At 50.5% G+C, this 144,179-nt stretch overlaps 1 long non-coding RNA gene across 1 annotated transcript; it reads left to right on the top strand.

Annotated features, from left to right (window-relative positions):
* Nucleotides 1-38,764: 38,764 nt before the first annotated feature.
* On the top strand, nt 38,765-143,274 carry LOC140425806 (uncharacterized). The gene is made up of 3 exons (XR_011948020.1): nt 38,765-38,885; nt 142,406-142,576; nt 143,095-143,274. It is a non-coding gene; the product is annotated as an uncharacterized lncRNA (long non-coding RNA).
* The last annotated feature ends 905 nt before the right edge of the window (nt 143,275-144,179 follow it).

Genomic DNA, 144,179 nt, shown 5'->3' with positions numbered 1-144,179 from the left:
GCACATGTATAACATGGAGTATTCTTACTACCTGCCCTTATTGTTCTTTCAAGAGCTGCTTTGCCATTGCAAATCTGAGAGTCTTCGCTCTGATAATACTGTCAGTTGTTGACCTGGCTGCCAGGTACAATGCTCTGTGGAAAGGAAAACAGATAAACTGAAACAAGCTCCACCTTCCCTCTACCTGTCTATCCACTGAGAATATTGCGGCACCTTCCAGCTTTCCTCCAGCCCTACGTGAAAGAGACTCGAAAAATTGCAACAAAAATAAGGAAAAATTAAATTGAAAGTAAGTTGTCCTGTGTTGTGAGGTGTTGGGGATTGAAGCTCGGTTCGGGGTTTTGGGGGGGGGGGGGGGGGGGCTACAAATTTTGGTTGCAAAAGGAGGGTTTTGGAAGCATTCCAGTTTCAGAGTCAAAATTATTTTTTTCTCATTAATCTGGATGTTGTAAATCCAAAACTGGTTAAGGCTCTAGATGCTTTCCTAATTTTAATTTATAGCTTTGATCATTAGAAAGTGACAGAAACTAACTTGCACGAATATTACTTGAAAGAAGATGGTGGCATTTTGAAAGCTGGGCAGGTCTTTCAATCCGCAATTGATAAGTTTTGATAAGTCAAGTTCATTGTGGAAGAAATGAAACTATTGCGGCTGTTCTAATATGACCTGTGTGGAGTCACACAATAATAAATCAGTATGCCCATCGTTAATGTGTTTCAATCAGCTCCTTCACCCAATTCTAAAGAGAACAACACAGACATCCAATACTCATGAAAGTTGTGAATATGAGGTTCCAAGGCTTTATAAAAGGCATAAAGGGTCCTCAATTTGTATGTAAGATTGTTAGATTCTGCGAAACAGCAACTGAAGGGTAGCAAATAGTTGGTTTCACAGAACTGTTATCATCTCCAGATCCTGAACCTAGGCAGATGACAGGAATTGCATAAGACACTTTGGTGGAACAACCACAGAATTTACAGCCAATGTAAGTTCAGCTGCATGATGGTTAATAATCTACAGTATTGTTCTACTACAGATGTAGATATCAAGGGCATGATTCAGCAGAAAAAAAATCTCTGCCTGGTTTTGGGCGGGTTTAGCGGGGTGTTTCTTGGCAGCTGCAGCGGCGCTATTCAACACCCCGTTATTCTGGCCTCGGAGAGTTTCTCTCCACCTAGGCCGCACTGGAGTCATTTCTTGCTGGCGAGCCCAGCAGGAAAGTCTCCTTGCAGATCGGAGTGTCATTTTGTCTGACTGCCCCGATCTCTTCCCCCCCCCCCCCATTTCAGTCCCCACCCCCCTTTTTTCCATCCTCCCTCCCCCCAACATCGGGAGGCTCCTAGGAACATCCCATCACTCTCCCCTCCATCTGGTAACCCCCCACCCCCCCCCCCCCCCCCACCCCCCCTCAGGCCTGGGCCCGATTCCTGTCAGTGCCAACCTGACACTGGCTATTTTGGACACTGCCACCCTGGCACTCTGGTAGTGTCCCAGCCAGCCTAGCAATGCCAACATTGCCAGATGCCAGAGGGAGTGCCAGGGTGCCACCCTGCCCTGTCCTTGACAACCCAGTTGTCTCTAATGGCCTGGGAGAACCCCCCCCCAAGGTGCCATTACAACCGGTTCACGTTTGTGGAAAGCAGTGCTAAACAGCATCCTGGCGAGCTCTCCCAGAGGCGGCCGTTAGGAGCCAGATGCCAGTAGAATCCCGTGAACGCATATTTAAAGCCATTCCGAGATCAGATTGTGACGTCTCGCGAGATGCCGGTGAATTTCACAAGGTGTTTTGAGCATCGCAAATCTCGCGAGATTTAACGACCTCGCCCTGACACCAAGTCTGTCCGGCGGGGCTATTAAAGCGCGCCCAATAGAACTATTTTAGTTTCATAAGTCATGTGGAGTCCTGTTTTGAGAAATCTCAATGCGTATCATTAAGAAGGCATATATATAAAATTGGGTTTCTAACATTAGTCTCCATGACTGCATTATATTTCACCAAGTGTTTACATGTTCCTTTAATAAAACCAATGAAAATGTCTAGTTGAAAAATTAAACAATAACATAAGCCTCAATTTTAACCCAACTGCTTGATTTGTATGGGGATGATTCAGGCGAGGTGTCAATTTTATACAATGCCTGATTTTATATTCCATTGATCTCACTGATGTGTGAAATTGGTTGAGTTCTGTCTCATGCAGTTGGCAGCAAAAATTGAACCAATCGCTCATTTTACCTTCTACACGGTTTTAACATTTGACTTTAAGGGACAGTAAAATCGGGCAGGGAGTAAAAGGCACATCCGGCCCCAAACCACCCAATTCCAGTTCAAGAAATTCAGTTAAAATTGATTCTCCAACCTGTGGTCCCACTCAGTGAGCAGAGTAGCACAATTCCGAGAGTTAAATGATCTGAAGTCCAAAATATTTCAGAAACTATACTTTGGAGCCAGTCTCGACTCATTGCTAATGTAAGTCAATTCAATATTTAACTAATTCTGTGTGCATATGGGAAATAGTTTGCCTTTAAATTATATTTCTTTGCTTTCTGTTTTACAAATAGCAGAAAACAATTAGAACATAGAACATACAGTGCAGAAGGAGGCCATTTGGCCCATCGAGTCTGCACCGGCCCACTTAAGCCACCACTTCCACCCTATTCCCGTAACCCAATAACCCCCTCCTAACCTTTTTGGTCACTAAGGGCAATTTATCATGGCCAATCCACCTAATCTGCATGTCTTTAGAGAACGTGCAGACTCCGCACAGACAGTGACCCAGCAGGGAATCGTACCTGGGACCCTGGCGCTGTGAAGCCACAGTACTATCCATTTGTGCTACCGTGCAGCCCGTTTTGGACTTGTTTTGGAAGATTTGTTATGCTGGAAATTAACAGGAAGTTTTGCTGCGAATTAAATTGGCCTTGATCCCCTAAAAATTATTTGTTCTGTACTGCAAGTTGTCAATCATGTGGACCTGGTGATGTTTTTGAAGGGATGGAAGATGAATTGATTATTTTTTTAGATTCTACCCAATGTAACAAGATCCTTAGACAAGATGGAATTTCTGCTGTCCTATTAGGGTTGTTTGCATCTTTTAAAATGATTTTTTTCGCCTATTAATTGCCAATCCGCCTAGCCTGCACATCTTTGGGTTGTGGGGTGAGACCTGCACAGACATGGGTAGAATGTGCAAACTCCACACGGACAGTGACCCAGGGCTGGGATCAAACCCGGGTCCTTGGCACTGTGAGGCAGCAGTGCTAACCACTGCCTGTTATTTGTACCATTTGCAGAAACTACAGGATTAGTTGTTGCGATAAATGCATTTTTCTTTGATGTGTCAATGCCCACATGGACTCTGGCAGTTGGCACCATTGGTTTCTGTGGTTGTGCCTCACTTAAACAAAACAGGCCAGCTGACAGTGTTACACTACTGCTCGGCAATTCACAACTTGGGGTGATGGCTGCAAATCTGATGGGATAGAGACTAATGTGATCCTGCAATAGTACCTTGAAAGGGAAGGCTGTAAAGATTGGTGATTCAATACAGCAGCAGATTCAAGAAGTAAAGAAAAGTAAATGCACACCAAGCTGTAAGGAGCTTTTAGTGACCACAGACGGGTCCGAGGCGAGTGGATAAAGAGAAACTAGTTTTATTACAAAGTAATAATATGTACAATATTCTTCAGATCCCAGCCGGGTCCTGCCCTTCACCGGTGGAGCTCCTACTCAATGAGGTTCATGGGGAGACTAACTGCTTCGAACCCGTAGGTGTCATGTGGGTTTATAAACCATAGGAGGCCTCAGAAGTCTAAAGAATGAAGAAAAAACATTGCCAGATTTGTCCCCAGCTTTAGCCTTCATGTTGTATTGCAAATTACAGTCTCTCTCTTTTTCTCTCTCTCTCAGATCAAGGATGTGATGCTGCAGCCCACAATTCCGAAAAATTACAGATTTTTCTTTGTTTAAAACGATCCATCTTCAATTCTTTACAGTCATTGCCTTGCTTGCTCGCAGCTAGAAAACAGCGGAATCTCTCCTGATTTCACACCAATTGCACAGATATATATGGCACATGACGTCCGTGTACGTGTTGGGCGTGTGACCTGGCCTCTGCTACTTCTGGCCAGAAGATCACATCATTCCACTTAAAAGCCAGTCGCGGGTGGCATTCTCAATTTAAAAACTGGTTGCGGCTGTTGGGAACTTCTCCCGTGATCGAGAACGCCGAGACTGATTGCTCTGTGACAGTCTTGACACACGCCCGCGACCCACAGTTTGAAAAACCCTGCTGCAAAGGGTGTTCAATGGTACTGGGGGCGCAGAAAAAGAAGCAGCTTTCATTTGCTTCAACCAACTAGTGACGACAATGCCAATGCTGTGGTTAACTACAAAGTCAGCAACAAAATTATCCTGCAGTGTCATGCCAGCAAAGCAGAATTTAGAGCAATACTCATGCAACAAGGTCTTTGCATCCAGAACATTAATTCAAACAGAATGACACCAGACCCAGATTGAGAAAGATGCTTGGCAAAGATCTCTTTGCTTGTGAGCATTTTAATGAATACCTGTTTCGGAGAGACAAAGTGATGGTGGAGTCTTCAAATGCCTTTGAGGTTTGAGCATAAGTCACTTCAAAGCATCTTCATCAGGCTGCTTTTATCTACTCTTCAGTATCTGCAAAGGACGTTACTCTGTATGCAAAGATATAGCTCTGAAGTGAAGTACAAGCAGGGGAAGCAGATGTACATCAGTAATGTGATGTCGAGAACTGCACTCCCTTTGATGAAGAAAGTTGCTGATGCTAGTACAGAGTGTGAGATATTCCAGATTCAATAGAAGCTACAGTACAACATGTTCTAGAAGTCACCAAACCAGCAGACATTGAATCTGGCAGACGTGTCTTGCTCAGATCAAGCAAACTACAACTCTCCAGGTGCTACAGGAGGTAGTGCTGAAAGAATGGCATTCGTTTGAATTTGGTATATTCCATTTGGAGTCACAAATCTGAAATCTCTGTTGCCCTTTTGGATAAAGGTACTTGCCACTAACCTTTAAGTAAATTCAGTTTGGAGATAAAAGCTGATTTTTCCACCTTCTCAATGAATTCCTCCAATCATGGATAGGATAAGAGTCTGTTCTTGTAACTGCATTAACCTTTCTTTTGTTCACACACAATCATTGGGTACCATCCATTTTTGGTACCATTACTATGGGTGAGCTTCATTGGTTGCAACCCACTTCAATTATGCATACTTTCAATTTATTTTTGAACCTGTGCCAATTTTAGAGAGTTAAGTCTATATGGATGTTGGGTAATTAGAACAGCATTTCCCACATCTACATCATGTATAATCATTTCAGTACTTCCTAACTTATTCCACAAACTTGCCCATGTAATATTAATAACTTTCAGGTCAGTTTCTTTTTCCTCTGGAAGGTAACTCAATAATTTATCCCAATTTTTAAGAACATCCTCGTTATCCAATTTAATTTGAGGAATGTCAAATTCAGAGTCATCTGGATTTGGTTTTTCACTTTGAGTTAGAATCACTAATACTTCCTCCTTTTGCTCTCCTTCCCTTTCAAAATACCTTTTAAGCATATTCACATGACACACTCAGCGAGATTTCCTTCTACCTGGCATTCTTACCAAATAATTCACCTCACTCAGTCTGATAAGGTCCACAAAACCTTGCTTTTAAAGGTTCACCTACCACTGGTAACAGTACTAAAACTTTATCTCCACTAGCAAAACTACGAACTTTTGGTTTCTTGTCTGCTACCTGTTTCATCACATGCTGTGCAACTTTTAAATGTTGTCTAGCCAATTCACTTGCTCTATTTAATCGTTCCCTAAAATTTGACACATAATCCAATTTTGTGGTTTCAAACTGCTCACTCACCAATTTCTCCTTAATCAATTTAAATGGTCCTCTTACCTCGTGACCAAAAATTAGTTCAAAAGGACTGAATTTGTTTGATTCATCAGGTGCACCCCTAAATGCAAACAATATGAATGGAATTCCTTTATCACAACCCTCTGGATAATCTTGACAATAAGCCTTAACATTGTCTTTAACGCCTGATGCCACCGTTCTAACGCTCCCTGCGATTCTAGATGGTATGTAGTTGATTTAAATTGTTTTACTCCTAAGCTATCCATAACTTCCTTGAATAACCTCAAGGTAAAATTTGATCCTTGATCCGAATGTATTTCTGTGGGTAGTCCATATCTAGTAAAACATTTAAGTAACTCCTCCACTATCTTTTTAGCTACAATATTGCGTACTGGAATGGCCTCTGAATACCTAGTAGACACATCCATTACAGTCAAAAGCTATTTCCACTTTTTGTTTTAGGAAGCGGTCCTACGCATTCATTTAAGACCCTTGTAAAAGGTTCCTCAAATGCTGGAATGGGTATTAAGGGCGGTGGTTTTATCACTGTTTGAGGTTTCCCTATCACTTGACATGTGTGACATGATCAACAAAATTTAACTACATCTTTATGTCGTCCAGACGAATAGAAATGTTTTTGTATTTTAACATGAGTTTTCCTTACTCTCAAAAGGCCTCCTGCTGGTACCTCATGTGCTACTTGCAACACCTCCTTTCTGTACCTTACCGGCAATACCACTTAGAGTCATAGATGTTTACAGCATGGAAACAGGCCCTTCAGCCCAATTTGTCCATGCCGCCCAGTTTCTGTTACTAAGCTAGTCCCACTTGCCCGCATTTGGCCCATATCCCTCGATATCCACCCTTCCCATGTAACTGTCTAACTGCTTTTTAAAGGAAAAAATTGTACCTGCCTCTGCCACTGCCTCTGGCAGCTCATTCCAGAAGCTCACCACCCTCTGTGTGAAATAAAATCCCCTCTGGCCTCTTTTGTATCTCTTCCCTCTCACCTTAAACCTATGCGCTCTAGTTCTAGACTCCACTACCTTTGGGAAAAGATGTTGACTATCTACCTTATCTATGCTCCTCATTATTTTAAAGACCTCTATAAGATCGCCCCTAAGCCTCCTACGCTCCGGGGAAAACAATCCCAGCCTATCTAGCTTCTCCTTATAACTCAGACCATCAAGTCCTGGTAGCATCCTCGTAAATCTCTTCTGCACACTGATGTGTTATGTACTCTGGGATAACACAGGCTGTAACTTGATGCAGCTTTGACCAAAAGATACTCCAGACTTTGAAGTAATTTATTGAACCATTAGCACAGTTCTCTATGAGTTCGACTCTCCTGCTAATCTTGCTATACTAACTCAGCCTAACTAACCAGCCTGCTCTAAGCCACGTGGTGGGTGTGATGCTTCTGATCTGCCCCTGTCCTACTCTCTAAGTGTCGCCTGTGGAAAGAGACAGAGCATGTGTGCCCTGTCCTTTTGTATGGGTTGTGTAATGCCCCCTCGTGGTAATGCCACCTCTGGGTGTATTGACTGCTCATTGGTTGCGTCCTATTCTAAGTGTTCATTAGTTGCATGTTGGCATATCATGACATCCCCGGTGCTCCCTCTAGTGTTTACTTAGTTAGTAATGTATTTACATTAACGACTTGTGTATATACAGTGATGCATATCACCACACACTCTTTCTAGTTTAACAATATCCTTCCTATAATAGAGTGAACAGAACTAAACACAGTATTCCATGTGTGGTCTTACCAATGACTTGTACAACTTCAACAAGACGTACCTACTCCTGTATTCAATATTCTGACCAATAAAACCTAGCTTGTTGAATGCCTTCTTCACTTGAACTTCTGGCCACTTTTCATCCGCCTGCATATGTAAATGTCTCCATTTTCTCATTAAGACATCATTTTTAAGGTATTAACATTCTGATATACACTCAGATTCCTCTTCCTTGTATGCTTTCTGATGCATCCATTTTATTTCTATACCTTTCTGTTGTAACTCTGCCACCCTTCCTGAATTAAACATATCCGCCTCATCCTCCACCTGTTCTTGTTCTTTTCCAACCATCTGATCAAAAATCGTTTCTGATAATTGAACTTTAACTTTATCTTCACTCTTTGATTTCTCTTCTTGTCTAAACCTGTGATTTTGTGACCTTGTTACTACACAATCAGGAAAAGTCCCAGGATATTCGTCCTTCAACAATTCAGTTGTTTGATTTTCCACTGGCTTATCAACGGCAGTGGGCATCACTCCACCTACGATCCAGCTATATCATTGCCCAAGATAAACTGTATTACTGGACAAGATAGTTTCTTTATTACTCCTGATACCATGTCACTACTCTTCACTGTACTCTCCAATCTCACCTTATATAGTGGAACACGAGTCTTCTCACCCTGAATTCCTCATATTACCACCTTTTCTGGCAATATTCCTCCCAAACTACATAACTCCTCATCTCTCACCATCAAAGATTGACTAGCTCCTGTATCTCTTAAAATTCTGACTTCTTTACCTACTGCTCCTGGTACACATGGGTAAACTTTACCCACACAAGTAAATTCTTTAAAGAGATCTGACACCTTCTTATCAATCATATCTTAATCAGGCTGAATGTTCTTTTGCACCTCCGTCACTTCAATTTGGCTTTCCTTTACCACTTTAACAAATCCCACTGGCTTATCCTGTTTTACCACATTAGCCTTCCCAGTGTTTTTCTTCATCGCAACACTGTGACTTTACATGGTCTAGTTTATTACAGTAAAAACATCTGAAGCTTTTCGCTTCTTTTCCACACTATTGGATTTTAAAAAAAATCTGAGGTACACTCTCCTTATTATCTCACATCAGATCCCCTTTACCGTTTCCACTTGAGTATTTCTCTTTTCCCCAGTTTCTATCCCTCACAGGCTGAAACTGATGTTGGAAACCAAACTTTGATTTAAGAACTAATTCATAATCATCTGCCATTTCTGCTACTAATCTCTCAGTTTTAACCCTCTGCTCTTCAACATGTGTTCTCATTACATCAGGAATTGAATTTTTAAACTCCTCCAAAATTATCATTTCTCTAAGAGCTTGGTATGTTTGGTCTATTTTCAAAGCCTTGATTCACCTATCAAAATTACTGTTTGGTCCTTTCAAACTCTATGTATGTTTGACCAGGTTCTTTCCTTAAATTTCTAAATCATTGTCTGTAAGCTTCAGGCACTAGTTCATTTGCACCTAAGATGGATTTTTTTCACCCCCTCATACATCCCAGATACCTCCTCTGATAGTGATGCAAACACTTCACTAGCTCTACCTACCAACTTTGTTTGAATCAGTAATACCCACATGTCCTGTGGCCATTTCATTTGTTTAGCCACCTTCTCAAATGAAATGAAAAAGGCTTCTACATTCTTCTCATCAAAACTTGGCAATGCTTGGACATATTTAAATAGATCTCCACCAAGCCTTCGACTGTGAAGCTCTTCCTCTTTCTCACTATCCTCATCACTATCCTCAGACTATACTTTTATCTTTACCTCTGCCAATTTTAACTAATGTTCACTTTTCATGGCTAGTTTCTGAAGTTCAATGTCTCTGGCCGGGATTCTCCGATCCCGCGGCTAAGTTCTGACGCCGGCGTCAAAAGCGGCGCGAGCCACTTCAGCATCAACGGGCCTCCAGGCCCAGGTATTCACCCCTTCCCAGGGGGCCAGTACGGCGCCGGCGCATCACGGCCAGTGCTGGTCCGCGCATGTGTGCACGGCCAGCTCGAGTTCGCGCATGCGCGTGAGTTCCTGTCTCCGGGCCAGCCCCTGGGCAATATGGTGGAGCCCTACAGGGGCCCGGCGTGGAGGAACATAGGCCCCCCACGGAAATAGCCTGCCTGCCGATTGGTAGGCCCCGATTGCAGGCCAGGCCACCATGGAGGCCCCCCTGGAGTCGGATCCCCCCCACCCCTCCACCAGGACAGCCCCCGCAGCCAGAACTCCGAGATTGCGCCAGGTAGGACCGTACGTAACCTATGCCGGCGGGACTTGGCCGAACTCGGCGGGCACTCGGCCTGTCGAGGCTCGGAGAAATGCTGGGAGGGACCGTTTTCAACGGCCCCCAACCGACGCGGCGGCGATCCCGCGGGCGCCCGAGAATCGGCGCCAGAGAATCGGCGGGCCAGCGACGGAGTGGCATGGCATGATTCCCCCCCCCCCCGACGATTCTCTGACCCGGCGGGGGATCAGAGAATCCCGACCTCTATCTTTGTTTTTTTGATCTGCTAGGGCTATTCTTTCCTTTTCCTTTTCCTCTCTCTCCCTTTCTTTTGCCCTGATCTGTAATTCAAGCTGCTTTAATTATTTTTCATGTTCCAGCTGTTTCATCTGTAATTGAATTCTTACCAGTTCCAATGATTGTGACAGTGTCTCAGGCAAATTTAAATGCTCAGCTACCGCCCCAATTACCCCTTCTTTCTGTACTTTGCCAGGCAATGTGTTTTGCCAATTCTAAAAGCCTTGTTTTAGTCTCCATTTGTAAGGTACTGTGTGTGACCTTCTCCACCCCCAAAAACATCTGAGCCTCTGAAAGAGCCATTGTCCACAACACACTCCCTCTTAAACTTGAATACAACACCTGAAAAGCAAACACATATATGCTCACCTCTCACTGTCTTTAAGTTCACTAAGCCAACCCCAATCATGATAGATAGACTTTTATCCCACAAGCCCCCAATTTTATAATGGGCCAGGGCTTAGAAACTCCAAAGTATATTCTGAAGTCCACCTGACCTACAACCTTTATGTTGAATTTGGCTAGGATGAGCACAAAAGCCTTCCATTCAGGTGTGATTCATCAGTCTTCCCAGACACTTTAATCAAAACAAGCTTTATTCTAAGAACTTAGTTAACATATATATATAAACACACTTTTATCAATTACAAACATAAAGACACCACACAGCTACAGTAATCTATGTATAATACTTAATGAATTCCTCCTTAGCTGTTCCAATTCAAAAACAAAATCCAATAAACCAAAAAACCCTTTTTCTTAAGGGCGTGGCCCAGACTCTGGATTCTCACTTGAATGCGACTGGCTTTCCCTGAATATATCTTTAAAGTTACCAAAGCAGGTAGCCACAACCTGTTTACTTCTGGAACAGTTTTGAAAATGAAAAAATAGACAGACAGGGAACACTTCTTTCTCCTTAAGTCCACAGCAGTCAAACAGAAAATGAAACCAAAACCACTCACAGCCATCGCCCAGCTCCACCCAAACAATGACATCTCTGAAGCCGTGTGATAAGACAAAAGTCTTCTAAAAGAGACATTCCCATGATACCGTCACATGGAACAACGCCCTCCCTCCTGAACTATTCTACCCATCACATGGAACAACGCCCTCCCTCCTGAATCATTTTACCTGTCACATGAAACAACGGCCTCCTTGCTGAACCATTTTATCTGTCACATGGAACAACGCCCTCCCTTCTTAACCCTTTTCTAACCATGTTTGACTGATTGCATCTTCACATTTTTTCCCCTCTTGGGGAATAGTGGGAAAGTGTTGGAAGGATTAACAGGGTGATTATCAACCTGTTGAACCAGGTTACGTCTGAAACATATATAGCTTTTAAAACCTGAACGAAAGAAAATGTGCAGGATGGTGTGTAAGTCCCTTATTTGGACCTACTGCACTCCAAGCCGGAAGTCCTGAATTACCCAGGGCAATGCAAAGTGGTAGGGACCCAGTGTAATTGGTCTCCACATTCTTTGGGCATAAAGGTGAGGATAATTTCTCACAAGTTACACTAATCTGTAACAAGGCAAACAAGAGGATCTGACATACCGAGCACAATTTCTTCTTCATAAATGAGTTCACTGTAAAAATGTTTGATGCAGAAAATGGTTTAAACATGGCAAGAAAAGTGGAACTTTCAAAGAAAAGTTATCAATCCTGTTTGCACACTACGTATTTGTGTAAAATGAGTCCAATGTGACATTGACCTGAACTGAGTCAAGCTTTTATTTTCCAATTTCATTTCTACAAACAGTTTTTAAATCAGGTGATGCTCCTCAAATGAATAAACCATAAAGCAGGTGCAGCTCAGCAATGACTGAAACAATTTTCATTTGTTTTTTCCGAGAAAATAAATGTGAATCTCAGGCTAAAATTCGAACAGATGGCTGGTGACATTTTGAAAGCTCTTCAGCTAATGCAAAGGGTTGGGGGAATGAGATATTGCTGTGAGATTTGGCAGCATGCTACAGAATAACACTCGACTCTGTGATATTATAGAAATATTCAGTATACAAATAGTTAACGTCATGTTAGAATTATCCACTAGATGGAGCTAGATGCAGTACTATATAAAGCACTGACTCTCAGGCTTCTGGGAGAGGGAGTTGAGTGCATAGGAGAGATCTAGAAAGGATAGAGTACAGTTAGAGTTAGAGTGTAGAGACTAGTGTTAGTAGAGTGCAGATTACTATAATTATTGATTACTATAGAAGAAGGTGGTTGAGCTTAATTCAAGTAGTGTAAATAAAAGTTAGCTTCATTAATGATCTTAGTTTCTGTGGTCTTTGTGAAGACTAAGACATCCATCTTGATAACAGAATCACAAAGAACACCACAGACTCTTCTCGTGAAGATGTGGATTCATGTTGGAGTACATGGCCCATGTGACTATTATTCCCCCGTGAACTTTTACGTAGCATGTTGACAGGTTCTTTGATTGTGGGGATACCTGGTGGGTCAGGCATGACCCTGTCTTCGCCTGATGCCCTCATGCTGTGGCCCAGCTGGTAACTCGACTCTAAGTTGGATGGATGTAGGTTCAAGTTACACTCCAGGGACCAAAGTACAAAATCTAGGTTTACACCCCAGTGAAGGTAGTGAGGGACTGCTGCACTGTCAGTAGTGCCATTTTTAAAATGTAACGTTACATTGAGCTCCCATTGTCCTCGCAGGTGAATGTAAAAATAGTGCAGGTATGTTTACTCTAATAGCAGGTCAATAGTAATTCCTCAACCACTCACTTAAACAGATTATCTGCTCATTATCTTATTGCTGTTTATGACATTTTGCTGAGTGCAATTGGGCTGCAATGTTCCCCTGCATTACAATAATAACGTCATTTCAAAAATACTTAATTGGCTGTAAGGTGCTTTGGGACATCTTGAAGTCGTAGAAGCCACTATATAAATACAAGTCTTTATTTTGTTCCATTGGATAATGATCAAGGGTAGAAGCTCTGACAGATTATCCTTATCTAACCCAGGGTAGTGAGCCTATTACACTGCATGTTAATTACCACACAAGCTGGTATCAGTTACTTTGGCAGAGACCAGGAGCTGAAGTTGGCATCGTCTGGCCTGTGTGACTCATTTTCAGGCTGCTTTTTCTAACTCAACTATTGAGGGACTCCTAATTATTACATAACGAATAAAACATTTAGGGCTAAAAATTGGATAGTGTTGATAATCCAGTTGAAGGGTTACGATGCCCATGCTGGCTCCGGTGGAGGCAGGCAAAACATACAAAGCTGGCGCTGCGGCCTCGTATATCATGCTTCTTTCTGCTGGTTGCCACTGCCCTGCTGTTGACTGGCTCTGCGCTCAGCAGTGGGCTGAACGGTGTTGTACTGAGATCACGTGGTGCAGCCACTTGCCAGGTGTGGCTCAGTTGATCGCTCGCTTGCCCCACAAGGTTCTGCGTTCAAAGTCCATCCTAGAGATTGAGCATACAAATTAAAGCTGACACTCCAATGTAGTACTGCGCTGTTGGAGGTCCAATCTTGCAACTGAGATGTTAAACTGCAGTCCATCTACCTGCTTGGGTGAACGTAAAAGATCCCATGATACACTTCTGAAGAAGTGCATGGCATTATCTCTGGTGCTCTCATACTATCTACCCCTCAATGAATGTCTCTAAAATAGATTATTTGGTCATTATCACATTACTGTGGTGAGAGATTGCTATGTGCAAATTAGGTGCTGAGTTTCCCACATTATCACAGTGACTATACTTCAAAATTGCTTGATTGACAGCTGTAAAGGTTACAAGACATCCTGCTGCTGCTGCTGTCGCTGCTTGGAACTACTCCTACCAGGAGACCTGCTGTCATGGTTACACTCATCTATTTTGTGCCATGCTCACCCATCCTCTGTTATTTAGTCTGCAACCACTCTGTGACATCTGTCAGCCAATATATAGGGGAGGCGGTGGCGTCGTGGTATTGTCCCTGGACTAATAAACCAGAAACTCAGTGTAATTCTCTGGGGACTGGGTTTGAATCCCGCTACTGCAGATGGTGATATTTGAATTTAATACAAATCGGGAATTAAAAGTTCAATGATGACCATGAAACCATTGCTGATTGTCGTAAAACCCCATCTGGTTCACGAGTGTCCTTTAGGGAAGGAAATCTGCCATCCTTACCTGGTCTGGCCAGCATGTGACTCCAGACCCACAGAAATGTGATTGACTCAGTGGGGGCGGCACGGTAGCACAGGGGTTAGCACAGCGCCAGGGTCCCAGGTTTGATTCCTGGCTTGCGTCACTATCCGTGTGGAGCCTGCATGTTCTCCCCGTGTCTGCGTGGGTTTCCTCTGGGTGCTCCGGTTTTCTCCCACAAGTCCCAAAAGATGTGCTTGTTCGGCGAATTGGACATTCTGAATTCTCCCTCTGTTTACCCGAACAGGCGCCGGAATGTGGCGACTAGGGGATTTTCACAGTAACTTCATTGCTGTGTAATGTAAGCTTACTTTTTTTTTCTTTTTAATTACTTTATCAGAGTTACAAAGCCAGAGCTCAGAGTGTGGACAGGGGCAAACCCCTAATCCAGCTCCTTGCCTACTCCAAAAACCAATTCAAATTGAATCCAATTCATGGTCCCCACAAGAGAGACATACCAGATCCAGGCATTACACCTGACCTCACGCTCATCTTAGCCAAAAGGCTGAGAAGCGATGTAACTTGTGACTATAATAATAAAGCGAAAGACTCTTAACGTCCCCCTCAAGGGCAATTAGGGATGGGCAATAAATGCTGGCCCAGCCTACAAAAAAAACAACAAAACCTGTCTTCATGCTGCCCTCAGTTCTGCCCTCTAGAACTTCTGTAGCTTTTCAGCTTTGATCAAATGGCCAAAATACTGACATTTTCTTTTCTGGATGTCACTTGTTGGAGTTCTTTTCATTTAGACTATTTGAAGCACCTCTTTGTGTGTCTTACGGCCTGTCCATGGACCTTTTCACAAAAGTCTTAGCATCCACATTTCAAAGGCCTTGATTTTCTTCCACGTATCTCTATTTATTGTCCAAGCTAAGAGCTGTTTCCCTGTTACAAGCTTGAGTTTTCTTGTTGTTGACACGTCCTTCAATTTCACAAAATTACTTCTGGCTGTCTCTATCCTTCTGACTTCGGCATTGCATCCGCCATATTCTGTGATCGTTGTGGGGATGAGGGTGATGTGAGGCTGAGGGTGGGGTGAGGGTGGTGTGGGGGTGAGGGTGGTGTGGAGGTGAGGGGTGGTGTAGGGGTGAGTTGATGTGGGGCTGAGGGTGGTGTGGGGTTGAGGGTGATGTGAGGGTGATGTGGGGATGAGGGTGGTGTGGAAGTGAGGGTGATGTGAGGTGAGGATGATGTGAGGGTGGTGTGGGGGATGGTGGTGTGGGGGGGAGGGTGATGTGAGGGTGGTGTGGGGTGAGGGTGATGTTAGGGTGAGGGTGATGTGGGGGTGAGAGTGGTGTGGGGGGGAGGGTGATGTGAGGGTGGTGTGGGGGGATGGTGGTGTGGGGGGGAGGGTGATGTGAGGGTGGTGTGGGGTGAGGGTGATGTTAGGGTGAGGGTGATGTGGGGGTGAGAGTGATGTGAGGGTGGTGTGGGGGGATGGTGGTGTGGGGGGGAGGGTGATGTGGGGTGAGGGTGATGTTAGGGTGAGGGTGATGTGGGGGTGAGAGTGATGTGGGGGTGAGGGTGATGTGAGGGTGGTGTGGGGGGTGAGGGTGATGTGGGAATGAGGGTGATGTGGGGGTGTGGGTGATGTGGGGGTGAGGGTGATGTGGGGGTGAGGGTGATGTGAAGGTGGTGTGGGGGTGAGGGTGATGTGGGGATGAGGGTGATGTGTGGGTGGTGTGGGGGGAGGGTGGTGTGGGGGGGAGGGTGATGTGAGGGTCTTATGGGGGTGAGGGTGGTGTATGAATGGTGTGGGGGTGGTGTGGTGATGTGGGGGTCAGGGCGATGTGAGGGTGGTGTGGGGGTGAGGGTGGTGTATGAGTGGTGTGGGGGTGAGGGTGATGTGGGGGTGAGGGTGATATGGGGGTGAGGGTGATGTGGGGTTGAGGGTGATGTGAGGGGGTGTGAGGGGGATGTCAGGATGAGGGTGGTGTGGGGGTGAGCATGTTGTATGTGTGATGTGGGGGTGATGGTGATGTGGGGATGAGGGTGATATGGGGGTGAGGGTGATGTCAGGGTGGGGGTGATGTGGGGATGAGTGTGATGTGAGAGGGTGTGGGTGATGTGGGGAGTGAGGGTGGTGTGGGGGTGGTGTGGGTGGTGGGGTGATGTGGGGAGTGAGGGTGGTGTGGGGGTGGTGTGGGGGTGAGGGTGATGTGGGGAGTGATGGTGGTGGGGTGAGGGTGATGTGGGGATGAGGGCGATGTGGGAGTGGTGTGGGGGGTGAGGGTTATTGGGGATGAGGGTGATGTCAGGATGAGGGTGATTGAGGGTGGTGTGGGGGGGTGAGGGTCGTGTGGTGGTGAGGGTGATGTGGGGATGAGGGTGATTGAGGGTGGTGTGGGGGGGTTGAGGTTGGTGTGGGGGGGTTGAGAGTGGTGTGGGGGTGAGGATGATGTGGGGATGAGGGTGATGTGAGGGTGGTGTGGGGGGCTGTGGGTGATTGGGGATGAGGGTGATGTGAGGGTGGTGTGGGTGTGAGGGTGATGTGGGGGTGAGGGTGATGTGAGGGTGGTGTGGGAGTGAGGGTGGTTGGGGATGAGGGTGATGTGAGGGTGCTGTGGGGGGTGAGGGTGATATGGGGGTGAGGGTGGTGGGATGAAGGTGATGTGAGGGTGGTGTGGGGGTGAGGGTGATGTGGGGGTGAGGGTGATGTGAGGGTGGTGTGGGGGTGAGGGTGATGTGGGGATGAGGGTGATGTTGTTGAATCCCAAATTTCTTTATCCGTCAGTCTGGCCTCAATAAAAGTCGAGATGGATTTGCAGGTATAACATTAGTTATTTTATTCAGCTTGCAAGCTACCTAGTCCACAGTGATACAGATAACATGTTGCTCTCTGCAGCCCCGGGAACTAAGTGAATGTCCCAGACAAAGAGCTCCGTACTGATACATTCAAATGGCATCAAGTTTCACATACTCGACGCCCATAGGTCATCCTATGTCCCTCCTGACTTGTTTGATCTATTCTGATTGGCTCACTTCCAATCCCTTTCTCCGGCCCCTATCAATTCAGCATCACTCTCATAGACACACCTCTTCCTGCTTTTTCCATGCGGTCTAAAATCCTTTGTCTCTACTTGCCAGAATCAAAGTGGCTTATTTCTACATTACATTAACTAATATCTCTAAAGTAACTATTTTATATCACATTCGTCAATGTGAGGGTGGTGTGGGGGTGTGGGTGGTGTGGGGGCGAGGGTCATATGGGGATGAGGGTGATGTGCGGGTGGTGTTGGAGTGAGGGTGATGTGGGGGGTGAGGGTGATGTGAGGGTGGTGTGGGGGTGAGGGTGGTGTGTGGATGGTGTAGGGGTGAGGGTGGTGTGGGGGTGAGGGTGGTGTGTGGATGGTGTAGGGGTGAGGGTGGTGTGTGGCTGGTGTGGGGGTGGTTTTGGGGGTGAGGGTGGTGTGTGGAGGGTGTTGGGGTGGTTTTGGGGGTGAGGGTGGTGTGGGGGTGGTATTGGGGGTGAGAGTGGTGTGGGTGTGGTATTGGGGGTGAGGGTGGTGTGTGAATGGTGTGGGGGTGGTATTGGGGGTGAGGGAGGTGTGTGGAGGGTGTTGGGGTGGTTTTGGGGGTGAGGGTGGTGTGGGGGTGGTATTGGGGGTGAGAGTGGTGTGGGTGTGGTATTGGGGGTGAGGGTGGTGTGTGAATGGTGTGGGGGTGGTATTGGGGGTGAGGGTGGTGTGTGGAGGGTGTTGGGGTGGTTTTGGGGGTGAGGGTGGTGTGGGGGTGGTATTGGGGGTGAGAGTGGTGTGGGTGTGGTATTGGGGGTGAGGGTGGTGTGTGGATGGTGTTGGGGTGGTTTTGGGGGTGAGGGTGGTTTGTGGCTGGTGTTAGGGGTGGTATTGGGGGTGAGGGTGGTGACGTTGGTGTGGATGTTGTATTGGGGGTGAGTGTGGTGTGTAGATGGTGTTGGGGCAGTTTTGGGGGTGAGTGTGGTGTAGGGGTGGTATTGGGGGTGAGGGTGGTGAGGTTCGTGTGGGTGTGCTATTGGGGGTGAGGGTGGTGTGGGGGTCGTATTGGGGGTGAGTGTGGTGTGTGGATGGTGTTGGGGGTGAGGGTGGTGTGTGGATGGTGTTGGGGTGGTATTGGGGGTGAGTGTGGTTTGTGGGTGGTGTTGGGGGTGGTATTGGGGGTGAGGGTGGTGAGGTTGGTGTGGAGGTGGTATTGGCGGTGAGGGTGGTGTGGGGTGGTATTTGGGGTGAGGGTGGTGTGGGGGTGGTATTGGGGGTGAGGGTGGTTTGGGGTGAGTGTGGTGTGTGGGTGGTGTTGGTGGTGAGGGTGGTATGTGGATGGTGTTGAGGTGGTATTGGGGGTGAGGGTGGTGAGGGTGGTGTGGGGGTGGTATTGGAGGTGATTGTGGTATAGCAGTGGTATTGGGGGTGAGGGTGGTGAGGTTGGTGTGGAGGTGGTATTGGGGGTGAGGGTGGTGTGGGGGTGGTATTTGGGGTGAGGGTGGTGTGGGGGTGGTATTGGGGGTGAGGGTGGTTTGGGGTGAGTGTGGTGTGTGGGTGGTGTTGGTGGTGAGGGTGGTATGTGGATGGTGTTGGGGTGGTATTGGGGGTGAGGGTGGTGTGGGGGTGGTATTGGGGGTGAGGGTGGTGAGGGTGGTTTGGGGTGAGTGTGGTGTGTGGGTGGTGTTGGTGGTGAGGGTGGTATGTGGATGGTGTTGGGGTAGTATTGGGGGTGAGGGTGGTGTGGGGGTGGTATTGGGGGTGATTGTGGTGTAGCAGTGGTATTGGGGGTGAGGGTGGTGTTGGGGTGGTATTGGGGGTGAATGTGGTGTGTGGATGGTGTTGGGGTGGTATTGGGGGTGAGTGTGGTGTGTGGATGGTGTTGGGGTGAGCATGGTGAGGGTGGTGTGTGGATGGTGTGGGGGTGGTATTGGGGGTGAGTGTGGTGTATTAGTGGTGGGGGGGGTGGGGGTGAGAGTGGTGTGTGGATGGTGCGGGGGTGGTATTGGGGGTGAGTGTGGTGTATGAGTAGTGTGGGGGTGTTATGGGGGGTGAGTGTGGTGTGGGGGTGGTATTGGGGGTGAGTGTAGTGCGTGAATGGTGTGGGGGTGGTTTTGGGGATGAGGGTGGTGTGTGGATGGTGTGGGGGTGGTATTGGAGGTGAGGGTGGTGTGTGGAGGGTGTGGGGGTGGTATTGGTGGTGAGGGTGGTGTGTGGATGGTGTTGGGGCGGTTTTGGGGGTGAGGGTGGCGTGGGGGTGGTATTGGGGGTGAGGCTGGTGTGTGGATGGTGTTGGAGCAGTTTTGGGGGTGAGGGTGGTGTGGGGTGGTATTGGGGGTGAGGGTGGTGTGTGGAGGGTGTTGGGGCGGTTTTGGGGATGAGGGTGGTGTGTGGGTGGTATTGGGGGTGAGGGCGGTGTGTGGATGGTGTTGGGGCGGTTTTGGGGATGAATGTGGTGTAGGGGTGGTATTGGGGGTGAGGGTGATGTGTGGATGGTGTTGGGGTGGTATTGGGGGTGAGTGTGGTTTGTGGCTGGTGTTAGGGGTGGTACTGGGGGTGAGGGTGGTGAGGTTGGTGTGGATGCGGTATTGGGGGTGAGGGTGGTGTGGGGGTGGTATTGGGGGTGAGGGTGGTGTGGGGGTGGTATTGGGGGTGAGTGTGGTGTGTGGATGGTGTTGGGGCAGTTTTGGGGGTGAGTGTGGTGTGTGGATGGTGTGAGTGTGAGCGTGGTGTGGGGGTGGTATTGGGGGGAGGATGGTGTGTGGATGGTGTGGGGGTGGTATTGGGGGTGTGGGTGGTGTGGGGGTGGTATTGGGGGTGAGGGTGGTGTATGGTGGTGTGGGGGTGGTATTGGGGGTGAGGGTGGTGTGGGGGTGGTATTGGGGCTGAGTGTGGTGTGTGGGTGGTGAGGGTGGTATGTGGATGGTGTTGGGGTTGGTATTGGGGTGAGTGTGGTGTATGTGTGGTGTGGGGGTGTTATGGGGGGTGAGTGTGGTGTGGAAAGGTATTGGGGGTGAGTGTGGTGTGGAAGGTGGTGTTGGGGGTGAGGGTGGTGTGTGGATGGTGTTGGTGTGGTCTTGGGGGTGAGTGTGGTGTGGGGGTGGTATTGGGGGTGAGTGTGGTGTGGGAGTGGTGTGGGGGTAAGGTGATGTGGGGGGGATGGTGGTGTATGAGTGGTGTTGGTGTGGTATTGGGGGTGAGGGTGGTGTGGGGGTGGCATTGGGGGTGAGGGTGGTGAGGTTGGTCGGGTGTGGTATTGGGGGTGAGGGTGGTGAGGTTGGTGTGGGTGTGGTATTGGGGGTGAGGGTGGTGTGGGGGTCGTATTGGGGGTGAGTGTGGTGTGCGGATGGTGTTGGGGTGAGGGTGGTGTGTGGATGGTGTCGGGGTGGTATTGGGGCTGAGTGTGGTTTGTGGGTGGTGTTGGGGGTGGTATTGGGGGTGAGGGTGGTAAGGTTGGCGTGGGGGTGGTATTGGGGTGAGGGTGGTGTGGGGCTGGTATTTGGGGTGAGGGTGGTGTGGGGGTGGTATTGGGGGTGAGAGTGGTGAGGGTGGTTTGGGGTGAGGGTGGTGTGGGGGTGGTGTTGGGGTGGTATTGGGGGTGAGGGTGGTGTGTGGATGGTGTTGGGGGTGATGGTGGTGAGGGTAGTGTGGATGGTGTTGGGGTGGTATTGGGGGTGAGGGTGGTGCGTGGATGGTGTTGGGGTGGTATTGGGGGTGAGGGTGGTGTGTGGATGGTGTTGGGGTGGTATTCGGGGTGAGTGTGGTGTGGGGGTGGTATTGGGGGTGAGGGCGGTGTGTAGATGGTGTAGGTGGGGTTGACACGTGTCACAGGGAACCACAACTGAGCAGGGTCTCACTTCATAGTCCGAGGCCAATCTCCACCCCGGCGACTTCCCTTTCCTCAGGCCCACCGACCACGTCCCGGGTCCTCTGCTCTGCCACGGTGAGGGGCCGCAGGTCTGGCGGTCCTCCAGCAGTCCTCTCCCGCACCATGCCGCTATGAGCAGCCTTCTCCTGTGGGGTGAGGGGAGGACACAGAAAACGACAATGTTAGACAGTCCGATGCATGCAGCCCAAGGGATGGGTGGCTTCAGTCGCCAGGGCACCCGGCCATGGCGGCTAGTATGGGTGCTGGCATGTGGTGCAGGCTGGGGTTCGGTCACCCTCTGGATGGGGTGGGGGTGGGGTAATGTATGTGTTGGATGGAGGTTGGTGTGCTGCCTACTCACCCTGGCTGCCTGAGGAGGTTGTGCAGTTTTTTCCTGCATTGCTGGCCGTTCCGGATGGTGTTGTTCACGGCACTGACGTCCTCTGCCACCTGCGCCCAGGCACGGTAAATGGCGGTGGCTGGCAGCCTCCTTTCTGGGCCATGGTACAGGGTGGCCCGCCTCTCCTCCATAGTGCCTAGGAGGGTCTCAAGCTTACCATTCGTGAATCTCAGGGCCGCCCTCCTTGCTGCCATCTTGTTGGCTGGGATGGTGTGTGTGGGGAGTGCAGTGTGTATATGCGGCTTCAGCTTGTCAGCCTCCTGAGTGTCAACTGCAAATCCGGTGAAATTGGCACCATTTCTCTTTGCAATCAATAGTGTTCCACATAGTGCCGGTGCTAGCCCCTTAACGGTCGCAGATCCGGTCCAGGTGCGGCGCCAGCTTTGCTGTCATGGAACTCCACAAATCCTGCGCTGGCATCAAGACATTGCAAGATTCTCCGTCCTGCCACACCTGCTTTCTGGTGTGGTTCGCCCCTGCCGGCAGCGGGATCCTCCGTCCCGGCAGCCGGCCAATGGGTTTTCCATTGCCGGTGAAGTGGAGGATCCCGCCGATGGAGAATCCAGCCCCAGATCCTTTTCCTCCCAAAAGAAACTATAGATTTTCTTATTGATCCAGCAACGTCCTCACTTTAATGAAAAACAATCTGGCTGAATGCCTGCCTGCCCATTGTAGGGCCATTTATCCAGTGTAAAGTAAGCTGGTTTTATATTGGTTATGCAGGTTATGCATTGTTACAGCAGGTTCCAGTTACTTACTGTTTAACAAACTGGAACAAGGGCAACATGTAGGAAAGTCTATCTTTGTACCTCACATTTATATTGCTGTCGCTTTCTTTCAACACCTATCCCTTATCGTTTCTCTGTATCTTCTTTATCTCTGAAATCTTTCTGTCAGCTTTCATTTATTTAATTCTTATTCTCCCTTTTGTTCATCCTTTTCAGTTTCTGCTGCTCTTTTTACTGTTTACCGTCTTAGATGGGGGAGGTGATCAACTCACATCTTGGGAGGCGGAGGGCTCACTTGAATATTTTAATGAGGCTGCATACCTCATTTGTTTTCTATTCTAGAGATAACATAGCCAGCTAGTTTTCCTGTGCTAAAGGAAGGTGAGGACCACTGGATGTAAATGGGAGATGCTTTTCCAGCATTGCTTGTGGGCTAGGAAGAGCAGGAATGCTTCCTTCCACTGGCGTCCATTCTTCCAGGCTGACCTCTCAAATGTACCCACTCTCGACTGCCCTCTCCACCACCTGGGTCTGTGCAATTCGTCTGCCCACATGGGACCACGATCTCCCACTGACATAGTCCTTTCAATCCCATCCTCCCCTGCCTGCCACCTTCGATCTCCCGCTGACAACTTTGGATTCTCCCCCCTCCCCCTCCCCCTTCCACTTTCCCTATTTTCTGCAGACCTTTCCAAACTCCCCCTCTTCATCTGGTCTCTGATCTCCCATCATCCAGTCTGAAATCTCACCAAATCTCACCTTGCCTTCTGATGCGACCATCAATTCACGCGAGACAGAGAGTTGAAGTGAACAGTGGCTTTAATCGACTAGAACAGTGCCTGCCTGCGACTGCTCTGCAAGTGAGAGCTGCCTACAGGACAGCTGCTCTTTATACCTCCCCTCAGGGGGCGGAGCCCACAAGGGCACCACCATGATACATTCCGTGTAGTACAGTACAATGGTCCATACGTGGCGCCCACATGGGCAACAGCATGTTACAATGTAATACAATGGTGAATGGTTAGTACAATATGTTCACCACTCCTTCCCCAACTCCACTCCAGCCTACAAACTCCCCTAACCACAGCTTTTACATTCCCTCTCTCCTCTCCATTCTCCAGCTGTGACCTGGTGCTGAAGCCTATCTACGTGACAGCTAGCCAGTTTTATAATCGGACAAAAGATATTGATTTGGTTCTTGCACCAAACTGGCAGGACCAGACAGAAACCTGTTCCCCTTTGTTTCCTGAATCATAGAAACCCTACAGTGCAGAAAGAGACCATTCGGCCCATCGAGTCTGCACTGATCCTCCAAATGAACACCCTACCTAGGCCCACTCCCGTGCCCTATCCCCAAAACCCCGTAACCCCACCTAAACCTTTGGACACTAAGGGGCAATTTTAGCATGGTTAATCCACCAAATCTACACATCTTTGGATTGTGGGAGGAAACCAGAGCACCCGGAGGAAACCCACACAGACACGGAGAGAAACTGCAAACTTCACACAGTCACCGGAATCGAACCCGGGTCCCTGCCTCTGTGAGGCAGCAGTGCTAATCACTGTGCCGCCTGAATGCAGAACAGCTCTACTGCTGCCCCCCATCCACATCCCATCGCCACTCACTCCCCACCTCCCTGTTAATATTAGGGCCTTTGTGTTTACCTCGCAAGAGTCCACTGAAAGCAACTACTAAATTTGGAGTGTGATTGACAAGGTTGAGAGAGTTGCCACGACAGGGAATGTTTTTTTTTAATGGCCTGAAAATGTGATATATCAGCCAATTGTGTGTCACAAGAGACCCAGCTAAAGCTTTTACTTTGAGCAGAATTGCTCCCAGGACAGGCAGCATCTTCACCGAGTGCTGCCATAAGCATGTTTGGATAACATTCTCAAAAGACATTCTCCACTAACCCGCTCAATTAGAATAAGAAGCCAATCTAAATGAGATTAGTTTGAATTAATGCTATAAATATAGGAATTTCATGGAATGTAATTTACTTCAATGGAGAGGTTCATAGTGAGCTTGAAGGATTTGGCTTTGTTCATGGTAATAATTAACAATATGTCTCGTTAATTAAAACCATGCAGCAATAAACTCACTATACAAAAGGATTGACAATGGTTCTCAAATTGTAAGTACGTCAGCATCACCAAGTCCCAAGAGAAACAGAACAAAGTGAAAAGCTCATTTGTACAGCAAACGTTCAGCCAATTTAATTTCTACTTAAACGTAAACCGACGTTTTAAAGAAAAGGTGAGCATAGAATGACACAAATGTCCAGCAGTCTGTAGGGGAATGGAACTGAAGCTCTATCTCTTCTTTGCCTCAAGTAGTGCAGAGGCTGAGGGGGCGAAGCAGCAAGATGAGGGAAAGTTACTGGAGTGCGAACTGAGGAAAGTGACATGAGGAGTCCCTGTCGCCATTTGTGATCTGCACCAATCTACTTCTAAAACCGCCATCCTTCCTAAGACTACAACTGCTCTGGATTTGGTCCCAGGGCACCGTGCAAGCTAGCCCGCACTGTGTGGTCACTCTCTCTACCTGCTCTCCACAGAAAATAAATCTTTCATGAGAACCTTCACGATGCTTTTGTGAGTCCTTCCTCAGTGTGTTACGATCCCAGACTAGACCCCAACAGCGGCTAGGATAGTGGACTGAAACCCAAAATTTAAAGTACCCGATTCTTTTTTTTCCAATTAAGGGGCAATTTAGTGTGGCCAATTCACCTCCCTGCGCACCTTTGGGTTGTGGGGGTGAGACCCACGCAAACACAGGGAGAATGTGCAAAATCCACATGGACAGTAACCTGGGGCTGGGTTTGAACCTGGGTCCTCAGCACCGTGAGGCAGCAGTGCACCATTGTGCCTCCAACTCCAGTCCAGATCTTGTTGCCATCATATTTCATTGACAGGGCTGGTACTGTGACAACTGTTGCTATTGATAGTTAATATTGTCCCAGAGTCCTAATTGTGCCAGAGGACTGCCCCTAAATGTTAAGAAGTCTTACAACATGTGATGCCTAAATGTTAACGCAGCCCCCAGCAGTAAACAATGCAGTGGGCATGAGCAAGGCAGGAATGGAGAGGGAAGTCATGACTACTGTTTCTAACCTACATGGCCCAATAAGGTAAAATTGTAAACACTTGTGAATTACTGCATCACGGCAGGTGGTGGAATTTGAACTCAATAAAACATCTGGAATTAAAAGTCTAATGATGACCAAGAAACCATGGTCGATTGTGGTGAAAACCTACCTGGTTCACTAATGACCATTTAGTGGATGGAAACATGCCATCTTTACATGGTCTCCAGACCCACAGCAATATGGTTGACTCTTAAAGGCTCTCTGAAATGGTTGAGCAAGCCACTCAGTTGTACTCAACTGCTACAAAGGGAATTAAACCAGACTGACCACCCAGCATTGACCTAGGTGTCGTGTTGGGTGTTCCGATACACAAAGGAACCAACACGGTTGTAGATGGTACAACTCTGTTTTATTGTTCTGTACAATAATAACGATTAACTTCTGGCTGTGGTTCGTACTTCACCAGCAAACCTGTGGACCCAGCCCAAGCACTATCTTAGTGAGGCACTCAGCACATGGTGTATATCTGAGTGGCTCGCTGTGAGCTCTGTGCTCTAAGTTATCTCCTGTTCGAATGAGCGGGAACTGTGGTGTTCCCTGTTTTATAGTGCATGTGCTCTCACTGGTGATTGGCTGTGATGTTGTGTGTGTGTTGGTTGGTCCATCTACCTGTCCATCAGTGTGTGAGTGTGATTGCACCATGATATGTTAATATGGATATCATGCCACTCACCCTTTTCACAACAATATGTGCCTACATGGTAATAAATATTGGTGTGTTCTGAGTGCATCTGAGTATATGTGTGCAATATTTGCAACATGTACATGAGGCTAAACTATATACAGAGGAAGGTGTCAGGTGCAACAGAGCAACGAGGTTGTACCACAAACAAAACAAGTGCAATCATCAAATATCAAAAGAGAACTCCTGGAACGACAAGAAAGAAACACGTTAACAGTATTGCACAACAAATCAGTGAGTCTAATGTGCAAACAGGCTCATAAGCCCAGCCTAGTAGGTGGGTGACGAATTTGGGTTGACCGCCTCAAGGGTGGGTCAGGATCCACCGGCTGAGGAATGGGCCTGGCCACGGGCGAGAGAGGAATAGGCAGAGTTGCAGGAAGCTCAATGAAGTCGACATTAGGGACAACAGGCGGGCGTGTCACCGGCGCATGATCACGTAGCGAGCGTGGAAGCAGCCGAAGGGCCTGCCGATTACGTTGGCGAATGGCGCCATCAGGCATGCAAACCAGGAACGAGCGGGGAGCCACGCGGCGGAGAACCTTGGCGGTTGCTGACCAGCCAACCTCCAGTAGGTGTATGCGGACGCTGTCTCCAGGCACCAGGGCAGGAAGATCAGTTGCCTGAGTGTCATGTGCCACCTTCTGCTGAGCATGCTGCTGTCGCTTCCTCTGCAGTACAGGAGCATGGTCGGGTTTAGGAACATGAATGGACGGCACAGTGGTCCTGAGGGTTCGACCCATCAACAGCTGGGCTGGCGAGAGGCCTGTGGACAGTGGGGCCGAGCAATAGGCCAGCAGGGCTAAACAGAAGTCAAACAACGGGCAGCACGGTAGCATGGTGGTTAGCACAATTGCTTCACAGCTCCAGGGTCCCAGGTTCAATTCCGGCTTGGGTCACTGTCTGTGTGGAGTCTGCACATCCTCCCTGTGTGTGCGTGGGTTTCCTCCGGGTGCTCCTGTTTTCTCCCACAGCCCAAAGATGTGCAGGTTAGGTGGATTGGCCATGATAAATTGCCCTTAGTGTCCAAAATTGCCCTTAGTGTTGGGTGGGGTTACTGGATTATGGGGATAGGGTGGAGGTGTTGACCTTGGGTAGGGTGCTCTTTCCAAGAGCCGGTGCACACTCGATGGGCCGAATGGCCTCCTTCGGCACTGTAAATTCTATGATAAGATCCGGCATCAGCAGCCTTGCAGAGGAGCCGTTTCACGATATGGACGCCCTTTTCCGCCTAGCCATTCCACTGACGTCACGTGTGTGAAGCCGTATGAAGCGTAAGAAGACCATTCTTGGCTCGCAAAACAGGGCCTGTTGTCAGACATGACGGTGAGCGGAATGCCATGGCGAGCGAAGGTTTCTTTGCATGCTCTGATGACAGCTGATGATGTCAAGTCGTGCAGGCGTATGACCTCCGGATAATTGGAAAAATAGTCAATTATAATGACGTAGTACCTGCCGAGCGCATGAAAGAGGTCCACACCCACCTTTGCCCAGGGAGACGTTATTAACTCATGGGGCTGAAGTGTCTCAGGGGGTTGTGCCAGCTGAAACCTTTGGCAGGTGGGGCAGTTGAGCACCATGTTGGCGATGTCGTCGCTGATGCCCGGCCAGTACACAGCTTCTCGGGCCCTCCGCCTGCACTTTTCAACCCCAAGATGGCCTTTGTGCAATTGTTTGAGGACCAGCCGGTGCATGCTGTGTGGGATCACAATCCGGTCCAACTTTAGGAGGACACCATCAATGACGGCCAAGTCATCCCGGACATTGTAGAATTGTGGGCACTGCCCCTTGAGCCACCCTTCCGTCATGTGGCGCATCACTCATTGTAGAAGGGGGTCAGCCGCAGTCTCACGGCGAATACGGGCCAGACTTGCATCAGTAGCTGGTAGATTGGCTGATGTGAAGGCTACATGTGCGTCGATCTGACAAACGAACCCTTCCAATTCGGGCGGTGTGCTCACTGCTCTGGACAGGGCATCCACGATGATGAGGTCCTTTCCCGGGGTGTAGACAAGTTGGAAGTCGTACCTCCGGAGCTTGAGCAGAATGCGCTGGAGGCGAGGGGTCATCTCGTTGAGGTCCTTCTGAATGATGCCGACCAGGGGGCGATGGTCGGTCTCCATAGTGAACTGCGGAAGACCATACACATAGTCGTGGAATTTGTCGATGCCGGTTAACAAACCCAGGCACTCCTTTTCAATCTGCGCATAGTGCTGTTCTGTGGGGGTCATGGCATAAGGCATAGGCGACCGGGGCCCATGATGCAGTGTCGTCCCGTTGCAGGAGTACCGCCCCAATGCCGGACTGGCTGGCATCAGTCGAGATCTTTGTGTCCCGAGTAGTGCCGAAGAGTGCCAATACCGGGGCAGTGGTGAGCTTGATCTTGAGCTCCTCCCATTCACTCTGGTGTGCGGGCAGCCACTGGAATTCCGTTGTCTTCTTGACCAGGTGGTGAAGAGCCGTTGTGTGCAAGGCCAGGTTGGGAATAAACTGCCCCAGGAAGTTGACCATCCCGAGAAAGCGTAGCACTGCCTTCTTGTCTGCCGGCTGCGGCATGGCTGTAATAGCATCCACTTTGTCAGCATCCGGACGCACCCCTGACCGGGATATGTGGTCCCCAGAAACTTTAGCTCAGTTTGGCCAAAAGAACACTTGGCTCGGTTGAGGCACAGACTGTGATCTCGTATCCGTGCAAAGACACGCTGGAGACGACTGATGTGCTCCGGTGGACCAGATGATGACGTCGTCAACATAGACGCGCACCCCTTCGATGCCCTCCACCATCTGTTCCATGATGCGATGAAACACCTCGGATGCCGAGATGATGCCAAATGGCATCCTATTGTAGCAGTACCTGCCAAAGGGAGTGTTGAAAGTGCACAGCTTCCTGCTGGACTGATCCAGTTGAATCTGCCAAAAACCCTTTGAGGCATCAAGCTTGGTGAAAATTTTAGCCCGGGCCATTTCGCTCGTGATTTCTTCCCATTTGGGTATGGGGTAGTTTTCCCTCATGATGTTATTGTTCAGGTTTTTCGGGTCGGTGCAGATCCGGAGCTCGCCAGAGGGCTTTTTTACTCACACCATGGAGCTGACCCATGGCATTGGCTTCGTGACCCGGGAAAGCACTCCTTGGTCCTGCAGGTCCTGCAGCTGCTGCTTGAGGTGGTCCTTGAGTGGTGCTGGGACTCTACGAGGTGCGTGAATGACTGGGGTGGCTTCCGGTTTGAGCCGTATTCTGTAAGTGTAGGGCAGTGTGCCCATCCCCTCGAAAACCTCCTGGTTGTGGGCGAGGAGTGAGTGGAGCTGCGCCCTAAAATCTGCATCCGGGAAATCGGACGTGCCTTCTGGAGACAGAGTGTGTACCCGCTGAACGAGGTGGAGGATCTTGCACGCCTGTGCGCCTAACAGAGAGTCCTTCGAGGATCCAACTATCTCAAAAGGCTCCAACAACACTCACTAAGCTCGACACCATTCAGGACAAAGCAGCCCGCTTGATTTCTACCCCTTCCACAAACATTCACTCCCTCCACCACCGATGCACAGTAGCTGCCGTGTGTACCATCTACATGATGTACTGCAGGAACTTACCAAGTTCCTTAGTCAGCACCTTCCAAACCCACGACCACTACCACCTAGAGGGTCAAGAGCAGAAGATACCTGGGACTACCATCACCTGGAGATTCCCATCCAAGTCACTCAGCATCCTGACTTGGAAATATATCGCCATTCCTTCACTGTTGCTGGGTCAAAATCCTGGAACTTGATTAATAAGGGGACCAGGGGTTATGGGGAGAAGGCAGGAGAATGGGGATGAGAAAATATCAGCCATGATTGAATGGCGGAGCAGACTCTATGGGCCGTGTGGCCTAATTCTGCTCTTATGGTCTTAGAACTCTCTCCCCAACAGCATTGTGGGAGTACCTACGACTCGGTCACTGCAACGGTTCAAGAGGGCAGCTCGCCACCACCTTCTGAAGGGCAACTAGGAATGGCCAATAAATGCTGGCCCAGTGACGCCCACATCCCGTAAATGCATTAAAAAAACTACGGCTGAAATTTAATTGTCAACATGTTTCCAACAATTTTACTTTATTTATGCCCTGACATCTTAAAAGTCGATGATATTTTGGAAGCCCAATGAAACCTGACAAGCTTTGTTATGTGATGGCTCCTGAACCGTGATGCTGCAGCACTGAACTCAGCTATGAGACCGGCTTTTGGGTGATCCATTTAGTTATGAAAAGCCTATTCTTTTTTGAGAGTTACATTTTTCAAGTATATTGCTCTTAAATGTGACTTCAATCTGGCAACAAAAAGCCCAATGGAGCAATGTATGTACTTCATTATTAATACAATTCTTCAAGTGTGAAACAAATGGCAGGTTTCTTCAATAAAATATTTATTATGGAGTATGAAGTGCTTAGATAGTAACTTAGTATCTTGTCCACTGTCTAGAGTTGAGAGTTTGTTGTTCAACACAGCTAATCTCTCAAAAAAGCAGTCAGCCCTCTATGAAAAGCCTGCATGAAAGCTGTAGAAATCGCTGTAGCTTTTCAGAATGTTACACTCAGTCGCTTACAGAAAACATCAGTCTTCAGGGATCTCATGGTTAGGAACCATTTTTAGGTACTTGGGAAAATTTTTGTATAGCATTCACAATGCAGAAGGGGGCCATTCGGCCCATTGAATCTGCACCGGCCCTTGGAAAGAGCACCCTACTTAAGCACATTCCTCTACTCTATCCCCGTAACACCACCGAATCTTTTGGACACTAAGCGGCAATTTAGCATGGCCAATCCACCTAACCTGCATATCTTTGGACTCTGGGAGGAAACCGGAGCACCCGGAGGAAACCCACACAAACACAGGGAGAACGTGCAGAGTCCACACAGACAGTCACCCGAAGTCGGAATTGAACCTTGGGCCCTGGAGCCGTGAAGCTGCAGTGTTAAACACTGTGCCACGGTAGTTCAATTAATATCTGCCCTTTAATTCAGTCTGTTGCCAGGAATAGTTTGGGTCATCAGATAAAGTCCGACAATAACAGAGATGGATTGCGTATTGGACATTCGTTAGAAAGCTGGAAGTCCGGGTCTCCCACATGCTGCCGATTTATGTGTTTTTTTAGTCATTGTAGGAATCTACTGTGCGGTTTAAGTGTAGCCTCGTATACACTTCAAAACTCAGTAGAATTTAAGTTACACTTCTCTGATGCAAAATCAAAATCTTTTATTGTGCCTATTGATTATAATTGAGAGACAAAGATCTTCTTGCGGTTACAAATCAAATGTTCTCAAAAGCCCCTTGCCAGCAACGGACTTTAAGAGAAATAATTGGCTTAATGGTTTTCAGTAGATTTAACTTACAAAAATATAGTAATGGTTCTTTGCTTAAAGCAAAACAGCTTGCTCAAACTTCAAGAGTTAGAGTGGAAATATGAAAATATGAAATAAGGATAGCGAGCAGTTAGATGAAAGGTATAGAGTGATCCTGGATGGTAAATGGCTTCCCGAATCTCTATGTTTAAGGAGAATGTTATCAGTCTGACTCCATCTGTCCCTACCCCTGCAATGTGCTGATTGGCTTGGATGGGTCTCAAATGCATTGGTTGGATGGTTAGTTGTCAATCATCAATGTGCAACATTATCTTGTTGAACTTTTAAAATTAATATAAATGTTGCATGTGGAATTCTTAAAGGTGTGTTGGAATGCAAACTCTGCTCTTATTATTAAACTGGTATATGCTGAACTCTGCGATTCTGTTCATTTGAACAATGGCAGAGCTCATATGAACTATAATGTCAATTTGGCCTTCAGTATAATGTTGCATAAGCTTTAGCTAGTTTTTTTGAATGTTTCAAATTCTGTTTCAGATTTTGCCACTGCAAATTCTGCAAGCTGTGTGTTTTTGTAATCTAAGTTATGCTTGAAGTTATATGATGAAATCTGTTTTAAAATGGATTTTAAACTGGGCTTTAGTATTTACATTAAAATGACTAACTCAATTACCGTTTTACCTATCAGAAATAGCAAGTTTCCTTCAGTCATTGACATGTTTCCCACCTCAAAGCAGCCTGATTGCCAGGCTGTGCTTCTAGTTGGCCAGTGAAGATTCTGGAGTGAGGCACAGGACCAGGTAGATTCGACCCTATAGGCCTGGGGGGCTCGGATGGGCTGATCCTGAGGCAGGAGGCAGGGTTCAATCCCAAAATGGGTTGGGGAGTCTGATAGAGGGAGATGAACTTGGAAGGCCGTGAGAATGAACTATTGGGCTGGATTCTCCGCCTCGCGATGTCAGGAACGGGAATCGCGATCGGGCGGAAAATCATGCACAAATCGAGGTTTGCACCCGGCGTCTGGTCACCAGCAACTCTGCCACCCTGTCCCACCTCTCCATTCCCCCTCCCCCCACCCTTTCCAATGGCACCCCCTTCCCCATAGACGCTCATAAATTTCCCTGTCTTTCACTGCACCTTCCCTGTCTGCCTTTCACTGCATCCCACCACCCCAGCTCCCCCTCCCCCTCCTACCAGCATCGCCACAGGATGTTGGCCCTGGGTTGGCAATACCACCAGGTCTTGTCCATGGGGCGGAGGATGATGACGACTCGCTGTGCGATGAGCTCTGGTGCTCGTCATCGTTTGACAAAGTCTGACTCCTGCCTTCAGGATCACATTCCATTGTCCCAACAGGTGATCCCTGCATGTGTGCTGGCTATTCCATCTCACAAGCCCATACATCCTTTGCGGAGAGGGGCCTTATGGAGATGGTGAACGCTGATGGGTTATTCACTGCGTAAGCTGTCATACAAGGCAGCCTCATACTTCTGGTCCCGTTCCCTGCCACCTCTGAGGGTGACCCCAGGTGGAACGTTCAAGTGTCTTGGGCACCGGCACCGGCTCAATGTCCTCCGGGCTACTCCACGGGACAGAGGTCAGGCCAGAGGAAGCTCCGGAGGCTCCAGTATCACCTGTCAACACACAAATAAAATGTTTAGACGGTGATTCTGTTATCATGGTATTACCTCAGGAATCATTAGCTTCTCACTCTTGAAGAGACCTTACTGGAGACAATGGTCTTTTGTTTACATACTAACAACATTAAGCAATACCAAGACACAGCTGGAGCTCCTCTCTTAAGTTATCTTCTCTGTGTGAGAGACATCACAGGGCTAAATCGCTGGCTTTGAAAGCAGACCAAGGCAGGCCAGCAGCACGGTTCAATTCCCGTACCAGCCTCCCCGAATAGGCGCCGGAATGTGGCGACTAGGGGCTTTTCACAGTAACTTAATTTGAAGCCTTCTTGTGACAATAAGTGATTTTCATTTCATTCATTGTGGCATTGCTGTTTACGCACATGCCCAAGCAGCTGAATCCAGAACTGTGTTACTCAGGAATTATAAAATCACCTATTCTAATCAAGTGTAAATTATTATATGAGACAATTCTGCTGGAGTAGAATAACCTTTTGGTTACTGTGGTAAACCACCGTATTGTATTATACCTGCTGTATGTAACAAGCCCAGGCTTGCCCCTGCTGGTTCCGCCTGTGGCTCCTCCCCAAGGGCTCAGGTACAAAGGTGGCCAACCTCCGGCCCTGCCTTCAGTCTGGGACCGGCTGCCAGCAGGTATCTTTAAGCTAATTAAAGCCACAGTTTCACTCTCAACTCATCTTCTGTCGTTATTGATGGTACATCAATTTAATTAGCTTAAAGTTTTAAGATGGACCAATCACTCAAACCTGATCGCCTGGAGCTGGACCCCCAAGCAGCCGACACCACTACCACGTTCAAACACTGGCTATGCTGCTTCGAATCCTACATCGAATCCTCCGCCATCGCCGTGGCCGAGACCCACAAGCTGCGAATTCTCAACTCCCAGGTGAACCCGCAAGTATACCTTATTATGAGGGACGCTACCTCATACGTGGATGCGATAATGCTGTTGAAAGGACAATATGTCAGGAAAGTCAACGAGGTGTACGCTAGGCATCACCTTGCCATGAGGCAACAGCGCCCCGGAGAATCGCAAGCTGAATTTCTGCGTGCATTGCGGGTACTCGGCCGGAACTGCAATTGTAAGGCGGTATCGGTTGTCGAGCACACAGAGTTGTTGATCTGGGACGCCTATGTCGAAGGCATAAAGTCAAATTACACCCGCCAGCGCCTACTAGAAAGGGGTACACTCGACCTCCAAGAGACAGTACAGCTTTCGGACTCGTTAGAAGTGGCCCTCCACAACATGGATGCCTACACCTCCGACCACGCGACGCCCTCGTGGACGTTGTGGGTGCCGCCATCACCCGACCCGGGGGCGCTGCATGCCTGTGCCGCGCAGCAAACCACCAATTCCGGAGCCCCAAAGTGCTACTTCTGTGGCCAGGGTAAGCACCCCCAGACAACGCTGCCCAGCGAGGAGCGCAACCTGCAACAGGTGCGGAAAGAAGGGCCATTTCGCTAAAGTCTGCCAGGCCCGTCCTGTTTTTAAACCCAGCAGTGCTGCGTATAGCCCGTGGAGTCTGCCATCCTCACCGCCACTCACCACATGCGACCCCTGGGGGCAGCCATTTTTGAATTACCCTGCCGCCTCCCGGAACCCCTGTTCACCTGATCGTTAGCTGGCCTCGGCTACCCTCGATCAGCCCACCCACCTTCCGCAGCTCGCCTCCATCACCCTCGACTAGTCTCGACTGCATCACCTCGCCAACTCCATGATGGCCATCCGGATCAACAGCCACGAGATGACCTGCCTTTTCGACTCCGGGAGCACAGAGTGTTTCGTTCATCCAGATACGGTACGGCGCTGCTCCCTCCCAATCTTACCCGCGACCCAGAAAATCTCCCTGGCTTCCGAATCGCATACCGTAAAATGTCCGTGGGTACTGTGTTGCAACCCTTACAGTATGGGGCGTTGAGTATAAAAACTTCAAACTCTACATCCTCCCACAACCCTGCGCTGCCGTGCTACTGGGGCTCGATTTCCAGTGCCATCTCAAAAGTGTTCAATGGACCCTTGCCCCCCCACACCGTCTGTAGCCTCTCGACCCTTAAGGTCGCCCCACCCCCGCTCTTCGCTAACCTCACCCCGGACTGTAACCCCGTCGCCAGTAGGAGCAGACAATACAGTGCTCGGGACAAGGCCTTTATCAGGTCAGAGGTCCAGCGACTCCTGCGGGAAGGGATCATAGAGGCCAGTACTAGCCCCTGGAGAGCCCAAGTGGTGGTTGTCAAGACTTGGGAGAAGCACCGGTTGGTCATCGACTACAGTCAGACTATCAACCGGTACACGCAGCTCGATACGTACCCTCTCCCCCGCATATCTGACATGGTCAATCAGATTGCGCAGTACCGAGTCTTCTCCACCATTGATTTGAAGTCTGCGTACCACCAGCTCCCTATCCGCCCGGAGGACCGCCAATACACTGCCTTCAAGGCGGATGGCTGCCTCTATCACTTCCTCAGGGTCCCTTTCGGCATCACCAATGGAATCTCGGTCTTCCAATGGGAGATGGACCGAATGGTTGACCAGTACGGGCTGCGTGCCACGTTCCCGTATCTGGATAATGTCACCATCTGCGGCCATGACCAGCAGGACCATGACGCTAACCTCCAACATTTCCCCCACACCGCCAAGCTCCTTAACCTAACATACAATAAGGAGAAATGCGTTTTCCGCACAACCCACCTCGCCATCCTTGGCTACGTTGTGGAAAACGGAGTCCTAGTGCCCAACGCCAACCGCATGCGCCCCCTTCTTGAACTTCCCCTTCCCCACTGCCTCAAGGCCCTGAAGAGATGCCTGGGGTTATTTTCCTACTATGCCCAGTGGGTCCCCCATTATGCGGACAAGGCCCGCCCACTCATTAAATCCACCCTTTTTCCCCTGACGGCTGAGGCCTGCCTGGCCTTCAACCACATCAAAGCAGATATTGCCAAGTCCACAATGCACGCAGTAGACAAGTCCATCCCGTTCCAGGTGGAGAGCGATGCGTCCGACTTTGCTCTGGCCGCTACCCTCAACCAGGCGAGCAGGCCCGTGGCTTTCTTCTCCCGTACCCTCCAGAGCTCCGAAATTCGACACTCCTCCGTCGAAAAGGAAGCCCAAGCCATTGTGGAAGCTGTGCGACATTGGAGGCATTACTTGGCCGGCAGGCGATTCACTCTCCTCACTGACCAACGGTCGGTGGCCTTCATGTTCAATAACACACAGCGGGGCAAGATCAAGAATGACAAGATCCTAAGGTGGAGGATCAAACTCTCCACCTATAATTACGATATTTTGTATCGACCTGGGAAGCTCGATGAGCCCCCAGATGCCCTATCCCGCGGTACATGTGCCGACGCACAAGTAGACCGACTTCGGGCCCTCCACAATGACCTCTGTCACCCGGGGGTCACCCGGTTTTTCCACTTTATCAAGGCCCACAACCTGCCTTACTCCATTGAGGAGGTCAGGACTATGACCAGGGATTGCCAGGTCTGCGCCGAGTGCAAACCACACTTCTATCGACCAGACAGAGCACACCTGGTAAAGGCCTCCCATACCTTTGAGCGCCTCAGCGTCGATTTCAAAGGGCCCCTACCCTCCACTGACCGTAACGCGTACTTCCTCAACATCATTGATGAGTACTCACGATTCCCTTTCGCCAACCCATGCCCTGACATGACCTCTGCCACAGTCATCAAGGCCCTGCACGGCCTCTTCACCTTGTTCGGTTTCCCCAACTCCATCCATAGTGATCGGGGTTCCTCCTTCATGAGTAATGAGCTGCGTCAGTACCTGTTTACCAAGGGCATCGCCTCAAGCAGGCCTACCAGCTACAACCCCCGGGGAAACGGACAGGTGGAGAGGGAGAACGCGACGGTCTGGAAGGCCGTCCTTCTTGCTCTACGGTCTAGAGGTCTCCCTGTCTCCCGTTGGCAGGAGGTCCTTCCCGATGTGCTCCACTCCATCCGGTCGCTCCTGTGTACCGCTACCAATGTGCCCCTCATGAGAGAATGTTTGTCTTCCCCAGGAAGTCCACCTCAGGGGTCTCGCTCCCATCCTGGCTGACGGTCCCAGGACCCGTCCTCCTCCGGAAGCATGCGAGGAGTCATAAGTCGGATCCCCTAGTCAAAAGGGTCCTCAATGCTAACCCCCAATATGCCTACGTGATACACCATGACGGGGGGAGGAGACAGTCTCCCTTCGGGATGTGGCGTCCGTAGGTTCCCCAGCGACCATCACCACTACCCCCCGACCCTACTCATTCTCCCTCCATTGCTACCTATGGTGCACCAGGGCCACGGCATACTCCGCTAGTCCCAGTGCATGGCACGCCAGAGCCTCAGGGTCTGTTGCCAGGCACTCATCTACTTGGTGACGCAGAAGACGACACGCAGGCATCAACACTTCATCCGATACCAGTATCCACACCACAGCCGGGACTGCGGCAGTCACAGCGGAAAGTCAAAGCCCCTGACAGACTCGATATATAATTCAACTGTCCACTTCACCCCTGCTGGATTCCTTTTTAACAGGGGGTGAATGTGTAAACCACTGTATTGTATTACACCTGCCGTATGCAACATGCCCAGGCTTGCCCCTGCTGGCTCCGCCTGTGGCTCCTCCCCTTGGGCTCAGGTACAAAGGTGGCCAACCTTCGGCCCTGCCTTCAGTCTGGGGCCGGCTGCCAGCAGGTTTCTTTAAGCTAATTAAAGCCAGTTTCACTCTCAACTCATCTTCTGTCGTTATTGATGGTACATCAGTTACCCATCTTCATAGATTATCATAGAATTTACAGTGCAGAAGGAGGCCATTCGGCCCATCGAGTCTGCACCGGCTCTTGGAAAGAGCACCCTACCCAAGGTCAACACCGCCACCCTATCCCCATAACCCCACCCAACACTAAGGGCAATTTTGGACACTAAGGGCAATTTATCATGGCCAATCCACCTAACCTGCACATCTTTGGACTGTGGGAGGAAACCGGAGCACCTGGAGGAAACCCACGCACACACGGGGAGGATGTGCAGACTCCGCACAGACAGTGACCCAAGCCGGAATCGAACCTGGGACCCTGGAGCTGTGAAGCAATTGTGCTATCCACAAGGCTACCGTGCTGCCCTTGTGGGTTAGAAATGTTGCCTCTCCATTCTAACCCCGGAATAAAAGTTCAAATCTTTTATGTCTGGTGTACTTAAAATTGATTTGAGTCAAATGAACGTCATAATTATGGGAAATTCAGCTAGAAATTGTTGTCCTACATTCTTCCTTTCTGCATTTTTTGCCACGTGTATTGAAAGTCTGTGATATGTTGGGTTCTTTATTAGGGACAAACAGCTGCTCGATCCAGTATGGCTGCCAAGTGTTGTGAACATTTCCTTCTCCTTATGCTCTGTACCTCAGATCTGAGTCTTAGCTCCCAACGAGCCACCGTCAGCTGCCACAAAACAGCTGGCAGGACTTAAATGGGCACATAACCCAGGCCTGCATCACAATTGGGGAAAGGCTATGTAACCTGCCCTCATAATGAAAACCATGAGAACAATCAGCAAGGGTGGACAAAATACAGCAAACTGGTACAAGTCGTGCACCTGTGACTGAGAAAGCAATGAGGACAGAGTTTAAGTGTGTTCAGCAAATCTATCAACTTTCCCAAGATCATCAGAGCACAGGAATACTGTGCAATGGGGATGTGTTCATAATTGAAGAGAAAGTCAGAGAGGAGAGTCTTTCGGGTAGATTTCTGACTTAACTGTGAGTAGGTGAACAAAGTCACTCTTTAATTGTTCAACACACACCAAAATTAACCGGCTAAAGCATTTCAATTGGAGAGCAGTAGGATTTAGAACCATAGAATTTAGAGTAGATAAGAGGACCCAGCTCCAGCGGGATAATCAGACAGTTTAGTGAGAGGGCTGGATTCTCCGTCACCCGCCACCAGCAGCCGAGTTCCCAATACGGCAGAGAATACAGCATCGGGATTGGTGCCGGGTGCCGATCCCGTTTTGATGTTCCGGTACCCTGCTGCCGTTGGGTTTGAGAGAGCTTCCAGGCAAGGGTCTCTCTTATGGGGGGGGGGGGGGGACGTCCAGGCAGGGGTCTCTCTTATGGGGAGGAGGGGGTGCTTCCAGGCAGGGGTCTCTCTTATGAGGGAGGGGGGCTTCCAGGCAGGGGTCTTTCTTGTATGGTGGGGTGGGGCTTCCAGGCAGGGGCCTCTCTTATGGAGGGAGTCTCTGGGTTTGTTGCAGCTCTTCACAATTAGTTTGTGAGAATGAGATTGGAGCGTATAGTTGGTTGTGTTTGTTAACTGTGGGTTTTGAGGATAGGGTATCGTATTTTACTGTTACCATAGGATGTTTTGAAGTGGAGAGGGGGGGGGGGGGGAGGAGGGGTTTTGGGTTAGTTTGCTGATGGTGTTTGTAGGTTCTTGTTTGTCTAATTATCTGTTTGGCTCTGTGGCTATCATGGGTGGACCTCTTTTCCTTACCTTTCCAGTGTCCCTTGTTTGTTATTTCTCTTTGGGAATGGCTGACTCTGGATTGAGGGAAGGTGGGAGACCTCCAATTTGTTCGATTACCTGGAATGTTCGGGATCTGGATAGCCCAGTAAAATGGTCGAGGGCATTCGCCAATCTTAAGGACCTAAACTCCGATCTTTTCTTGCAGGAAACCCACTTGCATGTCAAGGACCAGACCAGGCTACATAAGAATTAGGTTGAGCAGGTTTTCCACTACAGCTTTAATGGCAAGGCCACGCCAATTTTAATTCATAAGAATACAATTCTCTTCTGAGATTATATCTGATCCTAATGGTCATGTTATTGTGTGTGGCTCCCTGCTGAACGCTTGGTAGTCATGGTTAATGTTTATGCCCCTAACTGGGATGACACAAACTTTATCAATTCTCTTTTGAACTCTCTCCCCAGCCTTGCTTCGCACCAGATGATTCCAGGTGGTGATCTGAACTGTGTTTTGGACCCAAGATTAGATTGTTCCAAACCAACATCTCTGGTCCCATCCAGGGTGGTCAGGGCTTTGTCCTCTTTTATGGTGCAGATGGTGGTAGGGTTTGGATTCCAGGCACGTTTTACACCCGAACGATAAAGATTTTTCTTTTTTCGCATGTCCACCATGCATACTCCCACATTGACTTTTTAAATTTTCAATAGAGTTCTCCCTTGTAGTTGCAGCTGGGTACTAAGCGATTGTTCTGTCTGATCACGCCCCACATTCTGTTGATCTACTGTTAGAGTCTGGCCCTGCCCAACGCCCACCCTGGAGACTAGATACCACTCTGTTGTCCAGACAACAAATGTTGTGAGTGCTTGTCTACCTCCATAGAGGATTTCATTAAAATTATACAATCCAGACTCAATTTCTCCATCCACATTTTCTTAAAAGACGTATATGCTGAAAACGGAGAAGTTGGTGCAGTAGAGGCTGGTGGACCCCATCCTAGAAGTGGACCACCAATACTCGCTTCCCAAACCCCGGAGCTACTTACACACAGGACAAAGTTACAAATCCAATTCGAATTGGTGTCCACTGGTCAGGCTGTGCGTCAATTACAACATTCCAGGGGTATTTCTTACGAGCATGGAGAGAAGGCCAGTTATCTTCTGGCTCATCAACTCAAGTGGCAAGCTGCCTCACGTGAGATCCCTAAGATACGTAATAAGGACGGACGGCAATCTTTTTTCCACCTCTCTCCAGGTCAATGCCGCTTTTAGGTCTTATAACTGCAACCTGTATGAGCCAGAAACCCCTCCTCAGAGGATGAGCCTTATTGACCAGCAGCCAGCCATGGAGTCTAGATGTTAGCCGGAGGCGGTATGGATATGGGACTCTCGCAGGATGAAGGCATCATGATAACTGTCTGGGAACCGAGCTCAGACCTGCAAGATGCACTTCCTGTGGTCTCAGAACAGCTGAACCTTCATTGAGTAGAAGCCCTTCTGTTCATGTATTGATCTGACTGGTCTGTTGGTGCCTTGATGGCTACATGGGTACAACTGATAATGTTGACGACCTGGGGGAATCCACTGGTGACCACAAAGCCCAATGCCGTCTATGCCTGTGCTGGCCAAACTGTGTCAAAATGTTTGTAGCCTCCTTCGCTCTGAAATAAGGCATCTGTGATCTGTCTGTTGGCATGATGAGCTGCTGACTGAAAGATGCCACCCAGCTCCTGACGCCGGAATGACCGTAATGCATACAAAATCAATACCATGGTTGCCAGCTGCAGGTAGAGGGCTGCCATGGATCTGCGAGGATGCTGTGGACTAGACCATGGCGGCTGAGGCAAACTGATGGATTGGCACTGGTGCCCTGTCATTAGCAGGTGGCTGACTCATGGCCAGTACGCATGATATCTTAATTGGTGCCTTCTTCCTCTTGCAGCTCCTCTGGTCTCCTCCTGACCAGGAGGGGAGGGTACATCTGCTGAAATTCCTCCTTTCCACTCCCTCAATTGATGCTTGTTGGTTAACCAGGACTTTCTCTGCCAACCCCTGCTGCCCAAGCGATATTGGCATCCTCACATCTCTCTCGGGGTGCCTACCTCTCACAGATGACAAGTACAAGCTCTCTGTCCCAGACATGGCAACTCTTTGCCACTGGTTGTGAAGCTGAGCTTTATTCTGTAAAAGGATCATTGTCTTGCAACATTCACTCTGTTTCCCTGTCCACAGGAGGCCTGTGACTAGTGGCTGTCTGCCTTAGGGGCCAGTGCTGGGCCCATTGCTGTCTGATATCTATATGAACGAGTTGGATGAGAATGTACAAGGCATGATCAGTAAGTTTGCAGATGACACTAAAATAGGTAGTATTGTAGACACTGAGGAAGGTTATCAAAAATTCCAGCAGGAACTTGATCAGGTGGGGAAGTGGGCCGAGAAATGGCAAATGGAGATCAATACAGATAAGTGTGAGTTGTTGCATTTTGGAAGGTCAAATCAAGGTAGGACATTCACGTTGAATGGTAGGACCTTAGGGAGTATCGTGAAACAGAGGGACCTTGGAGTTCAGGTGCACGGTTCTCCAAAGGTGGAGTCACAGGTAGATAGGGCAGTAAAGAAGGCTTTTAGCATGCTGGCCTTCACCAATCAGGGCATTGAGTATAGAAGTTGGAAAGTTATGTTGCAATTGTACAGGACGTTGGTGAGGCTGCACCTGGAGTATTGTGTTAGTTTTGGTCGCCTTGCTATAGGAAAGATGTTATTAAACTGGAGAAAGCGCAGAAGAGATTTACAAGGATGTTGTCAGGACTCAAGGGACTGGGTTATAGGGAGAGATTGGAGAGGCTAAGACCTTTTTTTTGAGCATAGGAGACTGAGGGGGGTGATTTTATAGAGGTGAATAAGATCATGAGAGGCGTGGATAGGGTGAATGAACTCAATCTTTTCCCCATGGTTGGGGAATCGAGAACTAGAGGGCATAGTTTAAGTTAAGGGAGGAAAGAATTAATGGGAACCTGAGGAGCAACCTTTTTTATACAGAGACATGTCCTTATGGTAATTTGAGGTCTTTCTACCTTCCTCCAGTTCAGACGGGATCCTAATAGTACTCAGAGGCAGTGATGGAGGCTTTCCTCTTCCATTCATCAGAAGAATCTGTCAGTGAAATTGGCAGTTTATGTAAGATAGCTGTTTTTTTATGTGGACTTGGCACTTGTCTGAGCTGTTAATGCTATTGGGTTGAAAAACCTGTTTGGGTGGGAGTGAGCCATTTTCGGAGGTTGCTCAGGGGAATAATAGTCGTTCAACATTTTGTGCCTTTAGAGTTTTAGACAGTCAGAGATTGATCTCCTCGCTTGTTCTTTAAGCATATTGGACTTCACAGTTGACATAATTGGAATGGAACACTCACCGTGGATTACAAGCAGCAACCTTGGAATGAAAGCAAGATCTAACTTTGTTGTATCCGCCGTGCAATGAAAAATTCACACCGACTTGGACCTTGACCTCCAGAAATAGGGTGAAATCTTGTTTATTGATTTTTCCTTATGTTCATTTGGCAATCACTTTTTTCTTTATTGTTTGTTGATTCCAACATGGATCGTAAAAACAATTGATTCAAACCTATCTGAGCAGTGCTTTTAAAACTGGACAAGGGCAAGGGTACAAGAGGTAACATCAAAGAGGTGACAACATTTTATAACCAAATCGTGAGTCCTCTGCGAGATCTGCTGAAGTAAATATTTCAGGGACCCTGCACCCTAAAGAACTTGAGACCATTTTCAAGCAGGTGGGACATATAAACTTAATGACTGAGCGAGCGAGCGAGAGAGAGAGAGAGAGACATGAAGGTAACCTTTGAACTTCTGAAAGTTTACTGGGAGGAGATCAATGTAAGGAAAGTAGTGCTGGAAAAACACAAAGTCGATTGGATGATTGATGCAGCACTTTGCAGACCATCGCTTCCTGTTTGACAGGTTGCCCCTGACACTTTGTACATTAAAGGGCGGCAATGGGGCAGCACGGTGGCACGGTGATTAGCACTGCTGCCTCACAGCGCCGTACCCGGGTTATTCCGGCCTCGGGTGACTGCTGTGTGGAGTTTGCACATTATCCCCGCGTATGATCTCTCAGGTCAACCCTGTGGTGTCGTAGCCCCTTTAAGGTGTGTTTCCCAGGAAGAGACCATGTGACACACTGGTCCAATGGGGAGCGAGTTGGAGACTTCTCTGGACATGTTCCAGCTGTCGGAAAGAAGTTAAGAACTTTGTTTCCTTGCTCTGTAATGGGCATGACTCTTTTGTGAATAAACCTTTGCTAGTCCACCAACCCGAATTTGTGCCTTACCATGCTACACAACATTGGCGACAAGAGTAAATTGGAAGACCTCCGTGGACAGCTGCAATTCAAGACCAGACTACTATTGGACCTAGGCCACAGCAGCAAAATGTGACTTAAGCATGCCTTTGACCGGGAACCCTGGACATTTTGATCCCAACGTGAGATCAATATATTGAGCGCCTTCAATTATTCTTTAGAGCCAATGGAATAAGGGGGAAGGAAAAAAGCAGAAAATTCTCTTGTCAGTATCTGGAGACCGAACATACTACTTGATCCGGAACTTAATTTCTCAAGAGGCCCCTGATACTAACCATTTTGAGCAATTGGTGCATTAGTAAAGGAGCACCTTCATCCCAAACCATCTGTAATCACGCAATGGTATAAATTTAACTTAACTAGCAGGATCCTGGGAGAATCTATCACGGAATTTGTGGCCAGATTGAGACAGCTGACTGAACAGTGCGATTTTGGAACCATACTCTAAGATATGCTCAGAGACAGACAAGTCTGTGGTATGAACAATTTTACCAAACAGAAAAAGCTGGCTGAAACAGGTGTTACATTGGCCAAAGCCATGGAGATTGCACAAGCTATGGAGAGTGCTGAGAAAGACAGTGCATGCAGTATTGAGAGGTGAATAGTCTTGGGGAGAAGCTCCTACTGAGCTTGGCGTGAGTGTGGAGGACTGCATAAGCAGGAGCAGTGAACAAGAGAAGGACAGACGATGGGGTCAGTCGACCCGGAGATGGGAAGGGTGTTCCTGGTGCGGGGGAGAGCACCATCATGCAGTGTGTAGATTTAAGAGCTGTGTGTGTTTCGAATGCAACCAGAAGGGCTACATTGCATTCATGACAGAGAGAGGAAGAACCGATGGGGCGGTAAACAAAAAGAAAACAAGTCCAACTCAAGTGTGTAATATAATATAAAGAGCGACTTGCAGAATGACTCCGAAGACAGGTCCGTGGTATTACAATTAAATCATGTAAGTATATATTGTAATGATCCTTCCTGTTTGTTCCTGTTTATTCCCTTATTTTCCCTTTCTTTTCCTTTGCTGTTACATTTTTAATCCATGGATGTTCAATGGACATGTGTCTTTAAGGAAAGTGGCCTGTGCCTTTAATTCAAACAGAAGAATCCAGAAAAGGCTGTGCTGGTTTAAACTTGAGATTGACCAATGACAGAGATTGACTGGGAATCAGTTTGATTGATGTGGCTGGTGGCCAATGAACTGGCCCAAAAGGTTTTGCGCTATCTGGTAACAGGTGGTGATTGGATCTGATCCCACTGAAATGGTTCAGAGACCTAAGGAACTTTCCGTTCCGTTTTGGCAGATTAAGGGGGAGACCCACTCACTTTCCATTCCATTTTTCTCCAAAAATACTTGGATTCTCCGTAGCCCTACCCTGAAATCGGGATCGGCGATGGGGCGGAGAATGGGTTCCGATGCTAGATTCAGGGCAGGCGTCGGTTTGACGCCGGTTGCCAATGCTCTGCCCCCTCCAACTCGTTGTCATCGGGACTCATGCCGAGCGCTGTCGCAAGGCCGTTGGCGCGTCATCAGCCTGATGGGCTGAGTTCCTGATGGTGCGGGCAACGTGTGCTCCCAATGGTCGGGAACCTGGCGTGTCGGCTGCGGACAGTTTCCAGCATCGCCACACTCATCCGGGGCTGCTCCTAGGACTGGGGGAGTGGCGGGGGGGTTGCCAGGCCGGGGTGGGCGGGTTAGTGTTCCAGCACGGCCGGCGCTGTGTTTTCCGGCGCAGCTCGTCAGGCCTGCGCATGCGTGGCCCGGGATCCGGTGATACCGCGGTCATTTTCTGCACGATCTGTGGGTGTTCCACGTGGCGCTGGTGTTAGCCCTTCACTGGTTCCGGAATCAGTGAGGGGTTTGCGCTGATTTCCCTGTCGTGAGTCACCCGCGGATTCTCTGTCGGTGCCGGCACATAGCCTCAGGAACAGAGAATTCCTCCCTGAGTTTCTGACCTGGCAGAAAGGCTGGATTAATCGGTTTATATGAGAACCATTACAGGCTGTGCAGGAAAGGTTCAGAATCTGATAACTCTCACCAAAAATATCCATCTAATTGTCACCAAAAGGCCAGTGTGACAACCAACTCGCTCTTCAGAAAAGGCTGGTGTGAACCAGAAAAGGAAGCAAAGTTTGATGTGAAGCAAGGGGCCTCTCCAGGAGAAGCTGTGTGTAATATTACTAATTGTGTAATACCATTGCAGGCTGTAAACCAGAGACTTGAATCCACAAGCATACTGTGAGGAAACTGAATCACTATTTGAAGCAAAAACTCTTATCTTTTGACCTTCACCCTTATTATTTCACCCCTTTCCACCCCTCTCTGTGTTTGTTTGCCTTGTGTGTGTGGGTAGAGGGTGGGGTAGTTAAAGAGGGTGGTAAGTGAACTTGTTATTCAGTTGCATTTGCTGCATATTTCATCATCCTTGTTATAAATGAACAGTAATTATGTTTCAATTTACAAAAGTGGCTGTAATTATTGGGCAGACAAGGGCGAAAGATTTCGGGACTTTTTATAAGAATTATTGGTTAATTCACTTGTGTTGTAAGTCCAGGGCATATGGGACTGGAATTGACCTCACACTTGCCCAGGGTGGCCTAACAGTATACGTCAGCCCCCATCGTAATTGAGTTGTTGGTCAATGACATTCCACTCCTCATGGAAGTAGACATTGGAGATTTTGCCACTGTGATGGGAGAACAGAGGGATTAATATTTAAAGGGTGCCCCCTAGGAAATGAAGTTGAAAGACACCTTTGTGAGGTTAACTACATATACAGGAGAATCTTTAAAAATATTGGGGACTACATCCCCGCCCGTGATGTACCGTATCAATCAACTCAACTACCTATCACCATTGTGAAGGGCCGGGGCCCCAGCCTATTGGGACAAGACTGGATGAGCCAGAGAAAATTAAATTGGTCAGAAATAGATTCCAAGAGGCTTTAAGAAAATACCAAGTGGTCTTTCACAATGAACTGGGAAAATTGCAGGGTGTCAAAGCCCTATGCTAATTCAAACTTCAATCCCAAATCTTTTAGATCTTGGCCGGTGCCCTACGCTTTGCATGAATATTTTGAGATGGAGCGGAAGTGGTTAGAAGATTGAGGACCTAGACGCAATGTTAGCAAGAGGACAAAGATTTACCAAACTCGGACTCAGCCCACGTGTACCAGCAGTTGGAGCTGGATGAGGATTCAAGGAAGTATGTGATGATGAATGCTCACAAGGGTCTGTACCAGTATACTCAGTTGCTCTTTGGCGTTTCATCAGCCTATGCCATTTTCCAGTGAACCATGGAAAGTTTGCTGCAGGATATATCCAAGCTCCCCCTTGTCAGCGGTGAGAAGCTGCGGCGCGAGTCAGGGAGATCAGACGGCGAGGGAGTCAGTAATGTTGAAAAGCTCGTGTGGGCTCATTTTCAGTACTAAGTGCCGTTGAATACGGGCTGCAATCTCTCCAACATGGCCGCCGAGAAACATCCCACTAAACAGGCCCAAAATAACACTTAGAAATGTTGCAGTTGAATTGCACCCTATATCACACTTTGGGTGGGAATTGGGCAATCGAGATCTGAATTGGTGGTAAAGCCAGGCCACCACCAGGGTCCACAGGAACAGTCCCTGACTGGTTAAGTGTATAATGGCATTTCCAAATTCCTCCAGTAAACCATGTGAGTGTGTGCTGGGCCTGAAAGGGCAGGGGAGGGAGCAGGCTGGAAGTAATAGAGGCTCCTCTCCATGTGCTTCATTGGCTGAAGATGGATAGATGGATCCTCAGACCTTTAATGGTGACAACAACACTGCATGCTGAAGCATCTCTGCGTAGAAAAAGGTTTGATGTGACTTGACTGAATATAAAACCTGAACCAAACTTTATAACTAGCATGTTGTGAAGAGTGTAATAATTTCAGATATATTGTATTATAGGTATTTGATGCAGTAAAGGTTAAAAGCCTGGGTTAGAGTGTGTTTGACTGCTGTAGTCATGTTTTAAAAGAGATACTGGTTTGAAACGTAAGTATATTTTGGGAGCCAGGTGTGCAATTAAACCAGCGTGGCAGACTTGGGCTAATGCAATTTTGTTAGGATTAAGGGGGCTCTCTGGAGTTAATTAGACTTCAGCTTGGTAAGATGATGTCGTTGCTGGGTGGAGCTAAGGCATTTTTGCAGAAAGCAGTTCAGTTGTGAGCTGAATGAAGCTGTGACCAGACGTGAGCAGTGTTCTCTCACTGCAGTTCAGTTAAAATCGATTAACAGTCTTTAAAGTAGCGCAGACCTATGTGAGAACAAAGGGAACTGAAACCAGCTGAAACGGCTTCATAAGACATACAGCCAGAGTTTCTGCATGGTTCTGACAGGAGTCAGATCTTGTCTTTAAAGCAGTGTGAAAAGATCTTTCTTTCTGAAAGAACACATTTGTAAAACAAGTAATCCTGAGTGCCAACGGTATTTAATAGTGGATTGTGAGCTGAGATGGTTTTTCCTTGTTTCAGTGGGAATAAAGATGGCAGTTAAGGGTATTGTGTTCACTGTATTGAGTAGTATTGTTTAAGGGGTAATTAAGTTATTTTTTGGTGTGGTGTTAAAGATATTTTAATACTATGTTCGTAATAAAGTTTGTTTCAATATTCCACATCCCTATCTCATCGTGCAATCAATGCTGGAGCGAGGTACATTTCCTCAGTCTTACAAAATTAAAATAAATATTGGGGTTTCTGTCCAGTATTCTAGCAGCTGCTGGGGTCTGATCTTGGATCCTAATAATGCTTTTCAAGGTCAAAAGCTTTTTGAAGTAAAGTAACCTGCAAAAAGCTGACGATTGCTTTTCCACAGATAAGCAAACACCACCGCACCGTGGAATGTTTAACCAAGAGGCTCACAGTCATAAAACACAACACTGCTCCTAATCTGTGTGATGTAATTTTGCTTCCTGGAATGTAAATGTTCATAGCATGTAGGCCTTACCAATGAAACACCTCTGTTTCAATAGTGTGATAAGATCATTTGCCACTGGATAACCATTATGAAGAGCTCTGAAAATAAATAACTAACAACCTGCCCATGTGAACAAAGACCTGAAAGCTGTTTCAATGGTTAGAAAAAGAGTTGCTACAACAGAGCAGTAAAATTGGTCATAGGTCATTGTACGGAGCCTATTAAGAAGGAGATGACGTAAAACCCGATTGATTAAGGCTCCAGGTTCATGAACACATGATGTGAGGACACTTTATCGCCAAAGAACTTGAAGCTCCGTTGGGCAATGGATGATTCTGAGGAACTTTTACTGGATAGTGAAGTCCTGTCAGTGTAACATATCCTGTCTGCTATTGGTGAAACAAGGTTTAAAAATTTGCTGTGAAAGGAATCTGATTGCTGCAGCCAAAAGGAGGTGACATTGGCCAACCATCTTATCAGGAGGAAATGATCCAGCCTTTTACAGTCCCCCAGAGACAGGATGACAGGGGGGTAAAATTGCACAAAATGGCATACACGCTGTCCTCTGTCTACACGTTCCTCACCGCGCCTGCTGCAATTTAACCACAGTGGGTGAGGCATTAGGCAGATCCCTTATCTGTGGGCCAATTGGAGCCTGCACTTGAGGGCCTCCTGCTGCTGCTGCTGATTTTACCCAAGGCATGGGATGCCTAACACCAAGGCCTGGAGTTTCATCCTCAAGGTGGGTAGTAGGAATCCCAGCTTGGCCCATCGCTTCTGGATAAAGTATCTGCAAAGGTAGTAAGCGGTGGGATTCTCCATCAGCCGACGCTGAAATCGGGAAACGCGATTGGGCGGAGAATCGGTTTCAATCCCAAAATCGCGGCGGGCGCTGATTTGCCAAATCGCAATTCTCCGTTGCCTCAACAGGGGCGACAATGCATAAGAACTAGGAACAGGAGTAGGCCACCTGGCCCCTCGAGCCTGCTCCGCCATTTAATGAGATCATGGCTGATCTTTGTGGACTCAGCTCCACTCTCCGGCCCGTACACCATATCCCCGAATCCCTTTATTCTTTAGAAAGGTATCTATCTTTTTCTTAAAAACGTTTAAAGAAGGAGCCTCAACTGCTTCACTGGGCAAGGAATTCCATAGATTCACAACCCTTTGGGTGACGAAGTTCCTCCTACACTCCGTCCTAAATCTACTTCCCCTTATTTTGAGGCTATGCCCCTTAGTTCTGCTTTCCCCGACCAGTGGAAACAACCTGCCCGAATCTATCCTATCTATTCCCTTCATAATTTTATATGTTTCAATAAGATCCCCCCGCATCCTTCTAAACTCCAATGAGTACAGTCCCAGTCTACTCAACCTCTCATCATAATCTAATCCCCTCAACTCTGGGATCAACCTAGTGAATCTCCTCTGCACTCCCTCCAGTGCCAATATGTCCTTTCTCAGGTAAGGAGACCAAAACTGAACACAATACTCCAGATGCGGCCTCACCAGCACCCTATACAATTGCAGCATAACCTCACTAGTCTTGAACTCCATCCCTCTAGCAATGAAAGACAAAACTCGATTAGCCTTCTTAATCACCTGTTGCACCTGCACACCAACTTTTTGCGACTCGTGCACCAGCACACCAGGTCCCTCTGCACAGCAGCATGTTTTAACATCTTACCGTTTAAATAATAATCCATTCTGCTGTTATTCCTCCCAAAATGGATAGCCTCACACTTGGCAACATTGAATTCCATCTGCCAGACCCTAGCCCATTCACCTAACCTATCCAAATCCTTCTGCAGACTTCCGGTATCCTCTGCACTTTTTGCTTTACCATTCATCTTAGTGTCGTCTGCAAACTTTGACACATTGCACTTAGTCCCCAACTCCAAATCGTCCAAAATGTAAATTGTGAACAACTGCGGGCCCGACACATCCTTGAGGGACCCCACTAGTTACAGGTTGCCAACCAGAGAAACACCCATTTATCCCCACTCTCTGCTTTCTGTTAGTTAACCAATCCTCTACCCATGCTACCACTTTACCCTCAATGCCATGCATCTTTAGTTTATGCAGCAACCTTTTGTGTGGCACCTTGTCAAAAGCTTTCTGGAAATCCAGATATACCACATCCATTGGCTCCCCGTTATCTACTGCACTGGTAACGTCCTCAAAAAATTCTACCAAATTAGTCAGACACGACCTACCCTTTGTGAACCCATGCTGCGTTTGCCCAATGGGACAATTTCCCTCCAGGTGCGTTCTGGAATGCACGTACAGTAAACACCATTTGCATATAATTAGCGGGCCGGATCTGGTAATCGCCAGGACCTCCACTATTCTCCTCTGATGGGCCAAATTCCCGACGGCGTGGTTCACTTGTGCTTTTAAAAATGGCAAAACCGTGACTTCCGGTGGCGGCTATGAGGGAGTAAGTCGCACATTTGGTGGCTCCCACTCTGGCCGGACCTTTGCCTCTTTTTCCCCGACTTTTGTGGTTTTGAGCACTGGCTTTGAAGGAGCAGATAATTTGGCACTGGATCCACACATTGGTGTATGGAACGAAGAACCCCAAGGGATCGAAAAGGAAGAAATAAGAAGATAAGCAAGGGCTGGGTGGAGGTTGCGGCTGAAGACAATATGGCTGATGTTCGGGCCCCTGCTGCGACGGCCCAGCCATCAACGGAGGAGTTGATGCAGGCCATCCAAGAGGGCTTTGCTATGCAGAAACGGGACTGTCTTGACCCGATAAAGGAATTGATCGATCGGCTGGAGCGCAGGCTGGGTGCCCAGGATTGGACGATTCAGAAGCTGGAGAAAGCGCTGGCGGACCAGGAGGAGCACCAAACGGTGGTTGAACTGGAGGTAGGGATGCTGAAGGATCAGCAAAAAAGGCTGCTGGAGAAGGTAGAAGACCTGGAGAATAGAGCTCGCCGGCAGAACCTGAGAATTGTCGGTCTCCCGGAGGGGGCTGAGGGGGCTAATGCTGGCGTGTTTGTGGCAAGTATGTTTCAGAAACTTCTGGGGGAGGGGGCTTTTCCCCGACTGTTGGAGGTGGACAGGGCATACAATAGCATTTTGCGTGTTTATCAGGATCTGAGCGTGGAGGTGGCCAGAAGGAGGGCAGGCTTCAATCAAGTTAAGGCAATCCTGTTCAAGCAGAAGGTGAAATTTGGGCTGCTATACCCGGCGCGTCTTTGGGTTACGCACGAGGACCAGCAGTATTATTTTGAGTCGCCCGAAGACGCGATGGACTTTGCCAAAAAGGGCTGGTGCTGAACTGAGAACTTTTTGTTTTAAGTTGTAACTTTTTTGAGTGATGTTTATACGTTTTGATTGTCGTTTCTTTTTTGCATTTGAGTTTGGTTGAAGATGGGTGAAGTAAAAGTTATTCGGTTTCTATAGGTTTTGGGTATTTTTGTTTTGAGTTGTCTCTTATGGTAATTGGGCGATTGTTTGGGGCTGATTTGATGAGGGAAGTGGTTTTGATGGGCGGGGGGGGGGCGGAGGGGAGTGGGGAAACAATAGGTGGGAGACTTCTTGGCGCCGGAGGCGAGGGCCACCAGGCTAGCTGGGTGAGCTAGTCTACGGAAGCACAGGGCGGGGGGTCTGTGCATATGATTAATATACGGCAGGGAATAGGTTACAAAATGGTGTTGCTGGGGGGGGAGAGGGGGGAGTTACTCGGCTGACGAGGGAGGGACTTAGGTTTCGGGACAGAGGGGAGGTCGGGAGTGGGGGCTGACAGGAGGTGGGCCGATGGAGGCGTGTCGCATGGGTTGGATGCGGGCCCAGGAAAGGGGATGGCTGATCGGTGGAGTGGGGGGGGGGGGCACGGTGCCCCCCAACTAGGCTGATCACCTGGAATGTCAGAGGGTTGAATGGGCCGGTCAAGAGGGCACATGTGTTTAGGCATCTGGGCTCTGAAGGCGGACGTGGTAATGTTACAGGAGACACACCTGAAAGGGGCGGATCAAGTCAGGCTAAGGAAGGGTTGGGTCAGTCAGGTCTTTCATTCGGGGCTGGACACCAAGACTAGAGGGGTGGCGATTTTGATCAGCAAGTGGGTGCAATTTCAGGTGGGCAGTATAGTCTCGGATGGGGGGGCCGTTATGTCATGGTTAGCAGGAAGCTGGAGGGGAGGGAAGGTCTTGGTTAATGTGTACGCGCCAAACTGGGACAATATGGGATTTATAAAGAGGGTGCTGGGGAAGATACCTGATCTGGACTCGCACAGGTTGGTTATGGGAGGGGATTTTAATACAGTCATCGACCCCGGCCTGGACAGGTCGTGTTCGAAAACGGGGAGGGTGCCAGCAATAGCAAAGGAAATGATAGGGTTCATGGGACAGATAGGGGGGGTCGACCCATGGAGGTTTAGGCAGCCGACGGGGAAGGAGTTTTCTTTTTATTTGCATGTTCACAAGGTTTATTCCCGGATTGACTTTTTCATTTTGAGCAGTGGTGGACTTGGGGTACTCGGCCATCGCTATTTTGGATCATGCCCCACATTGGGTGGAACTGCAGGTCAGTGAGGAGAGCTGCCAGCGCCTGCAATGGAGGTTGGACGTGGGCTTGTTGGCGGACGAGGCGGTGTGCGAGAGGCTGAGGAAGTCTATGCAGAATTACCTGCAGGTTAATGACACGGGGGAAGTCTCAGCAGCGGTGGTCTGGGAGGCGCTGAAGGCAGTGGTGAGAGTGGAGCTGATTTTGATCCAGGCTCATAGAGACAGGACGGATAGGGCAGAAACGGACTGACTGGTTAAGGAGATCTTACAGATAGACAGGAGGTATGCGGTGACCCCGGGGGTGGAGCTCTTAAGGGAATGTCGGAGGCTGCAGGCGGAGTTCGGGGTGCTGTCCACAGGTAAGGCAGTGGAGCAGCTTAGGAAGGCGAGGGGCGCGTTTTACGAACATGGGGAGAAGGCCAGCAGATTGCTGGCACAGCAGCTTCGGAAGAGGGAGGCGGCCAGGAAAATAGAGAGGGTGGTTGATGGGGATGGGAATTTGGTAAGGGAATCGGCAGGGTTAAACAGGGCGTTCAGGGACTTTTACAGTAGGTTCTATTGTTCGGAACCCCCCACGGGGCCTGAGGGGATGAGACACTTTTTGGATGGACTGGCCCTTCCCAAGGGTGGGTAGGGAGCTTGTAAATGGGCTGGGCGCCCCGATTAGAGCCGAAGAAATAGTTACGGGCTTGAAGGCAATGCAGTCGGGTAAAGCCCCGGGGCCGGACGGGTATCCGGTAGAATTCTATAAGAAGTTCTCGGGGATTTTAGGGCCGTTGCTGGTCAAGGTTTTCAATGAGGCAAGGGATAGAGGGGTGCTGCCCCCGACAATGTCACAGGCCACTATTTCATTGATATTGAAGCGGGACAAGAACCCGGAGCCATGCGGGTCATATGGGCCGATCTCACTGCTTCATGTGGATGCCAAGTTGCTGGCCAAAATTTTGGCCTCCAGGATTGAAGATTGTGTGCCGGATGTGATTATGGAAGATCAAACCGGCTTTGTCAAGGGCAGGTAGTTGGTGGCCAATATAAGAAGGCTGCTCAATGTGATTATGATGCCCCCGGAGAGTGGGGAGGTCGAGGTAGTTGTGGCAATGGATGCGGAAAATGGGGTTCGACCGGGTGGAGGGGGACTATCTATGGGAGGTGCTGGGATGATTTGGGTTCGGTAGGGGCTTTATCGACTGGGTCAGGCTGTTGTACCAGGCCCCGGAGGCTAGTGTTAGGACAAATAGGACGATATCAGACTCTTTTAGACTGTACCGGGGGACAAGACGGGGGTGCCCCCTCTCCCCACTGCTATTTGCGTTAGCAATAGAGCTGCTGGCAATTGCTCTGAGAGCTTCAAGGGGCTGGTTCGGGGGGGCGTGGAACATAGGGTCTCGCTGTATGCAGACAACCTGCTCTTATACGTATCAGATCCAGGGGCAGGGATGTGCGAAATTATGGCGATTTTGGGGGAATTTGGCCGGTTTTCAGGGTATAAACTGAATATGACAAAGAGTGAGATGTTTGTAGTCCAGGCAAGGGATTAGGAGGTTCAGCTGTGGGAGCTGCCATTTCGGTTGGTAGGGGACAATTTCAGGTACTTAGGGATACAAGTGGCGCGTGACTGGGGCCGGTTACACAAGTTGAACTTGTCCCGTTGGTTGAACAGATGAAGGGCGAGTTACGAAGATGGGATGCGCTCCCGCTGTCGTTGGCTGGGACAGTGCAGACGGTCAAAATGACGGTCCTACCGAGATTTTTATTTGTATTTCAGTGTCTCCCAATTTTCATCCCGCGGTCCTTTTTTAAGAGGGTTAATAAAATCATCCTGGGCTTTGTGTGGGCGGGTAAGTCCCCACAAGTGAAGAAGGTGATGCTCCAGCGGAATCGCAGGGAGGGGGTGCTTGCCCTACCGAATTTCAGTAATTATTACTGGGCGGCTAACATAGCCATGATAAGGAAGTGGGTGGTCGGGGCAGGGTCGGTTTGGGAGCGGATGGAGGCAGCTTCATGTAGGAGCACCAGTCTAGGGGCATTGGTAACAGCACCTCTGCCATTCCCGCCAGCGAGGTACTCCACCAGCCCCGCGGTGGTGGCGGCCTTGAGGATTTGGGGTCAGTGGAGGAGGTACATTGGAGCAGTGGGAGCATCGGTCTGGTCTCCAATATGTGACAATCACCGGTTTGCCCCGGGGAGCTTGGATGGGGTTTCGAGTATGGCGAAGGGCGGGAATTGAGAGGGTGGGGGACCTGTTCTTAGAGGGGAGCTTCCCTAGCTTGAGGGAACTGGAGGAGAAGTTTGGGTTGGCAAGGGGGAACGAATTTAGATATTTACAGGTGCGGGACTTTCTGCGCAGGCAGGTATCCTTCCCACTCCTGCCACTAAGGCGGGTCCAGGATAGGGTAGTGTCTAGGGGGTGGGTGGGAGAGGGGAGCGTCTCGGACATCTACAAAGAACTCATGGGGGCGGAGGAGATGCAGACCGAGGAGCTGAAGCGTAAGTAGGAGGAGGAGCTTGGTGGTGAGATGGGAGGATGGCTTATGGGCAGACACGTTGAGCAGAGTCAACACGACTGCAACATGCACCAGGCTCAGCTTGATCCAATTCAAGGTGGTCTACCGGGCCCACATGACAGTGGCCCGGATGAGTCGATTCTTTGGGGTGGAGGACAGGTGTGTAAAATGTGTGGGAGGACCAGCGAACCATGTCCACATGTTCTGGGCGTGTCCAAAACTTAGGGGATATTGGCAGGGGTTTGCGGACGTCATGTCCAGAGTTTTGAAAACAATGGTGGCAATGAGTCCAGAGGTGCCGATTTTCGGGGCGTCGGAAGACCCGGGAATCCAGGAGGAGAAAGAGGCAGACGTTCTAGCCTTTGCTTCCCTGGTAGCCCGGAGACGGATACTGCTAGCTTGGAGGGACTCAAAGCCCTCAAAGTCAGAGACCTGGCTATCGGACATGGCTAGCTTTCTCGGCCTTGAGAAGATTAAATTCACCTTGAGAGCGTCACGGTTAGGGTTCGCCCGGAGGAGGTGGCAACCATTCATCGACTTCTTCGCAGAGAATTAATCGTCAGCGGGTGGGGGGGTGGGGTTGGGTAGTGTAGAATTGGGGGTCAATTAGACGGGTCTTGGTGGGATGGGAGTCGGTGATTGCACTATGTTTCCTGTTCTTTGTACATTGTTTTTATACTGTTGTTGTTTGTAATGCCTAAATTACCTCATTAAAATTGTTTATTAAAAAAAAATGGCGAAACCGGCGTCATGGCTGAAGAAGAGAGAGGGGGGAAAACATGGAGAGGCGTGACTGTGGGCTGGACACTGGCAGTTTGGCATGTGCCATGTCAGGGCCATGGGGAGAGGGGGAAACGCGCCATGTGGCCAGGGTTACCCATCACAGGACCGCCATTACCGCGGCCTGCAAGGCAGCCATCTTGCTGCGCACCCCACTGACCACCCACCTTGGCCCCTGGTTCTGCAGTGACACAGGCTGTATAGGTGCCCCTACCCCCCACCTCACCCTCCAGCATACCCCCCACATCCCAACTGGTCACCACCGGCAACCTCCACTATAGCCCCTATGGGGGTGCTGGGCGGGGCCGCAGCGCCTACCGTTGCCAGGGGCAGCAGGGACGGGCACCAGAGCTAGAGTCCCCATGGTGCCGGGACCGATGGGGCCTGGGGTGTAGGAATGGGGGGAGACATGTGGGGGCAGAGCCCCCAGTGACAACCAGGGCCACCATGTACCCTGTTGGACCAGGTTGGGCATGGGGGTAACATGCACCACGCTAACATGTAGGCCTTTAATCCCCTGCAGACAATGGATATTGGAATTCATCGAACAATGGTGGCCTTCCTCTTCGTTTCTGCTGCCCTGGGAATGCCTGTCGCCTGTACAAGCTGGTACTGCTCGAGGAGGAGGAAGATGCAGCAGTGGAGCCTGCCCCAGAAGAATAGGAGGCAGCTGCCAAGGATGGAGAGCTGGCCACCCAACAGGCCGAGGAAGAGGAGGAGGTGCCGCAAGAGGCCTCGTGTATACCGGCATCGCCTGCCATTCGAGGACCTGCTGGTCCGGGCATGCCGTCGAAGACACCGGCTGAGCAGGGAGGCAGTGCGACATATCTGCCAGATCATGGCGCACCTGTCACCGCAGGGGAATGGGGAGGACACCCATCCTGGTGGCCGCCAAAGTGACCGTTTACGCCACTTTACGCCTTTACGCCACGGGATCCTACCAGGCGCCAAGTAGGGCCCTCTCCGTTCTTTGCACAGATGCATCCATTCCATAACGGAGGCCCAATACACCCACCAGGATGCCTAGACAGCGGGGTTTGCCACCATCACCGACATGCCACAGGTCCAGGGGATGACCGATGGGATGCGTGTCACCGTACGAGCACCTGCAGATGACAGGCCATTCTTCACAAACCAGAATGGGTTCCACTCGATGAACGTGCAGCTGATATGTGATCATCAGATGTGTATCATACACGTCTGCGTCTGCAATGCTCTTTGATGTGGTTGATGTTTACAAATATTGGGGTTTCAGGATTTAGAGTCACTCATCCATGAAGGGAGATGAATGAATCAAAGCTGCAGCTGTATTTTAGAAGCTGTCAATCACATCCTACAGCTCTGTTGACCCGAGTCCCGTCAGTCAGGGGGTCACTGTGGAGGTCCCTTTAGTTGGGGAGTCTCTGTGGGGGTTTCCTTTAGTTAGTTGTCTCCAGTGGGGGGGGTTCCTTTATTTAGGGGGTCTCTGTGGGGGGTTCCTTCAGCTAGGGGGTTCTGGGAGGGTCTCCCTAGTAAGGGGGTCCCTGGGGAGTCCTATTAAGGGAGTCCCTGGGGCTGTTGCCCTGTCAAGGGGGTCCCTATGGGGGATGTCCCTATTGAAGGGGATTCCTAGTTAGGGAGTCCTTGAGGGGGGAGTGCAGGTTGCCCTAGCCAATCCATCAACTATGAGCGGGCTCCAGCACAACTAGTGCCACCTTGCTGGCTGGGATGAGTGTGTGTGGGGATTGTAATGTGTATATGCGGCTGCAGCTTGTCAGCCTCCCGAGTGTCAATCGCAGACCTGGCGAATTCCACATGTTTTTCATTGGAATCGATTCTGTTCCATGTGGCGCCAGTGCTAGCCCCTCCACACACGCTGAATCGGTTTGGCGCCAGTTCTCCTGCCATGAAAATTCTGCACTGGCCTCAAGACTTCCTGAACTCTACTCCCTGTACACACACAACTGCGTGGCAAAACTTGGTTCCAACTCCATCCACAAGTTTGCTGACGATACGACCATAGTGGGCCGGATCTCGAATAACGACGAGTCAGAATATAGAAGGGAGATGGAGAACCTAGTGGAGTGGTGCAGCGACAACAATCTCTCCATCAATGCCAGCAAAACTAAAGAGCTGGTCATTGACTTCAGGAAGCAAAGTTTTGTAAGGGCCACGAAGAATCCAGCACGAGTTTTAAGGATACAAAATAATAACATTTATTTACTATAACATATATACATAACAGTAGCAGTAACTTCCCTTGCTACCTTCTGCTTCCTGCTGGTTCCTGAACTGGCCAGCTTATTTATACTAGGAGTTTCTCCGCCCCCCTCATTGGGGAAGCTCATACTCCCACAGGATTGTGGGATAGTCATTAGTCCCCAGCCAATCGTAAGTAGGCAGGTTATAACATCCCTCCCCCCCCAAAGTCCAAGGAATCCACCGAAGACCCTGGCGAAGGAAGGCGTCGGACTCGTTTGGCCGCAGGTCGGACGCCATTTGCACGCGGCGCTGGATCAGGCGGCGTGTAACGAGACGGAGACCGCCACTTCCGTGATGAACGGCGCGGTTGTACATCCACGGCCCGTGGACTCGAGGATTCCCCCTCTGATGCATCCTGTGTCTCCATCTCGGAGTCAGAGTCTGCTGCCTCCGTCATGTCAGCGTCTCTATCTCCATTCAGCCCCGTAACGACCTGCGCAGGCTTCGAGTGAGGCACCAGTGGAAGATTTTGAGGACTACCTTCCCTTGTCTCTGGTCTTTGCGGCTGCTGAAATGAGCTCCGGGGGCGGGGAATCTTTTGAGGGGATGATCTTCTGGACTGGACGTGGTCTACATGTTTTCGCTGGAGACGACCCTGGGCTTGCACTTGGTAAGATATAGGGCCCGTTTGGCGCAAGATTACACCAGGAACCCATTGGGCACCACCAGCAAAATTCCGCACGAATACTGGGTCACCGGGCGCAAACTGCCGAATCGGACGGTGCCGAGACAATACCTGTCCCTGCCGTTCTTGTGTGCGGCGTACTTTTCCGCCAATGTCCGGGAAAACCATACTAAGGCGGGTGCGAAGTCTCCGGCCCATTAGGAGTTCTGCGGGAGCTACCCCAGTCACTGCATGGGGGGTGGTCCTGTACGTAAACAAAAAGCGAGCCAGTCTCGTGTCCATTGATCCGGAAGACTGCTTCTTTAGGCCTTTTTTGAATGTCTGCACTGCGCGCTCTGCCAACCCATTTGAAGCCGGGTGGTAAGGGGCAGTGCGGATATGGCGGATGTCGTTCATCTTTGTAAACCTAGCAAACTCCTCACTCGTGAATGGAGTGCCATTATCCGTGACCAGCACCTCGGGGAGGCCATGCGTACTAAACGATAAGCGCATCTTTTCAATTGTTGCGCCGGACGTTGTCCCCTGCATCTTAAGCACCTCCAGCCATTTGGACTGGCGTCAATTAGTAGAAGGAACATGGATCCTTGAAAAGGGCCTGCAAAATCTGCATGCAAGCGTGCCCAAGGCCGCCCTGGCCATTCCCAGTGATGTAGGGGCGCGGCCGGCGGAAGCTTCTGATGCTCCTGGCAAATGGAGCAGTTTTGGACCACCTTCTCAATGTCGGTGTCGAGGCCTGGACACCAGACATAACTCCGGGCCAACATTTTCATCTTGGTCACGCCTGGATGCCCATTGTGCAAGTCTGATAATATCAGCTCCTGGCCTTTTTCCGGGACAATCACACGCATCCCCCACAAGAGGATCCCATCCTCGTCGCCAGTTTTGTAAGGGCCACGAAGAATCCAGCACAAGTTTTAAGGATACAAAATAATAACATCTATTTACTATAACATATATACATAACAGTAGCAGTAACTTCCCTTGCTACCTTCTCCTTCCTGCTGGTTCCTGAACTGGCCAGCTTATTTATACTAGGAGTTTCTCCGCCCCCCCTCATTGGGGAAGCTCATACTCCCACAGGATTGTGGGATAGTCATTAGTCCCCAGCCAATCGTAAGTAGGCAGGTTATAACACAAAGTACTGTACATGCCCCTGTCTGCATTAATGGGGCCGAGGTGGAAATGGTTAGCAGTTTCAAATTCCTAGGAGTACACATCAGCAAAAATCTGTCCTGGTCCACCCACGTCGCCGCTACCACCAAGAAAGCACAACAGCGCCTATACTTCCTCAGGAAACTAAGGAAATTCGGCATGTTCACATTAACTCTTGCCAACTTTTACCAGATGCACCATAGAAAGCATCCTATCTGGCTGCATCACAGCCTGGTATGGCAACTGCTCGGCCCAGGATCGCAAGAAACTTCAGAGAGTTGTGAACACAGCCCAGTCCATCACATGAATCTGCCTTCCATCCATTGACTCTATCTACACCCCCTGCTGCCTGGGGAAAGCGGGCAGTATAATCAAAGACCCCTCCCACCCGGCTTACTCATTCTTCCAACTTCTTCCATCGGGCAGGACATACAGAAGTCTGAGAACACGCACGAACAGACTCAAAAACAGCTTCTTCCCCACTGTCACCAGACTCCTAAATGACCCTCTCATGGACTGACCTCATTAACACTACACCCCTGTATGCTTCATCCAATGCCGGTTGTTGAAGAAAAAAATAGTCAGCACTTCGAGTTTTCGCAAAAGGTCCTTTATTTAACACAAAGTTCGTGAAGGGAATTAGAATGACTGCAGTCTTTCCAAATGTCCCTGCTTTACAAAGGTAAGGCGAGTAATTTATATAATACCATAAGCAATATCTAGGACAGAGAGGCATTCTTGAGATTAAACAAGGAGACAGAAAGCGAGCAAAGTTTAATAACAGGCCTTGAGTTCCTCGCCTCAACAAAACAATGTGCAGCTGTACACCTGTTTACATGGTGTGACCTTCCGACTGTTTCATACAGAACTTTGAACTTTTTGACTAAAGATAAGGCTATATATCCATCATGCTTCGCTAAGTGCCTATTTCCATGAAATATAGTCAAGCAGCTGATTAAAATAATACAAGGTATTTAAGGCAGCTAATCCGCCAACTAAAGTCCCTTCCACACCGGTGCTTATGTAGTTACATTGTGTAACTTGTGTTGCCCTATTATGTATTTTCTTTTATTTCGTTTTCTTTTCAAGTACTTAATGATCTGTTGAGCTGCTCGCAGAAAAAATGCTTTTCACTGTACCTCGGTACACGTGACAATAAACAAATCCAATCCAATCCAATCCAACTTAGTCTCAAAAATGGAGACCACCCCAGATCTTCAGCTGCAACTAACAGACAATGAGCTTTCTGCATATTAATTGGTATTCTGTACAAGAAGAAGTGGAGTCACATAGGGCAGACTTTTCAAATGGTAGTCCCAGCTGAAATGGCCAAAATGGCTGTTTAACTCAGCGAAAGTATTAGAACTTTACAAGATGATCAGAGGATTGGATAGGGTGGACAGTGAGAGCCTTCTTCCTCGGATGGTGATGTCTAGCACGAGGGGACATAGCTTTAAATTGAGGGGAGATAGATATAAGACAGATGTCAGAGGGAGGTTCTTTACTCAGAGAGTAGTAAGGGCGTGGAATGCCCTGCCTGCAACAGTAGTGGACTCGCCAACACTAAGGACATTCAAATGGCCATTGGATAGACATATGGACAATAAGGGAATGGTGTAGATGGGCTTTAGAGTGGTTTCACAGTTCGGCGCAACATCGAAGGCCGAAGGGCCTGTACTGCGCTGTAATGTTCTATGTTCTAACGTAGCTTTCAGGGTTCTCGACTAATCCGGGGGCCGGGGGGTCGGGATGACGTGCCAAATCTGCCAATGATCGCTCATGATTTACCCGGTAGAGGTCTGAATAGCTGCAGGAGAGTCTGCTGGTGGAGTTTAAACTAATTCAGCAGGGGGTTGGGAACCTGAATTGTAGCTCCAGTATACAGGAGGTTGAGAGTAGTGAGGTCATGAGTAAGGTTTCAAGGTTGCAGGAGTGTACCGGCAGGCAGGAAAGTGGTTTAGATATTTCAGTAAGCTCAGGGAAGGTGGTAATCTTTTTAGGGGGAGGGGTGACATTGTTAGTCAAGTACAGTATTACGGTGGCAGAAAGGACGTTTGATGAGGACTCGTCTACTGAGAGTATGGGCTGAGGTTAGAAACAGGAAAGGAGAGGTCACCCTGTTGGGAGTTTTCCGAAAAGTTCCAGAGATGTAGAGGAAAGGATTGCAAAGATGATTCTGGATAGGAGCGAAAGTAACAGGGTAGTTGTTATGGGGAACTTTAACTTTCCAAATATTGACTGGAAACGCTATAGTTTGAGTACTTTAGATGGGTCCGTTTTTGTCCAATGTGTGCAGGAGGGCTTCCTGACACAGTATGTAGATAGGCCAACAAGAGGCGAGGCCACATTGGATTTGGTACTGGGTAATGAATCAGGACAGGTGTTAGATTTCGAGGTTGGTGGCACTTTGATGAGAGTGACCACAATTCGGTTACATTAACTTTAGCGATGGAAAAGGATAGGTATATACCGCATGGCAAGAGTTGTAGCTGGGGGAAAGGCAATTATGATGCGATGAGGCAAGACTTAGGATGCATCGGATGGGGAAGGAAACTGCAGGGGGTGGGCACAATTGAAATGTGGAGCTTGTTCAAGGAACAGCTACTGCGTGTCCTTGATAAGTATGTACCTGTCAGGCAGGGAGGAAGTGGTCGAGCGAGGGAACCGTGGTTTATTAAAGTAGTTGAATCACTTGTCAAGAGGAAGAAGGAAGCTTATGTAAAGATCAGACGTGAAGGTTCAGTTAGGGCGCTCGAGAGTTACGAGTTAGCTAGGAAGGACCTAAAGGGAGAGCTAAGAAGAGCCAGGAGGGGACATGAGAAGTCTTTGGCAGGTAGGATCAAGGTAATCCTAAAGCTTTCTATAGGTATGTCAGGAATAAAAGACTGACTAGGGTAAGAGTAGGGCCAGTCAAGGACAGTAGTGGGAAGTTGTGTGTGGAGTCCGAGGAGATAGGAGAGGTGCTAAATGAATATTTTTCGTCAGTATTCACACAGGAAAAAGACAATGTTGTCGAGGAGAATACTGAGATACAGGCTACTAGACTAGACGGGCTTGAGGTTCATAAGGAGGAGGTGTTAGCAATTCTGGAACGTGTGAAAATAGATATGTCCCCTGGGCCAGATGGGGTTTATCCTAGGATTCTCTGGGAAGCTAGGGAGGAGATTCCTGATTATAAAATATAGTAAACCGGAAAACAAAACCCAGCGCCAAGGACCTGTATGCCAAGCTCAGAGGTGGACTTACATTCACCAAGCTGGATATGAGCCATGCACATTTCCAGCTGGTCCCGGCCCCCGAGCCAAGAAGATTCATCACTATCAACATGCACCGGGGGCTCTATGAATATATCCGACTACCATTCGGAGTCTCCTCAGCGTGTGAAATATTTCAGAGGATCATGGAAAACATGTGGTGGGGGTTACTGTGCGTGGCGGTCTACTTAGACGATATGTTAATAACTGGTTCATCCGACCGCAACTTGGCAAAAGTGCTACAACGCTTTGAGGTGGCTGGCATCCGCTTCCGCCAAGAGAAGTGTGCCTTCAACGCAGCCAATGTGATGTACCTCGGGTACTGTGTGCACCGCCATGGTCGGTACCCCATGGGGGAGAAGGTCCAGACCATCCACCAAGACCCAGTGAAGGGGGGGCCAATGGAACTTCGTACTTTCTCGGGGCTGGTCAGTTATTATGTAAAGTTCCTCCTGGGGTTGGCCACGACATTGGCTCCCCTGTATAGACTACTAAAGAAAGGACAACTCTGGGCATGGGGTGCCGAGCAACAGGCAGCTTTTGCCAGGATAAAGCAGCAGCTTTCCTCTTCAAGACTGCTTACTTATTTTGACCCCTCGAGGCCACTCTTACTGATCTGATCCCCTTATGGCATCAAGGCTATGCTAGCCCAGGTAATGGAAGACTGTTCCAAACGACCTATCACGTTTGCGTCTAGGACATTGGCCAACGCGGAAAAATGATACGCACAGGTGGAGAAAGAAGGACCGGTGCTATTCGGTGTAATAGATTCCAGCAGTATGTCTACAGGCACCACTTCACCAGCTTGACGGACCACAAAGCCCCTTCTGGGATTCTTCAAGCAGGACGTGCCATAGCCTCCGCCCACATCCAGTGCTGGGCGCTATTACTGGTAGCGTACGATTACACATTGGAATACCGCTCCAGGGCCCACATACCCCACACTGACGCTTTGTGCCGCCTACCGCTGCCTTCTGAGCACCTACCACCTACTCCTGCCATGGCCGTTGAGGTCAAAGCTGCATTCCATTTTATGGACTCACTACCGGTCATGGCATCTCGCATCCCACGTCAGGCACATGGTGCAGTATGGGACCCAACATCGCCTCTGCCTGGGGACCTGACGGCCTGGAAGGCCTTGGGCCCAGGTTCATGTCGACTATGCGGGTCCTTTCCAGGGGGCCATGTTCCGCCTCCTGGTAGACACTCACTCCAAGTGACTGGAAGTGGCGCGGATGCAGGCGACAACCGCCTTAGCCACCATGGAAAAACTAGCCCAGATTTTCAGCACGCACGGAATTCGCAGGGCACTGGTGTTTGATAATGGCACGCCGGTCATTATCCCTACCCCTCAGCTTCAAACAGACTGGCCGAGAGAGCGGTCCACCGGAGCGAGAACCAATCCGAGGTCGACTCAGGTCGCCGTCCGCTAGGCCGCACTTTCGCTTCCGGCGATGCCGTGCATGTCTGAAACTTCAGTGATGGGGGCCATTTGGCTCCCGGGGTGTCATCTTGGCGGCCATCGGGCCGGTATCCTACAAGGTCAGGGTACAAGGACGGCAATCCAATTCCACGTGGATCACCTTCGGAGCTGCGTGTCGGATGTCCCCGCTGAGCCTCCCACCCCACCTACAGTCCCAGGTCCACCAGACTCGCCGCTGGGCCTACCGCCGAGTTGTAGTGTAACCAGTAATAAGCCTCCTTGTAGTAACTACTGTATATGTGTGACTGTTTACCTCGGATCTAACGGTCCATAAGTCTCAAAATCAGAATACAATGTGCCCTTTCTAACTTTTCGACAGTAAACATTCTCTCCTCCACTTCATCAAGCCTTTAACCTGTATTCTGCAGTTCTATAGCATGAGCACTGATATTCTGTACTAATAAGCCAAGTTTCTCAACAATTACCGTAATAATATTAGCAGTCATCAGCTGTAATTCCTTTGAGAGTTCTGCATCGAGAGTTTGATGCTTCCCACACCAGTTACTTCTCTTTTGTCGATGACTTTCTTAGAATTTCTCAGCATTTTGTCACCAGAAATCTTCCAGGGCTATAATATAGGTTCTCACTCCCTGATTAGGTAAGTGTGGGTTCCGTGAGCACAATACACGAGAGGATTAGAAAATGAGCCAGAGCCCACAGAAACACAGCTATTTCCGCACTCGCATCGCGCGACCCCTCTTGCTATATTTTTAACAGGGATCCCTCTGTATCATGTGACACCACAACAATTGCCATGTCACCTTCCAAATGAGGCACTGAAATAATTCAAATTAGCACTCCAAAGCCATTTCCCGCTTGTAGCTTTAGCTTTTATTCTGACTGTGGTGGTATGTATTAGGGGTCATGTGGGACTGTGAAGCCGAGATGCCATTGGCTGACAGATCCCGGGTCCTGGTTGGCTGCCGACTCCTGGCTCCGCCCTGAAGGCGGAGTATAAGAACCCGAAATTCTCCCCGCAGCTTCATTCTGTTGCTGAGCTGCTGGGGACAAGCATTGCTTAATAAAGCTTGGATCGACTTCATCACTTCTCGTCTCTCATAAGTCATTGTGCGCTACACTGACTAAGGCGGGATTTACATTCTTACTGTGAGCGTGGAAAAACTTTATTATCCCCCCGGACAAGACCACAGTGAGCCATAAATAAATTAAAGATTGTCTTTGACCTCACTGAAGATAAACACTGATCCACAAATCTGGCAGGCCGTTTTCAGAGCCATCTTGGATTTCAGTCTTTCACGATTAACAATTCTGTCGTGACAATGCAGAAGAACTCATTGCCAGAAATTGTGAAATATGCTTGAGGAGAATTGAGGAATTCTTGGATCGACATGCTCTGACTAACTGCTGGTTAATTGAAGAAACATGCAGAGACTATTTAATGACCTATATGAAAACCAGCTGTCATGTTGATAGCCATCTGGCAAGCTGCAGATATAAAACTGGATAGTTAGCTCTGCATGTGGAGATTAGCCCTGATATTTAGTGGGGTGGATCTTCGGCGCAGTGGGGTACATGTGTGTGTATGTGTGTATGGATGCTTTCTACTCATTACTTTAATCCAGCAGTTTCAACAATTGGAGAACATTCCAGAGGAGATTTTAGATCAGGAACAGGTAAGCGATCTGCAGCTGGGTTAGTGATAGCCTTTATGGGAGAATAGTGTTTGCGGTCTTGATCTCAGAGACCTTGGTCGCCAACCCTGGGCATGGGAAAGTCGTCTCTGACCCACTGGTCCAGTGACAGACTGGGAAGAAGGGTTAAGGAAAGCACTTCTGCTCCTCTTGGTCATAAACTGCGATTTAAAGGCTCTTAAACTTTCCGCAAAGCAGTTCTCACTTCCCTTTACATGCTCTGTTTCCTGATGGCAAAGGAAATCAGTTAGATGAGTCATACAGCCTCATTATAATATTTAAATAACCTATGCGCCTCTTAAGACTGGTTTGGTTACCTGACCAAGAAACAATCTGGTTGGAGGTGGGTTGGAATTGGCGACAGGAGCTTTTAAATTTGTGTATCTCACCTGATCCATACCCACCCATTATTGAAGATTAAATCCCATGTGTGGGATTGCATATTTGTGTGTATAAGCATGTACAAACCTTTCTGAGTGAGAAAATCAATTCCAGGATTTGCTGATACGTTTAATTCAATATTCTGTATTTGGTACCCACCGTGTGGTCTCTATACTGGGGTGACTAAATGCAGATTGGGTGAGCGTTTACTGTGCAGTTCTATTCAGTTTGAAAGCATGGCTCTGAGCTTCCAGTCGTTTGCCATTTTAATTCTCTCTTCCACTCTGACTCTGATCTCTCTCCTCAGCCTCCCTACACTGTTCAAGTGACGCTCAATAGAATTCAGAACCACAGCAACTCACCTTTCGAAAAGGTACTTTATAACCTTCCAGCCTCAACATCAAGTTCAATGATTTCAGATCAAAACCTCATGTCATGAATCTGCCGAGGAACAGCAGTAAACTAATTCAACAAAACATAATAGGATGCAACATGTCCAGCAACAGGTAGAAATCTGCCTAGAGACAGCAGTAGACAGTATTCAAAATGCCCCATTGATATGCGCCTCTCCCAATAACGAGATAAAAGGCCATTTAGATAATAATCAAGTGTGAATAGCATATGAAGAGAAACAGCTTACAGACGATTGGGAACATGCATGAGGTATGTTAATGTTTCACCAAGGAACTTGATAGGGACAGACAGCTGAATACACAGAAGACATAATCAAAGGGGAACAAAGATATAATTGCCCAGACCCTGAGAAGCCTAGGAGGCAGTTAACATCTAGCAGTCTCAGAAAACAGACAGGCCAGTTTCCAGCCACTCAACCTGAAGGACAAAGTTTTCCAGCAAGTAGACTACAGGTCAAATTTACATGAAACAAGCCTCTAAGTCTTGGAGCCAAGGTAGTGCAGAAAACCTTTGTAACGGCAGTTATAAATATCTTCGCCGGACAAGGAAAAGACATTTCCCAGACTTGAGTATCATCCCTGTATTGTGTGGTAACCATAAGCTGGTTATTTATTTTGGATGTTATTTGGGGAAACTGGGAAGTCTTTTGGAGTTCAAGTATCATAGATATATTTTCGAACAAGGGTATGTTTGATATAAACTGTGGGTGTATCCAATTCTTTTTTTCCAATTAAGGGACAATTTATCGTGGCCAATCCATCTACCCTGCAGATCTTTTTGGGTTGCAGGGGTGAGACCCACGCAGACATGGGGAGAATGTGCAAACTCCACACGGACGGTGACCCGGGGCCGGGATTGAACCCGGATCCTCATTGCCGTGAGGCAGCAGTGCTAAGCACTACACCACCGTGCTGCCCTCGGGTGTGTTTAATAATTCATACATCTTAACTGCATGAGTGTAGAATGGTCCTGTTCATGTGTATTTGTCCTTTCCTTACCTTAATAAATAGCCTTTGATAATTGTTACATGACCACTGGGTTGTTTATTCTCACTGGGGTTTCATTTGTTTCCTCACACCAAAACAAAATAAAACTATACATTCTCACACAGAAACATATAAAATTATGAAGGGAATAGATAGGATAGATGTGGGCAGGTTGTTTCCACTGGCGGGTGAAAGCAGAACTAGGGGGCTTAGCCTCAAAATAAGGGGAAGTAGATTTAGGACTGAGTTAGGAGGAACTTCTTCACCCAAAGGGTTGTGAATCTATGGAATTCCCTGCCCAGTGAAGCAGTTGAGGCTCCTTCATTAAATCTTTTCAAGATAAAGATAGATAGTTTTTTGAGGAATAAAGGGTTTTGGTGTTCGGGTGGGAAAGTGGAGCTGAGTCCACAAAAGATCAGCCATGATCTCATTGAATGGTGGACCAGTCTCGAAGGGCCAGATGGCCTACTCCTGCTCCTATTTCTTATGTTCTTATGAACCTGTTCCAATTTGGGATAGCCCCACCGATAACATCATCGTGCTCCACGACTCACGGACCCCAGTTTTGCCAACTGGTGCTGGCAATGATTCTGCTTTTTATCAAATCACTCTTGCCTTCTACTCTATCTCAGAACTTCTCTTGTTCTCTCCTCCCTTCCTCCATTTCCTTACCTCGATACCTGTTTAAAATCTATTACATTGATGAAATGTCAGAATCTGAAACGATAGGTTAGATTTTAACTTTCCAACTGCTGGTAGGTAGTTGGGGAGCCTAGCCTGCCAGTACATGTTCCAACTGACTATTTCTCAGTGTCTTTTTAATGCATCCATCGTATTTACATCTGAGTTTCAGGTTGCCTAACCAATGAATGTGAGCAGGTGTGATCACGGCTATTATGAGTCGTTTTCAGCTGAAATATTTGAAGAGACCCTACTAGGAAACCGGGAAATTGAACAATTGTCTGGATTACAACATTGTGAAGCTTCACTGATGCTTCACTGGAGCTGTTGGTGCAATGGGTAAGGGCCTGCAGGAATGTTCCCTTCCCTTCCGAACAAGAGGTAAAAGTCTGCCTGTAGGGAACAGATGGAAATTGCTGAGGAGGTCAGCTGCAGGGCTGTGGTGCTATGCTGCTGGATACAGTGTTAGAGGAGGTTACTCACGCTGAGGATGTACCATCACAGCAGTCATGCAGGATTCAGATATATACACCTCAGTCCTCGGTAGGACCAGTAAGACAGATAGCCAAATTCACACATGTGTCTCACACATAACAAGTGAGCAGCAGCATGTGGTGGAGATGGGGGCTGAAGAGTGAGTGCAAGAAGCTGTAAAGTAAGCTCAGCTTGAAGCAGATGCTGAGCCTTGGGGGGCAGTCGACGAAAGAGGACAACACTGGAGCAGTGACAGAAAATGAATGAGATGCTGTCAGTCTTTTCAGCTACACCATGCATGCTTGGAGAGTGGTTGGAAGAAACATGAAGACCGAAAATTTATGACACAGAAGGAGGCCATTTGGCCCATCTATGTGCCAGATGAAAAGGGTAATCCCACTATTTAACTCTTACTCCATAACCTTGTAATTTGTACCACACAATATCAGTGAGAGTTAATGTTTCTACCATCCTTTCCAGCAGTGAATTACATGCTCCAACCACCCTCTGGATGAAAACATTTCTCAATTTCCCACTGAACCCTCTGCCAATTACTTTAAATATATGCTGGCCGGGATTCTCCGAAACCCCGGCCAAGTGTTGACTCCAGCGTCAAAACCGGCGCGAGTGACGCCGGCATCAACGGGCCTCCAGCTCTTCCGAGGGGGCCAGAACGGTGCCGGAGTGCTGTGCGCTGCTCCGGCGCTGAAAGCCGGTCCACCACGGTCGGCGCAGGTTCGCGCATGCGCGCGCCATGGCCTTCATTGCACCAGCCCACGGGCAACATGGCGGAGCCCTACAGGAGCCCGGCGCGGAGGAACATAGGCCCCCTGGAATGAGCCCGGCCGCCGATGTTTGCCCCCGATTGCGGGCCTGGCCACCATGGAGGCCCCCCCCCGGAGTCGGTCCCCCCCCCCCCCCCCCCCCCCCCCCCCCCACCAGGACGGACCCCGCAGCCAGAACGCTGAGGTCCCGCTGGGTAGGACCATACGTAAATTATGCCGGCGGGACTTGGCGGAACTCGGCTACCGCGCTGGCGCGATTGGTGCCCCCCCCCCCCCCCCCCCCCGACGATTCTCCTACCCGGTGCGGGAACAGAGAATCATGGCCACTGTCTTTGCTGAGGAAAATAAATCCTTCCTTCTCACTTTACCTGGACCCCTCATAGTTTGGGAGATGTTAAGAGCAATGGAGACTTTAGCAGCCATTGCCAAGTGTCCTGTCAGTTCACTTGGCAGGAGGTCTTCCAGGAGACTGCAAATGTCAGCGACTACCTGACACACTAACCTGAGCCTTCAAAGATAGTAGTGCTCAGACATGTCCAGGTAGCTGAATTGCTGCCTGTACGTCCTGTGGGGGTATCGCTTTCTGCAAGCTGCATCTCTGTGTTCATCCTCTCTCTTCTGTGGAGTTACATGGAACCCCTACAGTGCAGAAGGGGGCCATTCGGCCCATCGAGTCTATAACCCCATAACCCCACCTAACCTGTAAATCCCTGGACACTAAGGGGCAGTTTTTTTAGCATGGCCAATTCACCTAACCTGCACATCTTTAGACTGTGGGAGGAAACCGACGCAGGCATGGGGCGAAAGTGCAAACTCCACAGAGACAGTCACCCAAGATTGGAATTGAACCCGAGTCCCTGGGGCTGTGAGGCAGCAGTGCTAGCCACTGTGCCACCGTGCCACCCTAACACGTGGGTCAGAAGAAGGCATCTCCTGCTGGTGTTGCTCTCACTGCTGGTGCTTTTGCGGCTTTTGTTCATCTTGCTTCTCACCTGAGGTCCAATGTAAAGCTGCGTTAAGCGGCACAGTGGTTAGCACTGTTGCTTCACAGCACCAGGACCCGGGATCGATTCCCGGCTTGGGTCTCTGTCTGTGTGGAGTCTGCACCTTCTCCCCGTTTTCTGCATGGGTTTCCTCCGGGTGCTCCGGTTTCCTCACACAAGTCTCGAAAGACGTGCTTGTTCGGTGAATTGGACATTCTGAATTCTCCCGTTAGGATGGCTATCGAGGGAAATGGCACTAGGAATTGCTGAGGCTTTTGGCCAAGGGTGGTATCATGACTGGTACAGGCTTGGAGGGCTGAAGGGCCTGTTCTTGTGCATATTGTTTTATGTTCTTTTTTTTGTTTGTACCTGAATGCCGGCGCCGGAGAGTGGCGTCTTGGGATTTTCACAGTAACTTCATTGCAGTGTTAATGTAAGCCTACTTGTGACACTAATAAAGATTATTATAATTATTCCCTGTTGAACTGATGCTTGACGGATAGATCAGATGCACAAAACTCCAGAGTAATAGAAATTACTTCCATCGTCGTGGAAATTACCTACAAACTCTCAGAACACGTCGTGTAAGTAAAAGCCTTTCACTTGGGTTAGGAATTGTGACATCTCAGTCCTTAAAAGATTTTTTTTGTCCGTCATTTGCCTGCTGTCCTGTTGCCTCAGTTGATTTCACTAGAGTTCGTCAAAGCCGGGGAAACCCATGCACACACAATGAAATCCATAATTAAAACAGCTCTTAATGACCACTTTATATGAATATAATTGGCAACTTGCCTCATCCACTGCGGCTTTCAACTGGAAAACCAAAATGTGCTTATGTTAAAGCTGAAAGCCGACAAGTTTTTGCCGGCCTCTTGATGCACTGTCAATTTCATCCTTTTTAACCAGCCACCCACTTCCCAAACCCAATTCACTGTTCCAGGTTAAAATTTCCCGCCCCCTGCCCGCCAGCAATTCTCCTCTATTTCTGTGTCCACAAACGCTACCTGCCTTGATGAGTTCTGACAGCATTTTCTATTTATATGTCAGATAAATTAATGTTGCCGTTGAAGGTTAATTTTATTCAATGACTTTGATCGGTAGACAAACCATTAACTTTGCAAGTTAATGCCCTCATTTTGGTTGTTCTGAGTCATTGCACTCAATTGCTTCAGTAATGGAATGGTTGCTATTTTTGGAACTGATTCGACCATTCCGCCGTTCGGTTAATCATTCACTATTAATTAACACGCATGACATTTTCATTTAGTTGAATTTCTCTTGTAATAACAGCAACTTAAATGTGGACCACTTTCATCATGTTTCAAGTCTACAAAGCACAATATTTAACCGTACCATTTTGTGAATAATTATTTTCGCTTTAAGTTGAAGCACTTCTTGGCGAGCGACTATATCTCCTTTCTGTTATCTGTGCTGCCATTTCTTGGCACACTACACAGACCTGCTTTGAGCTGCATTGAAAGGGCACTTGAATCATTAGAGTTGAATAGACCTGTGCTCATGTAACTGACAGGGGAAGTAGGAAATAGGATAAAGCAAAATTTAAAAAAATGAAAAATGATTGGTTATCATCCTCTGTCACTTGGGGTAAGAAGAAATCACAAGACTTATTTGTTTGTAATAGTGTATGAACGGTCATTTATACATTAATTGCTTCTGTGCCATAATATTTGTTCCAGTATCTTAATTATTGTACAATGACAATAAATGTAATCGGTTTGAACCTTGCAGAAATAAACAATGTTCATTTGCTGCTCTAAAAAGTCAAAAGGCAACAAAATGTTACACATAAGAACATAACGTGTTCTGAGAGCAACCTACATCTGCATTAACCACAGTGAATCCAGCTGGAAATAGGAGATATTTAAATTATAAAATGATGCCATTGATGCTCAATGGACATTATTGCACAGATTAACTTCAGAAATTATTTGCACCAAAGCCACATGATGTGATTGCAACAGGCGTTATATTTTTAGACAGGACATACTTAGGTTGAGACAAGAATTTGCATCAACTTCTTTTGTGGATGCCAGACATTGTTTTGCGCAAGCAGCGAGTCATTTCTGCACCGTCATTTGGGAAATATTAGTTTTCAAGTGTCATTTATGTCAGTCTCTATGCGACGCAGGGCTTTTATTTAATATTAATAATAATAATCTTTATTATTGTCACAAGTAGGCTTACATTAACACTGCAGTGAAGTTACTGTGAAAATCCCCTACTCGCCTCACTCAGACGCCTGTTCGGGTACACAGAGGGAGAATTCAGAGGGCTGGATTCTCCAATTTTCAAGCTATGTCCTGACGCTGGCATGGGAACAGTGACGCTTTACGACCGAAACTTTGGTGCACCGATCCTCCGTTTGGTGAGGGGCTAGTAGGCGCGCAGCGTAGAGCACCCGGCTTTAGCTACCGATACGGCCGGAGAATTGCCGGGTCGGTGGCCGCGTATGCACACGGTGGCGGCCTGCAGAGGCCGCGCCTTGCAACATGAAACCGGTTGCATGCAGACCCGGCCTGCCAAATAGTGGACCCCCCCTTTGGCCGGCTCGTGACCCCCGGACCACCTCTCAACAGTGCCCCCAGCCCCGCCAAAGTCCCCCCTGCCCGTGGATCAGCTCTCCTCCGACTGTGGCGGCGCTGGACTGAATCCGCAGCCGCACACCGAGTTCACGACAAATAATAGCATGAGAGACCCATGCCGTGGGAACTCGGAAGGTCGGGGGCGGAGCCTCGGGAGGTGGGCCACAGGCAATGTCCTAAGGCCGTTGATACTAGAGTATCGTAGATAATAGTGTACGCTGCTTTGGAGGGGGCGGAACATCGTGAAAGCGGTGCCGCCCCGATTTTGGCACGAACGTTGATTGTCTGGCCAATCACCGAATGCAATTTTGCCGCCTGCGACCGGAGAATCTTGCCTAGAATGTCCAATTCACCTAACAGCACGTCTTTCAGGGCTTGTGGGAAGAAACCAGAGCACCCGGAGGAAACCCATGCAGACACGAGGAGAACGTGCAGACTCCGCTCAGACAATGACCCAAGCGGGCAATCGAACATGGGACCCTGGTTGTTTTATTAATTTCACATTTGATGGATCTTCTGTTCTTAAGCTATGTTGGATTTCATAGATTATCATAGAATTTACAGTGCAGAAGGAGGCCATTTGGCCCATCGAGTTTGCACCGGCTGTTGGAAAGAGCACCCTACCCAAGGTCAACACCTCCACCCTATCCCCATAACCCAGTTACCCCAAACAACACTAAGGGCAATTTTGGACACTAAGGGCAATTTATCATGGCCAATCCACCTAACCTGCACATCTTTGGACTGTGGAAGGAAACAGGAGCACCCGGAGGAAACCCACGCACACACGGGGGGGATGTGCAGACTCCGCACAGACAGTGACCCAAGCCGGATTCGAACCTGGGACCCTGGAGCTGTGAAGCAATTGTGCTATCCACAATGCTACCGTGCTGCCCGAATATAAATTCCTCCAGTGCCCGTAGTGGGGTTTGAACCCCTGTCCCCCATGCCCTTACCTGGGCACCTGGGCTACTAGCCTGGTGCTGTTACCGCTAGGCTGCCATCTGCCCCTTTTGAGATAGATATCCTTCAAGGATTTACAAATGCCACATTAAGGCTTGTTAATTGGGCTAACACATTCCTTGTGAATGTTGTATTTAACACATTAACCTGATGGGAGTTGAAGTTACATGAGGATTTGGCGATGTCAGACTTATACTAATTAACCCTGCGCGTAATTTCTATGCTGCCAGCCCCTTAAGCCCTGAGCAACAATGTCCAAAGAAAATTAAGTCTCAGCGATATTGCTCTGGAAGAATTTGCGACATCAGCCTCTCAATGTTGCTGCAGCAGAAGTACAGAACAAAAGAAGTATTCTATGCCCCTTCCTCACTGCCGAGGACTGCACCCACATTTCCACCTGCGCACAGAATGCACATTTGCTCAAACAAGAAAGCAAATGTTCCCACAATCCCCATGACAGGAGTATCATTAATACGACAGAACCATGCCCCATTTACCCTTCATAATTTTTGGATGAGCGGTAGGGTGAGGTTTTGATGAGAATTGCTTAGTTGCTGGCAGAAGTGTTAATCTATAGATTGGTATCAGTATATATGTTGGTGGATTTAATTAATGCTGGGTGTCATTTTGAGCAGGTTGAAATGCCAATCAAAAGACATGACTCACATACCAAATCACTGAAATAGGATGCACGAAATATGGGGGCAATTCTCTGGCCACATCATGCCCAGCGCAAATCTGGTAATGTCAGAAGAATCGTCTCGGGAGAGGCCTAAAACGGGATTCACGCCAAGCGCCAAACAGTTTGCGATGTTCAAGGAATGACTGACTGACCTCAGGGGTGGGATTCTCCCCTCTGGGGACTAAGTCCCCACGACCGCTGGAAAACGGGAATCACTCCGGACTTTTTCCTCGAAGGTCCAGGCTGATTCTCCGTTTTCAAGGGGGCTAGCAGGGCCCCGGCATGCATCCCGCAGCTCCGGCTGCTGGCGGGGCCCTGCAGTTATGCCCGCCCCGTCGCGCATGCGCACGCGCGTGGCGGCCATCTTCACGCCGGCCCCCGTGCAACATGGCGGAGCCCTACAGGTGCTGGAACGGAGGAACATAGGCCTCCCCCCCCCCCCCCCGGAATGAGCGCGGCCGCCAATCGGTAGCCCCTGATCACGGGCCTGGCCACTGTGGAGGCCTCCCCCGGAGCCGGATCCCTCCGTCCCCCACCAGGACGAACCCCGCAGCCAGAACGCCGAGGTCCCGCCGGGTGGGACCACATGTGAACCACGCCGGCGGGACTCGGCGGAACTCGATGGGCACTCGGCTCGTCGAGCGTGGAGAATTGCCGAATGGACCGCTTTCAATGGCCCCCGACTGGCGCCCGCGCGCGCCTTGCGGGTCCGCGGAGAATCACGGAAGCGCCATTGCGCCAGATTTCTGGCGTGAACGGCTATTCTCCGCCCTTGCGCCGGGCGCGATTGTGGCGCAGAGGGTCGGAGAATCCCGCCCCAGACTTATACTAATTAAACTTGTGCATAATTTCCATGCTGCCTGTCCCTTTAGCCGTGAGCTGCAATGTCCAAAGAAAATGAAGTCACAGCTGGATTGCTCTGGAAGAATTTGCCTCTCAATGTTGCTGCAGCAGAAACACAGTAAGAGTGTGAACCTGATTAGCATTCATTTAAATGGATTTTAATATTCAAAGTCGGTTTAACATTGAATCTTCCAGGGACGTGCAATGCTCCTGCCTGACGGCCTGACGTGGTGCCAGTGGAAATCCCTACAAATGGAGACCAGACGTGATGACCATGCAGGGGGGCTCAGAGGCCATTTGTTGACATGGCAAGCACCTGGCAGTGCCAACCTGGCAGTGCCAACATGTGGCGGGTCCTGAGGGGTAGGGCCTGAGAATGGGGCAGGGCCTGAATGGGGCAGGGCCTAGAGAGAGACCCATTCGGAGGGCCCCGATGCCTGCGATCCTTGCAGGGAGGGTGGGAGGGGGTTGATGCCAACGATCCTGGGAAGTGGGGTTGATGTGGTGATCATTGATAGGGGGGTCCCGATGTCCATGGTAAGAGGTCCTTAGTTGAATAAAAATGACACCCCAACCTCTTTGAAGCCAGGCTTGCCAGTGTGTTGATGGCCCCACCCTTCCAAAAAGTTGCAAAGTGTGGAAGGGTCTTGTCAGGAAGCCTGTCTGTTTGTTTGGGGAAAAATATACTGGTCTTCAGACTGAACCTGACACTTTGGGTGTGATCCAATGAGCACGCTGCACCCAATAAGCAGCTGGCCGTGGTGCAGCGTGGCCGATAAAAGCCGGGAGACCCTCTTGGGATCTACGAGCCGGGATCTACCCGGTTCACAACGTGAGATCCAAAGCGAACTTGTGAGACATTGTGATGCAAATCCCGCCCATTGTGGTCCGGATCCCTTTTTGGCAAATCTGCATATTAGAGCGAGACAGCTATGGCGGGATTCATCGTTGGCTGACACGAAACCCGAATCGGTTCCAACACCAAAATGGCGCGGCCGCCAATTTCACGCTAAATCGCAATTCTCGACAGCGGCGTCAATGCGGTCTGGTACAGTAAACCCGATATTCTCCGGGACCTTCGCGATTCTCCGCCTGAGGGAGAGAGAGAGGATGGAGGTAGGACACAGAGGTGCGACTGTGGGCTGCCGGGCCAGACACTGGCCGGGCTGGCTGGGGTGGGGGGTTGCTGCCAGGTTGTGGGAGGATGACGGGGGAACGGGCCATGTGACACGGGTGACCACGCATGGGACTGGGGTGGTGTCCAGTCAAAGACCGCCATTGCCGTGGCCTGCAAGGCAGCCATCTTGCTGCACACCCCACTGACCATCCACCTTGCCCTCTGGTTCTGCAGAGTGACACCGGTCGTATGTGTAGCCTCACCCCTGTACCCCACTTCCGCCATACCCACCCCCCCACCCGGCTGCCACCCGATGGTAGGGCATCAGGCGGCCCACCTAAGGCAATGTCCACTGTAGCCCCTACGGGGCTGCCGGATGGGGGCCGTGGAGTGTACCACTGGCAAGGGCTGCGTCAGCCGACGGGACTGCTGGCAGCTGGGGAGGTCGCCAGGGCCAGAGGCCCCCCTCGGTGTCGGGTAATGACGGGGTCAGGGGTGCGGTGATGGAGGGTGAGCCCACAGTGCCAACCAGGGCCATCATGTAGCCCATTGAACCTGGTTGGGCACCATGCCAACATGTCAGCCTTTCACCCCCTGCAGAAGATGGATATTTGAATACAACCAACAATGGTGGACTTGCTGCTAGTTGCCGCAGCCCTGGGGGATGCACTGCAGCTGTAGGAGCTGGAGCTGCTCGAGGAGGAGGAAGCTGCAGCAGCGGAGTGTGCAGCAGCAGAGCATGTTGCAGAGGGACAAGAGGCAGCTGCCCTGGATGGAGAGCTGGCTGCCCAACAGACCGAGGAGGAGGCCTCGTGTGTAGCAGCAGTGCTTGTCATTCGAGGACCTGCCGGACTGGGCATGCCGTCGAAGACTCCGGCTGAGCAGGGAGACTGTGCGACCTATCTGCCAGATCATGGCACAACTGGCACCGTGGGGGTATGGGGGAGGACACGCACTCCTGGTGGCCATCAAGGTGATGGTCGGCCTCAACGTTAATGCCATGGTTCCTTCCAGGCGCCGAGTGGGGACCTGTCCGGGATCTTACAGAGCTCGGTGCACAGGTGCATCCAGGGTGTCACAGAGGCCCGATTTGCCCAGGGGACACAATACATCTACTTCAATGTGGACCGAGCTCACCAGGATACCCGGGTTCGGAGACTGGCTCCTGGGTGACAGGGGTTATCCACTATGGTCGTGGCTAATGACACCTATCTGGAGGCCACAGACCGTGCCGAGACCCGCTACAACGTTGCCCATGCAGCGACCAGGATGCTTCGACCTACTAAAGATGCAGTTCAGGTGCCTGGCCCGCTCTGGGGGGGGGCCCTCCAGTATGACGCTGAGAGAGTCGCCCGCATCATGGCGGCGACGTGCTCGAGGAAGAGGATGAACACCAGGCCTCATCTGATGAGGAGGATGTGGGTGTGGGCGAGGATGGGCAGGACATAGATCCCAGGCAGGTAGGGGAGGCTGCATGATTGGTGCGCTCTGATCGCCTCAGGTTCACCAACTGGGGGGTGGGGGGGGGACTGGCCAGAGGCATGGACATGACACACTCCCTTCCACCCCGCAGCTAACCACCGCCTGCAACCCCCTGAACAAAGAACAAAAAACTAAGAAAAGTACAGCAAAAGAACAGGGACTTCGGCCCTCCAAGCCCGTGCCGACCATGCTGCCCGACTAAACTAAAATCTTCTACACTTCCTGGGTCCGTATCCCTCTTTTCCCATCCTATTCATGTATTTGTCAAGACGCCCCTTAAATGTCACTATCGTCCCTGCTTCCACCACCTCCTCCGGCAGCGAGTTCCAGGCACCCACTACCCTCTGTGTAAAAAACTTGCCTCGTACATCTACTCTAAACCTTGCCCCTCTCACCTTAAACCTATGCCCCTTAGTAATTGACCCCTCTACCCCGGGGAAAAGCCTCTGACTATCCACTCTGTCTATGCCCCTCATAATTTTGTAGACCTCTATCAGGTCACCCCTCAACCTCCGTCGTTCCAGTGAGAACAAACCGAGTTTATTCAACCGCTCCTCATAGCTAATGCCCTCCATACCAGGCAACATTCTGGTAAATCTCTTCTGCACCCTCTCTAAAGCCTCCACATCCTTCTGGTGGAGTGGCGACCAGAATTGAATACTGTACTCCAAGTGTGGCCTAACTGAGGTTCTATTTAGCTGCAACATGACTTGCCAGGTCTTATACTCCAATGCCCCGGCCAATGAAGGCAAGCATGCCGTATGCCTTCTTGACTACCGTCTCCACTTGTGTTGCCCCTTTCAGTGACCTGTGGACTTGTACACCTAGGTCTCTCTGACTTTCAATACTCTTGTGTGTTCTACCATTCACTGTGTATTCCCTACCTGCATTAGACCTTCCAAAATGCATTACCTCACATTTGTCCGGATTAAACTCCATCTGCCATCTCTCCGTCCAAGTCTCCAAATGATCTCCTGCTGTATCCTCTGACAGTCCTCATCGCTATCCGCAATTCCACCAACCTTTGTGTCATCTGCAAACTTACTAATCAGACCAGTTACATTTTCCTCCAAATCATTTATTAATACTACGAACAGCAAAGGTCTCAGCACTGATCCCTGCGGAACACCACTAGTCACAGCCCTCCAATTAGAAAAGCACCCTTCCATTGCTACTCTCTGCCTTCTATGACCTAGCCTGTTCGGTATCCACCTTGCCAGCTCACCCCTGATCCCGTGTGGCTTCACCTTTTGTACCAGTCTACCATGAGAGGCCTTGTCAAAGGCCTCACATCCACTGCCCTACCTGCATCAATCATCTTTGTGACCTCTTCAAAAAACTCTATCAAGTTAGTGAGACACGACCTCCCCTTCACAAAACCATGCTGCCTCTCACTAATACGTCAGATTGCTTCCAAATGGGAGTAGATCCTGTCTCGAAGAATTCTCTCCAGTAATTTCCCTACCACTGATGTAAGGCTCACCGGCCTGTAGTTCCCTGGATTATCCTTGCTACCCTTCTTAAACAGAGGAACAACATTGGCTATTCGCCAGTCCTCTGGGACATCACCTGAAGACAGTGAGGATCCAAAGATTTCTGTCAAGGCCTCAGCAATTTCCTCTCGATACTCCTTCAGTATTCTGGGGAAGATCCCATCAGGCCCTGTGGACTTATCTACCTTAATATTTTTCAAGATACCCAACACCTCGTCTTTTTGGATCTCAATGTGACCCAGGCTATCTACACACCCTTCTCCAGACTCAACATCCACCAATTCCTTCTCTTTGGTGAATACTGATGCAAAGTATTCATTTAGTACCTCACCCATTTCCTCTGGCTCCACACATAGATTCCCTTGCCTATCCTTCAGTGGGCCCAACCTTTCCCTGGCTACCCTCTTGCTTTTTATGTACGTGTAAAAAGCCTTGGGATTTTCCTTAACCCTATTTGCCAATGACTTTTCGTGACCCCTTCTAGCCCCCCTGACTCCTTGCTTAAGTTCCTTCCTACTTTCCTTATATTCCACACAGGCTTTGTCTGTTCCCAGCCTCTAACCCTGACAAATGCCTCCTTTTTCTTTTTGACGAGGCCTACAATATTTCTCGTTAGCCAAGGTTCCCAAAATTTGCCGTATTTATCCTTCTTCCACACAGGAGCATGCCGGACCTGAATTCCTTTCAACGGACATTTGAAAGCCTCCCACATGTCAGATGTTGATTTACCGTCAAACATCCGCCCCCAATCTAGGTTCTTCAGTTCCCGCCTAATGTTATAATTAGCCTCCCCCAATTTAGCAATTCACCCTAGGACCACTCTTATCCTTGTCCAGCAGCACTTTAAAACTTACTGAATTGTGGTAACTGTTCCCGAACTGCTCCCCTACTGAAACTTCTACCACCTGGCTGGGCTCATTCCCCAATACCAGTTCCAGGACAGCTCCTTCCCTAGTTGGACTGTCTACATATTGTTTTAAGAAGCCCTCCTGGATGCTCCTTACAAACACTGCCCCGTCTAAGCCCCTAGCACTAAGTGAGTCCCAGTCAATATTGGGGAAGTTGAAGTCTCCCATCAAAACAGCCCTGTTGTTTTTACTCGTTTCCAAAATCTGTCTACTATCTGCTCCTCTATCTCCCGCTGGCTGTTGGGAGGCCTGTAGTAAACCCCCAACACTGTGACTGCACCCTTCTTATTCCTGATCTCTACCCATATAGCCTCGCTGCCCTCTGAGGTGTCCTCCCATAGTACAGCTGTGATATTCTCCCTAACCAGTAGCGCAACTCCGCCACCCCTTTTACATCCCCCTCTATCCCGCCTGAAACATCTGAATACTGGAACGTTTAGCTGCCAATCCCGTCCTTCCCTCAACCAGGTCTCTGTAATGGCAACAACATCATAGTTCCAAGTACTAATCCAAGCTCTAAGTTCATCTGCCTTACCCGTAATACTTCTTGCATTAAAACATATGCACTTCAGGCCACCAGACCCACTGTGTTCAGCAACCTCTCCCTGTCTGCTCTGCCTCAGAGCCATACTGTCCCTATTCCCTAGTTCTCCCTCGATGCTTTCACCTTCTGACCTATTGCTCCGGTACCCACCCCCCCCTGCCATACTAGTTTAAACCCTCCCATGTGACACTAGCAAACCTCGTGGCCAGGATATTTATGCCTCTCCAGTTTAGATGCAACCCGTCTGTGATACATACCTGCTGCACTTCAGGGTGCGGTCCCTGGGTTGGCACTAATAGTGGGTCTGGTCCATGGGATGGAGTATGATGACAACCCACTCTGCGGTGAGCTCTGGTGCTCCATATCGTATGACTCCCGCCCGCGGTAGCACTTCCCACCATCCACCTGGGTGATCCCTGCATGCAGGCTGGCCATTCCATCACACAGTCCCATTGTTTCTCTGGGGTGGTGGAGGTGGGGACGGTTAGGGGGTGGGAGGGTGGGGAGACCGGGCCACCCACAACGTCCACCCATTCCCTCCCCCACAACCCCTCTCTGGCCAGCCCAGACCAGCCCACCCCTCACACCCAACTGACAAAACACTGAGGCAGGTTGTAACAGTGGTAACAGGTGTTTAATGTGTTTAACGTACATACAGATTTGTACCCTCGCCCCTATAACTAAACTGTGCCCTGCACCTGTGCCAACGTAACTAGTGTCTCCCTTTCTGGCCTTACGGGCCCTAACGCTACATCTTGGTGGTTCCCCAGACGGTAGATCAGGAGTGGAGGCGGCCTGCTGTGATTCCTGCTCTGTAACGTGGCTCCCGTTGGTGTTTTCAGGGCGACCAGGCCTACTCGGGTGTCCCAGGTGATGTGGTGCTGTCCTGTTCTGCCCGCTGTCCATCAGATGCACAAGGGACAGGAGGTGGGGAGACTGAGGTGCTGAGGAGTTCTGGCGTCTCCCCTGCGGGAGTCACCGGCATGGGCCCCATTGCCTCCTCCTCCATCAGATGCTCATTGGCCCCCGGGTTCCTCCATGGGGCACAGGTACGAGCAGAGCTATCGCCTGAGGCTCCCCCGCTACCTGGCGCTGTCAGTCCTGAAGGCCCGCTCTGGTCTTGACCAGGGTCTGCATGGAGTGAACCATCTCCGTCTGGGACTGCACCACATCACCCTGTGACTCTGCCACCACTTCTGGCTCTGTGTCACATCAGCCAGTGACTGCTCCATCTCCCTCTGGGACTGAGACACCTCCCTCCGCATCTGTGCCATGTCGGCCAGCGCCTGGGCAATGCTGCCGATGTTCCCAACCATGGCCTGCTGTTACTGGACCACGCTCAGGAGCGCCGCTGCGATTTCCAGGTGGCTCTGGCACAGGGCTGCCTGTGAGGCGGCAATACCGTCCTGGGCCTTGGCCAGTGCCTGCACAGAATGCCTCAGGCCTTGGACATGCTGATCCATAGCCGCAACCCCCGCCCCCAATACCTCCACCGTGGATGCCACCTGCCTGGTGTTGGCCTGGGTGGCACGCATTGTCTGCACCACCTCCTGCTCCTGCACGCGGTTGGACTCTTCTACCTGCACCTGCAGGTGCTGCATGCCCGCCGACAACCCCTCATGTAGTCCCTGGCTCTGCGACTGCACCTCCACAATTGATGGGACTGTCCATTCCAGAAGCCCGGAACCCACCTGGACGGTGTCTAGTTCCTCGGGTCAGCCTGTCCTTCGATATCTGCCCCCTGGGGTGTTCCTAACTTCACCTGCTGTACTGGAGCAGCTGTGTGGTGCACACCAGATAGTGTCCCAGGAGCCTCTTCACTAAAGTGCCCAACCGAGTGTCTCTGGGATGGTGGAGGGCGTTGGAGACAGCTGTGACGGAAAGTCGGTGTCATCCTCTGACTCAAGATCCAGGGTCTCCTGAGTCTCGGGCAGAGGGCTGCCATCGGAGCTGCTCTCTTCGACGCTGCTCGGCTCATGAGGGAGGGGTGGGGAGGGATGCTCCGGCTGTGGACGGCCTTCCCCTGGCAGGGGGTGGGGGGGAGGAACAGAAAACAACAGTGTTAGACAGTCCGACTCATGCAGCTCAGGGGTTGGGTGGCTGGTGATCTCAGTGACCAGGGCACCCGGGCATGGCGGCAGGTATGGGTGCCGGCATGTGGTGTAGGGCGGGGGTTCGCCTGCCCTCCCGGTGGAGGTGGGGTGGGTGGTCGGGTTACAGGTGTGTGGGACGGGGGTAATGGCAGGGGCTCATTGTGCCTACTCACCCTGGCCGCCCTGAGGAGGTTGTGCAGTTTCTTCGGCACTGCTGGCCGTTTGGACGGTGTTGCCCACAGCGCTCACTGCCTCTGCCATCTGCGCCCAGGCATGGCGAATGGCGGCTGCTGACAGACTCCTTCCCAGGCCGTGGTCCAGGGTCATCCGCCTCTCCTCCACAACGTCCAGGAAGGTCTCAATCTCTGCGTCCGCGAAACGTGGGGCCGCGCTTCTTACTGCCATCTTGTTGGTTGGGATGGTGTGTGCGGGGAACGATTTTTGCCCGGCATGGTGTACCAAATATCGTCATGTCGGACAATGGGCCTTGTTTCAAAAATCATGAATGGAATTTACAGTGCAGAAGGAGGTCATTCGGCCTATCGAGTCTGCACCAGCTCTTGGAAAGAGCACCCTACCCAAGGTCAACATCTCCACCCCATCCCCATAACCCAGTAACCCCACCCAACACTAAGGGCAATTTTGGACACTAAGGGCAATTTATCATGGCCAATCCACCTAACCTGTACATCTTTGGACTGTGGGAGGAAACCGGAGCACCCGACGGAAACCCACGCACACACGGGGAGGATGTGCAGACTCCACACAGACAGTGACCCAAGCCTGAATCGAACCTGGGACCCTGGAGCTGTGAAGCAAATGTGCTATCCACAATGCTACCGTGCTGCCCCAAATGCTGAATGGACTGAATTTGCCCGTCACTATGATTTTAGGCACATCACCTCTAGTCCTCTATCTGCCCAGTCAAACAGGAAGGCGGGAATATCGTGAAGCAGCTGCTAAAGAAGGCCATTGATAGCCGGGTGCCACTTGTCAATGGACTGTCGCCAGCACAGCTGCTCATGAATAGACAGCTTTGGACGACCCGGGCTTCCATGGTGGCTCCCCCAGTAAATCGATGACTGCAGCGAAAAAGAGGAGGCAGAAAGAGGTTGATAATAGATCCACAAGGAAACTCCAGCCACTGCATCCAAATGAGACCATCAGACTTGAGGATGCCAACGGAAATGGATGGTTAAAACTGGCAAAGGTTTAGCAACAGGCAGGTTCACAGTCGTTTCTGGTGCTCACTGAGGATGGTTCAGTCCTGCGAAGGAAACAAAGAGCCTTACTAAAAGTGCAACGGCCTTTCGTGCTGAATCCAATGTAAGAGCTGGGGTGCAAACCCAAACTTGAAGAAGACACAGACCACCCAACAGAGCCAGTGATCGATGACACATCCACAGCAGTGAATGTGGAACAAGCAGGGACACCAGCTGATGGAACATCAATTCACACGAGTCGAGTTGTAGAAGAGAACAGTGGTTTTAATAAGCTAAGAAGTATGCCAGCCTGCTGCTGCTCCCACACTGAGAGCTGGCCACAGGTCTGCCAATCATATACCTCCCCCGAGGGGCGGAGCCACAGGCGGAGCCAACAGAAGCATCAACACAACAACAGTAAGTAACAGTGAATAAGAACAACAGTGAACATATATACAGTGGTGGATAACAGTAGGATGAATAACGGTAAATGTATATATAGTAGCAATACGTGGATCACCACACCAGTAACAGATGAAGGTGGTACACGTTCACCGATTCATCCAACACTCATGACGTGTGGAAATCTATGGCGCAAGCCTGACAGGCTGAACTTGTAATAAAATGTGTACAGCACATGTTTAAAGCCATCATGCATATCAGATTGTTTAAAGAACAGTCATGTTTGTAAATATTAATGTCTCCAAAGGAAGGAGAATGTGGTGATATGCATGCACACATAAATGTATATCGTTGTATAAATGTATATAGTTGCATATTAGTGCACACAACTATCGGTATGACCTCCGGCCAGCAGGTGGCATCAGGGATCCATCACATGACTGGAGTGACCCGCCAGTTGATAGTAAGATGTACAACAGGATAGTCGCACTTAGTGTAGCTGCAGGAGAATTCAAGTAACTTTGTATAGGAATCTGTAAGTATCTTTGCACATGTTTGCCAATAAATCACCGTTCCAGTTAAACAACCAGGTGTTCTGTGTGTATCATGACAACGGTGGGATCACAGAACACAACAACTGGTTGTTGGTCTCTCACCCTTTCCAATTCCTCACAGATATCACGGTATGGATGATATTGTGGACCCCGCAGCAGCTGCCCTCGCGATGATGGTGGTAGTCCAGGCGGCCAGGCGCCGGAGAAGGCGGAGGCAGCAGCGTCAACAGAGGCTTGAAGCGGCAGTCCATGTGCAGGGTTCCACTCCACATCCTGGGGACCTGGCTGCCCATCAGGCCAGGGAGGGACGCAGAGGAGGAGGCCTGGGACGGCCCAGGGTGTACAGGCGTTGCTGGTCCTTCGAACAGATGACAGACAGCGTGTGCTGCAGGATGCTCTGCCTCAACAAGTGGACGGTGCGGCACCTGTACCATGTCCTTGCAGACTTGGCACCACGTGGAGGAAGGAGGATAGCCGCTCCCGGTGACCGTTATGGTCACCACAGTCCTGAAACTTTACGCCTCAGGATCATTACAGGACTCGAGCGGGGACTTGTGTGGCATATCCCAACGAATAGTCCACAAGTGCATCCGTGAGATCACGGATGCCCTGTATCAACTTTGACCAGGACCAAGCCCATCAATTTGCCTGAGCAGCAGAATTCTCCGCCATCGCCGGGATGCCCCACGTCTAGGGGTGATAACACCCATCTCGCCTTGCGGCCACTGGGTGGTCCAGGAGCACCCTTCATTAACAGGAATAGGTTCCACTCCCTGAACATTCAACTTGTGTGCGACCACCACCTCAAGATCATGCACGTGTGTGCACACTTCCCAGGGAGTGTGCCCGTCAGCTACATCCTGGGACAGTTGGAGATCCTTGGCATCTTCAAGGGACACCCCAGGATGACCGGTGTGCTCTTGGGGGATAAGGGGTACCCGCTGAGGTCTGCTGTGCCTTCCACACCTGGCACAGCAGCGGGGCGACATGCTAGAGGTGGTGGAGGAGGGAAATGCGGCCTCGTCTGAGGATGGCAGCGAGGAGGAGCCGGACCAAGAAGGGCCGGAGGACATGTCCAGGCAGGACCCATGGGTGCAGCCGGAGAATGGAGTACAGGTGACGCGAGAGTCCGGCATGCCCGGAGGATCAGGAAGGCTCTCATCCTCGCCCGCTTCTCGTAGGATGGGGCTTTGTCCATCATCCTACCCCTTATCCCCACCCCCATTTCCACCCATCGACTCCGCAACCTCTCATTGTTCTCCCCTTCGCACCCATTTTCCCCCTCCCCAACTACCCTGTTCCACCTACCCAGGTCTGCCTAACATCACCCCAGGGTGATGGATCTGTGTCGGCACTGTGAGCGGGTCAATATACAAGGCAGGCGGGTGATGATAACCCTCTGTGAGGTCAGCTCTGGTGCTCCTCAATCTATGCCGTAGTCTGACTGCTGTCTTTCTGCTGACAGCGAGCTCACACCCATCACCTGCACATGGTGTGCCTCGGGGGCCCCAGATCTAGGACCACTGTCCCCAGGGGACAGGCCTGGGGGAGAGCGGAGGGCAGCAGGGGTGAGGGTGCAGTGTGGAATCACGTGACAGAGGCTTCACAGGTCTCAGGTGTAACATGTATCAATGGTGAACAATCAAAACCTTAACTGTCCCTAGCTACCGATGACTCACCACCCCACCTTCCCCCCACAGTGCCCACTCAGTGATCCTCACTCTTCTTAGCCCTCCGTGCTCTGCCACTATGTCTAGGTGTGTCCCCAGGATGCATATCAGACGTGGACGCAGCCTGCTGCTTTCCACGTCCTGTGGCCTTTGATGCCCCTGGTGGGCATCCTCTGGAGGTCCTAGGGCAGGAGGGTCTTGACCGCTTTGTTGGTGGCACTTGCCTCACCAAGCCATCCTGTACCGCCTGCTGACCCCGGGACGCGCCGTTGTCAGGAGGGGTGTCTCTGGAGAGCTGGAGACCACCATTGTCTCCCTGTTCGACGGCTGCTGGTCAGCATCCGGCGCTCTCTCCGACCAGGAGAGTCACCTTGCAGGTCACCTTGGGCAGCGCGGTCCAGATGAATCAGCTGGCGGGATAGCCATTGCTGCCATGAAGCCCGTGGGAGATCATTACTGGCCCTAATTGACGTTAGCTGGATAGGCTTTCCAGAAGCACATGGCAAGTTGCGCTCGCTACCCCACTTAGTAATTCTCCCGTTAGATCATGTTCAACAAGTACAGGCATCACTTTTAATAAGTGCATCAACCTATCTATTTTAAATGGATCAATGATGTTACATGATCGTGAGGGGCTGGTTTAGCACACTCTGCTAAATCGCTGGCTTTTAAAGCAGACCAAGGCAGGCCAGCAGCACGGTTCGATTCCCGTAACAGCCTCCCCGAACAGGCGCTGGAATGTGGCGACTAGGGGCTTTTCACAGTAACTTCATTGAAGCCAACTTGTGACAATAAGCGATTTTCATTTCATTTTTCACATGAACATATATTACCAATATCGCACAGTGTGATTTCAACACCTTTGTTTTTCTGTCTATATATCTTTCTGGCTGTGATAACTTTTCATTTCTTAGTTTTTTTGTGTTTGATTTTTGTTGTTGATTGCCACACTTTATTACTTTTCTATAATCCTTGCTAAAAGTGTTCCCCTTTTTCTCTTTGTATAACTTCCAATCATTGTGCTTGTTTTTCCACCATTTAATTTCATTCCGCTGTTTGTGTGAAATTTGCATTCAGAGGTTTCATTTCTCTGACCATTGGTTAACTCAGATACATAAAACATCTTGATGTGCTGGTGTAACATTTTAACAGATTTAAAGACTGTTGTAAAATATTGCACAGATAAATTTTATGCAAATTGGAATAACAGTACACCTAAAGGAAGTTAAATCCCCAGTTGTGACTTCTTGTGAACTGATTTTGCTGAGGTAGGTTAAGAGGTTAATCAATGCCTGTCTGCCTATTTCACACACTTGTTCGCTGAATGCCAATTTAAAAAAAAAATACTTGACAACAGTTATAAGAATTATTATGCAGTACAATATTACCATGTGTCCCGCGTATATTCTGAAATGTCAAATCTCATTTAAATTGATATTGATAATAGACACTCTCAAATTGCATGCAACATCAAAGATAAAATATTCAGTGAGTTGTATTGCACAATCATGAGTTTCAACAGCTAACGTGCCAACTAAAAAGGTTGAAACTTTTATTGTGGAGGTAATATCAATATTCTTTCTGCCCAGAGGTAAAAAAAGCAGAAATAATATGCATTTTTATGGCATCTGGTTATCTCTACAGGGACCCCAGAATCTCCACATGCATACTTTTGGTGCAGTTACTGGTTTTTTTACTTCTTAAGTTTCTCTTGCCCATACTCTAGCTGTTCTGGTTTCCTCAACTTAATTAGAATCATAGGTGAGTCTTACTGTCTGGAACCTTCAAGGGTATCCTTCATTGGCTCAGGTATCTAGTTAAGGTGTTAGCATTCCTGGGTTTCTGACTATCGTTAGATTTCTTTAGCTCTTCGATCTACCTGGTGCTTTCAACAATCTTCCTGTGGCATATTTAAAAGTGGCAGAGTAACACCAGCAACAGGCCTTATTTTAGGCAATATCTACTCCTGGAAATGAAGAAAGGCTAGTATAATAACCTCTACGAGGCCCACAGGGACACCCTAATTGATCTCCCAGTGGGACTCGTAGCATCAGATTGTTTGGATGGCCACCGGCAACCTATACGAGGTCCTCGTGAAGTATCTGGAGGTATTCCAGGAGGAATAAAAGGGGCTAAGGTGCAAATTTACTTTGACTCGGAGGCCCAACACAAATTCTTCAGAATATGACCAGTCCCCTAGGCCTGGCTCACAAAGGTGGAACTGAGTTACGGCACCTGGAGAGTTTGGACATCATGCGCCCAGTGCGACTTGCAGAGTGGATGCACCAGTGGTACTGGTGTTGAAGCCAGATAAGTCAGTTAGCCTCTGACTATAAAATGGTCGTGAACAGGGCCTCCCACCACAACCTTAGCTGCGTGTAGAGGATTTGTACACAAAACTGGAGCTTGTTCAGGAAACTAGATATGAGCCACACATATTTTCAGTTGGAACTGGTTACCGCATCTCAAAGGTACGTGACCATAAATATTCATAGAGGGCTTTATGAGTGCACTCGCCTTCCCCTCGGGGTCTCTTCCAGAGAGTGATGGAAGGCATCCTCCAGCGGCTACCCAAGGGGATGGTATACCTGGATGATGTGCTCATTATGGGGGCCACTGAGAAGGAGCACTGAGACAATCTTGAAGAGGTCCTCAGACGATTCTCCCAAGCGGGCGTTCGTCTGAGGAGAGGCAAATGCGTCTTTGAAGCAAAGGCAATTCCATACCTGAGTTACCCCGTGGACAAAGTTGGCTTGCACCTCGTCGAGGTAAAGGTCCAGGTCATAAAGGGAGCCTCGACTCCACAAAACACGACAGAATCGAGATTGTTCTTGGGGCTTGTAAATTATTGCAGGAAGTTTATTCTGAATTTCGCCACCCTGCCGGCATCTCTTCACATCTTATTGAAGAAGAATCAGAAATGGGCTTTGGGAGCTCCACAAAAAGTGAAAAATGTACTCCTCCCAGTTGCTGGCCCATTACGATCCTTCCTGGCTGCTTACATAGAATACATAAAATCCCTACAGTGAAGAAGGAGGCCATTTGGCCCATTGAGTCTGCACTGCCCCTCTGAAATAGCATGCCACCCAAACCCACTTCCCTGCCCTATTCCTATAACCCCTTAATCTAATCTACGCATCCATGGACACTAAAGGGCAATTTAGCGTGGCCAATCCACCTAACCTGCGCATCTTTGGACTGTGGGCGGAAACCTGAGCACACGAAGGAAACCCACTCAGACACGGGGAGAATTGAACCTAGGTCCTTGGCACTATGAGGCATCAGTGCTAACCACTGTGCCACCAAGCCGCCACATATGGCATTGGAGCGGTCATATCATATCGATGGCACGGATCCCCCGATTGTGCACACTTCTAGAACCCTGGCAGATATGGAATACCGCTACTCCAAAATCGAAAAGAATATTTGGCCGTGATATATGCGGTGAAATAATTTCGCCAATATGACTATGGACGGCATTTTTTCATCCACGGACCATAGGCCACTACCAGGTCATTTCAAGGAGGTCAAGGGGATTCTCTCCATAGCCTTGGCCCGAATTCAGCACTGGGTTCTATTACTAGCAGCATGCGAATGCACATTTCAACATCACCCTGGGGTCCAAATAGCACACAGTGAAGTCCTCAGTTGTCTCCTGCTGCCTGTGAGCCCCTCCTCTCCACCAGTGGCGGATGAAGTTGTAGCGACTCTAAATTTCATGAATACTCTGCCAGTAACAGCCACCCAGATTCCCATATGGATTCAGAGAGATCTTACATTGGTGAAACTTCACCACATTATTTTACATGGTGGATTACAGGGGACCCCCTGGCAGCCCGACATCATGAAGCAGCAGAAGTGTTGAGGACAGCATTCTCCTATGAGGAGCTCACATGGTCATCCCGCGACCGGGCCAAGAGTTGATCCTCAGGACCTGCATAGTGGGCACCCAGGGCTTCGAAGATGTTGATGAAGAGCTATGTCCAGTAGTCATGGATCGATGGCGACATTGGGAGAGTGGTGAAAATATGCCTGGCATGTCAAGAGCACCAGAAATCCCCCCTGTTGGCATCGCTCCATCCCTGGGGATGGACAAGGCAGCCTGTGTGCGGTTGCACGCCGACTTTGTTGGACCTTTCATGGTGTCCATGTTTTTAGTCCTTGTAGATGCCCATTCTAAGTGGCTAGATGTGCACCAGATGATCAGCACCACCTCAAGAACCACTATTGAGAAATTAAGGTGCTCGCCCAGTACCCATAGGATACCAGATGTACTGGTTTTAGATAATGGGACCCTGTTCACCAGCGAGAAGATTTTAACGTTTGTGCGTGCCAACGGTTTAAGACCTATCTAGACCGCCCCGTACCACCCACCCTCCATGGCTTTGCAGAGCAGGTGGCACAAATGTTTAGGCAGGGTATGCGGAAACAGACCACAGGCTCTGTGAACACATGACTGGCGAGGTTCCTTTCTCATTACTGGGCCATCCCGCATTTCACCACAGGGTAGCACCGGCAGAACTGTTAATGGGCCAGCCCCGTCCAAACTCTCTTGAGTCTGACTTTCTCAAGTCTTGGCAGAAAGGTTGACTCAAAACAAGATGGTCAGAAGAATTATGACCACAGGACACCTGGGAGAAGAGTTTACTACCTGGGGACACTGTATATATCTGGAATTTTGGAGATGGTGCTCATTGGCTCCTGGGGATGGTGTTGGAGAAATCAGGGTCCATATCATGCAAGGTCAGAACCTGAGGGAAGACCCTGCCTAAACATGTGGACCATCTCAAAGGCAGAGATCCCACCTCGGAGGAAGCTGTGCCAGGGACGTCGATACCTCCACCGCATATGGGACCACTCCATAGCTAAGGAGTGTAACCCGCCATGGTCCAAGACCCACACCATCTGGATGATGACGACTCAGGCTCGAAGATGGACACCAAAGCATCCGCACTCATGGGTGATGCCAAGGCCGGAGCTAAACCCCCGGCAGTGTCCTTTTGTCATTCGTCTATGAAAAGGCGACCAACAAATCGCTACACACCACCCGACCCAGATCCACTGCTGGCAGAAGCACAACCGCGTGCAAATCAGCAAAGAAAGCCTGATGGTTACTGAAGGAGAACCTTCGGACTTGGGTGTCATAACCCCATGAAGCCCATGGGGATACCCTAATTGATCTCCCCGTGGGACTCATGGAATACGAGCTTCCCCAGTAGTGGGCGGAGGCCCGCCCAGCTGGGGCTCATAATTACCTTGTATAAAGGCCGGTCCGGACAGGGACCAGCATGTTGCTCGTCCCAACAGGACTGATACTGTGTGTGTGTTTACTGCCTTAGGGCAGTTTCTTTTGACCGTGAATAAATTAGCGTTCACACAACGACTCGGCCTCCTGGGTCTTTATGGATAACATTTACTCAGCATTTCCTAACTCAGGATGTGCCAATATGTTCCAGAAGGAATTAACTACCTTTGAAGTGTGACTTTAATTGCGATGTAGGAACTATGGCAGCCAATTTGCTGACAGCAAACTCCCACAATGGGATAAATGACCAGATAAATCTGATTGATGGATACATGTTCGTCAGGCACAGCCACGAGAGAGTTAAAAAGGAACCACAACTAACTCCTGGAAAAGGCTGATCAAGAAAATAAAGTGATTTGCAATCTACTGTCTTTAATATCCTTACAGGAATTAATTGTCCTGATTTTTTCTCTTCATGACAGACTCTGGTCAGAATTTTCTGGCCATTCTCTCTGGTGGGGTATTCCGGTCTTGCCAACGGCGATCCCTCACTGCGGGTTTCCTGGCGGAGGTGGGTGCATAGAACAGGAAATCCCGCTGACAGCGGTGGGATCAGAAGACCCCGCCGGCCAATGGCTGACCACCCCCATCGCGACATAATAAGCCGCGGGGAAGAGCGAGGAGGGGGGAGTGGAGAATCCTGCCTCTCTGTTTTCTGAGCGATCCAAACAAATAAAATGTCCCAGAAAGTAGCTGTTTGGACTTAAATAATTATCAGTTAAAATAATCTGCTTGTGTAGGCAACAAAATTAACTCACACAGCTTGTGTTTCAAAGTGTGTCATAGTTTGTACCCTAGATTTTACCATTGGAAGGTCAAATTTACATTAATTTAAGCTGGGGCAGAATCGTTGACGCTGGAGATTATTAATATTTTATGGAATGTGACTGAGTTAAGGAGTTATTATTAAAATGAAGTTCGTCATATTATTTCATATTGCTACATTGGCAATCACAGCAATTTATCTGCACACATCAAGACCCCCAGAAGCAACATGAATGATCAAATATTCATCTCTTTTCAGGAGGTTGTTTGAGGGAGGAATAATAATAATCTTTTATTGTCACAAGTATGAAGTTACTACGAAAAGCCCCTAATCGCCACATTCCGGCGCCTGTTCAGGTAAGCTGGTACGGGAATTGAACCCGCGCTGCTGGCCTTGTTATGCATTACAAACCAGCTATCTTGCCCACTGAGCTAAACCAGGAATATTGGCCAGGCCACCAGGAAAGCAATCAGCATCTATCTGAGCAGGCACACAAAGTCAATTTAACAATTTATCCAAAACATAGCATATCCAATATTAATACTTAATCTTACAAGTTGCATTTCCAACATCAGCATTAAGTGACTTACTTAATCAACTACTTAATGTGTGGGTTTCATTTTAACCTAACTTTGCTCGCATTTAATATTGAGCTAAAATGATTCCAATTACTGCTGACAGTATTTGCAGCTTTCATTGATTCATTTTGATATTTAACACAATAATTGTATGATGACTACTAACGGTAATGGGTATAATGGGGCAATTAGTGACTTATTGGATGCCAAGAGCACATCAAACAGTTATGGAGTAGGAACAGGAGCTAATTTACATCATCCAACACCCTCACCGGTGGATTTGAAATAAAACGGGCCAGCCCCCGCCTTGCTGCCCTTCACAAGCTGTCCCCCAGAATACAGTGGGCAGGTAAGGTGTCAGCCAGCCTGCCCACCCTTAGCCTTATTGTGGCCCTTAAGTTGCCAATTAAAGGTCAATTAAGGACCCCTTTCTGCTGCAATAATACAATGGTTGAGGAAGGCAGAAGGAAAGTAGCGAGCCACAACTTTCCCAACTTGGGATAAAAGGCAGAATTAATGGTGGGTCCCTCATTTTGGAAGGTCTCCTGTGCCCATTGAGAGCAAAGAATGGGATTTGCGCCTGGCAGCAATTCCGAAGCGATGGTCCGGTCCCCCGCTGGCAGCGGCATCAAGGTTCATGCCCAGAGCCCGTGGCCATGTGCAAATCCATGATTTGCATCGATTTGCCGACAATTGGTCACCGGATGCTCCACCTCTCAATGCTGCTTTACCCCTCACAGGCGGGAGTCACGCAAGTATTGAATTGGTGCAAGTATTTACGATTGGGACCCGGGCGCCATGATTGCCGAGGGAGAACATAAGGTCATAAAACTCTCCAAACATTTCGGCCTGGCTGGGGGTGTATGTCTGGACCGCAGGAGTACTGGATACTGACATGGTGGCAAGTGCGTACACTCAGGGTGACCCCCTCAAATCGGGGTGGACTACCTCTGACCGCCATTGTTGCAGTACGTTAGTTAAACTTACCTCTTTGCTGCAATTTACAGGCCCCTGGCTGTTCACTCTGCTGACTGCTCAGTGTGTCCTGTAAATATTCACAGACCTTCTGGTCATAGAATCATAGAATTTATAGTGCAGAGGGACGCCATTTGGCATCAAGTTTACACTGACCCTTGGAAAGAGAACCCTACTTAAGCTCACGCTCACTGATGGGGACAGGGCTGCAGTGCAGATGACAACATATCAAAGTGGCCGTATATGGGGGGGGAGGTGAGAGGTTGGGACATGTTGAGGGTGGTGCTGCAGTACAACTCGGGGTGACCACATAACTTGGTGGCTTTGGTTAGTGAAGGGAACCCTCATCTTGCTGACATTCTCTGTCTCTCCCCCTTTACCTGCAGATACATGGGGTGCGATTCTCCGATGCCGCACCGTTTGGGAGAATCACCTGGGGCTTCATTTTTTCCGGCAACGCCGGTCCGACACCCTCCCGCGATGCACCCAAGTGGCGAGATCGGCACTATCTAGTTCTGCGCGGCACAGTCCGGTGAATCGCCCGAGACACCCAAAATGGCGATTCTCCGCCACCCCTGCTATTCTCAGGCCCGGATGGGCCGCAGTCCCGACGGCGTGAACTGGGTTCACACCTGCTATTTAAAGTCGTCAGCCAGTCGTGCTGGCTGACGCTGATCAGGGAGGAGGTGAGCGGACTGTTGCGCAGCGCCTGGAGACCGGGTCGGCTTTCCCTGAGAAGGCTGCGGCCAACGGGGAGGTGGGAGGGGGTTTGAGGGAGCGGATTGCAGGTGGGGGGGGGGGGGGGGGGTGTGAGGGAGAGTGTGCAGGTGGGAGGGGGGGTGAGGGAGCGGAGTGCAGGTGGGAGGGGGGTGAGGGAGAGTGTGCAGGTGGGAGGGGGGTGAGGGAGCGGAGTGCAGGTGGGAGGGGAGGTGAGGGAGAGTGTGCAGGTGGGAGGGGGGTGAGGGAGCGGAGTGCAGGTGGGAGGGGAGGTGAGGGAGAGTGTGCAGGTGGGAGGGGGGTGAGGGAGCGGAGTGCAGGTGGGAGGGGGGGGGTGTGAGGGAGAGTGTGCAGGTGGGAGGGGGGTGAGGGAGCGGAGTGCAGGTGGGAGGGGGGTGAGGGAGAGTGTGTAGGTGGGAGGGGGGGTGAGGGAGAGTGTGCAGGTGGGAGGGAGGGTGAGGGAGAGTGTGCAGGTGGGAGGGGGGTGAGGGAGAGTGTGCAGGTGGGAGGGGGGGTGAGGGAGAGTGTGCAGGTGGAGGGGAGTGAGGGAGAGTGTGCAGGTGGGAGGGGGGGTGAGGGAGAGCGTGCAGGTGGGAGGGGGGGTGAGGGAGAGTGTGCAGGTGGGAGGGGGAGTGAGGGAGCGGAATGCAGGTGGGAGGGGGGTGAGGGAGAGTGTGCAGGTGGGAGGGGGAGTGAGGGAGCGGAGTGCAGGTGGGAGGGGGGGTGAGGGAGAGTGTGCAGGTGGGAGGGGGAGTGAGGGAGCGGAGTGCAGGTGGGAGGGGAGTGAGGGAGCGGAGTGCAGGTGGGAGGGGGGTGAGGGAGAGTGTGCAGGGGGGGTGAGGGAGCGGAGTGCAGGTGGGAGGGGGGTGAGGGAGAGTGTGCAGGTGGGAGGGGGAGTGAGGGAGCGGAGTGCAGGTGGGAGGGGGGTGAGGGAGAGTGTGCAGGTGGGGGGGTGAGGGAGCGGAGTGCAGGTGGGAGGGGGGGGTGAGGGAGAGTGTGCAGGTGGGGGGGTGAGGGAGCGGAGTGCAGGTGGGAGGGGGGGTGGGAGAGTGTGCAGGTGGGAGGGGGGATGTGGGAGAGTGCAGGTGGGAGGGGGGTGAGGGAGCGTGTGCAGGTGGGAGGGGGGTGAGGGGGAGTGTGCAGGTGGGAGGGGGGTGAGGGAGAGTGTGCAGGTGGGAGGGGGGTGAGGGAGCGTGTGCTGGTGGGAGGGGGGGTGAGGGAGAGTGTGCAGGTGGGAGGGGGTTTGGGGGAGCGGAGTGCAGGTGGGGGGGTGAGGGAGAGTGTGCAGGTGGGAGGGGGGTGAGGGAGAGTGTGCAGGTGGGAGGGGGGTGAGGGATCGGAGTGCAGGTGGGAGGGGGAGTGAGGGAGCGGAGTGCAGGTGGGAGGGGTGTGAGGGAGAGTGTGCAGGTGGGAGGGGGGTGAGGGAGGGTGTGCAGGTGGGAGGGGGGTGAGGGAGAGTGTGCAGGTGGGAGGGGGTGAGGGAGCGGAGTGCAGGTGGGAGGGGTGTGAGGGAGAGTGCAGGTGGGAGGGGTGGTGAGGGAGAGTGTGCAGGTGGGAGGGGGGTGAGGGAGAGTGTGCAGGTGGGAGGGGGGTGAGGGAGAGTGTGCAGGTGGGAGGGGGGTGAGGGAGAGTGTGCAGATGGGAGGGGGAGTGAGGGAGCGGAGTGCAGGTAGGAGGGGGTGAGGGAGAGTGTGCAGGTGGGAGGGGGGTGAGGGAGAGTGTGCAGGTGGGAGGGGGGTGATGGAGCGGAGTGCAGGTGGGAGGGGGGTGAGGGAGTGTGTGCAGGTGGGAGGGGGTTGAGGGAGAGTGTGCAGGTGGGAGGGGGTGAGGGAGAGTGTGCAGGTGGGGGGGTGAGGGACAGCGTGCAGGTGGGGGGGGGTGACGGTGCAGATTGCAGGTGGGAGGGGGGTGGGGGAGAGTGTGGATGGTATCGTCCATCCGCGGATGCCACATGTCAGCCGCCCTGATATGGCAGGACGGTGACGAGGACACGGCCGCAGGTTGTCGTGTGGCTGATGGGCACAGGCGAGTGGCACACTGGTGAGGAGGACGGTGTGAACTGACCGTTGGACGCAGACAGTGACCAGGTGTTAGGCTGGCTGCGTATCTGCAGCGCGACCAGGCCACCGGGGCACACAGGTATCCCATGCAACCCGGCTGGCGAGGTGTGGAAGAATCTCCGTGTAACATGTCGTTTCTCTGCCCCCTACCACCCTCCTGCAGGTCACCATGTATGCCAACCAGACAGCGATGTTCACTGCCGTAGTTGGAGCAGCAGCTCTGGAGTTTGCCATCCGGCAGCGTAGAGTCGGACGGCCCACAGTGGCTGCAGATGCAGCGGTCGCCGCTGCAGCAGAGGGGATGGCCGCGGAGTGGCCCGTCGTCGACACGCAGGCCGCAGGCGCTCAGGCCCGGAATGTCCAGGGGGTTGCCGAGGGGAACATTGACCGCCAGACGGCGAGGAATGCAGAGGAAGTGCTTGGGGGGAGCAGAAGGAGGAGGAGGAGGAGCAGGTGGAGCAGGAGGATCCACTGATGGTGGTGCCAGGGCGCCACAGGCGTCCAGCAAGGCCGAGGGTGAACCGTGACAGAATGTCGTTCGAGGCCCTAACGGACATCACATGCAGGAGGAGACTACGGTTCAGCAGGGAGACGGTCGCACATCTATGCCACCTCGTGGCGCACCTCGCACCACTTGGAACGGGAGGAGGACACGCGATACCAGTCTCCGTCAAGGTGACGGTGGCCCTAAACCTTTATGCGACCGGTTCCTTCCAGGCGCTGAGCGGGGACCTATCCGGGATATCACAGGCATCGGTCCACAGGTGCATCAGGGCCGTGACCGACGCTTTGTACGCCATCGCGGACAGGTACATAAAATTCCCCGATGACCGAAAACATCAAGAAGCACGGGCACGTGGATTCGCCAAAGTGGCCGGGATACCGAAGGTCCAGGGTGTCTTTGATGGTGTGCACATCCCCCTGCGCCCGCCTGCAGACAGCAGGAAAGTGTTCATGAACAGAAAGGGCGCATACCCTCCATGAACATTCAGGTGGTGTGCAACCCCCACATGAAGATCATGCACGTGTGTGCAAGGTACCCCGGGAATGTGCATGACGCCTACATTCTGGCACAGTCATTCATCCCCGCAATGTTCTATGGATGCCCCCCCCGGCTGAGGGGCTGGTTGCTGGGCGACAAGGGCTGTCCGTTGAGGTCATGGCTGATGACGCCAATACGGAGGCCTCACACCAACGCGGAGAGCCTATACAACGAGGCCCATGCAGCAACCAGGGGTGTGGTGGAGCGGTGCTTCGGCCTGCTGAAGATGCGCTTTAGATGCCTGGACCAATCAGGAGGGGCCCTGCAGTACCATCCCGACAGGGTCGGATGCATGGTTGTGGCCTGCTGTGCGATGCACAACATAGCCATGCAGAGGGGAGATGACCTGGTGGAGTAGCCGGAGGGAGGACCCGACGGCACCGACGCTTACGCAAACGAGGGGGATGGGGTAGAGGAGGATGCGGAGGAGGATGGCGTGCATCAGGGTGGGGGGAGGGTCGCAGGACACAGACACTGCCCGGGTGCTGGTTACGTCCAGGAGGCTGCACGACGGCACCACCGCGGACAGCGGGCACGCGACGCGTTGGTGGCCGCACGGTTCACGCACCGTGGGGGAGGGATTCGCTGAACACTGCCACTTGCACCATCACTGCTGAACACGGGTACTACACAGCACCCCCCCCCCCCAACCCCCCCCCCCCCCCCCCCCCCCCCCCCCCTCCCCGGACCGCGTTCACGGCACCAATTCCACATCACCTTACCACTGCGGCACTACGGGATTGCACAACAGTGATGATTGGGTAAGCGGGTGTGATCAGTGCCATGTTGAATGATGACAGCCCGCTCTGTGATGAGCTGTGAGCTCAGATTCGCCAGCCGAGGTCTGACTCATGGCTATAGCTGAACCATGCACTCGGGTGGTCAGAGCCTTCTTGACGGATATTTCACCACGTGCCCGTATGGGGTAGCTGGCGTCGGTGTCCGATTATGGGAGGCAGGGGGGAAAGGGACAGCACATCTGGAACAGACCTTGAACCGCTCGTATACCACTACGCCACTCAGGCACCCTCACGAGCCCCCTGGCACCGGACATAGCACACAGTCTTACAAGTCAGATTTAACAGTGTGTTTATTTGTGTGATTAACATACAGATGCCCTACCCACTACAACTAAACTGTGCCCTGCACCCGTGCCAACTTCTTATGTGCCTAACCTCTTTGCCTTACCACTATGTCTAGGTGTGTTCCCAGATGGTACAGCAGGAGTGGAGGCGGACTGCTGAGAATGACGCCCTTCGACATGGCTCCCCGTCGGCACGCGTTTCCTGGGGCGGCCCGGCTTCGATGGGCCAGGCTGCTTGGCGGGCGTGCTGGATGGCGTTGTGCCACCCTGACCTGCCCGCTGCCCACCAGATGCGCCAGGGACGGAACGGGGGGAGGCCGAGTGTACCGGGTCATCCCTTGCTGGAGCTACCGTGATGGGCCCCAGAACCTCCTCCTCCCTCGTGGAGCCCGGTGGCCCCCGGGCCTCACTGTGGGACAGAGATGCGATCGGAGACATGCCCCGTCGCACCCCCGACACCTGGCGCTGCCAGTCCTGGAGGCCTGCAGCGGGATCGACCACGGTCAGAATGTTCGCAGAGACGGGGCCCAGGGTGTGCGACATTCCTGCCAGGGACAGAGCTATCTCAACCTGTGAGTGCGCGACGCCATCCATCCCGTGCGCCAGTCGGTCAATGCTCTCCGCGACTGACTTCTGGGACTGTGCCATCGCCTGCTGGGACCGGGCCATGGGATGGTGAGACTCGGCCAGGGCCCGGAGAGCGGCGGCAATGTCGTGTTGGCTCTGGCGCATGGCTGCCTGTGAGAGTCAGCCCGCTCCTGGGCCATGGATGACGCGTGCACGTGAAGCCCAACGCCTTGCAGAACCTGACCCATGGCCGAAACCGTTTCACCCATTGCCTCCACCGCAGACGCCACCCGTGCGGTGTCGGCCTGGGTGGCTGCGATGAGCGGCACCTCTCCCTGCTCCTGAACGCGGATGGGCTCCTCCAGCTGCGTGTGCAGGTCCTGGAAGATGGCCCTCATCCCGTTATTCAGTGTCCTCATGCATCGGTTGTCCGGGTGGGTCAAGTACATCCAGGAACCCGGGAACCGTCTGGGTGGCAGCTGGTTGCTGGGCCTGGGCTGCCCTCTGAACCTCCAGCCCCTCGGCTGCTCCAAACTCCACCTGCTGTACCGGGTCGGATGTGGGGTGCGCACCAGACCGTGACCCGGGAGCCTCATCACTTATATGCCCAACCGAGGTGAGTGTCTCTGCAATGGTGGATGGTGTGGGAGGCAGCAGTGCCGCTAGCTCGAGGTCATCGTCCGTTAGGAAGTCTTGTGTGTGCTGCTCCCCCTCATGGCCCAGCGCAAGCTGCATGCGGGCCATGTCGTGCTGACCTCCAGGTGAATCCACGGGGTGTGTGGCCGTGACGTGTGCGTCTTCAGCACTGTCCGCCCTGTGCCCCTCAGTATTGTCTCTGACTGTGGTATTAGCGTCCCCGTCCTGCGTCCCATACTGAGAGGATGGTCCTCCTGTCCGACCGACTGCCACCCTCTGGCGTGCGTCCCTGGGTGCGCTTGACGCTGGTTGTGAGCTGTCTTGTCCTGGGGGGGGGGGGGTTGGGTAAAGCATCACAATTAGGCGGGTATCATCAGGGCGTGCACATATAAACTACATTTATGCTGGTTCAGGAGACAGTTGGAGCCATGCCATGGCATCGCTCCAGGGGGGGTCCCGGGGCTCATGTGGGTCGAGTAAATCGTTGTGCACCCTGACCCCCCAAACCCTCCCTGACCCCCCCCCCCGACCCCACTTCCCCCCCTCGTGCCCGGGGGGGGCACCCTCATGGCACTTAGCCTAGCAGCCCGAGTGAGGTTGTGCAGCTTCTTTCGACACTGCTCCCCAGTCCGGGGGGTCTGCCCCACAGCACTGACAGTGGTGCCAACATCACGCCAACCGCACCTCACCACACTGGATGGCTGGCGATGCCCACGTCTTGGGCAGAGGGTGGCCCTTCTGTTCTCCACCTCATCTGGCAGGGTGTCCAAGTCCGTGTCCCGGAACCTCGGTGCGGCTTGTCGGGGCTCAACCATCGCTACTCCTTCCCCTACTCCGGGTCCTTCCGTGCGCGGGTTGCGCCACTTATGGCGCAGCGCCGCGTCATTAGGCCGTCGCGCGGTGACGACGCGGCTTTCGCGACACGCCCCCCGAGTTTCTCGCGGCCCTGATCCTAGCCCATTTTCGGCCCCTGAATTGGTCGAGATCGGGGCCGTTTCGCGTCGTCGTGAAACTCAACGGTGTTCACGACGGCTTGGGCACTTAGTCACGGGAGCGGAGAATCGCGCCCATGGATATCGGAATACAGCCAGCTATGCTCACTACCTGGCCACTGCTGCCATTGCAGACGTGCAGAGGGTAGAACACCAGAGTCAGCCCAGGGAGAACTCTGCACAAGAGAAGCCGATCCCAGAAGAGCAGGGGCCAGGTAGATAGTGAGTTCAGATGCTCACTATCTCAAATGCTGGCCGTCCAACAGGCAGAGGCGGAGGTGTGATGGAGGCACGGCGTCAGGCCAAGCGTATACTGTCGGTGCCTGCCCTTCGAGGAGCTGCCGCCAACAACTCCAGTTTTCCAGGGAGGCTGTGCCCCACCTGTGCCAAATGGTGGGAGTTTGGAGGAGGACACCTGCTGACGCTGGCCATCAAGGTGATGATCACCCTGAATGGTGCATTGCTATCCTCAAGATGCACTTCCGATGCATGGACCATTCTGGCAGAGCGCTCTAATATAGCTCTGAGAGGGTCTTGAGCATCGTGGTGGCCTGCTGCGTCTTGCACAACAGAGGAGGGTGGGGGGGCATGCTAGAGGAGGAGGAAGAATGGCAGGCCTCATCTGACAGGAGGATCCGGGCCATGGAGCCAGAACTGGCACAGCAGGCAGCCCAACATGTGATCCAGGGCCACCGCACATGTGACAACCTCATCACCTCCCGGTTTACTAACTAGGAGGCCTGGCCCCAACAGCTCAGTCGCCCTGTCCCACCTCTCCACCACCCCTCCCTTCCAACCTCATCCCATCCCACACACATTCCCTCTACCCCAGAACCTCTCATCCCTTCCCTCTTCCTCAGTCCTTCCACATCTTCCCGCTCCCTCATTCCTTCACTCCACCTTATCTCGAGCCTTCTACTCCTTCCCACTTCCACAGCTCCCCCTCCTCCTTCCGAAGTTCATACCAGCATCAACACAGGGCCCTGGGTTGGCAGTTTCAGTGGGTCTTGTCCATGGGATGGAGAGTGATGACAACTCGCTGTGAGATGAGCTCTGGTGCTCCTCATTGCTTGACAAACTCTGATTCCAGCCTTTAGGATAACATTCCACAGTCTGCCCGGGTGATCCCTGCATGTGCGCTGGCAAGTCCTTCTCACAGGTCCACATATTTAGCGGGGGCGCGCTTTGGGAGATGGTGAACGGTTAGGGCTCACTCACTGGGGATATTGTCAGACAAGGTGGGCTCGCACTGCTGCTCCCATACCTGGCCCCCTCTCAATGAGGGTGTCACCATGTGGGGCGTTCATGTGTCATGGGCACCCTGCTCCTTTCCAACCTCCATTACCGCCCCCCCCCCCCCCCCTCCTCCCACCCAGCAGATGCACAACACTGAGCCCTAGTCCATCCTTCACATCCGCCTGACAGAGGTTAGGGGATAAAAGCAAATTACTGCAGATGCTGGGATTTGAAACTAAAACAGAAAAATACTGGACAATCTCTTTTTTTAAATAAATTGAGAGTACCCAATTAATTTTTTCCAATTAAGGGGCAATTTAGCATGGCCAATCCACCTACCCTGCACATCTTTGGGTTGTGGGGGCGAAACCCACGCAAACACGGGGAGAATGTGCAAACTCCACACGGACAGTGACCCAGAGCCGGGATCGAACCTGGGACCTTGGCCCCATGAGGCAGCAATGCTAACCAATGCGCCACCGTGCTGCCCTAATACTGGACAATCTCAGCAGGTCTGAAGGCTGGAGAGAGAAGGGAGCTAACGTTTCGAGTCTGGATGACCATTTGTCAGAGGCAAGTCGGACTGGTGGTGCAAACGTGTTTAATGGTGATTACTTAGAATGGTGTGCCCTAACCCCTAATTATCATCTATATACTACGCCCGTGTCAACCTAAATGTCATAATTTCTTCCTTGTCTTATGTTGCCTACCGCTCCTTCTCTGTGACAGCACATCAGAACTGGAGGCGGCCTGCTGCTTATCTTGCCCCCTGACCTGTGATCCCCTTGGCAGTCGTTCTCTGGAGTGCCTGAACCTGGATGGACCCAGTTGACTTTCGGGTATCACTGCTGATAATGTGTCACCCTGTTCTGCCCACTGCCCATGAGATGCACAAGTGTCAGGTGAGGGGGATTTGGAAGGGCTGAGATGTTCCGACACCTCCCCTTTGGTAGGCACCGACATGGATCCCATCACTGCCTCCTCCCTTGGGGTGCTCGCTACTCCATGAGATGGCTGAGACGCCAGAGTGAGCACCAGAGTGAGCTGTAGTGGGTTGGCAGTAGTTAGGTTAGATTGGGTGGAATTGTCAGGACGGGGACTAGTCAGGTTGGGCCAGGGGGTATTAGGGTCAGGGGGTTAGTTGGGGGTCAGGGGGGCTAGTCAGGGTGGGCCAGGGGTAATTGAGGGTTGGGGGTAGTTGGGTAGTTGGTCAGTTTGGGTCAGGAGGGAGTCGGCGGCGCTGAGGAGGTCAGGTGAGGAGTCGGGTGGTAGGGGCTAGTCAGGTTGGGTCAGAGGAATTTGGGGGATCAGGGGTTGTGCTAGGGTGGTGTGGTCTTGTCAGGTTAGGTGAGTGGGGTCAGGGTAGGTGGAGTTGAGGTGTAGGCATGTGGTGGGGTCTAGTCACGTCAATTAGGGGGAGAGTCGGGGAGCCGGGTGTAGTCAAGTATTCAGGGTGTGAGATGGGGTCAGTGGGGTGGTCAAGGGACAGGGAGGTAGTCAGGGGATTGGGTGGGGGGGAGGGGGGGGGTGCTAGGTTTCAGGAAGATCAGTTGTATTGTTACCCAGGAGTTGACGAGGATTTTCCTGTCTAACATTGCTGGATAACTATCCACATAAGTCAGAACTGCCCAACACCACTCACCCTAACTCAGAGTTGGAGGCTTTTCCGAGGGTTCCAGGAAGCAGGGGTATTGCCCAATAGAAGTTCAAATTTCCTGAGAAATTTCCACGGAGTCAGTGCATCGGACCTTTGCGGGGTCCCACAACTTGGTGGGTATGTCAGGCCTCCTGACTATCCCAGAGACCAGCAGATCTGGGCCAGCTAATATCTACTTTATTCAATTCTTCCCCAACTGTTCAGAATTTTAAAGACTTCTATCAGCTCTTTACTTTTCTCAACAAAAAAGTCTGCAACCTATTCAATCTATCACAATATCTGTAATCTCTTGATTCTGATGCCGTCCCTGGTAATCTTGGTTGTACTTTCTCCAGAGCTCCTGTGATTTTTTTTTAGATATAGAGACCAGGGGCGAGAGAATCTGCCGGGTCGGAGAATCGCCGGGGGCTGGCGTGAATCCCGCCCCCGCTGGTTGCCGAAGTCTCCGGCACCGGATATTCGGCGGGGGCGGGAATCGCGCCGGTTGGCGGGGCCCCCCGCTAGATTTTCCAAAGTCCCGCCGCTAAAATGCCTGTCCCGCCGGCGTAAATTAAACCACCCACCTTACCGGCGGGACAAGGCGGCACAGGCGGGCTCCGGGGTCCTGGGGGGGGCACGGGGCGATCTGGCCCCGGGGGGTGCCCCCACGGTGGCCTGGCCCGTGATCGGGACCCACCGATCCGCGAGCGGGCCTGTGCCGTGGGGGCACACTTTCCCTTCCGCCTCCGCCACGGTCTCCACCATGGCGGAGGCAGAAGAGACTCCCTCCACTGCGCATGCGCGGGAATGCCGTCAGCGGACGCTGACACTCCCGCGCATGCGCCGCCCGGAGATGTCATTTCCGCGCCAGCTGGCAGGGCACCAAAGGCCTTTTCCACCAGCTGGCGGGGCGGAAATTCGTCCGGCGCCGACCTAGCCCCTCAAGGTTGGGGCTCGGCCCCCAAAGATGCGGAGCATTCCGCACCTTTGGGGCGGCGCGATGCCCGTCTGACTTGCGCCGTTTTGGGCGCCAGTCGGCGGACATCGCGCCGTTTCCGGAGAATTTCGCCCCAGGAGCTGAATTCTCCGCACCCCGACGCTGAAATCAAGTTCGGCGACGGGGCAGAGAATTCAGTTTCCCGCATGGCAATACGCCGCGCAGGGTATCCACCACCTGAGGCCATTGCCAGAGGCCTGCCCTGCTATTCTCCGCACCGGACTGACCCAATTCCCGAATTTCTAATCTGGTCCTGCCGTTCGGGAGACTCACGCGGCGGATGCGGACTCAGTCTCGGCCGCCGCAGTCGGGGGCAAGCCGATCGGAGGGCAGGGGAGCCTCAATTGGGACTGGGCTTTTATTGTGCAGGTGGTCTGGGTCGGGCACCCAGCCGATCGGGGGCTCTATTTCCGCGGTCCAGGTCCGCAGTCTGAGTCTGCCATGGAGCACGGTGCGGCCGCTAGAGGCCACTGCCGTGCACATGCGCAGCCTCTGACCTGGATGTGCGAGGGGCAGTATCGGCAGCTGGAGTTGCGAGCTCCACGACAGCTGCCTGCTAGCCCCCTGCAAGGCTGTGAATCTGTGGCCTCTTGATGCCAGTTTTTCTGGCGTAAAAGACTACAGTTTTCACGCCGGCATGGGGACACAGTCCCTGAAACGGAAAATCCAGTCCCAGAACTTGCACAGTTTTATGTAATCTGACTGGGGTCCTAGATAAATTTAACGTAACTTTAATACTTTGAATTCCATATGCCTAGAAATAAGACCCGGTGCTTTGTTATCGTGTTTCCTGATCTGCGATTCTGCTTTTAATAATTTTTCTTCCTGTGTTTCTTGTTTCCTTAATTTTTCTACCCCATTCAGTTTATTATTCATATCACAAATAGCAAAGTAGATTCTTCTCTGTGAATTGAGTTCCAATAAGGAAGAAGCACTGAGATCGGAACATGAGAAATAGTAATAGACCATTCAGCACCTTAACTTGCTTCCAGCATTTCATTGAATCATGGCTGGTGCTGAACACACAGGTCATTCGCACCAACACCTGAAAGTAATGCCCATATTTGGTACTGTCGAAAGATTGCTTGGGGGACATTCCACAGCACTTCACAGCCAATAAATATGTTTTGAAATGTACCCACTGATGCAATGATGAAAACGCGGCAGTCACATTTATGCACAAGATCGGAAACATTGGGATAAGATAAATGACCAATGCCGGAATTCTCCAGCCATTGCGATTCACTTTTCCCACTGGCAGGGTAACCCCGTCCATAGGTTTCCCGGGAACGTGGTGTGGCTTCAATGGGATGTTGAGCCTCTTGGTCTCTGCACTATTACAAGAGGTCAAACAGTTATGTATCAAACAAACACTACATTGAACTTATGATTCAACATAATTTTATTTACTAATCTTGCATCAAATACACTATGTATTCAAATCTTATGCTATACAAATTACCACAATTTGCCTTGACTCACAGATTTTATTCCAATTAAGGGGCTATTTAGCGTGGCCAGTCCACCTAACCTGCATATCTTTGGGTTGGGGGAGTGAGACCCAAGCAGACACGGGGAGAATGTGCAAACTCCACACACACAGTGATCCAGGGCTGGGATTGAACCGGGGTCCTTGGCACCAGGAGACAGCAGTGCTTTGCACTGCACCATCGTGCTCCCAGAAGACTCACACCTTTAGACATAGGTAGATATTACCGCTTTGAATTGGCCAAGTTTTTCTCAGAGGTCTGTTCTGTTCGCTTAGCCTTCACTCAGGGTGCTTCATGTGCAAGGTGAGTCCCAAGGGTCATTGCTAAAGAAATCGTCTCAGATCTCTGATTTTTATATTTTTCTGTCATGAGTATTCCATAGACAAGTCAGACCCTTGTGTTCTTCTCCAAGATGCCAAATGACGTCTTACTTCTAATCGCAGGTCCATTCTTCAGACATTGGTTTTCCAGTGTTCAGACATTATGGTCACAGGTGCAGATTTTTAAAAAATGTAATTACATTTTTGAAAATTTTAGAGTGCCCAACTCATTTTTCCAATTAAGGGGCAATTTAGCGTGGTCAATCCACCTAACCTGCACATCTTTGGGTTGTGGGAGCGAAATCCACGCAGACACGGGAGAATGTGCAAACTCCACACGGAGAGTGACCCAAAGCCGGGATTGAACCTGGGATCTCGGCGCCGTGAGGCAGCAGTACTATCCACTGCGCCACCGTGCTGCCCGTCAGGTGCAGGGGCGACATTCTCCGACCCCCGCCGGGTCGGAGAATCGCCGGGGGCTGGCGTGAATCCCGCCCCCGCCGGTTGCCGAAGTCTCCGGCACCAGAGATTCGGCGGGGGCGGGAATCGGGCCGCGCCGGATTGCGCCCCCCCCCACTCGATTCTCCGGCCCGGATGGGCCGAAGTCCCGCCGATAAATTGCCTGTCCCGCCGGCGTAAATTAAATCACCTACCTTACCGGCGGGACAAGGCGGCGTGGGCGGGCCCGCGGGGTCCTGGGGGGGGGGGGGCGCGGGCCGATCTGGCCCCGGGGGGTGCCCCCATGGTGGCCTGGCCTGCGACCGGAGCCCACCGATCTGCGGGCGGGCCTGTGCCGTGGGGGCACCCTTTCCCATCCGCCTCTGCCACGGTCTCCACCATGGCGGAGGCGGAAGAGACTCCCTCACTGCGCATGCGTGGGAAACTGTCAGCGGCCGCTGACGCTCCCGCGCATGCGCCGCCCCGAGATGTCATTTCCGCGCCAGCTGGCGGGGCAACAAAGGCCGTTTCCGCCAGCTGGCGGGGCGGAAATTCCTCCGCCGCCGTCCTAGCCCCTCAATGTTGGGGCTTGGCCCCCAAAGATGCGCACCTTTGGGGCGGCGCGATGCCCGTCTGATTGGCGCCGTTTTGGGCGCCAGTCGGAGGACATCGCATCGTTTCGGGAGAATTTTGCCCCAGATTCTTACAGTTATAAAGTTCCTGTTTACACTTTTGATTTGTGCATTGCAAACTCCTATTTTTGCACATTGCAAACTTTCCTTAAATAAGTCAGGTCACAATGTCCCTGAATATTGTCATTTGAAGTTGAGCAACAAACTTGTAGGAAGTCATTTTAGCATAAGCCTTATCTCTACAGGGAAACCCCATTGACCAGTGGGCAGGAGTGGAGAATCCCACCGTCAGCACCGCCAAGAAACACACGACCGGGGAACCGGAGAATCCAGCCCCAGATGTTTTGTTTTCGGAATGTTGGTTAATGGATAAAATTGCCCAGGACACTGGGAAAATCGTGGCATGAGATATTTTACATCGAACTGTGAGAGCAGACAGTGCCTCAATTTAACATCTCACCTGAATGATAGCTCGTCCAAAAGTGCAGTATCCCATTCAGTATCCGCCTGGATCAGTGTTTTCCAAATTTTATTTCCCAGGATCCACTTTTGACAACCAACTACCCTTTGGAACTCCTGCTTGACTGACCTTGATGACCACATCAGCCGACTTCTGCAATACAAGCCACGTTCGCTTATCTTAAATGTGAATGGGGAGCCTGCTTGATTCTCACAACCTTAATCAGGTTAACAGGAGGAGAGGGCAATGTGCATGTCAGGTGCTGTCTTCAACCTTGTCAGAATGGAAATCTAACCTCACACATGTAGGGAATTGCAATGTGTTATCACAGGTCAGATATAGCAGCGTAGTCTTTTCATTTAGAGTCAGCTATAAATTAATAACTGACTCTGGAGTCTCAAACTCAAAAGGAATTTTTCACCCATTTTTCTTTCAAAATCTGTAATTTCTCCTCTCATTTGCCAGTACTTTCCTGCATATAACACCTATGGGCTTTGCATCCTTATTTGCATTGGCACAATTGACAAAACCATACCTCATAAAATCATTTTTAAACTGCTTTGTTCCTAATTTAAATTTCTTCTTTATAGGCTGTTAACCAGAGGCTCTGGAGCTCTGTACAAAGCTAATGCTAGCACTGCTCTGTCCGGCTCTGGACTCTCCAGCAGATTCAGATAAGAGATCCTGGCCAGCAGCTACTCTGCCTATTTATGTTTCTGGCCATCCCTTACTTGTAAGAATATTATTAGTCTTCACAATCCTCTTGACTTACTTGCCAGCAGCTAGAAAATAGAAGAAGCTCTCCTCCATGGTTTGACGCCAATAGCACGTACATAGAGGGCACTTGATATCAAGTGTACATACAGGGCGCGTGCCCTGCTGACTGCTGCTGCTTATGGCTGGAAGACTGCACACGGCCTCATTTCCTACTCATTTAAAAGGTGGCAGCAGTCGCCATTCTCAATAAAAATGCCAGTAGCGGCTATTGGGCCCTTCTCTCGCAATCAGGATCACCGCAGGAACGTCGTGATCGATCGCTCCGTGATCCTCCCCCACCCGCCCGCGATCCACCTACTACCCCCACTTTGAAGAACCCTGGCCTAGATTATATGCTTAAGCCTCTGGAGTTGGTCTTAAATCCAGTTTCTTGTGATTACCACCACTGAGCCCAAAGCTGAGACATTACCCTTAGGTTTGGCCTATAGTACCCAGCACAAAGGAAGGTGGTTGTAGTTACAGGCAAATCAGCTCAGTCCAGGATGGTGTCATAGGCCCTGCCTTCTTCAGTTACTTCATCAATGATCTTCCCTCTAACATAAGGCCAGAAGTCAGGGTGTTCACTGATGTTTGCACAGTATCCAGTTCCAAACACAATTATTCAGGATCGAACTTGGGTCCTCGGCACTGTGAGGCAGCAGTGCTAACTACTGTGCCACCATGCCACCCCAGCAGTCAATGCATGAACAGCAAAGTCCTACAAACAGCCATGAGTAATGGGAAGATAATTAAGGAATAAATATTGTTCAAGATACAGCCCCATGTTACTCTTTGAAACTGTACCCAAAGAACGTTTTGCACAAAGAGGGCCTTGTAACATTTCATTTGAAAGACAGCATCTCAGGCAGTGCAACACTTGAAGTGGGGCAATTTTCTATTCATTCAAGGTTATGTGGGCTTCGCTGTCTAGGTCAACATTTGTTGCCCATCACCAATTGTCCTTGAGAAGCTGGTGGTGAGCTGCCTTCTTGAACCACTGCAGTCAACAACTGTGTGACGCCACTACCATCTGACTCAGAAGCAGGGGTCCTACCAGCTGAGTCACAGATGGTACTGTCTATTGCTAAACTTATCAGAATTTGAAGCTATGATTTCCATGAATGTTATTCCACATTAAGCAAAAAAACATTTATTTTGGCAAATTTATTGATAATTTCTTAAGTTACTTAAAAAATATTGGAGTGGACTTCAGGTTGCGGCTATGCCTAGGAAGGTCGCACGGTCGGCAGCTCCCACCGATAACGGACTTTTGGGCCCTTTTAAGGAGCTCCAGCGGCATTTGGACGACGGTTCCCGGTGTGGGAAGGAAACAGGGAGGGTCCCCCAGCACTGTATGGAGTGGACCAGGAGTGGAGCGGTCAAAAAAGTGGCTTTAGAGAAGAGAGGAGAACGGGCGTGAAAAAATAAGATGGCGGCGGGCGGGGATCAGGCAGCGTGGGCCCAGTGGTCCCGGGAACAGCAGGACTTTTTAAGAAGCTGCTTTGCTGACTTGAAGGCGGAGATGTTGGCCCCTATGAAGGCATCGATTGAAAGGCTGGTGGAGACCCAGAGGATGCAGGGGGCGGTGATCAAGGAGGTGCAGCAGAAGGCCTCTGATAATGAGGACGAGATTCTGGGCCTGTCGGTCAGAGTGGAAGCGCACGAGGCGCTGCACAAAAAATGGCAGGAGAAGCTGGAGGACCTGGAGAATAGGTCAAGGAGGCAGAACCTGCGGATCTTGGGTCTCCCTGAAGACGTGGAGGGGTCGGATGCTGGGGCGTATGTGACCACGATGCTGAGTACGCTGATGGGCGCGGGGGCCTTCCCGGGGCCCCTGGAGCTGGATGGGGCACACAGAGTCCTGGCAAGGAGGCCGAGGGCGAACGAGCCGCAGAGAGCTATGGTGGTAAGGTTCCTCCGCTTCACCGACAGGGAGTGTGTCCTGCGATGGGCGAAGAAGGAGAGGAGCAGCAGGTGGGAGAACACCGAGATCCGGATTTATCAGGACTGGAGTGCAGAGCTGGCCAAGAAGTGTGCGGGATGCAATCGGGCCAAGGCGGTCCTCTACGGGAAGGGGGTGAAGTTCGGGCTGCTACAGCCTGCGAGGCTGTGGGTCACATACCAGGACCGACACATTATTTTGATACGCCGGATGAGGCGTGAACTTTCATCAAGAATGAGAAGGTGGACTCGAGTTAATGGATTGCAGTATGTTATGGGGGTTGTTGGTGAGGGGGGTGGGGCGGTGTTTGGGTGGGGTTTTCTCCGCGTTTTCTTGTGTCTTTGTGGCCCCGTGGCCCAGGGCCCTCGGGGATTTGGGTGAGGTCGCAGTTGAGAGGAGCTGCGTCACAGGGGGTGGGGTCGGCCCAGGCAGGGAGCGCGGTTTTTCCCGAGACATGATGGGACCGGTACCTGAAGCGGGGGACGGTACTGTGTTTGATGTCCGCATTGGTTCATACGGGGTGTAGGGGGGTGGACTTTCTCTACCCCACTTAGGTGGGGGGGGGGGGTCTGGAGATCTGGATGGGGAATCCACAGGGGGATTGGAGGCAGAGGTGGGAGCGGCCGCGGTCAGCGTGAGTCAGCTGACTTACGGGAGTGTAATGGGCGGGGCAGAGGGCTTAAGCAGTTGCCTGGCCGGGGGAGGGGGGTTGGGGGGGGGTTCCGGGGACTGGGTTGCTGCTGTGCTGACTGAGGGGAATTGATGGTAAGAGGGAGAATCGGGGCGGCGAGCCTCTGCATGGGGGGCTGGAGGGTGCGGGAGGCGCGGGCACGTGGCTGGCCTAAAAAAGGAAATGGCTAGTTGGCGCGGAGGGGGGGGGGGGGGGGGGGGGGTAGGGGGTAGTCCCCCGATCCGGCTGATCACATGGAACGTGAGAGGCCTGAATGGGCCGGTCAAGAGGGCCCGGGTGCTTTCGCACTTGAAGGGGCTAAAGGCAGACATAGCCATGCTACAGGAAACACACCTGAAGATCGCGGATCAAACCAGGCTGAGGAAGGGATGGGTGGGACTGGTTTTCCACTCAGGGCTGGATGCGAAGAACAGGGGGGGTCGCAATCTTGGTGAGTAAGCGGGTGGCATTTGAGGCTGTGGGTATTGTGGCAGATAAGGGGGGCCGTTATGGTGAGTGGCAGGTTGCAGGGGGCCCGGGTGGTGCTCGTGAATGTGTATGCTCCGAACTGGGACGATGCAGGATTCATGAAGCGAATGCTGAGCCGGATTCCGGATCTGAAGTCATGTAGTTTGGTAATGGATGGGGGACTTTAACACGGTCATGGACCCGGCACTGGATCGGTCCAGGTCGAGATCGGGTAAGAGGCCGGCAGCGGCCAAGGTCCTGAGGGGGTTCATGGACCAGATGGGGGAGTAGATCCGTGGAGATTTGCCAGGCCAAGGGCGAAGGAGTTTTCCTTCTTCTCCCATGTACACAAGGCTTACTTGCGGATAGATTTTTTCGTGGTAAGCAGGGCGCTAATTCCGAGAGTGGAGGGGACGGAGTACTCGCCCATTGCGATCTCGGACCATGCCCCGCACTGGGTGGAGCTGGGTATGGGGGAGGAGAGAGGCCAATGCCCGCTGTGGCGAATGGACGTGGGACTACTGGCGGATGAGGAGGTCTGTAGGCGGGTCCGGAGGTGAATCCAAAGATATGTGGAGACCAATGATAATGGGGAGGTTTTGGTGAGTGTGGTCTGGGAGGCGCTGAAGGCAGTTGTCAGGGGAGAGCTAATCTCAATCAGGGCCCACAGGGAGAAGAGAGAAAGGATGGAGAGGGAGAGGTTGGTGGGGGAGATACTTAGGGTGGACAGGAGGTATGCGGAATCCTCCGAGGAGGGGGTTGTTGAACGAACGCCGGAGCCTTCAAATGGAGTTTGACTTGCTTACTACGGGGAAGGCTGAGGCTCAGTTGAGGAAGGTACAGGGAGCAGTGTACGAGGATGGGGAGAAGGCAAGTCGGATGCTGGCGCATCAGCTGCGGAAGAGGGAGGCGGCTAGGGAGATTGGGGGAATTAGAGATAGCGGGGGGAAACATGGTGCTGAGCTCAGCTAAGATAAACAAGGTCTTTAAGGACTTTTATGGTAAATTATACGAGTCAGAACCCCCGGAGGGAGGGGAGGGGATGAGGCAGTTCCTGGACCAACTGAGGTTTCCAAAGGTGGAGGAAGGGCGGGTAGAGGGATTGGGGGCCCCGATTGAGATGGAGGAACTAATTAAGGGGTTGGGGAGTATGCAGGCGGGCAAGGCCCCGGGGCCGGATGGGTTTCCCGTAGAGTTCTATAGGAAATTCTCGGAGCTGTTGGGCCCGTTGCTGTTGAGAACTTTTAACGAGGCTAAGGAAAAGGGAATCCTTCCCCCGACAATGCCGTAGGCTCTGATCTCGCTTATTCTCAAGCATGATAAGGACCCACTGCAATGCGGCTCCTAAATGCCGATTTTGCTCCTTAATATGGATGCCAAGCTGTTGGCCAAGATCTTGGCCACTAGGATTGAGGACTGTGTCCCGGGAGTGATTCATGAGGATCAGACGGGGTTTGTGAAGGGCAGGCAGCTGAATATGAATGTGCGGAGGCTTCTGAATGTGATCATGATGCCCTCGGAGGGTGGGGACGCAGAAGCGGTAGCGGCAATGGACGCGGAGAAAGCCTTTGACTTTCAAGGCGAGGAGCTTTCGGTACTTGGGCATCCAGGTGGCCAAGAGCTGGGGGGTCTTGCACAAGCTGCCGAACTTGTGCAGCTATTACTGGGCAGCAAATGTGTCGATGATTTGGAAATGGGTAATAGAGGGAGAGGGGGTGGCGTGGAAAAGGTTAGAGGCGGTGTCCTGTATAGGTACTAGCCTGGGGGCACTGGTGATGGCACCGTTGCCGCTTCCGTCGAAACGGTATACCACGAGCCCGGTGGTGGCGGCGACACTCAAGATTTGGGGGCAGTGGAGACGGCATAGGGGGGAGGTAGGGGCTTCAGTCTGGACCCTGATACGGAACAACCACAGGTTCGTTCCAGGTTGGATGGACGGCGGGTTCCTAAGCTGGCACAGGGCGGTAATCAAAAGGATGGGGGACTTGTTTATCGATGGGACTTTTGCCAGTCTAGAGGAGAAATTTGGGTTGCCCCCAGGGAACACTTTTAGGTACATGCAGGTTTGGGCGTTTGTGAAAAAGTAGGTGGGGGAATTCCCGCTGCTACCTGCCCGGAGGATACAGGACAGGGTGGTCTCGGGCGTGTGGGTAGGGGTTGGCAAAGTATCGGACATATACCAGGAGCTGCAGGAGACGGAGGAGGCCCCGGTGGAAGAGCTGAAGGGCAAGTGGGAGGAGGAGCTGGGTGAGGAGCTGGATGAGGGCCTGTGGGCTGACGCCCTGGGCAGGGTTAATTCCTCCTCATCTTGCACCAGGCTTAGCTTGATTCAGTTTAAAGTGGTGCACCGGGCGCATATGACAGGGGTGAGAATGAGTAAGTTCTTTGGGGTAGAGCACAGGTGTGTGAGGTGTTCAGGGAGCCCAGCGAACCACGTCCATATGTTTTGGACATGCCCGGCACTTACGACTATATCAAAGGTCTTGGACACTCAGGTAAAACCGAGCTGGGGGATAGCGATATTTGGGGTATCGGACGATCTGGAAGTGCAGGGGTCGAAAGGGGCCGGAGTTTTAGCCTTTGCCTCCTTGGTAGCCCGGAGAAGGCTCTTGTTAATGTGGAGGGACGCGATGCCCCCAAGCGTAGAGGCTTGGGTCAGTGACATGGCGGGGTTTCTCAGGTTGGAGAAGATGAAGTTTGCCTTGCGAGGGTCCTTGCAGGCGTTCTCCAGGCGGGGGCAACCGTTCCTTGACTTTTTCGCAGAACGTTAGATGGAGGTCAGCAGCAATCCAGAGCGGGGAGGGGGGAGGGGGGTGGTGTTGATTTCATTTTATTTGTAAGGGGCAAATGCCCCACCTTGTTTTGTTTTGTTTGTTAAATTGTTAATTTGTTAGAGGGTTAAGTTGTTTTTGTTGGCATATTGTTTTGTTCTCTTTGCATTATATTTTCTTTAGTAGTGGTTTGTAAAAATTATTGAAAAATTTTGAATAAAAACATTAAAAAGAAAAAAAAAATATTGGAGTGAAAATCTCAGACTCACTGCACACAAGAGGCATATTGGAAAGTGTACTGTCTCAGTATATTCAATCTGACCTGTTTAAATAATGAGTATTGTCAAGTTTTGGTGTGTTACTGAGTCTGACTACATAAAGAAGATGCATAGGTCTGCGCAGATACCTTTCAGTCAGGTGCAAATGGTTAAGGGTCATATTTATCAAAATAAGGATGGATAAACCATGGTACTATTATAATATATAGTGCAAATTGTCCTCTTAGCTGTGTTGGCATTGCTAAAAACAGCAAAAAACAACTTTATAAATGCCCTTAATATAAAGAATGTCCCTTGGGACTACATAGGTTGGCATGAGGAAACCAATGACAAACCAGTGTAATGAATGTAAGAATTTCAGATGTATTGTATTATCGGTATTTGGTGCAGTAAGCGTTAAAAGCCTGGGTTAGTGTGTGCGACTGCTGCAGTCATGTTTTAAAATAAATCCTAGTTTAAAAGGCAAGTATATTTTGGGAGCCAGCGGTGCAATTAAAGCATCGTATAAAGCTTAGGCTAATGGAATGTTGTTTTGATTAATTAGATTTCAGCTTGGTAAGATGATGTCATTACTAGGTGGAGCCAAGGTATCAGGGCATTTTGAAGAAAGCAGGTCAGTGTAATTCTGAGCTGAATGAAGCTGTGACCAGAAGTGAAGCAGTTTTCTCTCTCTGCAGTTCAATTAAAAGCGATTAACAGTCTATAAAGCAGCACAGACTTGTCTGAGAACAAGATGAACTGAAACAAACTAAGAAGCATCTTAAGAAATACAGCCAGAGTTTCGGCATGGGTCTGACAGGAGGCAGATAAGGGGCGTGGGGCTAGGCCCGTGCCGGCGTGGTTGCCGCCCCGCTGGCTGGCGTGGAAGGCCTTTGGCGCCACGCCAGCCAGGGCCGAAGGGACTACGTCGGCCGGCAGAGGTCCGCACATGCGCGGGAGCGTCATCGACTACTGACGTCATTCCCGCGCATGCGCAGGGGGGTGTCACCTTCGCGTGTCGGCCATCGCGGAGGCTGTGGCCGAGGCGGCGCGGGCGGGCTCCGGGGTCCTGGGGGGAGCGCCGGGTGATCTGGCACCCAGGGGGTGCCCCCAAGGTGGCCTGGCCCGTGATCAGGGCCCACCGTGGGGGCACCCCCTGGGTGCCAGATCACCCGGCGCTCCCCCCAGGACCCCGGAGCCCGCCCGCGCCGCTAGTCCCGCCAGTAAGGTAGGTGATTTGATTCATGTCGGTGGGACTGGCATGACAGCAGCGGGACTTCAGTCCATCGCGGGCCGGAGAATCGCCGGGGGGTCCCGCCGACCGGCGTGGCGCGATTCCTGCCCCCGCCGAATTTTCGGTGCCGGAGAATTCGGCGGCCGGCGGGGGTGGGATTCACGCCACCCCCTGGCGATTCTCCGACCCGGCGGGGGGGGTCGGAGAATCCCGCCCCTTATCTTTAAATCAGAGTCAAGAGATCTCTCTTCCTCAAAGAACATCGCTGTAAAGCAAGTATTCCTGAGTGCCAGTGGTTTAATAGTGGATTTTAAGCTGAGATGGTTTTTTTCTTGTTTGAGTGGAAATAAAGATAGCAATTAGGGCTGTTATATTCACTGTATTGAGCAGTATTATTTAAGGGGTAACTAAGTTATTTTCTGGTGTGATGTTAAAGGTATTTTCATACTGTGTTAGTAATAAAGTTTGTTTTAATAGACCACATCCCTGTCACGCCTGGAGCGAATTATCCTTTGCTCACAGTCTTACAAAATTTAAATAAATTATTGGGTTTTTTGTTCAGTATCCTAGCCACTGTTGGGGTCTGGTCTGGGATTGTAACACCAGGAAGGAGAGGTTAAGAGGATGACCAGGTGCTTTGGTTGAAGAGTCTGATTTTGAGGTGGTTTTTAAAGGAGCAGGGGGATTAGAGATGTATAGGTAGAAAATTCTGGACTAAGGGCGGGATTCTCCAGCCTCACCCACTGCTAGGATCATCTGGTCCCACTGAAAGTCAGTGGGCTTTTGGCTGGGTCACCGAATCACCCGCAGCGAGTCCCACCGCAGCGGGGTTGGAAATCCCAGCCCAGGGTCCATATTACTGAAGGCCCTGCAGCCAATGGTGGAGTTAATGGATTCACAAAACACCCAGAATGATTTAGATGTTTGGTTAGTAAACAATGCAGAGATTGGGTGAGGGAGTCCGCAGTATGATCTAAAGATAACAATGAGGATTTTAAATTGCAGACGACACAAAGGTTGGTGGAATTGCGGATAGCGATGAGGACTGTCTGAGGATACAGCAGGATTTAGATTGTCTGGAGACTTGGGCGGAGAGATGGCAGATGGAGTTTAACCTGGACAAATGTGAGGTAATGCATTTTGGAAGGGCTAATGCAGTTAGGGAATATACAGTGAATGGTAGAACCCTCAAGAGTATTGAAAGTCAAAGAGATCTAGGAGTACAGGTCCACAGATCACTGAAAGGGGCTACACAGGTGGAGAAGGTAGTCAAGAAGGCATACGGCATGCTTGCCTTCATTGGCCGGGGCATTGAGTATAAGAATTGGCAAGTCATGTTGCAGCTGTATAGAACCTTAGTTAGGCCACACTTGGAGTATAGTGTTCAATTCTGGTCGCCACACTACCAGAAGGATGTGGAGGCTTTAGAGAGGGTGCAGAAGAGATTTACCAGAATGTTGCCTGGTATGGAGGGCATAAGCTATGAGGAGCGATTGAATAAACTCGGTTTGTTCTCACTGGAACGAAGGAGGTTGAGGGGCGACCTGATAGAGGTATACAAAATTATGAGGGGCATAGACAGAGTGGATAGTCAGAGGCTTTTCCCCAGGGTAGAGGGGTCAATTACTAGGGGGCATAGGTTTAAGGTGAGAGGGGCAAAGTTTAGAGTAGATGTACGAGGCAAGTTTTTTACGCAGAGGGTAGTGGGTGCCTGGAACTCACTACCGGAGGAGGTAGTGGAGGCAGGGACGATAGGGACATTTAAGGGGCATCTTGACAAATATATGAATAGGATGGGAATAGAAGGATACGGATCCAGGAAGTGTAGAAGATTGTAGTTTAGTCGGGCAGTATGGTCGGCACGGGCTTGGAGGGCCGAAGGGCCTGTTCCTGTGCTGTACATTTCTTTGTTCTTTGTTTTTGTTCTTTGAGGAGGCATGCTTATGGCAGCTGGAACAGATGTTCAGGGTGAGCAAAACCTAGTACAGAACAGGGTGTGGGCAACAAAGTTTTGTACAAATTAAAGTTTTGGGGAACTGAAGAAGAGAGGCAGTGGTGTACTGATATAGTCACCGGACTAGTAATTCCCAGGGTAAAATTCTGGGGATCCAGTTCGAATCCCACTATGAAAAATGTTTAACAATGTCCATGAAACCATTGTCAATTGTCGTAAAAATCCATCTGGTTCACTAATGTCCTTTAGGGAAGGAAATCTGCCGTCCTTACCTGGTCTGGCCTACATGTGACTCCAGATACAGACTCTTAAATGCTCTCTGAAATGGCCCAGCAAGCTACACAATTGTGTTAAACTGCTAGAAAGACAGTAAGGAGTAATAAGTGACACACTACTTGGCATCAACCTAGACACAACAGCAACCCGACGACCCTGCAAAGTCCTTATTAACCTCTGGGAGCTTGTGGCAAAACTGGGAGAGCTGTCTTACAGACTGGGCAGACTCAAGGAATCAGACCTTGCAGATAATGTCCCAGACACCACTATCACTATCTGTGGGTATATAAAGCCCCAGCAGAAGTGACAGCACAGTGGTATACAGCCAGGAGGGAGCCTTTAGCGGCAACTGCAGACTCCGTCAAACATGGGCAAGGAAACTCCTGCTTATTACCATGTAGCATGCCCCCTCAGCAGATGGATCCATGTCCATGACAGTATCAGGAGCAGTGACCACCATATTGACCCTGTGGAGATGAGGTCTGTTTCCACATTGAGGATACCCGCCATCATGTTGTGCAGCATTATCACCTACTAAAGAACAGAGACCAAAGAAAAGTACAGCACAGGAATAGGCCCTTCGCCCCTCCAAGCCGATCATGATGCCTTAACTAAAAAAAGATTTTCTGTCCTTACTTGGTCCGTATCCTTCTATTTCCTCACTATTCATGTACCCATCCAGTTGCCTCTTAAAAAGTTGCTAAAGTGCCTGCTTCCACCACATCCTCTGGCAGCACGTTCCAGGCACCCACCACTCTCTGCATGAAAATTTACCCCGCACATCTCCCTTAAACTTTCCCCCTCTCACCTTGAACCTGTGCCCCCTTGTAATTGACACTTCCACCCTTGGAGAAAGCCTCTGACTATCTACCCTGTTTAGGCCTCTCAGAATTTTGTAGACCTCTATCAGGTCTCCCCTCAGCCTCCCTCTTTCCAGTAAAAATAGGATAGATTTCAATTGATTAAGCAACCCAAGACTGGGCAACTATCAGGCACTGTGAGCCATCAGCAGTAGCAGTAGAATTGTACACAACTACAATCTGTAACCTCATACCCTGGCATATCCTCTACTCTACCATTATCACCAACCCTGGTTCAATGAAGAGTGCAGGAGGGTGCGCCAGGAAGTGACCAGGCATACCTAAAAATGAGGTGTCAATCTCATGAAGCTACAACACAGGGCCACTTGCATGCCAAATTGCAAAATCAGAAAATGATGGAGAGTGCTAAGCGATTCCACAACTAATGGATCAGATTTAAGCTCTGCAGTCCTGCCACATCCAGTCGTGAATGGTGGTGGACATCTAAACAACTCACTGTAGGATGGAGCTCCACAAATAACCCCATCCTCAAAGATGGAGGAGCCCAGCACATCAGTGCAAAAGATAAGACAATCTTCAGCCAGAAGTACTGAGTGGATGATCCATCTTGGCCTCCTCCAGGTGCCCCAGCATAAAACAAATGCCAATGTTCAGCCAATTCCATTCACTCGACATCACATTAAGAAAAGGCTGAAGGCGCTGGACACTACAAAGGCTATGGGCCCTGACAATGTACCAACGATAGTACTGAAAACTTGTGCTTCAGAAGTAGCCACACCCATAGCCAAGCTTTTCCATTACAGCTACACCATTGGTGACGACCCAACTATGTGGAAATTGCCCATACATGCCCTGTACACATAAAGCAGGACAAATCCAACCTGGTAAGTTACCACTTCATCAGTCTAACTCATTCATCAGTAAAGTGATGGAAGGGGCCATCAACAGTGCTATAAAGAGGCACTTACTCAGCAATAACCTGCTCACGGATACTCAAGTTTGGGTTCCGCCTGGATTCACTCAGTTCCAGACCTCATTGTAGCCTTGGTTCAAACATTGACAAAAGAGCTGAACTCCAGAGGTAAGGTGAGAGTCACTACCCTTGACATCAAGGCTGCATTTGTTGAGTGTGATATCAAGGAGCCCTAGCAAAACTGGAGTCACTGGGAAACAGGGGAAGCTTCCTGCTTGTTGAGTCATACCCACCGCAAAGAGATGGTTGTGGTGGCTGAAGGTCAGTCATCTCAGTTGCAGGACATCTCTGCAGGACTTCCTCAGTAGAGTGTCCGAGGCCCAACTATCTTCAGCCACTTCATCAGTGACCTTTCTTCCTTCGTAAGTGGAGATGTCTGCTGATGATTGCGCAATGTTTAGCACCATTCGCAACTCCTCAGATACTGAAGCAGGCCAAATGTAGAAAGACTTGGATAATATCAGTTCTAGTAATGAATAGTCAGTTCAACACCCCAAACCTCATTTCCTTCCCCCCAATCTCCCTTCGTCCTTCCCCCCAATCTCCCTCAGCCCTTTCCTTCTAATCACCCTCTCTCCACTCCCTACAATCTCTCTGCCCCCTCCCCCCCAAATCTCCCTCCACCTCCCAAACTCCCTCTACCCCTCCCCCCATAACACAGCCCCCTCTCCGCCTACCCTCTACCCCCCCTCCAAGGGTCTGTGTAACATCACTCCAGGGTGGTGGGCCTGTGTTGGCTGTCAGCGGGTCACTATTTAAGTTATCAGAGTGATGCTAACTCGCTGTGAGGAAAGTTCTGATGCTCCTCAGTTTCTGCTAAACTCTGACTCCTGTCTTTCTGCTGACAGCACACTCACCCTCTGAACGGGGTCTGCATCGGGGGTGGTTGATATTGGACCACTGTGCCTGGGGACGTGGGGGGAACGGAAGGCAACAGAGGGTGGAGGTGTGGGCAGGCCCACTGTGAAGGTTAACATGATAGAGACTTCACCTGTATGAGGTGTGATATGTTTTAATAGTGAACATTTTAATGTGACTGATTTCCATTCTGCATTAGTAAACTTGTTTTGGGGATATGGGCAGCTCAGGAAAGTCAATGTATATTGCTATTCGCTAAGTGCCTGACAACATTAAAAATTAATAGCATACTTTTGAACAAATGTCAAGGCCAGGCTAAAAAGTACTAGTGAACAATTTGGCTTTTTACAAGAATTTGTTGCAGGTTTTGTTGTCTTCATTTCACTGGTGTCGTCCCACAAATGACAAAAATCAGTTTTGCACCTTGCCTCGGTGAGATTGTGAGCCCAAGAACACTGGTTGCTATTCCCGTACCATAACCACAAAGTTACTGTGCATCATTGAAGTTGTGTCTCGGAAGTCACATTACACACTTTTCAGCAGTGACCATCAATGGTTAACTGTAGTTTGCTTCCTTTGGAAAGGAAGCTCCTTTGTATTATTCATTACTAGAACAATATTTCACAATCTATTTAATACGTTCACTAACTCCAGATCTGACCCATGGTTAAATATTTCCTTTTCCATTTTCCCTGGGGGGCTAAGTAGCTGAGTGAATCTATCAATGTCACATTTAAAAAGGCTGTCTTTCTACTCAGCTTTCAGTAACTTTCAGAAACTATGGGCGCAATTCAGGGAACAATAGTTAAAGTCCGGTTTTGGACGAGTTTAGCGGAGAGTTTCACAACTACCACATTGGCGAGATCGCAGCCTGTATTCAACGGCATTTAGTGCCAAAAAGGAGCCTTCACAAGATTCTTGACATTACTGGCTCCCTCACCATCTGATTCACCCGACTCGCTTCTCAGCTGCTCTAACAAGGGGGAGCTGCTATTAAACACTCCCTCGCCACGCACTCCCAGTCAACACACAAGCATGGCAGTGCGCAGACCTGCTCCTCACTTTGGCAATGCTGACGTGGCCAGACTTCTCGATGCTGTGGATGAGAAACAGGGCACCCTGTTCCCCAAGGGGATTGGAGAACCAGCAGCAAGGTGAGCAATGCCACCTCAGAGGCAGTGGCAGCGGCAGTCAGTGCGGGCAGCACGACCAGGAGGACCGCCGTCCAATGTTGGAAGAAGACCAACGACCTCCAATGAGCTACAAGGTAAGTTACCACCTCTCTCCTGGCATCAGTTCAGCCTGCCACCCCTCAAATTACCCCCCCCCCAATTCACTGGCTGACACCTCGCACCCTCCTCAAATCCAATCTTCAAGCATGTTACTCAGAACCCCCTTGGAACCCAGCAACACAACCCCTTCATGTCCAGGTGCAGTGCCCACATATGCCATCTGCTATAGACACCCCTGACCCATCAAGCATGCGGCTCAGAATGTCCTTCCCTCGTCCTCACAGGAGAAGATAAACCATAATAAGTGGAAAAGGGCCAAGAGAAGGGGAGGTAAGCCATAGATTTGAGTCCTCACCTCCTATGAGGAATGGGCCCTGGAAATCACAGGCTTGCCTGAGGAGAGAGCAGTCACCGACAATGAGGTTGGCCTGTGCCAGATAGGTGAGGATCCACTGACCCTAGGGTCTCAACCTCAAAAGGGATTTTTCACCCAACACTTCACTTTCAAAATCTAAAACTTTTCCTCTCATTTGGCAGTACTTCCCTGCATATAACACACATGGGCTTAGCATCCTTATTTGCATTGGCACAATTGACAAAACCATACCTCCATAAACCATCTTTAGAGTGCTTTATTCCAGAGTTAAGTTTCTTCTTTGTAAGCTGTTGACCAGAGGCCCTGGAGCTTTGTACAGAGCTAACACTATCACTGCTCAGTCCTGACCTGGACTCACCTGAGCAGCTCTCTCCAGCAGATTCTGTTGTGAGATCCTGACCAGTAGGTCCTTGGCCATCTCATACTTTTAAGAAAATGATCCATCTTCACAGTCCTCTTGCCAGCAGCTAGAAAATGGGAGCAGCTATGCTCTGTGATTTGGTGCCAAAAGCACGTACATGGTGGGCTCTTGACATCAGGGACAGGATTCTCCGCCCAGCCACTTTTCAGCCTCGACCCGCCGGCGGAATTCTCCTTTACGCCGGCCGGTCAATGGGATTTCCCAGCATGGGGCAGCCCCACGCCGTCGGGAAACCCCCGGGCGCCGGCAAAACGGAGAATCCCGCCGACGGAGAATCCAGCCCCAGATGTACGCGCTGGGCGCCTGACCTGCTCTCTGCTGCTGTTTCTGCCTGGAAGACTTCACACAGCCTCATTTAATTTCATTTAAAAGGCAGCAGCAAGCGCCATTCTCAATTTAAAAGCCGGTAGCCATTGGGCGCTTCCCACATGATTGGGACCACCGTGGAATGGCGTGACCAATCGTTCCCCGACCCTCCCAACACCCGCTTCTGACCCACCTGCAGGTCGGGACCCGCACTTTGAAAAATCCTGCTGTAAAGCCTCCGATAGGAAGTTACCATTGACTAGAAATTGAGGGCATGGTGACTATCCCTTCCTCTGATAGGGCAAATCTTCAGCTTCACTCTCTGCGCACTTGGTGATTGCATTGTGCTGGAAACAGAAATGCGCAGTAAGTCTGGCAGCATTTGTGGAGAGTTCATGTTTCAGGTTGATGATCTTTCATCAGAAACTGAAAAAGACAGAGATGGAATAGATTTGGAACAAATATTGATGCAGGGAAATGGGGGAGGGGTGGAATAACGAAAGGGAAGGTCTGTGATAGGGCCGATGACAAAGGGGATGATGGTGCAAGGTAAAAGAGGGTGTTAATGGCACAAGTGAAAAAACAAAAAGTGGGTCTAGAGAAGGTATAAATGGGAAAACCAAAATCACCATGAAGAGCACAGTGTAGAACTCCAAAAGCACTTAGACACGTTGGTGTGCTGAGTGGACAAATGGCAGATGGAATTTGATGCAATGTGAAGTGATTCATTTTGGCAGGAAGAATGTGGAGAGGCAATGTAAGAAAAAGACAATTCTAAAGGCGGTGGAGGAGCAGGGCTACCTGGGTTTAGATTCGAAACATCATTGAATGTGGCAGCACGGTAGCATTGTGGATAGCACAATTGCTTCACAGCTCCAGGGTCCCAGGTTCGATTCCCGGCTTGGGTCACTGTCTGTGCGGAGTCTGCATGTTATCCCCGTGTGTGCGTGGGTTTCCTCCGGGTGCTCCGGTTTCCTCCCACAGTCCAAAGATGTGCAGGTTAGGTGGATTGGCCATGCTAAATTGTCCTTAGTGTCCAAAATTGCCCTTAGTGTTGGGTTGGGTTATGGGGACAGGGTGGCGGTGTGGGTTTTGGTAGGGTGCTCTTTCCAAGAGCCGGTGCAGACTCGATGGGCCGAATGGCCTTCTTCAGCACTGTAAATTCTATGATATATGATAGAACAGGTTGAGAGCGTGATTAACAAAGTGTCCTGGGCTTTATTAATGGGGGTATAGAGTTCAAAACAAGGAAGTTATGTTAAATCTGCATTTAAAAAACTGGTTCGGTCTCAACTGAAGTATTGTGTCCCTGTTATGCCACATTTTAGGAAGGATGTGAAAGCATTAAAGAGGGCAGGAACGATTCATGAGGATGGTTCCAAAGATGAGGAACTTTAGTTAGATGGATAGATTGGAAAAGTTGGGGTTGTTCCCCTTGTGGAGTGGGAAGGTTGAGAGGAGATTTGATCGAGATGTTCAAAATCATTAAGCGTCTGGATAGAGTAGATAAGTTCAGAAACCTCTCCTGTTGGTGGCAGGATCAAGAACCAAAGGTCACCAGCCGGATTCTCCGTTCCTGAGACTTTTCACAGTAGCTTCATTGCACTGTTAATATAAGCCTACTTGTGACAATAAAGATTATTATTATTATTATTATTATAAGTGTTGCCGCCGGAGCAGGGTTCGTGGGCTTCTGCGACGGCAAAACTGGTGGTGCACCTGGACCGATTCAGCGACTGTTAAGGGGCTCGCACCGGCGCCACATGGAACACAATCGATTCTAATGAGAAATGGTGCTGGATTCGCCAGGTTTGGGATTGACGCTCAGGAGGCTGACAAGCTACAGCCACAGATACACACTGCATGCCCCACACACACACCATCCCAGCCAACAACATGGCAGCAAGGAGAGCAGCACTGAGATTCACCGACACTTAACTGGAGACGCGGCTGTACGCCGTGGAGGAGAGGCGGGTGACCCTGTACCCTGGTTCAGGGAGGAGGCTGCCAGCCGCCATTTGCCAGGCCTGGGCTCAGGTGGTAGAGGCCATCAGTGCCGTGGGAAACACCATCCGGACCAGCCAGCAGTGACAGAAGAAACTACATGACCTCCTCAGGGCGGCCAGGGTGAGTAGGCAGAACTGTGCCCATGGCACTAACCCCCATCCCACACAGCTGTAAGCCCGCCCCACTATCCAGTGGACGGCCAAACCCCATCCTGTACCGCAGTTGCTGGGGCGGAGGTCGGCATCGGGGGAGGAAGTGAGACCCCGCTGGGTTGCAGTTCCTAATGGCCCATGTGTCACCCCCTCATCCCTCCACCCACCCCTAACCCACCACAACCCATCACCATCCCCACCATCACCCCATCCCCATACCACCCACACACACCCCTCCACCCCACACCCACACCAACCCCACACCCCCCTCCACACCCACACCACCCTCATATCCCCACTCCACTACCATCCCCACAACCACACTAGCCCCACATCCATACCACCCCACCATCCCCTCTCCACACCACCACCCCTACACCCCCTTCCCACATACTGCCACTGATGTGTTGGGTACTCTGCTGCACAAACGAACAAACACGGTTGCGAATGGTACAACTCAGTTTTATTACTAACATCTATTTACAGTGGTAAACTGGTTACTGAGGTTCGATCATAACCCTAGAATCTGTGGACCTATTCCTAATACTATATTGGAGTGGCACTCAGCACATGGTGGATGTCTGAGTGGCTTGCTGTGAGCTCTGTGCCCTGAGCTGTCTCCTGCTGGAATGCCCGGGAAGTGTCGTGTTCCCTGTTTTGTAGTGTGTATGCTCTTGCCTGTGATTGGCTGTGGTGCTGTGTGTGTGTTGATTGGTCCATTGATCTGTCCATCAGTATGTATGTATGTTTGTACCATGATGTTTACCTGAATATCATGACATCCCCCCTTTTTTTACAAGAACATGTGCCTATGTGGTTATAAATAGAGATGTGTACTGAGTGCAGCTGGATGTGTGTGTGTGCAATATCTACAGCATGTACATGGGGCTAAACTATATACAAGGGGCGATGTCGGGTGCAACAGAGCAACGAGGATGTACCATAAACAAAGAACGGGGAAATGTTGAACGACAAAACAAATTCCTGTAAAGACAAGGAAGAACACAAACATATTATGAGTATTCATAATTATGAATGGTATTATGAGTTCTATGTACAAACAGGCTCATAAGTCCAGTCTAGTAGGTGGGCGACGAATTTGGGTTGACCGCCTCAAGGGTGGGTCTGGATCCACCGGCTGAGGAATGGGCCGGGCCACGGGCGACGACGGAAGGGGCATGGTGCCAGGAAGCTCCACAAAGTCGATATCAGGAACAACAGGAAGGCGTGGTGCCGGTGTAAGTTCCCGTAGCGAGCGTGGAAGTAGGCGAAGAGCCCGGCGATTGCGCCTACAAATGGATCCATCTGGCATGCGAACCAGGAACGAGTGGGGAGCCACGCGTCGGAGAACTTCGGCAGGTGCTGACCAACCACCTTCTGCTAGGTGGATGCAGACGTCGTCTCCAGGCGCCAGGGCGGGAAGATCAGTTGCCCATGTGTCATATGCCATCTTCTGGCGAGCGCGCTGCTGTTGCATTCAGTGTAGTATCGGAGCATGGTTGGTTGTGGGTACCAGAATGGTCGTGATCCTGAGGGCGCGACCCATCAACAGCTGGGCTGGTGAGAGGCCAGTGGCTAGTGGGGCCGATCGATAGGCCAGCAGGGCTAGGCAAAATCCGATCCGGCAACAGCAGCCTTGCAGAGGAGCCGCTTGACGATGTGAACGCCCTTCTCCGCCTTTCCATTGGACTGGGGATGCAGAGGGCTGTACGTCACGTGTGTGAAGCCATACGCAGCAGCAAAGGACGACCATTCATGACTGGCAAAACAGGGCCCATTGTCCGACATGACAGTAATCGGAATGCCGTGGTGAGCGAAGGTGTCTTTGCAGGCCCTTATGACAGCGGATGATGTCAAATCGTGCAGGTGTATGACCTCTGGATAGTTTGAAAAGTAATCAATGACGATTACATAGTCCCTGCCGAGCGCGTGAAAAAGGTCCACACCCACCTTCGCCCAGGGGGACGTCACCAGCTCATGGGGCTGAAGCGTCTCAGGAGGTTGCGCCGGTTGAAACCTTTGGCAGGTGGGGCAGTTGAGCACCATATTGGTGATGTCATCACTGATGCCCGGCCACTATACCGCCTCTCGGGCCCTCTGTCTGCACTTCTCGACCCCCAGATGGCCTTGGTGTAGTTGGTCGAGGACCAGCTTGTGCATGCTGTGCGGAATCACCATCCGGTCCAGCTTTAGGAGGACACCATCAATGACAGCCAAGTCGCCTCGGACATTGTAGAACTGTGGGCACTGTCCTTTGAGCCACCCTCCCGTCATGTGGCGCATCACCCGTTGTAGAAGGGGGTCAGCCGCTATCTCCCGGTGAATACGGGCCAGACTGGAGTCGTCAGCTGGCAGATTTGCCGATGTGAAGGCCACCTGCGCTTCAACCTGACAGACGAACCCCTCCGAATCGGGCGGTGTGCTCACTGCTCTAGATAGGGCATCCGCAATGATAAGGTCCTTTCCCTGGGTGTAGACCAGTTGGAAGTCATACCTCCTGAGTTTAAGTAGGATGCGCTGGAGGCGAGGGGTCATCTCGTTCAGGTCTTTATGTATGATGCTGACCAGGGGGCGATGGTCAGTCTCAACGGTAAACTGGGGGAGACCATACACATAGTCATGGAACCTGTCTATTCCGGTCAGCAGACCCAGGCACTCCTTTTCGATCTGCGCGCAGCGCTGTTCTGTGGGGGTCATGGCCCGCGAGGCATAGGCGACCGGGGCCCATGACGCAGTGTCATCCCACTGTAGGCTAGTGGGGCCGATCGATAGGCCAGCAGGGCTAGGCAGAAATCCGATCCGGCAGCAGCAGCCTTGCAGAGGAGCCGCTTGACGATGTGAACGCCCTTCTCCGCCTTTCCATTGGACTGGGGATGCAGAGGCCTGGACGTCACGCTGGACGTCACAGCCGGACTGGCTGGCATCAGTCGAAATGTTAGTGTCACGAGATGTATCGAAGAACGCCAATACCAGGGCTGTGGTGAGCTTAATTTTGAGCTCCTCCCATTCCTTCTGGTGTGTGGGCAGCCACTGGAACTCCGTGGACTTCTTGACTAGGTGGCGCAGAGCCGTTGTGTGGGAGGCAAGGTTGGGAATGAACGTCCCCATGAAGTTGACCATGCCTAGGAAGTGTAGCACTGCTTTCTTGTCTGCCGGTTGCGGCATAGCTGTGATGGCGCTCACCTTGTCCGCATCCGGACGGACCCCTGACTGGGATATGTGGTCCCCCAGAAACTTCAGCTCGGTTTGGCCGAAAGAACACTTGGCTCGGTTGAGGCGCAGGCCGTTTTCCCGTATGCGCGCAAAGATGCGCTGGAGACGATTGATGTGCTCCTGTGGTGTGGTGGACCAGATGATGATGTCGTCCACGTAGACGCGCACCCCTTCGATGCCCTCCATCATCTGCTCCATGATCCTGTGAAAGACCTTGGATGCCGGGATGATGCCAAATGACATTCTGTTATAGCAGAACCTGCCGAAAGGGGTGTTGACGGTGCACAGCTTTCGGCTGGACTGATGCAGTTGGATCTGCCAAAAACCCTTCGAGGCATCCAGTTTTGTGAAGATTTTAGCCCAGGCCATTTCGCTCGTGATCTCTTCCCGTTTGGGTATGGGGTAGTGTTCCCTCATTATGTTGTTGTTGAAGTCTTTTGGATCAATGCAGATCCGGAGCTCGCCGGAGGGCTTCTTAATGGAGCTGACCCATGGCGTGGGCTCCGTGACCCGGGACAGCACCCCTTGGTCCTGGAAGTCCTGCAGCTGCTGCTTGAGGCGGTCTTTGAGTGGCGCTGGGACCCTGCGAGGTGTGTGAATGACCGGGATGGCGTCCGGTTTGAGCCGTATTCTGTAGGTGGAGGGCAGTGTTCCCATGCCATCGAATGCCTCCTGGTTGTGGGCGAGGAGTGATTGGAGCTGTGCCCTGAATTCTGCATCCAGGAAGTCAGATGTGCCTTCTGGAGACAGAGCATGGACTCGTTGCACGAGGTGGAAAGCCTTGCATGCCTGTGCGCCTCGCAGGGAGTCCTTTGATGATCCGACTATTTCGAATGAGAGTGTGGCCTTGTGTGTGTTGTGTGTCACCTGGAGCTGGCAGGATCCCATAGCCGGGATAACGTTCCCATTGTAGTCGACCATCTTGCAACGGGATGGCCGAATTGGTGGTCTGACCTTCATGGCATAGAAGGCTGACCATGCTATGAGGTTGGCGGAGGCGCCAGTGTCCAGACGGAATGTTATCGGTGATCGGTTGACCGTTAGGGTGGCACACCATTCATCACCTGGATTGACAGTGTTCACGTGCAACGGCTGGTGGGTCCTGGCTTGAGACATCCGGTTCCCATCAATGACCGCAACACGGGAGGCGTCCCGGTCGTGTGTGTCACTGGTCTGGATATCGTCTGGGCACGACTCGTAGTAAGGAGTCTGAATGGTCCGCACGTCCCTGCGAGGTTGTCGGAATTGGGGAGCATTGGCAGGTTGAGCTGCTTGACAGCAGGCAGCGTAGTGGCCCATCTTGCCACAGCGGAGGCATTGTCGGTTTCTTGCCGGACATTGCCGCTTTAAATGTGCAGCTCCGCAGTTGCCGCACGTCGTGACATCATGGCGTTCATTGCGCCATCACGCATGCGCAGTTCGGTCTTGCGTCAAGCGTGCCTACACATCACGTCCCACTGTGTCGACGTCTTTTTTTGGCACGCACAAACGCGGGAGGCCCCAGAAAGCACGCGAAATGGCCGCCCTCGTCCGGGCCGGGAGGAACTCGATCGCCTGGACCCATTCGGCCTCGTAGGATGCCTGCCTCGCCGATCCGGCCGCGTAGGACCCCTGCAGCGCCGATTCGGCCACTTGAAATTGGGAGTAGCGGCAAGTCGCGTTTTCATGCAGGACACAGGCTTCGATTGCGGAGGCTAGGGAGAGGCTTTTCATTTTTAATACCTGCTGGCGTAAGATGCCCGAGGTGACCCCAAAAACAATCTGGTCCCGAATGATTGAATCGGAGGAAGTGTCATAACCGCAGGACTGTGCGAGGATACGGAGGTGCGTAAGGAAGGATTGAAAGGGCTCATCCTTACCCTGCAAGCGCTGCTGGAAGGGATACCTCTCGAAACTCTCGTTGACCTCGACATTGAAGTGTTGGTCGAGTTTGAGAAGGACCGTCTTGTACTTGGTCTTGTCCTCACCTTCCGCGAACACCAGGGAGTTGTAGACATGGATGGCGTGTTGACCTGCCGTGGAGAGGAGGATGGCGATCTTTCTGGTGTCTGAAGCGCTCTCCTTTTCGTTGGCTTCCAGGAAGAGCTGGAAGCGCTGTTTGAACAGCTTCCAATTGACGCCGAGGTTTCCAGTGACTTGTAGCGGCTGCGGCGTGCTGAAGGTATCCATGGCGCAGGATGGCAGATTCCGGAGGATTCGTAGGTAGGTCCCACAGTTACTCCTGGTACTATGATGTGTTGGGTACTCTGCTACACAGACGAACCAACACGGTTGCGAATGGTACAACTCAGTTTTATTACTGACATTTATTTACAGTGGTAAACTGGTTACTGAGGTTCGATCATAACCCTAGAATCTGTGGTATATTCCTAATGCTATATTGGAGTGGCACTCAGCACATGGTGGATGTCTGAGTGGCTTGCTGTGAGCTCTGTGCCCTGAGCTGTCTCCTGCTGGAATGCCCGGGAAGTGTCGTGTTCCCTGTTTTGTAGTGTGTATGCTCTTGCCTGTGATTGGCTGTGGTGTTGTGTGTGTGTTGATTGGTCCGTTGATCTGTCCATCAGTATGTATGTATGTTTGTACCATGATGTTTACCTGAATATCATGACACCCACCACCCCACTCACCTCCGGCTCGTGATGCAATCATGCGTCTTGTCTTGTGAGTTGCAGGAGCTGCTCGTGAAGGGGTGGGCCCTTCTGGTGTCCCCCGACCCTGACCACAGTCAGAACCCCGTGTGTCGACCAGCGACGAGGGCGAGACCGACACGGATGGGAGCCCTCGATCTGCATCCTGAGACACCTCGGGGCTCGAGGCAGGGAAGACACTGACTTCCCATCACAGCTGTCTCCACACCCTCCAGCACCTCAGAGACTCTCACTTCGGTTGGGCACTTTAGTGAAGAGGCTCCTGGGGAACTATTTGGTGTGCACACTCACACGGAGTGGGGGAGTCAGAGGCATTGCTGGCCGATGTGGCCCAGTCCCATAGGGTGATGACGCAGTCACCGGCTGATGTGGCACTGACCCAGAAGGTGGTGGTACAATCGCAGCGTGATGTGGCACTGACCCAAGCGGAGGTGGTCCACTCCCTTGCTCCAAGGCCAGGAGCATGCAGGCCATGATCGAGATGACAGCAGGCCTCAAGGACTGGCTGTGCCAGGTGGAGGGGGAGCCTCAGGGGTCAGCTCCCCTCACACCCCCATCCCATGGAGTATCCCGGGGGCCATTGGACACTCCGAAGGAGGAGGAGGAGGTGATGGGGCCCATGCCGGTGACTCCTGCACAGGAAGTGCCGGAACACCGCAATGCCTCTGACTCCCCCACTACTGTCCCTGGCGCATCACTCCGGGTGGGTGTTGGGGTGGGAGGGTTGGGGCACTCGAACGGCCGGTGTCAGTCTGCAGAACCACGGGCCAAGGTAGGTGGCCAATGGGGTGTACAGCAAGAATGCTGCCTTGCAGGTCACGGCAATGGCGATCCATGCCTGAACACCGCCCCAGTCCCGTGTGGGTCACCCCAGCCCTTCTCCCCATCATCCCCTGCTTCCACTACCCCACCTCACCCCCCACTGCCCCAGCGAGCCGGCTAGTGCCAAGACCGGCAGCCCACGGTCGCACCACTCCGTGTCCTACCGCCTCTCTCCCCCTCATCAGCCACGGCGGCTGTTCACGATTTTTAAAAGCACTAGTGAACGTCACCTTTGGGAATTCACCCCAGTGGAGGCGGAGTGCTGTGGAGGCCCGGGAGAATACCGGGTCAGGCCCGCTAATGATATGCAAACGGTGTTTACTGTGCATGCGGATTGGAACGCATTGACGCAGTTGTCGAGGCGCCGGGGAATTGCAATTTGGCGTGAACCCGACCCAACTTTAGCATCAAGACCGATTCTCCACCCAATCGCCTTACCCGATTTCTGCATCGGCTGACAGAGAATCCGACCCCACAGATTTAAGGTCATTGGGAAAAGAAGCAATGGAGACATGACACCATTCTTTTTGCAGCAAGCAGAATGCACTGTCTGTGGGTGTGGTGGAGGTAGATTCAATCGAGACCTTCAAAATAGAATTGGATCATTATTTGAAAAGTAAATGTTCGAAGGGTTCAGCGAAAAGGACAGTGGAGTAGGGTTAGGTGAATTGTTCCTTCAGAGAGCCAGCACAGAGCCAATGGGCCAAATGGCCTCCTTCGGTACTGTAACCATTCTATGACTCTCTGATAAACAGCTGCAGCCTGAAAAAGTGGTGGCGGAGGTTATTATCTGAAGCTTTTCAGCACAATGCTGTGCAATGCCTCTATCGGAAGACGAGCTCACACTGAGGGTCATTGGGACACAGTAAGAGTGCTCGGCTTTGTACTTTCAGAATTTTCTGTTTTTATTTTGGATTTTCAGCACGCACAGTCTTTTGCTTGGGTGATTACATCTGTACTCGGCTTTGTGAAGTTCAGGTCCCTATGCGATGCCCAACTGCTGTGCCAGCTGGTAGACAGAGTGCTGTGTCTCTGCTGCAGTTTCTGTGATCTGCTCCTCTGCAATATGATAGCCTACAATTGATGCAACACCAGTTCCCTGCAGTTAAGAATATAGCAATGTGATAGCTCCACAGCTTGACTTAGTGTGTGAAAACAGGTTTGGCTGGAAGTAAGTATTTTATTTCACCTGAGCAATCCTTCCCATGTCTCTGTCCATTATACTGCAAAAAGTGCCTTCCAGCTATTCAAATGGATCTTTCTCCCCATTCTCTACTTTTGGTGCCTTTCAGTACTTTAGCCACTAGAACTGATAATAAGAACAAAATGTCTAATAAGAAGAACAGGATTAAATTTGCATTAATGTTTCCCACTATTTTAGAAAATCCTTTTTCCTAATACTTTTGAATACATTTTATGAATTAGTTTCACCAAACAGGTGGACATATGGAAATTGAAGCAATGAGGTCAGTATGCCCCACGCGGTTTCCCACCCTTTCAAATGAGGGGCTGTTTAGCACAGGGCTAAATCACTGGCTTTGAAAGCAGACCAAGGCAGGCCAGCAGTACGGTTCAATTCCCGTATCAGCCTCCCCGAACAGGCGCTGGAATGTGGCGATTTAGCAGCTTTGAAAGCAGACCAAGGCAGGACAGCAGCACGGTTTAATTCCCATAACAGCCTCCCAAACAGGTGCTGGAATGTGGCGACTAGGGGCTTTTCACAGTAACTTCATGTGGGCAGCACGGTAGCATTGTGGATAGCACAATTGCTTCACAGCTCCAGGGTCCCAGGTTCGATTCTGGCTTGGGTCACTGTCTGTGTGGAGTCTGCACATCCTCCCCGTGTGTGCGTGGGTTTCCTCCGGGTGCTCCGGTTTCCTCCCACAGTCCAAAGATGTGCAGGTTAGGTGGAGTGGCCATGATAAAATTGCCCTTAGTGTCCAAAATTGCCCTTAGTGTTGGGTGGAGTTACTGGGTTACGGGGATAGGGTGGCGGTGTTGACCTTGGGTAGGGTGCTCTTTCCAAGAGCCGGTGCAAACTCGATGGGCCGAATGGCCTCCTTCTGCACTGTAAATTCTATGATAATCTATTAAATGAATCTGTACCAGAATTAACTGCATGAAAAACTGTGCTGGGTACTTCAATTCAGAACATCTATCTATTCACTTCCTCGGAATTGCCCCATTGTCATCAAATCAAAACATGAAGGCTGGATTCTCCGCCGGCGGTATTCTCCATGGCGCAGGCAGCACACCCATGCCTGTTGTTTTCCTGGCAGCATGGGCTGGCCATAATGGGAAATCCCATTGGCAGGTGGCAGGAACGGAGAATCCCTCCGCCAGCGAGGGCGTGCCGCTCCGGAAAACGAGGCTGGCGGGATGGAGAATCCAGTCCGAGATCTATGATTTATCCATCTATGACGGTCCAAAGATGAGCCGGTTAGGTGTATTGGCCATGCTAGTGTCCTTAGTGTCCTTAGTGCCCAAAGATGTGCGGGTTGGGGGGGGTTGCGAGGATAGGGTGGGGGAGTGGGCCGAGGTGGGGTGCTCTTTCAGAGGGTAAGTTCAGACTCGATGGGCCGAATGGCCTCCTCCTGCACTGTATGAATTCTATGATTGAGTGTTCCTATTCATCTTCTGAAAACTCCACATTTTGTTTGATGCAGTCGTCAGCAACTTCATAATGATCTGCTTTGTTTGAATGTTTGCTAACGAAGCTGACACAAAACAAATTGGCAGCTGCTATGCATTCAGCAAAGTGCACCCATCCCGAAATAATATGAGTAGAAATACAAATTAGAGCAGATTTAAGGGCTAACTGAAAGAAAGTCATTGTAGAACTGTAAGTTAATTTGTCACTTCAGTTTGTCACTTACAACTTTCCCCTTTACACTTTAGAACATGTTGCTCCAGTCTTTCCCCATCAAATGAATTTTCCATCTATTGGCCAAACCTGTACACAGTAGGCAGGAGTAACAGGGGTAAAAGTAAATTACTGCGGATGCTGGAATCTGAAAGAAAAACAGAAAATACAGGACAATCTCAGCAGGTCTGAGTAACAGGGGTCTTAGCTGCTGACTGGACCGATGGCAAGACCAATGCCTCACCTCGTTTTGACAAGACTCACCAAAGTTTGTGCCACTCCATAAGACATAGGAGCAGAATTAGGCCACTCGGCCCATCGAGTCTGCTCCGCCATTCAATTATGGCTGATATTTTTCCCATCCCTATTCTCCTGCCTTCTCTCATAACCCCTGATCCCCTTATTAATCAAGAACCTATCTATCTCTGTCTTAAAGACACAGTGATTTGGCCTCCATAGTGTAGCCACCTGAGTTGAAATTAAATGAAAATGAAAATCGCTTATTGTCACAAGTAGGCTTCAATGAAATTACTGTGAAAAGCCCCTAGTCGCCACATACTGTGAAAAGCCCCTAGGCGCCACATTCCGGCGCCTGTTCCTGGAGGCTGGTACGGGAATTGAACCGTGCTGCTGGCCTGCTTGGTTTGCTTTAAAAGCCAGCTATTTAGCCCAGTGTGCTAAACCAGCCCCCTAAACCAGTTGGCCACTTCCCGACTTAAAATGGAGAATCGCAAAGGCTGAAGGAAAATTCAGCCAACACAGGCAAAGACTAGCAAATACAGAAATCATGTGTATTGAAACCTGCAAAACAACTAGACAGCATTGAAACCAGCAGCAATCTGCATAGTAATGCAGCAGCCATCTACATAGTAATGAGCGCTTCCCAGGCACAATGGCAACAGTTAAGGTAAATAAAGCCAAGCCAGACTCCTCGGCGCCAGCAGGAGCCAAGACAAAGGGAGGCCAACGGACATTTAGGGACCGCCCAACGATCAGGGAACAACTTCAGTATTGGAGAAATCGATCCAAGTGATCGAAAAGGGTCCGCCCCGAAGGGCGGGAAGCCCCTGGGGACTATAAAGTAAAACCCCCAAGTTCAAATCATCCTTCTTTGGCAGGGTCACTCAGCAACTTGAATCAACCCGTGAGAGTGACCTGTCTCAGCTTCCGCCAAGCAAGTAAGTCTCAAGTCAACGCTCGCTACGAGATAGGCGCTCCTAGCTACCAGTCCATACCAGCTTTTGAATCCTGCAGACTCAGAACCTGAACGAAAGGCCATTTGTTCCCCTGACCTGGTGGGCCAGTCCGAAGCTAAGTATAGGCCTTTTAGTGATAAGAATGGCCTAGAAAGTAGAGTTTATGCATGAGTAGTGATTTACTGTGCATAATAAATGTGTTTTGATTTGAATCTTACTAATTGGTGTGTTGAGTTATTGATCATTACTTGAACTTGAACCCCGTGGCGGTATCATAAAGATACCTGGCGACTCTAGAGCAAAGGTTATAAACCAGAGCCAATTGAACCAACCAAAAGTTAGCAACATATTTCCACAGTCTTCTCCAGCAATGAGTTCCACAGATTCACCACCTTCTGGCTGAAGAAATTCCTCCTCATCTCTGTTTTAAAGAATCGCCCCTTTAGTCTGAGATGGTGTCCTCTGGTTCTAGTTTTTCCTGCAAGTGGAAACATCCTCTCCACGTGCACTCTATCCAGGCCTTGCAGTATCTTGCAAGTTTCAATAAGATCCCCCCTCATCCTTCTAAACTCCAACGAGTACAGACCCAGAGTTCCCAACTGTTCCTCATACGACAAGCTCTTCATTCCAGGGATCATTCTTGTGCACCTCCTCTGGACCCTTTCCAAGGCCAGCACATCGTTCCGTAGGTAGGGACCCCAAAACTTCTCACAATACTCCAAATGGGTCTGACCAGAGCCTTATACAGCCTCAGAATTACATTTGTGGTCTTGTATTCTAGCCCTCTTGACATGAATGCTAACATTGCATTTGCCTTCCGAATTGCCGATTGAACCTACACATTAACCTTAAGAGAACCGCGAACAAGGACTCCCAAATCCCTTTGTGCTTCTGATTTCCTAAGCAGTCCCTCATTTAGAAAATAGTCTATGCCTCCATTCCTCCTTCCAAAGTACATAACCTCACACTTTTCCAAATTGTATTCCATCTGCCACTTCTTTGCCCACTCTCCTAGCCTGTCCAAGTCCTTCTGCAGCCCCCCTGCTTCCTCAATACTACCTGTCCCTCTACAGTACTCAGGTATTTAACAGGCCTCCCTCACTCCGGGGGCTTAAGTCCCAAATGCCAAAAGCTGCTGGTAAATCAGAGGTCAGCAACAATTCTGTACTCAGCAGTATTACTGGGGAAGAGTAGCTGCTGATGGTGCTACACCCATCCAAGGTCTTGGAATGAGGAGGAACCCAGGTAGAGGCGAGTGATGGCAGGAGGGGGCTCGCAGGATGTGGGAGAGGGTATTGAGGGGATTCAACAGCAAGAGCAGGGTTTTAATTGACCCCTCCATTTGTAAATGAGGGATCCCTTAATCAAGCACTAAATGGCTTTGAACAAGTGACACCCCCAACTCCCTGTGAGCCCGCAAGCAAATACGTCAATGCTTGCTAGCCATGATCCCCACAGGGTGAGCCCCCTGCCCCCTGCTGGTAAAGGTTTGTGGCAGCAGGATGAAGGAGCTATTAATTGGACAATTAAGGGCCTCAGTTGGCGGTAGGACCGGACGACCGTCCGTGGGTCCTCCTACATGGACTTAATCGGAGTTCTTTGGCCCCACCTGCCACTCTCCTATCCAATTAAATTCCCTCATTACCAAACACGCCATAGGGGTAAGCACAATATTTCACCCAGTCTTCCAAATGTGGTCCAATATATGATCGCCAAGCCTCATCATAACATCTGCAGATTAAAATACCACTGTTCTGGCTATGTATCCCATATTTGTATTTGCAGGAAGGGCCTCCCACCAGCTTTATTTAAATGGATCATCAGCTACTTACCAACTAACTGATTTCTTCTGTCTGTTGCTTTATTTTACAAGAGTTTGGAGCTCTGCATCATTACGTCACATGGCATAGGGAAAGGTATAGCAGGTGCTGAATGAGCTTTTGCTAGCATCAAGTAGTTGGTCCCATACAGAGGTGCACCAGTAGCCACTCCCTTGGAATACAGCATGACTTTGTGAATGAACAGAGGACATGCAGAGCATGACAAGCTGCTGGAAGAGAGAGGAGAAGGAAATGGGCTCACAAAACATCCAGGGTGCCCAGGGATCAAATTTGGCTTCTGTAGATGTTAGACTTCTGACCGTACCATGTGTTCTCTGAGTTTAAAAAAAGCTGTACCCCGATCTGTGTGTACCCTTTCTTTATGAGATAAGTTACGTAAAAGTGAGTTTCCTCCGTGTGCTCCGGTTTCCTCCCACAGTCCAAAAACGTGCAGGTTAGGTGGATTGGCCATGCTAAATTACCCTTAGTGACCAAAAAGGTTAGGAGGGGTTATTGGGTTACGGGGATAGGGTGGAAGGGAGGGCTTAAGTGGGTCGGTGCAGACTCGATGGGCCGAATGGTCTCCTTCTGCACTGTATGTTCTATGTTCTATGTAAAGCCCAGAATGTATATTGAAGCGAGCTCCTTATTGTCCAACCTCCAGATTTAACTTAACAGTTAATCCATTAAGATGACCATTAAGTAATTAATATTACAAAAGGCACAATTCAATGTCGACAATCCCAGATCGTTAGCTTGTGTGCTTCCATTATTTTGGACAACATATGACACGGGATGTAGCCAACATGTTTGTTATAGTTTCCATTTCCACTGTTCTGACTAATCTCCATGGCAACACAAATCCAAATGCTTCCCCTTCCCTTCTTCCTGTCCCCTCCTCCTTCTACTGTATTAAAAACTCTTACATTTCGATCTTTCTTCTGTTTTGATGAAAGATCATTGTTAAGTCTGCTTCTCTCCACAGAATGCTGCCTGACCTGCTGAGTATTTCCAGGAATTTCTATTTTTATTTCAAAGTCTGATTAACTTTGATGGGTCCACCAAATTTGCCACCAATTTCCTCTGTTGACATGAGCATTAATTGTTTACTCTCGGCAATGGGCATTTGCTGCTGCATAACATACTGTATGCGAATGAGGCCAGCATGTAGTAAGGCTGGGCTGCATGGCTTTAAGCAAGCATCTCATTGACCTTCTCATGCCACTAAAGATTCTCTGGTGCTGTCTTGACCCAAGCTGCCTTAGTGGAACTGGGAGTCTGCCAGGGCCCTAGGGGAACAGAATATTCCTGTGAGCCTACATCCTTAGTGCAGGAGGATCTCCAGGTTATGTTCGGGGAACTGAAGAGCAACTCAGAACTCAGGCTGCTCTGAGGAATGAGCCAGCATGTGTATGCACAATGCCTTCCCTTCTCATGTAGAGTGCAGAGTAACGTTCCTGACGAGACGAGGATGCTCTGTGGGTGGCCTGGGAGGGAAAGATACGGCTGGCAATGGATTTGTGGCCCAATCTTAACATAGCTTGTGAGAGGGTGGCAAACTATGCTCCACACTTTCACTAATGTTATAAGGGCACAAGAGGTATGGAGAGAATGTGTGGCTTCCTTGTGGTGCTTTTCGGGGTAGGCTAGGGGTGGATGCTCAGTTTGCTGCATTCTCCGAGCTGGAGTGCTTCAAGGTGGGTGTGAGAAGGTCTGAATTGCAGCGAGGGGTGCAGCATGTGGAGTGTGCTGCTATGGCAACTGCAACTTAACAGAGCTTTGTGAGCTGTGGTATGATATTTTTTCAAAAGTCAGACACTGACGGGGGAAGCATCACAAGATCATGCAGCAGGGAAGCAGAGGTGGGGTTACACTTTGTGGGGCCCCACACTCACCTTCATTTCTGCTCCCCCCACTGATGCCATGCTCCTCACGACACTACTCACCCTCGTCCCACAGAGTACAAATGCGTAAGCCGCAAAAATGCACAAATGGGTCACTGCTTTAGTGCTTTTTAACTTGTAAAAACACGTCCGTATGAATAATTGCTGAATTGAAATCCAGGCTTACATCTTTTCAGAATGATGATAAAGACGATTAATATTGCGATGTGTGCATTGAGGTGAACAAACATGGAACTTGCTGATGAGCAACGAGATGGAAAAATCAGCCAATGACATCACTGCAGCACAGACCAGTGCAGGACAGAATGAGCCAGTCCAGCGCAGGAGCAAAAACTCCAATCAACAAGGTGCATACACTGCCATTCAGTACATTTCAGAGTCTCATTCAGTTTTAAAAGTTAAGTTCCTTATTTGCTCTCACAAATTCAAAGAAGTTATTGCTGTAAATTCACCTAAGTGGAGTATCCACGTAGTCCAAACCCAATCTCAGTGGCTCTGTCAGCAGGATTCTGTTCTTTGTCCTGAAGAGACTTTCTGAAGGTCAGTCTGGAGAGTGATGGTGGTTGGAACTATCAGCATGTGACCAGCTGCGGCCACTATATCAGACCAGCAATGGTCCATTTTAAAAAACAGAATTTAAACAAGAGAATATGGAAGACGGAGAGATTCTTAAGATTTTCATGCTTCATTTCTTGTTGGCATGGCACATAAATAGATTTTTTTCTATACCTTTTCTTCATAAAATGCTCAATTCCATTATCATAGGTAAAATCTTGTAAAGGTGCACTTTAAATCGTCAATATTGCTGAACTTGTCAAATGTTCCTGACTCATCGATTTTTAACTTTTTTTTTCTTTCAATACAGATAAAGAACGTTCACCAGAGCACCTGTGACAAGTATTATGAAAACTATTTTCAGAATGGTTTCTACATTTGGAAAGGATGCCTGCAAACCATCACGTACAAGTCTGTACAAATCAGCTCGTGACCTCGAAGCACATTATCGATGAAATGAATGAATTGTTTCACCTCATCTTCAAAAAGATTTGTGTCTATGTCTTCCTGTTAGAATTAACTTAATTTATTACTCAAGTGACTTTTAGCTTTCTCATCCAAACTTCTGTCGAAAAGCACGCAAATTCTTCAGAGATTCACTTCTTTTAAAGTACCCAAGTGCGCCTACGGCACTGAGGTCCCAGGTTTGATCCCGGCCCCAGGTCACTGTCTGTGTGGAGTTTGCACATTCTCCCCGTGTCTGTGTAGGCTTCACCCCCACAACCCAAAGATGTGCATATAGATGGATTGGCCATACTAGAATTGTCCCTCAATTGGAAAACAATAATTGGGTACTCTAAATTAAAAGGAAAACACTGAAAAATGCTGAAGGGCACCACACTCAGGGGATTACTCTGCTACCTCCTCCCACCTTGCCAGTTAACTATTGATTTCCTATCCTCTTGAACTCTTTGTAGCTGCAGGTTGACCATCTCCTGGAACATGTATGCCAGGAAATGTTTAGCCTTACAGAGAGTCATTCCTCAGACGTCGAAGCCTTAAACTTGGGTTAAAGCAACTGAAGGAACTTCCTGTGCACCTAGTTATCCATGATACATGAAACAGCTGAGAGCTCCCAGATGGGACAGGAATTGCAGGCAGTAGACTATCCCGTCGTTTTAAATAATTACATTTAGTTTACATAAATTTTTAATTTAATGTACCCTTGCTCCTATTTATTATTTAATTATTTATGTATATCAGATTTGTATTTAATACAATACATATCCATTTAATGCTGGTACCCTCTACTTAGTTAATTTTAATTTTATCCCTTCAGATATGATTAACTCTGATTCATATATTTACTTATGCACTGTTTCCACGTGATTTAAATTACTTAGAACCGCAACCCACTCTGCACCAAATTTATGGTCTCATCATATTCCCATTGCT

The sequence above is a fragment of the Scyliorhinus torazame genome, chromosome 6 (genome assembly GCF_047496885.1).
Source record: "Scyliorhinus torazame isolate Kashiwa2021f chromosome 6, sScyTor2.1, whole genome shotgun sequence".
NCBI lineage: Eukaryota > Metazoa > Chordata > Chondrichthyes > Carcharhiniformes > Scyliorhinidae > Scyliorhinus > Scyliorhinus torazame.
The sequence above is the reverse complement of the archived record's forward strand: the minus strand, read 5'-3'. Positions and strand labels throughout refer to the sequence as shown.